Source organism: Pristiophorus japonicus, chromosome 1 (genome assembly GCF_044704955.1).
Source record: "Pristiophorus japonicus isolate sPriJap1 chromosome 1, sPriJap1.hap1, whole genome shotgun sequence".
NCBI classification, from domain to species: domain Eukaryota; kingdom Metazoa; phylum Chordata; class Chondrichthyes; family Pristiophoridae; genus Pristiophorus; species Pristiophorus japonicus.
In genome coordinates this window covers 280,805,524-280,949,702 of record NC_091977.1, presented here as the reverse complement: position 1 = coordinate 280,949,702, position 144,179 = coordinate 280,805,524, and the positions used below count along the sequence as shown (strand labels likewise).

The 144,179-nt window shown below is 50.0% G+C and overlaps 1 protein-coding gene across 1 annotated transcript; it reads right to left on the bottom strand.

The window, feature by feature from the left end:
- Positions 1-83,779: 83,779 nt before the first annotated feature.
- cyb5a (cytochrome b5 type A (microsomal)) lies at positions 83,780-124,797 on the bottom strand. The gene is made up of 5 exons (XM_070872413.1): positions 124,630-124,797; positions 101,072-101,200; positions 94,743-94,772; positions 86,314-86,348; positions 83,780-85,610 (listed from the first exon to the last, which is right to left on the bottom strand). Exons 1-5 carry the CDS (start codon positions 124,753-124,755, stop codon positions 85,529-85,531), a joined length of 402 nt encoding a protein of 133 aa, XP_070728514.1. The 5' UTR covers positions 124,756-124,797; the 3' UTR covers positions 83,780-85,528.
- Positions 124,798-144,179: the final 19,382 nt, after the last annotated feature.

The following is a 144,179-nucleotide window of genomic DNA, read 5'->3' as shown; positions in this document are numbered from 1 at the left end:
CAGAGGGAGCAAGGCCTCTCCCCAATTGTCAACGAAGGGAGAGGTGCCTCGTTAAGGGCTCCTCTGCTCAGTTAACATAAGAGGCCATTAAAGACCATTAAGGCCTGTGACTTTGGGGTGGGTGTAGCCCTTAAAGGGACCCCGTGATGGCGACCCCATCCACGCCGGTGGCAGGGCCAGCAAGGACGTATGCGCAGGCGGTGTCCACATCCACGGCACCTCCTGCGCCACCCGCTGCCCTGCCACCGTTCAGACTTATAACCAGGAAACACGGGGTCAAGAGCTACACTCACCCCACAATGAGCATTGAGGAGTGCGTGCGGGCGATGGCTGGGGTAGTCGGCCCCTCGGCCATTGTCGCAGCCTCCAAGATGTCTGGGAAGGCCATGTTCTTCCTGGGGTCGGAGCGGGCGGTGTCCCTGGCCCTTGAAAAGGGGCTCACGGAGGGCGGGACGTTCCTGCCGGTGGACCCTCTCGAGGCCACCGCGCAGAGGGTCATCATTTCAAACGTCCCGCCCTTTGTTTCCGCTGAGCTCCTCCTCCCTCACCTACAACAACTGGGGGAGGTAAGGTCAGGGATCAACCCCATACCGCTCGGCCTCAGGGAGAACAGCCTGCGCCACGTGTTCTCCTTCCGCCGCCAGCTCTTTGTCCGGCTGGCGCGGGAGGAGACGACGGAGGGATCTTTTAATGTGGTGCACGAGGGGACTGCCTACCGCGTCTTCTGGACGTCGGACGGCGTGCGGTGCCATGCCTGCAGGGAGGTGGGGCACGTTCGCAAGAACTGCCCCGCCTCCAAGGCCGCCAAACCACCGAAGGCGGCCAAGGCTGGCGCCGCCGCCACCCCTCCCCCTAGTTGCGTCCGCGTGCCGGGAGCCATGGGTGCGCGGGCATCGTCGGAGGCCTTTGTTTTCAGGGCCTCCGGCGGGGGGGAGGGAGAGCGTCCGACCGGAAAGAAGGCGCGGAACAAGAAGAAACATCTAGAGGCGGGTCCCCTCAGTGCGCCGGATAATTTGACCACCGCGCTCAGCCCAACCCCGTCACCGGCGAGCGCGGGGTGCCCTGAGCCCGTGCCCGAGCCCTTGAACAACACCACAGAGGGGCCCGGGCGCGGGCAAGAAAAGGAAAAGGGGGGGGCGGAGCGGGAGGCCTCGGCAGACATGGAGGTCTCCCTGACTCCGCGCGCCCCCAGGAACAAAAAGAGGCACCGCCCCAATGACGCGGAGGGGGAACAACATCCCTCCGCGGAGGAGTCGGTGCCCGCCGCGTGTCCCGCGTCCCCCACCAGCGCCCCCAAATTGCGCTGCAGGCGCGAGGAGTCTTTCCCCGGGGAGGGTGAGACAGTTGAGGCTGCCCAGCCTCTGCCTCCCGGGGATGGAGTGGAAGATCTGCCTGTCGTGGGGGGCGTGGGGACCGCGGAGGAATGCGTAGCCGCCGGGCCGGGCGTCCCGGGGACTGAGGCGGGCGAGGCCGAAAAGGCCGAACCTGAGCAAGCCCAGCTATTACCCAACTTCCCCCGGGAGTTGCTCGACCCGGCAGAAAAACAATATATTGATTTTAATGAAACTGTAGATGCTGGGCCGGGGGGTGGCAGCGGGGAGGGGGAGGAACACCCACCCTCGCCCCTTACTTTGGAGCTGGTGCACTTGGAGGGCCTGGGGATTTCCTATGGCCGGGTCTCTCCTTGTTCCCCGGTTCCTGGGGCGGAGGGGGAACCCCTTCCGCTGTCATTTCCCGACCCAGCACCATTTTTAAAAGAGCCCAGTGGGGACTCCTCTGCCGACGATCCTGGGGGTGGGATCGGGGCAGTGCCAGGGCCGGTTGGAGCGGCCGGTTCATTTGCCGTACCTTGTGCGGTCGATGGGCCGGCTGCTGGCGGCCACCTCCCGGAGGAGGACGGGGACTCGGTGGGGGACGCGGGTGAAGACCTAGAGACCACCGCCAGTGAGGCGGTGGATCTGCTCGCGGCCGCCGCTGAGGCCCTCCTCATTCCTGCAAAGGAACTCCGGGACTTTTTGGCCCAGAGCCGGGGTCGCCGCGACCAAGCCCGACTGGCCCTGGAAAAATGGTCCGAGCCGGAGCTGATCAAGGGGTCCGTCCGCGCCGCCGTTAAAACCTTGGCCGCGGGCGGGCCCTTGACAAAGGAGCAGCACCTTGAGCTGCGCGAGCTCGAGGGACTCCTCGCTGGGCTGCGGAGGGAGCGGAGTTCAACAAAAGACTCCGCTCCCTCCCCCACAATAGGTTAAGGTAGAGGTTGCACAATGCTTTTGCCATGAAGATAACCATAGCCAGCCTCAACATCAACGGCGGCAGAGGGGCACGCCGTAGATTTGACAATTTTTCGCTCCTGCGGGAGGGGAAATATGCGGTGTGCTTCCTGCAAGAAACCCACACCGTTCCGGGAGACGAAGCCACGTGGCTCCTGGAATGGCAAGGAGAGGTCCGCATGAGCCACCTCACCGCCATTTCTAGTGGGGTGGCCATCTTGCTGGGCCCGCATTTTCAGCCGGAGATCTTGGGGGTCGAGGAGCCCGTGCCAGGCCGCTTGCTGCACGTAACGGTTCGCCTGGGGGACGTGCCGCTCCATCTCGTGAACGTGTACGCCCCTCATCCCGGCCCGCAGCAAACGCGCTTCTTTGAAGAGGTGTCCGCTCTTCTTGGCTCCGTCGACGTCGGCGACTGCATTGTCCTCGGGGGGGATTTTAACTGCACCCTCGAGGCGAGGGACCGCTCCGGTGCCCCGCAGTGCATGACGGCGATGGAGAAGTTGAGGGACCTGGTCGGGTCCTTCGACTTGGTGGACGTCTGGCGAAATCTCCACCCCGACTCCAGCGCCTTTACTTGGGTGAGGCCTGGAGTTGGATGGTCTAGAGTCGACCGCCTTTACGTGTCTCGGGCGTACGTTTCCTGCGTCCCGGCGGCCTCCATGCGGCCGGTGCCGTGTTCGGACCACCACCTGGTGTGGGCGGAGCTCGCTTCGCTCCGCGCGAGGACGGGGTCCGCGTACTGGCACTTTAACAACCGGCTGCTGGAGGACGTGCGGTTCCAGGACTCGTTCCGTCGATTCTGGTCCGACTGGAGAAGGAAGCAGGGGGGCTTCCCCTCCTTGAGGCTATGGTGGGACGTGGGCAAGGCTCACGTCCGCGTCTTCTGTCAAGAGTACGCGAGGGGGTCGACCAAGAGGCGGGCGGCCAGAGTCGGGCGCCTAGAAAAAGAGGTGCTCGACCTGGAAGCCCGTCTCGGTCAAGTCGTCCAGGACCCGGCCCTGCGGACGGTGTACGAAGCGAAGAAGGCCGCGCTGAAGGACCTGCAGCTCGTCGGATCCCGAGGCGCGTTCGTGAGGTCGCGGATCCGGTTCCTGCGGGATCTGGACCGCGGCTCCCCCTTCTTCTACTCGCTGGAAAAAAGGCAGAGTGTCCGTAAGCAGCTCTTGACGCTGCTGGCCGACGACGGCTCTCTCGTCTCGGATCCGGAGGGCGTCAACAACAGGGTCCGTGAATATTACGGGGCTCTGTTCTCTCCGGATCCGTCCAGCGAGGAAGCGCGTAGAGTTTTGTGGGAGGACCTGCCGAAGGTCGGCCCGGAGGGCGCCGAAAATCTGGAAGCTCCGCTAAGCCTGGCGGAGCTGACCGGTGCCCTCGCCCGGCTCTCGAGGGGAAAATCCCCGGGGCTGGACGGGCTGACCGTGCAGTTCCACAGGGCGTTCTGGGACGTCCTGGGGAGCGACTACGCGCGGGTCCTGGGGGAAAGTCTGGCGACCGGGGAGATGCCCCTCTCTTGGCGCAGGGCAGTCATCGCAATGCTGCCTAAGAAGGGCGATCTCCGCCTCCTTAAGAACTGGCGCCCGGTCTCCCTCCTCAGCACGGACTACAAAATCTTCGCCAGGGCGATGTCTGCTCGCCTTGGTGCCGTGCTGGACCACATGATCCACCCCGACCAGTCATACACGGTCCCGGGCCGGACAATCCACGACAACATCCATCTGGTCCGGGACCTCATCCATTGCTCCCAGGAGGCTGGTCTGTCGGTCGCCTTCCTATCCCTCGACCAAGAGAAGGCGTTCGACAGGGTGGATCACGACTATCTGCTCGGAACTCTGCGCGCTTTCGGGTTCGGGACGCATTTCGTCGCCCGGATCCGACTTTTGTATGCCGCCGCGGAGTGTCTGATTAAGGTTAACGGGTCCTTGACGGCGCCCCTTCGCTTTAGGAGAGGGGTGCGCCAGGGATGCCCCATGTCCGGCCAGTTATACGCCGTTTGCGTGGAGCCTTTCCTGCGCCTCTTGCGGACGAGGTTGACGGGACTGGCTCTGCAAGGGCCGGGCGTGGAGGTCGTCCTCTCGGCTTACGCCGATGACGTGCTCCTCGCGGTAGAGGATCCCGCTGACCTGCGGAGGATGCGTGAGTGCCAGGAGATTTACTCGGCCGCGTCCTCCGCCAGGGTCAACTGGGAGAAATGTTCCGGACTCCTGGTGGGTCAGTGGCGGGTGGACTCCCTGCCGGAGGAGCTCAGGCCTTTTGCCTGGAGCACGACCCATCTCCTCTATCTGGGAGTCTACCTTAGCCCCGACGAGGGAGCCTGGCCGGCGAACTGGCAGGAGCTGGAGGCCAAGGTCGCCGCTCGCCTAGGGCGCTGGACAGGACTGCTCCGAGTGCTGTCCTACAGGGGTCGAGCGCTAGTTATAAACCAGCTGGTGGCCGCAATGCTGTGGTACCGGCTGGTCACTTTGACCCCTCCCCCTGCGTTTGTCACCAAGATACAGAAGAAGCTGGTGGACTTCTTCTGGAACAACAGGAAGCACTGGGTCTCTGCCGCGGTCTTGAGTCTCCCGCTTGAGGAGGGCGGTCAGTCGTTGGTGTGCGTCAGCGCCCAGCTCGCGACTTTCCGTCTTCAGACCCTGCAGAGATACCTTTACGTCGAGCCCCCTCCTAGGTGGTGTGCTCTGGCGAGGTATTTCTTCCGCCAGCAGCTCGACCTCAATTATGACACGCAGCTCCTGTTTGTGAACTTGGGGGGTGCCAGGACCGCCCTCCGGGAGCTGCCTGTCTTTTACAGGGAACTCATCAGGGTCTGGAACAAAGTCTCCACCAAGCGCAGCTCTCCACCGGCTGGAGTGGCGGCCGTCCTGCAGGAGCCGCTGCTCGGGAATCCGTACCTCCACGGCCGAGGTTTTATGTGGCGGTCGGAAGAGAGGGCTGTGGCTGGTGAGGTGACCAGGGTCAGGGACCTGCTCGATGGCGGAGGAGCGGGCTGGATGGCGCCAGTCACGCTGGCGCGGCGCCTAAATTCTGCCAACGTCCGCCGCGCGGCCGATGCCATCGAGTCGCTAAAAACAGCTCTGGGCCCTGACTCCGTTAGGTGTATCGAGGAGGCTCAGGCACGTGGGGAGATCCCGTCCGAACTGACCCCCGTCCGGACGGAATTCCTCATCGGCGCCAAACCCCGGAACCTCCCTCGGGGGCCGGTGCCTCACAACTTGAGCCGCCTCGGGGAAATCCCCTCCGTGCCTTTCAGTTCCGCGCGGAGGGGTTTCCTGTACGGGCTGCTCCTGCACACCCTCAACTTTGCCATCCTCGCCGGCCGTCCGGACACGCCATGGCGTACCATCTTGCCGTCCGGAGGAGGCGGGGGTCCCCGATGGAGGGCACTCTACGCAGGGGTCCTCCCACTATTCATCGGGGACTTGGCCTGGAGGGTGGTGCACGGAGCAGTGCCGTGCAATAAATTTTTAAGCCGGTTCACGGACTCCCAGGCCGCCTGCAATTTCTGCGATCTGGAGGAGTCCGTGTTCCATGTTTTTATTGAGTGTACGAGGTTGCAGCCCCTGTTCCATTATTTGAAGGGGCTGCTCCTGAAATTCTGCCTGCACTTCAGTCCCACACTCCTGATCTTTGGGCACCCTGAGCGGAGGGGAGCGGGTAGGTCCGAGGGCCTCCTCGTAGGACTGCTCCTGGGCACGGCCAAGGGTGCCATCAGCCGGTCCAGGCAGCGGGCGGTCGAGGGGGTCGTTCAACCTGACTGCCTGCCTCTCTTCCGCTCTTACATCCGGTCCAGGGTGTCCTTGGAGATGGAGCACGCGGTGTCCACCGGTACGCTCGCGGCCTTCCGCGAGAGGTGGGCACCGGAGGGACTGGAGTGCATCATCACGCCCGGCAACCAAATTTTAATTTGATTTTACGTTTTTTTTTTTTTTTTTTTTTAATTTTAATTTGTTTTAATTGCCGGTGATTTTAGTGTCCCCCTTCCCTTTTATAGGGGGCACTAGGGAAAATTGTGATTTTAGTGCCCAAAAAAAAAAAACCAAAAAAAAGAAAAACACAAAAAAAAACAAAAAAAAGGGGGGGAAAAAAAGGGCCTTGTAAATGTCTGGAGTGTCACCCAGGTTGGGTGGCACCGTTATTGTTTTATGTTTTCACAGGTAGACTCTAAAAGAATTTTTTCATGCACAAGGACCAATTGGAGAGCAGTAGAGGCGTGTCCTGCTCAGTTGGAGCTGTGAGCAGTGAGTGGAGCTGCTAGCAACTTGAGCTCCTGCCTGGAGAGCCCTGAGACCAGCCCAGGAAGAGGAGGAAGGAAGGGGCTTCACTACAACTTTTATCCAGAGGGAGAGGAGGAAAAAGCAGAAAACTTTGAACATCTTTATTACCATTCTGCAAGGAGTTGGAGAGAGGGGGAAAAACCACAACAACATCCAGTGTGGAAGGAGGGAGACTCTACTATCTCTACAGGTGGGTGTGGGTGCATTTCCCCAAACAGACTTTGTTGTATCGGTGGGGGGAGGAAAGAAGACCACTGAGGGCCGGAACATCGCGGGGGGTGTGTGTGAGTGTGGTAGTGTGTGTGGGGGCCTTGCTTACAACTAGGCCCCCCCCCCACAATTGGAACCCCCCCCACCCCCCACATTTGCCTAGCCTGGGATAGCTGGAGCTACCAGGCTGAAGATTGTTGTTTTTCTCAATCACCCAATTAAAGATCGTTAGGAGTGCCTGGTGGCTCCAGCTACCCCAGGTGAAGACATCTTCTCCCCCCACCTGAAGACCACCCCAAAGACTTTTGTGTTTTGCCATCTGGGGAGTGCACCCACCCACAGCTGCGAGGGGAGACCTGCCCTCGCAGTCCCCCCCCCCCCCTTCCCACCCCCCTCTCTCTTTCTCTGCTACTCTGTTTCTCCCCTCTCTCTCTGAGGCCTCTTCCTTCCAAATTTACAAAAAAAAAACCAAAACCAATTAAGACAACTGAGCAGAGGGAGCAAGGCCTCTCCCCAATTGTCAACGAGGGGAGAGGTGCCTCGTTAAGGGCTCCTCTGCTCAGTTAACATACGAGGCCATTAAAGACCATTAAGGCCTGTGACTTTGGGGTGGGTGTAGCCCTTAAAGGGACCCCGTGATGGCGACCCCATCCACGCCGGTGGCAGGGCCAGCTAGGACGTATGCGCAGGCGGTGTCCACATCCACGGCACCTCCTGCGCCACCCGCTGCCCTGCCACCATTTAGGTTAATTACTAAAAAACACGGGGTCAAGAGCTACACTCACCCCACAATGACCATCGAGGAGTGCGTGCGGGCAATGGCTGGGGTAGTCGGCCCCTCGGCCATTGTCGCAGCCTCCAAGATGTCTGGGAAGGCCGTGTTCTTCCTGGGGTCGGAGCGGGCGGTGTCCCTGGCCCTTGAAAAGGGGCTCACGGTGGGCGGGACGTTCCTGCCGGTGGACCCTCTCGAGGCCACCGCGCAGAGGGTCATCGTGTCAAACGTCCCGCCCTTTGTTTCCGCTGAGCTCCTCCTCCCTCACCTACACCAACTGGGGGAGGTAAGGTCGGGGATCAACCCCATACCGCTCGGCCTCAGGGAGAACAGCCTGCGCCACGTGTTCTCCTTCCGCCGCCAGCTCTTTGTCCGGCTGGCGCGGGAGGACATGACAGAAGGGCACTTTAATGTGGTGCACGAGGGGACTGCCTACCGCGTCTTCTGGACGTCGGACGGCGTGCGGTGCCATGCCTGCAGGGAGGTGGGGCACGTTCGTAAGAACTGCCCCGTCTCCAAGGCCGCCAAACCACCGAAGGCGGCCATAGCTGGCGCCGCCGCCACCCCTCCCCCTAGTTGCGTCCACGTGCCGGGAGCCATGGGTGCGCGGGCATCGTCGGAGGCCTTTGTTTTCAGGGCCTCCGGCGGGGGGGAGGGAGAGCGTCCGACCGGAAAGAAGGCGCGGAAGAAGACAAAACATCAAGAGGCGGGTCCCCTCAGTGCGCCGGATAATTTGACCACCGCGCTCAGCCCAACCCCGTCACCGGCGAGCGCGGGGTGCCCCGAGCCCGTGCCCGAGCCCTTGAACAACACCACAGAGGGGCCCGGGCGCGGGCAAGAAAAGGAAAAGGGGGGGGCGGAGCGGGAGGCCTCGGCAGACATGGAGGTCTCCCTGACTCCGCGCGCCCCCAGGAACAAAAAGAGGCACCGCCCCAATGAGGCGGAGGGGGAACAACATCCCTCCGCGGAGGAGTCGGTGCCCGCCGCGTGTCCCGCGTCCCCCACCAGCGCCCCCAAAGTGCGCTGCAGGCGCGAGGAGTCTTTCCCCGGGGAGGGTGAGGCAGTCGAGGCTGCCCAGCCGCTGCCTCCTGGGGAGGGCGTGGAAGATCTGCCTGTCGTGGGGGGCGTGGGGCCAGTGGAAGAATGCGTAGCCGCCGGGTCGAGCGTCCCGGGGACCGAGGCGGGCGGGGCCGAAAAGGCCGAACCTGAGCCCGCCCAGCTATTATCCAACTTCCCCCGGGAGTCGCTCGCCCCGGCAGAAAAACAATTTAGTGGTTTTAATGACACTGTAGATGCTGGGCCGGGGGGTGGCAGCGGGGAGGGGGAGGAACACCCACCCTCGCCTCTTGCTGTGGAGCTGGAGCACTTGGAGAGCCTGGGGATTTCCTATGGCCGGGTCTCTCCTTGTTCTCCGGTTCCTGGGGCGGAGGGGGAACCCCTTCCGCTGTCATTTCCCGACCCAGCACCATTTTTAAAAGAGCCCAGTGGGGACTCCTCTGCCGACGATCCTGGGGGTGGGATCGGGGCAGTGCCAGGGCCGGTTGGAGCGGCCGGTTCATTTGCCGTACCTTGTGCGGTCGATGGGCCGGCTGCTGGCGGCCACCTCCCGGAGGAGGACGGGGACTCGGTGGGGGACGCGGGAGAAGAACTAGAGACCACCGCCAGGGAGGCGGTGGATCTGCTCGCGGCCGCCGCTGAGGCCCTCCTCATTCCTGCAAAGGAACTCCGGGACTTTTTGGCCCAGAGCCGGGGTCGCCGCGACCAAGCCCGACTGGCCCTGGAAAAATGGTCCGAGCCGGAACTGATCAAGGGGTCCGTCCGCGCCGCCGCTAAAACCTTGGCCGCGGGCGGGCCCTTGACAAAGGAGCAGCACCTTGAGCTGCGCGAGCTCGAGGGACTCCTCGCTGGGCTGCGGAGGGAGCGGAGTTCAACAAAAGACTCCGCTCCCTCCCCCACAATAGGTTAAGGTAGAGGTTGCACTATGCTTTTGCCATGAAGATAACCATAGCCAGCCTCAACATCAACGGCGGCAGAGGGGCACGCCGTAGATTTGACAATTTTTCGCTCCTGCGGGAGGGGAAATATGCGGTGTGCTTCCTGCAAGAAACCCACACCGTTCCGGGAGACGAAGCCACGTGGCTCCTGGAATGGCAAGGAGAGGTCCGCATGAGCCACCTCACCGCCATTTCTAGTGGGGTGGCCATCTTGCTGGGCCCGCATTTTCAGCCGGAGATCTTGGGGGTCGAGGAGCCCGTGCCAGGCCGCTTGCTGCACGTAACGGTTCGCCTGGGGGACGTGCCGCTCCATCTCGTGAACGTGTACGCCCCTCATCCCGGCCCGCAGCAAACGCGCTTCTTTGAAGAGGTGTCCGCTCTTCTTGGCTCCGTCGACGTCGGCGACTGCATTGTCCTCGGGGGGGATTTTAACTGCACCCTCGAGGCGAGGGACCCCTCCGGTGCCCCGCAGTGCATGACGGCGATGGAGAAGTTGAGGGACCTGGTCGGGTCCTTCGACTTGGTGGACGTCTGGCGAAATCTCCACCCCGACTCCAGCGCCTTTACTTGGGTGAGGCCTGGAGTTGGATGGTCTAGAGTCGACCGCCTTTACGTGTCTCGGGCGTACGTTTCCTGCGTCCCGGCGGCCTCCATGCGGCCGGTGCCGTGTTCGGACCACCACCTGGTGTGGGCGGAGCTCGCTTCGCTCCGCGCGAGGGCGGGGTCCGCGTACTGGCACTTTAACAACCGGCTGCTGGAGGACGTGCGTTTCCAGGACTCGTTCCGTCGATTCTGGTCCGACTGGAGAAGGAAGCAGGGGGGCTGCCCCTCCTTGAGGCTATGGTGGGACGTGGGCAAGGCTCACGTCCGCGTCTTCTGTCAAGAGTACGCGAGGGGGTCGACCAAGAGGCGGGCGGCCAGAGTCGGGCGCCTAGAAAAAGAGGTGCTCGACCTGGAAGCCCGTCTCGGTCAAGTCGTCCAGGACCCGGCCCTGCGGACGGTGTACGAAGCGAAGAAGGCCGCGCTGAAGGACCTGCAGCTCGTCGGGTCCCGAGGCGCGTTCGTGAGGTCGCGGATCCGGTTCCTGCGGGATCTGGACCGCGGCTCCCCCTTCTTCTACTCGCTGGAAAAAAGGCAGAGTGTCCGTAAGCAGCTCTTGACGCTGCTGGCCGACGACGGCTCTCTCGTCTCGGATCCGGAGGGCGTCAACAACACGGTCCGTGAATATTACGGGGCTCTGTTCTCTCCGGATCTGTCCAGCGAGGAAGCGCGTAGAGTTTTGTGGGAGGACCTGCCGAAGGTCAGCCCGGAGGGCGCCGAAAATCTGGAAGCTCCGCTAAGCCTGGCGGAGCTGACCGGTGCCCTCGCCCGGCTCTCGAGGGGAAAATCCCCGGGGCTGGACGGGCTGACCGTGGAGTTCCACAGGGCGTTCTGGGACGTCCTGGGGGGCGACTACGCGCGGGTCCTGGGGGAAAGTCTGGCGACCGGGGAGATGCCCCTCTCTTGGCGCAGGGCAGTCATCGTCCTGCTGCCTAAGAAGGGCGATCTCCGCCTCCTTAAGAACTGGCGCCCGGTCTCCCTCCTCAGCACGGACTACAAAATCTTCGCCAGGGCGATGTCTGCTCGCCTTGGTGCCGTGCTGGACCACATGATCCACCCCGACCAGTCATACACGGTCCCGGGCCGGACAATCCACGACAACATCCATCTGGTCCGGGACCTCATCCATTGCTCCCAGGAGGCTGGTCTGTCGGTCGCCTTCCTATCCCTCGACCAAGAGAAGGCGTTCGACAGGGTGGATCACGACTATCTGCTCGGAACTCTGCGCGCTTTCGGGTTCGGGACGCATTTCGTCGCCCGGATCCGACTTTTGTACGCCGCCGCGGAGTGTCTGATTAAGGTTAACGGGTCCTTGACGGCGCCCCTTCGCTTTAGGAGAGGGGTGCGCCAGGGATGCCCCATGTCCGGCCAGTTATACGCCGTTTGCGTGGAGCCTTTCCTGCGCCTCTTGCGGACGAGGTTGACGGGACTGGCTCTGCAAGGGCCGGGCGTGGAGGTCGTCCTCTCGGCTTACGCCGATGACGTGCTCCTCGCGGTAGAGGATCCCGCTGACCTGCGGAGGATGCGTGAGTGCCAGGAGATTTACTCGGCCGCGTCCTCCGCCAGGATCAACTGGGAGAAATGTTCCGGACTCCTGGTGGGTCAGTGGCGGGTGGACTCCCTGCCGGAGGAGCTCAGGCCTTTTGCCTGGAGCACGACCCATCTCCTCTATCTGGGAGTCTACCTTAGCCCCGACGAGGAAGCCTGGCCGGCGAACTGGCAGGAGCTGGAGGCCAAGGTCGCCGCTCGCCTAGGGCGCTGGACAGGACTGCTCCGAGTGCTGTCCTACAGGGGTCGAGCGCTAGTCATAAACCAGCTGGTGGCCGCAATGCTGTGGTACCGGCTGGTCACTTTGACCCCTCCCCCTGCGTTTGTCGCCAAGATACAGAAGAAGCTGGTGGACTTCTTCTGGAACAACAGGAAGCACTGGGTCTCTGTCGCGGTCTTGAGTCTCCCGCTTGAGGAGGGCGGTCAGTCGTTGGTGTGCGTCAGCGCCCAGCTCGCGACTTTCCGTCTTCAGACCCTGCAGAGATACCTTTACGTCGAGCCCCCTCCTAGGTGGAGTGCTCTGGCGAGGTATTTCTTCCGCCAGCAGCTCGACCTCAATTATGACACGCAGCTCCTGTTTGTGAACTTGGGGGGTGCCAGGACCGCCCTCCGGGAGCTGCCTGTCTTTTACAGGGAACTCATCAGGGTCTGGAACAAAGTCTCCACCAAGCGCAGCTCTCCGCCGGCTGGAGTGGCGGCCGTCCTGCAGGAACCGCTGCTCGGGAATCCGTACCTCCACGGCCGAGGCTTCATGTGGCGGTCGGAAGAGAGGGCTGTGGCTGGTGAGGTGACCAGGGTCAGGGACCTGCTCGATGGCGGAGGAGCGGGCTGGATGGCGCCAGTCACGCTGGCGCGGCGCCTAAATTCTGCCAACGTCCGCCGCGCGGCCGATGCCATCGAGTCGCTAAAAACAGCTCTGGGCCCTGACTCCGTTAGGTGTATCGAGGAGGCTCAAGCACGTGGGGAGATCCCGTCCGAACTGACCCCCGTCCGGACGGAATTCCTCATCGGCGCCAAACCCCGGAACCTCCCTCGGGGGCCGGCGCCTCACAACTTGAGCCGCCTCGGGGAAATCCCCTCCGTGCCTTTCAGTTCCGCGCGGAGGGGTTTCCTGTACGGGCTGCTCCTGCACACCCTCAACTTTGCCATCCTCGCCGGCCGTCCGGACACGCCATGGCGTACCATCTTGCCGTCCGGAGGAGGCGGGGGTCCCCGATGGAGGGCACTCTACGCAGGGGTCCTCCCACTATTCATCGGGGACTTGGCCTGGAGGGTGGTGCACGGAGCAGTGCCGTGCAACAAATTTTTAACCCGGTTCACGGACTCCCAGGCCGCCTGCAATTTCTGCGGTCTGGAGGAGTCCGTGTTCCATGTTTTTATTGAATGCACAAGGTTGCAGCCCCTGTTCCACTATTTGAAGGGGCTGCTCCTGAAATTCTGGCTGCACTTCAGTCCCACTCTCCTGATCTTTGGGCACCCTGTGCGGAGGGGAGCGGGTAGGTCCGAGGGCCTCCTCGTAGGACTGCTCCTGGGCACGGCCAAGGGTGCCATCAGCCGGTCCAGGCAGCGGGCGGTCGAGGGGGTCGTTCAACCTGACTGCCTGCCTCTCTTCCGCTCTTACATCCGATCCAGGGTGTCCTTGGAGATGGAGCACGCGGTGTCCACCGGTACGCTCGCGGCCTTCCGCGAGAGGTGGGCACCGGAGGGACTGGAGTGCATCATCACGCCCGGCAACCAAATTTTAATTTGATTTTACGTTTTAAAGTTTAATTTGTTTTAATTGCCGGTGCTTTTAGTGTCCCCCTCTCCTTTTATAGGGGGCACTGGAAAAAGGAAAAATTTGATTTTAGTGCCCCAAAAAAAAAAACACAAAAAAAAATAAATAAAAAAGGGGCCTTGTAAATGTCTTGTGTGTGTCATCCAGGTCGGGTGGCACGGATACATGTTTTATGTTTTTGCAGGTGAACTCCAAAAAGAGTTTCATGCACAAGGACCAATTGGAGAGCAGTAGAGGCGTGTCCTGCTCAGTTGGAGCTGTGAGCAGTGAGTGGAGCTGCTAGCAACTTGAGCTCCTGCCTGGAGAGCCCTGAGACCAGCCCAGGAAGAGGAGGAAGGAAGGGGCTTCACTACAACTTTTATCCAGAGGGAGAGGAGGAAAAAGCAGAAAACTTTGAACATCTTTATTACCATTCTGCAAGGAGTTGGAGAGAGGGGGAAAAACCACAACAACATCCAGTGTGGAAGGAGGGAGACCCAACATTCTACAGGTGGGTGTGGGTGCATTTCCCCAAACAGACTTTGTTGTATCGGTGGGGGGAGGAAAGAAGACCACTGAGGGCCGGAACATCGCGGGGGGTGTGTGTGTGTGTGGTAGTGTGTGTGGGGGCCTTGCTTACAACTAGGCCCCCTCCACAATTGGAACCCCCCCCACCCCCCACATTTGCCTAGCCTGGGATAGCTGGAGCTACCAGGCTGAAGATTCTTTAAATCACCCTATTAAGGATCGTTTGGGATTGTGTGCCTGGTGGCTCTAGCTACCCCAGGTGAAGACGTCTTCTCCCCCCACCTGAAGACCAACCCAAAGACTGTGTTTTTTGTGTGTTTTGCCATCTGGGGAGTGCACCCACCCACAGCTGCGAGGGGAGACCTGCCCTCGCAGCCCCCCCCCCTTCCCACCCCCCTCTCTCTTTCTCCGTTACTCTCTGTTTCTCCCCTCTCTCTCTGAGAGCCCTATTCTTCCGAATTTAAAAAAAAAAAACCCAATTAAGACAACTGAGCAGAGGGAGCAAGGCCTCTCCCCAATTATCAACGAGGGGAGAGGTGCCTCGTTAAGGGCTCCTCTGCTCAGTTAACATACGAGGCCATTAAAGACCATTAAGGCCTGTGACTTTGGGGTGGGTGTAGCCCTTAAAGGGACCCCGTGATGGCGACCCCATCCACGCCGGTGGCAGGGCCAGCAAGGACGTATGCGCAGGTGGCAACCGCTTCCACGGCACCTCCTGCGCCACCCGCCGCCCTGCCACCATTTAGGTTAATTACTAAAAAACACGGGGTCAAGAGCTACACTCACCCCACAATGACCATCGAGGAGTGCGTGCGGGCGATGGCTGGGGTAGTCGGCCCCTCGGCCATTGTCGCAGCCTCCAAGATGTCTGGGAAGGCCGTGTTCTTCCTGGGGTCGGAGCGGGCGGTGTCCCTGGCCCTTGAAAAGGGGCTCACGGTGGGCGGGACGTTCCTGTCGGTGGACCCTCTCGAGGCCACCGCGCAGAGGGTCATCGTGTCAAACGTCCCGCCCTTTGTTCCCGCTGAGCTCCTCCTCCCTCACCTACACCAACTGGGGGAGGTAAGGTCGGGGATCAACCCCATACCGCTCGGCCTCAGGGAGAACAGCCTGCGCCACGTGTTCTTCTTCCGCCGCCAGCTCTTTGTCCGGCTGGCGCGGGAGGACATGACAGAAGGGCACTTTAATGTGGTGCACGAGGGGACTGCCTACCGCGTCTTCTGGACGTCGGACGGCGTGCGGTGCCATGCCTGCAGGGAGGTGGGGCACGTTCGTAAGAACTGCCCCGCCTCCAAGGCCGCCAAACCACCGAAGGCGGCCAAGGCTGGCGCCGCCGCCACCCCTCCCCCTAGTTGCGTCCGCGTGCCGGGAGCCATGGGTGCGCGGGCATCGTCGGAGGCCTTTGTTTTCAGGGCCTCCGGCGGGGGGGAGGGAGAGCGTCCGAACGGAAAGAAGGCGCGGAAGAAGGTGAAACATCTAGAGGCGGGTCCCCTCGGTGCGCCGGAAAGTTTGACCATCGCGCTCAGCCCAACCCAGTCACCGGCGAGCGCGGGGTGCCCCGAGCCCGTGCCCGGGCCCTTGAATAACACCACAGAGGGGCCCAGGCGCGGGCAAGAAAAGAAAAAGGGGGGGGCGGAGCGGGAGGCCTCGGCAGACATGGAGGTCTCCCTGACTCCGCGCGCCCCCAGGAACAAAAGGAGGCACGGCTCCGATGAGACGGAGGGGGAACAACATCCCTCCGTGGAGGAGTTGGTGCCCGCCGCGTGTCCCGCGTCCCCCACCAGCGCCCCCAAGCAGCGCCGTAGGCGGGAGGAGTCTGTCCCCGGGGAGGGTGAAACAGTTGAGGCTGCCCAGCCTCTGCCTCCCGGGGATGGAGTGGAAGATCTGCCTGTCGTGGGGGGCGTGGGGACCGCGGAGGAATGCGTAGCCGCCGGGCCGGGCGTCACGGGGACTGAGGCGGGCGAGGCCGAAAAGGCCGAACCTGAGCCCGCCCAGCCAATACCCAACTTCCCCCGGGAGTCGCTCGACCCGGCAGAAACACAATTTACTGTTTTTAATGAAACTGTAGATGCTGGGCCGGGGGGTGGCAGCGGGGAGGGGGAGGAACACCCACCCTCGCCCCTTACTTTGGAGCTGGAGCACTTGGAGGGCCTGGGGATTTCCTATGGCCGGGTCTCTCCTTGTTCTCCGGTTCCTGGGGCGGAGGGGGAACCCCTTCCGCTGTCATTTCCCGACCCAGCACCATTTTTAAAAGAGCCCAGTGGGGACTCCTCTGCCGACGATCCTGGGGGTGGGAGCGGGGCAGTGCCAGGGCCGGTTGGAGCGGCCGGTTCATTTGCCGTACCTTGTGCGGTCGATGGGCCGGCTGCTGGCGGCCACCTCCCGGAGGAGGACGGGGACTCGGTGGGGGACGCGGGTGAAGACCTAGAGACCACCGCCAGTGAGGCGGTGGATCTGCTCGCGGCCGCCGCTGAGGCCCTCCTCATTCCTGCAAAGGAACTCCGGGACTTTTTGGCCCAGAGCCGGGGTCGCCGCGACCAAGCCCGACTGGCCCTGGAAAAATGGTCCGAGCCGGAGCTGATCAAGGGGTCCGTCCGCGCCGCCGTTAAAACCTTGGCCGCGGGCGGGCCCTTGACAAAGGAGCAGCACCTTGAGCTGCGCGAGCTCGAGGGACTCCTCGCTGGGCTGCGGAGGGAGCGGAGTTCAACAAAAGACTCCGCTCCCTCCCCCACAATAGGTTAAGGTAGAGGTTGCACTATGCTTTTGCCATGAAGATAACCATAGCCAGCCTCAACATCAACGGCGGCAGAGGGGCACGCCGTAGATTTGACAATTTTTCGCTCCTGCGGGAGGGGAAATATGCGGTGTGCTTCCTGCAAGAAACCCACACCGTTCCGGGAGACGAAGCCACGTGGCTCCTGGAATGGCAAGGAGAGGTCCGCATGAGCCACCTCACCGCCATTTCTAGTGGGGTGGCCATCTTGCTGGGCCCGCATTTTCAGCCGGAGATCTTGGGGGTCGAGGAGCCCGTGCCAGGCCGCTTGCTGCACGTAACGGTTCGCCTGGGGGACGTGCCGCTCCATCTCGTGAACGTGTACGCCCCTCATCCCGGCCCGCAGCAAACGCGCTTCTTTGAAGAGGTGTCCGCTCTTCTTGGCTCCGTCGACGTCGGCGACTGCATTGTCCTCGGGGGGGATTTTAACTGCACCCTCGAGGCAAGGGACCGCTCCGGTGCCCCGCAGTGCATGACGGCGATGGAGAAGTTGAGGGACCTGGTCGGGTCCTTCGACTTGGTGGACGTCTGGCGAAATCTCCACCCCGACTCCAGCGCCTTTACTTGGGTGAGGCCTGGAGTTGGATGGTCTAGAGTCGACCGCCTTTACGTGTCTCGGGCGTACGTTTCCTGCGTCCCGGCGGCCTCCATGCGGCCGGTGCCGTGTTCGGACCACCACCTGGTGTGGGCGGAGCTCGCTTCGCTCCGCGCGAGGACGGGGTCCGCGTACTGGCACTTTAACAACCGGCTGCTGGAGGACGTGCGGTTCCAGGACTCGTTCCGTCGATTCTGGTCCGACTGGAGAAGGAAGCAGGGGGGCTTCCCCTCCTTGAGGCTATGGTGGGACGTGGGCAAGGCTCACGTCCGCGTCTTCTGTCAAGAGTACGCGAGGGGGTCGACCAAGAGGCGGGCGGCCAGAGTCGGGCGCCTAGAAAAAGAGGTGCTCGACCTGGAAGCCCGTCTCGGTCAAGTCGTCCAGGACCCGGCCCTGCGGACGGTGTACGAAGCGAAGAAGGCCGCGCTGAAGGACCTGCAGCTCGTCGGGTCCCGAGGCGCGTTCGTGAGGTCGCGGATCCGGTTCCTGCGGGATCTGGACCGCGGCTCCCCCTTCTTCTACTCGCTGGAAAAAAGGCAGAGTGTCCGTAAGCAGCTCTTGACGCTGCTGGCCGACGACGGCTCTCTCGTCTCGGATCCGGAGGGCGTCAACAACAGGGTCCGTGAATATTACGGGGCTCTGTTCTCTCCGGATCCGTCCAGCGAGGAAGCGCGTAGAGTTTTGTGGGAGGACCTGCCGAAGGTCCGCCCGGAGGGCGCCGAAAATCTGGAAGCTCCGCTAAGCCTGGCGGAGCTGACCGGTGCCCTCGCCCGGCTCTCGGGGGGAAAATCCCCGGGGCTGGACGGGCTGACCGTGGAGTTCCACAGGGCGTTCTGGGACGTCCTGGGGGGCGACTACGCGCGGGTCCTGGGGGAAAGTCTGGCGACCGGGGAGATGCCCCTCTCTTGGCGCAGGGCAGTCATCGTCCTGCTGCCTAAGAAGGGCGATCTCCGCCTCCTTAAGAACTGGCGCCCGGTCTCCCTCCTCAGCACGGACTACAAAATCTTCGCCAGGGCGATGTCTGCTCGCCTTGGTGCCGTGCTGGACCACATGATCCACCCCGACCAGTCATACACGGTCCCGGGCCGGACAATCCACGATAACATCCATCTGGTCCGGGACCTCATCCATTGTTCCCAGGAGGCTGGTCTGTCGGTCGCCTTCCTATCCCTCGACCAAGAGAAGGCGTTCGACAGGGTGGATCACGACTATCTGCTCGGAACTCTGCGCGCTTTCGGGTTCGGGACGCATTTCGTCGCCCGGATCCGACTTTTGTACGCCGCCGCGGAGTGTCTGATTAAGGTTAACGGGTCCTTGACGGCGCCCCTTCGCTTTAGGAGAGGGGTGCGCCAGGGATGCCCCATGTCCGGCCAGTTATACGCCGTTTGCGTGGAGCCTTTCCTGCGCCTCTTGCGGACGAGGTTGACGGGACTGGCTCTGCAAGGGCCGGGCGTGGAGGTCGTCCTCTCGGCTTACGCCGATGACGTGCTCCTCGCGATAGAGGATCCCGCTGACCTGCGGAGGATGCGTGAGTGCCAGGAGATTTACTCGGCCGCGTCCTCCGCCAGGATCAACTGGGAGAAATGTTCCGGACTCCTGGTGGGTCAGTGGCGGGTGGACTCCCTGCCGGAGGAGCTCAGGCCTTTTGCCTGGAGCACGACCCATCTCCTCTATCTGGGAGTCTACCTTAGCCCCGACGAGGGAGCCTGGCCGGCGAACTGGCAGGAGCTGGAGGCCAAGGTCGCCGCTCGCCTAGGGCGCTGGACAGGACTGCTCCGAGTGCTGTCCTACAGGGGTCGAGCGCTAGTCATAAACCAGCTGGTGGCCGCTATGCTGTGGTACCGGCTGGTCACTTTGACCCCTCCCCCTGCGTTTGTCGCCAAGATACAGAAGAAGCTGGTGGACTTCTTCTGGAACAACAGGAAGCACTGGGTCTCTGCCGCGGTCTTGAGTCTCCCGCTTGAGGAGGGCGGTCAGTCGTTGGTGTGCGTCAGCGCCCAGCTCGCGACTTTCCGTCTTCAGACCCTGCAGAGATACCTTTACGTCGAGCCCCCTCCTAGGTGGTGTGCTCTGGCGAGGTATTTCTTCCGCCAGCAGCTCGACCTCAATTATGACACGCAGCTCCTGTTTGTGAACTTGGGGGGTGCCAGGACCGCCCTCCGGGAGCTGCCTGTCTTTTACAGGGAACTCATCAGGGTCTGGAACAAAGTCTCCACCAAGCGCAGCTCTCCACCGGCTGGAGTGGCGGCCGTCCTGCAGGAGCCGCTGCTCGGGAATCCGTACCTCCACGGCCGAGGTTTTATGTGGCGGTCGGAAGAGAGGGCTGTGGCTGGTGAGGTGACCAGGGTCAGGGACCTGCTCGATGGCGGAGGAGCGGGCTGGATGGCGCCAGTCACGCTGGCGCGGCGCCTAAATTCTGCCAACGTCCGCCGCGCGGCCGATGCCATCGAGTCGCTAAAAACAGCTCTGGGCCCTGACTCCGTTAGGTGTATCGAGGAGGCTCAAGCACGTGGGGAGATCCCGTCCGAACTGACCCCCATCCGGACGGAATTCCTCATCGGCGCCAAACCCCGGAACCTCCCTCGGGGGCCGGCGCCTCACAACTTGAGCCGCCTCGGGGAAATCCCCTCCGTGCCTTTCAGTTCCGCGCGGAGGGGTTTCCTGTACGGGCTGCTCCTGCACACCCTCAACTTTGCCATCCTCGCCGGCCGTCCGGACACGCCATGGCGTACCATCTTGCCGTCCGGAGGAGGCGGGGGTCCCCGATGGAGGGCACTCTACGCAGGGGTCCTCCCACTATTCATCGGGGACTTGGCCTGGAGGGTGGTGCACGGAGCAGTGCCGTGCAATAAATTTTTAAGCCGGTTCACGGACTCCCAGGCCGCCTGCAATTTCTGCGGTCTGGAGGAGTCCGTGTTCCATGTTTTTATTGAATGCACGAGGTTGCAGCCCCTGTTCCACTATTTGAAGGGGCTGCTCCTGAAATTCTGGCTGCACTTCAGTCCCACTCTCCTGATCTTTGGGCACCCTGTGCGGAGGGGAGCGGGTAGGTCCGAAGGCCTCCTCGTAGGACTGCTCCTGGGCACGGCCAAGGGTGCCATCAGCCGGTCCAGGCAGCGGGCGGTCGAGGGGGTCGTTCAACCTGACTGCCTGCCTCTCTTCCGCTCTTACATCCGGTCCAGGGTGTCCTTGGAGATGGAGCACGCGGTGTCCACCGGTACGCTCGCGGCCTTCCGCGAGAGGTGGGCACCGGAGGGACTGGAGTGCATCATCACGCCCGGCAACCAATTTTAATTTGATTTTACGTTTTAAAGTTAATTTGTTTTAATTGCCGGTGCTTTTAGTGTCCCCTTCCCTTTTATAGGGGGCACTGGGGAAAAATTGTGATTTTAGTGCCCAAAAAAAAGAAAAACACAAAAAAAAAAACAAAAAAAAAGGGGGGAAAAAAAGGGCCTTGTAAATGTCTGGAGTGTCACCCAGGTCGGGTGGCACTCTTTAATGTTTTATGTTTTCGCAGGTAAACTCAAAAGAGTTTCATGCACAAGGACCAATTGGAGAGCAGTAGAGGCGTGTCCTGCTCAGTTGGAGCTGTGAGCAGTGAGTGGAGCTGCTAGCAACTTGAGCTCCTGCCTGGAGAGCCCTGAGACCAGCCCAGGAAGAGGAGGAAGGAAGGGGCTTCACTACAACTTTTATCCAGAGGGAGAGGAGGAAAAAGCAGAAAACTTTGAACATCTTTATTACCATTCTGCAAGGAGTTGGAGAGAGGGGGAAAAACCACAACAACATCCAGTGTGGAAGGAGGGAGACTCTACATTTCAACAGGTGGGTGTTGGTGCATTTCCCCAAACAGACTTTGTTGTTTCGGTGGGGGGAGGAAAGAAGACCACTGAGGGCCGGAACATCGCGGGGGGTGTGTGTGTGTGTGGTAGTGTGTGTGGGGGCCTTGCTTACAACTAGGCCCCCCCCACAATTGGAACCCCCCCCACCCCCCACATTTGCCTAGCCTGGGATAGCTGGAGCTACCAGGCTGAAGATTCTTTAAATCACCCTATTAAAGATCGTTTGGGATTGTGTGCCTGGTGGCTCGAGCTACCCCAGGTGAAGACGTCTTCTCCCCCCACCTGAAGACCAACCCAAAGACTGTGTTTTTTGTGTGTTTTGCCATCTGGGGAGTGCACCCACCCACAGCTGCGAGGGGAGACCTGCCCTCGCAGCCCCCCCCCCTTCCCACCCCCCTCTCTCTTTCTCCGTTACTCTCTGTTTCTCCCCTCTCTCTCTGAGAGCCCTTTTCTTCCGAATTTTTAAAAAAAAACCCAATTAAGACAACTGAGCAGAGGGAGCAAGGCCTCTCCCCAATTGTCAACGAGGGGAGAGGTGCCTCGTTAAGGGCTCCTCTGCTCAGTTAATATACGAGGCCATTAAAGACCATTAAGGCCTGTGACTTTGGGGTGGGTGTAGCCCTTAAAGGGACCCCGTGATGGCGACCCCATCCACGCCGGTGGCAGGGCCAGCAAGGACGTATGCGCAGGTGGCAACCGCTTCCACAGCACCTCCTGCGCCACCCGCTGCCCTGCCACCATTTACACTTATAACAAAAAAACACGGGGTCAAGAGCTACACTCACCCCACAATGAGCATTGAGGAGTGCGTGCGGGCGATGGCTGGGGTAGTCGGCCCCTCGGCCATTGTCGCAGCCTCCAAGATGTCTGGGAAGGCCGTGTTCTTCCTGGGGTCGGAGCGGGCGGTGTCCCTGGCCCTCGAAAGGGGGCTCACGGTGGGCGGGACGTTCCTGCCGGTGGATCCCCTCGAGGCCACCGCGCAGAGGGTCATCGTGTCGAACGTCCCGCCCTTTGTTCCCGCTGGGCTCCTCCTCCCTCACCTACAACAACTGGGGGAGGTAAGGTCGGGGATCAACCCCATACCGCTCGGCCTCAGGGAGAGCAGCCTGCGCCACGTGTTCTCCTTCCGCCGCCAGCTCTTTGTCCGGCTGGCGCGGGAGGAGACGACAGAGGGGTATTTTAATGTGGTGCACGAGGGGACTGCCTACCGCGTCTTCTGGACGTCGGACGGCGTGCGGTGCCATGCCTGCAGGGAGGTGGGGCACGTTCGCAAGAACTGCCCCGCCTCCAAGGCCGCCAAACCACCGAAGGCGGCCAAGGCTGGCGCCGCCGCCACCCCTCCCCCTAGTTGCGTCCGCGTGCCGGGAGCCATGGGTGCGCGGGCATCGTCGGAGGCCTTTGTTTTCAGGGCCTCCGGCGGGGGGGAGGGAGAGCGTCCGACCGGAAAGAAGGCGCGGAAGAAGACAAAACATCAAGAGGCGGGTCCCCTCAGTGCGCCGGATAATTTGACCACCGCGCTCAGCCCAACCCCGTCACCGGCGAGCGCGGGGTGCCCCGAGCCCGTGCCCGAGCCCTTGAACAACACCACAGAGGGGCCCGGGCGCGGGCAAGAAAAGGAAAAGGGGGGGGCGGAGCGGGAGGCCTCGGCAGACATGGAGGTCTCCCTGACTCCGCGCGCCCCCAGGAACAAAAAGAGGCACCGCCCCAATGACGCGGAGGGGGAACAACATCCCTCCGCGGAGGAGTCGGTGCCCGCCGCGTGTCCCGCGTCCCCCACCAGCGCCCCCAAATTGCGCTGCAGGCGCGAGGAGTCTTTCCCCGGGGAGGGTGAGACAGTTGAGGCTGCCCAGCCTCTGCCTCCCGGGGATGGAGTGGAAGATCTGCCTGTCGTGGGGGGCATGGGGACCGCGGAGGAATGCGTAGCCGCCGGGCCGGGCGTCCCGGGGACTGAGGCGGGCGAGGCCGAAAAGGCCGAACCTGAGCCCGCCCAGCTATTACCCAACTTCCCCCGGGAGTTGCTCGACCCGGCAGAAACACAATATATTGATTTTAATGAAACTGTAGATGCTGGGCCGGGGGGTGGCAGCGGGGAGGGGGAGGAACACCCACCCTCGCCCCTTACTTTGGAGCTGGTGCACTTGGAGGGCCTGGGGATTTCCTATGGCCGGGTCTCTCCTTGCTCCCCGGTTCCTGGGGCGGAGGGGGAACCCCTTCCGCTGTCATTTCCCGACCCAGCACCAATTTTAAAAGAGCCCAGTGGGGACTCCTCTGCCGACGATCCTGGGGGTGGGATCGGGGCAGAGCCAGGGCCGGTTGGAGCGGCCGGTTCATTTGCCGTACCTTGTGCGGTCGATGGGCCGGCTGCTGGCGGCCACCTCCCGGAGGAGGACGGGGACTCGGTGGGGGACGCGGGAGAAGAACTAGAGACCACCGCCAGGGAGGCGGTGGATCTGCTCGCGGCCGCCGCTGAGGCCCTCCTCATTCCTGCAAAGGAACTCCGGGACTTTTTGGCCCAGAGCCGGGGTCGCCGCGACCAAGCCCGACTGGCCCTGGAAAAATGGTCCGAGCCGGAGCTGATCAAGGGGTCCGTCCGCGCCGCCGTTAAAACCTTGGCCGCGGGCGGGCCCTTGACAAAGGAGCAGCACCTTGAGCTGCGCGAGCTCGAGGGACTCCTCGCTGGGCTGCGGAGGGAGCGGAGTTCAACAAAAGACTCCGCTCCCTCCCCCACAATAGGTTAAGGTAGAGGTTGCACTATGCTTTTGCCATGAAGATAACCATAGCCAGCCTCAACATCAACGGCGGCAGAGGGGCACGCCGTAGATTTGACAATTTTTCGCTCCTGCGGGAGGGGAAATATGCGGTGTGCTTCCTGCAAGAAACCCACACCGTTCCGGGAGACGAAGCCACGTGGCTCCTGGAATGGCAAGGAGAGGTCCGCATGAGCCACCTCACCGCCATTTCTAGTGGGGTGGCCATCTTGCTGGGCCCGCATTTTCAGCCGGAGATCTTGGGGGTCGAGGAGCCCGTGCCAGGCCGCTTGCTGCACGTAACGGTTCGCCTGGGGGACGTGCCGCTCCATCTCGTGAACGTGTACGCCCCTCATCCCGGCCCGCAGCAAACGCGCTTCTTTGAAGAGGTGTCCGCTCTTCTTGGCTCCATCGACGTCGGCGACTGCATTGTCCTCGGGGGGGATTTTAACTGCACCCTCGAGGCGAGGGACCGCTCCGGTGCCCCGCAGTGCATGACGGCGATGGAGAAGTTGAGGGACCTGGTCGGGTCCTTCGACTTGGTGGACGTCTGGCGAAATCTCCACCCCGACTCCAGCGCCTTTACTTGGGTGAGGCCTGGAGTTGGATGGTCTAGAGTCGACCGCCTTTACGTGTCTCGGGCGTACGTTTCCTGCGTCCCGGCGGCCTCCATGCGGCCGGTGCCGTGTTCGGACCACCACCTGGTGTGGGCGGAGCTCGCTTCGCTCCGCGCGAGGACGGGGTCCGCGTACTGGCACTTTAACAACCGGCTGCTGGAGGACGTGCGGTTCCAGGACTCGTTCCGTCGATTCTGGTCCGACTGGAGAAGGAAGCAGGGGGGCTTCCCCTCCTTGAGGCTATGGTGGGACGTGGGCAAGGCTCACGTCCGCGTCTTCTGTCAAGAGTACGCGAGGGGGTCGACCAAGAGGCGGGCGGCCAGAGTCGGGCGCCTAGAAAAAGAGGTGCTCGACCTGGAAGCCCGTCTCGGTCAAGTCGTCCAGGACCCGGCCCTGCGGACGGTGTACGAAGCGAAGAAGGCCGCGCTGAAGGACCTGCAGCTCGTCGGGTCCCGAGGCGCGTACGTGAGGTCGCGGATCCGGTTCCTGCGGGATCTGGACCGCGGCTCCCCCTTCTTCTACTCGCTGGAAAAAAGGCAGAGTGTCCGTAAGCAGCTCTTGACGCTGCTGGCCGACGACGGCTCTCTCGTCTCGGATCCGGAGGGCGTCAACAACAGGGTCCGTGAATATTACGGGGCTCTGTTCTCTCCAGATCCGTCCAGCGAGGAAGCGCGTAGAGTTTTGTGGGAGGACCTGCCGAAGGCCGGCCGGAGGGCGCCGAAAATCTGGAAGCTCCGCTAAGCCTGGCGGAGCTGACCGGTGCCCTCGCCCGGCTCTCGAGGGGAAAATCCCCGGGGCTGGACGGGCTGACCGTGGAGTTCCACAGGGCGTTCTGGGACGTCCTGGGGAGCGACTACGCGCGGGTCCTGGGGGAAAGTCTGGCGACCGGGGAGATGCCCCTCTCTTGGCGCAGGGCAGTCATCGTCCTGCTGCCTAAGAAGGGCGATCTCCGCCTCCTTAAGAACTGGCGCCCGGTCTCCCTCCTCAGCACGGACTACAAAATCTTCGCCAGGGCGATGTCTGCTCGCCTTGGTGCCGTGCTGGACCACATGATCCACCCCGACCAGTCATACACGGTCCCGGGCCGGACGATCCACAACAACATCCATCTGGTCCGGGACCTCATCCATTGCTCCCAGGAGGCTGGTCTGTCGGTCGCCTTCCTATCCCTCGACCAAGAGAAGGCGTTCGACAGGGTGGATCACGACTATCTGCTCGGAACTCTGCGCGCTTTCGGGTTCGGGACGCATTTCGTCGCCCGGATCCGACTTTTGTACGCCGCCGCGGAGTGTCTGATTAAGGTTAACGGGTCCTTGACGGCGCCCCTTCGCTTTAGGAGAGGGGTGCGCCAGGGATGCCCCATGTCCGGCCAGTTATACGCCGTTTGCGTGGAGCCTTTCCTGCGCCTCTTGCGGACGAGGTTGACGGGACTGGCTCTGCAAGGGCTGGGCGTGGAGGTCGTCCTCTCGGCTTACGCCGATGACGTGCTCCTCGCGATAGAGGATCCCGCTGACCTGCGGAGGATGCTTGAGTGCCAGGAGATTTACTCGGCCGCGTCCTCCGCCAGGATCAACTGGGAGAAATGTTCCGGACTCCTGGTGGGTCAGTGGCGGGTGGACTCCCTGCCGGAGGAGCTCAGGCCTTTTGCCTGGAGCACGACCCATCTCCTCTATCTGGGAGTCTACCTTAGCCCCGACGAGGGAGCCTGGCCGGCGAACTGGCAGGAGCTGGAGGCCAAGGTCGCCGCTCGCCTAGGGCGCTGGACAGGACTGCTCCGAGTGCTGTCCTACAGGGGTCGAGCGCTAGTCATAAACCAGCTGGTGGCCGCAATGCTGTGGTACCGGCTGGTCACTTTGACCCCTCCCCCTGCGTTTGTCGCCAAGATACAGAAGAAGCTGGTGGACTTCTTCTGGAACAACAGGAAGCACTGGGTCTCTGCCGTGGTCTTGAGTCTCCCGCTTGAGGAGGGCGGTCAGTCGTTGGTGTGCGTCAGCGCCCAGCTCGCGACTTTCCGTCTTCAGACCCTGCAGAGATACCTTTACGTCGAGCCCCCTCCTAGGTGGTGTGCTCTGGCGAGGTATTTCTTCCGCCAGCAGCTCGACCTCAATTATGACACGCAGCTCCTGTTTGTGAACTTGGGGGGTGCCAGGACCGCCCTCCGGGAGCTGCCTGTCTTTTACAGGGAACTCATCAGGGTCTGGAACAAAGTCTCCACCAAGCGCAGCTCTCCGCCGGCTGGAGTGGCGGCCGTCCTGCAGGAACCGCTGCTCGGGAATCCGTACCTCCACGGCCGAGGCTTCATGTGGCGGTCGGAAGAGAGGGCTGTGGCTGGTGAGGTGACCAGGGTCAGGGACCTGCTCGATGGCGGAGGAGCGGGCTGGATGGCGCCAGACACGCTGGCGCGGCGCCTAAACTCTGCCAACGTCCGCCACGCGGCCGATGCCATCGAGTCGCTAAAAACAGCTCTGGGCCCTGACTCCGTTAGGTGCATCGAGGAGGCTCAAGCACGTGGGGAGATCCCGTCCGAACTGACCCCCGTCCGGACGGAATTCCTCATCGGCGCCAAACCCCGGAACCTCCCTCGGGGGCCGGCGCCTCACAACTTGAGCCGCCTCGGGGAAATCCCCTCCGTGCCTTTCAGTTCCGCGCGGAGGGGTTTCCTGTACGGGCTGCTCCTGCACACCCTCAACTTTGCCATCCTCGCCGGCCGTCCGGACACGCCATGGCGTACCATCTTGCCGTCCGGAGGAGGCGGGGGTCCCCGATGGAGGGCACTCTACGCAGGGGTCCTCCCACTATTCATCGGGGACTTGGCCTGGAGGGTGGTGCACGGAGCAGTGCCGTGCAACAAATTTTTAAGCCGGTTCACGGACTCCCAGGCCGCCTGTAATTGCTGCGGTCTGGAGGAGTCCGTGTTCCATGTTTTTATTGAATGCACAAGGTTGCAGCCCCTGTTCCACTATTTGAAGGGGCTGCTCCTGAAATTCTGGCTGCACTTCAGTCCCACTCTCCTGATCTTTGGGCACCCTGTGCGGAGGGGAGCGGGTAGGTCCGAAGGCCTCCTCGTAGGACTGCTCCTGGGCACGGCCAAGGGTGCCATCAGCCGGTCCAGGCAGCGGGCGGTCGAGGGGGTCGTTCAACCTGACTGCCTGCCTCTCTTCCGCTCTTACATCCGGTCCAGGGTGTCCTTGGAGATGGAGCACGCGGTGTCCACCGGTACGCTCGCGGCCTTCCGCGAGAGGTGGGCACCGGAGGGACTGGAGTGCATCATCACGCCCGGCAACCAAATTTTAATTTGATTTTACGTTTTAAAGTTTAATTTGTTTTAATTGCCGGTGCTTTTAGTGTCCCCTTCCCTTTTATAGGGGGCACCGGAGAAATTGTGATTTTAGTGCCCAAAAAAAAAAAAAAAAAAACACAAAAAAAAAACCAAAAAAAGGAAAAAAGGGCCTTGTAAATGTCTGGTGTGTCACCCAGGTCGGGTGGCACAGTTTAATGTTTATGTTTTGCAGGTAGACTCTAAAAGAGTTTCATGCACAAGGACCAATCGTGGAGCAGTGGAGGCGTGTCCTGCACAGTAGGAGCTGAACTGCTGTGAGAGGAGCAGCTATCAACTTGAGCTCCTGCCTGGAGAGCCCTGAGACCAGCCCAGGAAGAGAAGGAAGGAAGGGGCTTCACCTTCAACTTTCACCCAGAGGGAGAGGAGGAGAAAAGAAAACTTTAAACAACTTTTACCATTCTGCAAAGAGTTGGAGAGAGGGGGAAAAGACCAACAACAACAACATCCAGTGTGGAAGGAGGGAGACTCTACAATTCTACAGGTGGGTGTTGGTGCAGTCCCAAAAAGACTTTGTTGAATCGGTGGGGGGGAGGAAAGAAGACCACTGAGGGCCGGAACATCGCGGGGGGTGTGTGTGTGTGGAAAGTGTGTGTGGGGGCCTTGCTTACAACTAGGCCCCACACACAATTGAACCCCCCCCCCCCAATTGCCTAGCCTGGGATAGCTGGAGCTACCAGGCTCAAGAATTTCCTTAATCACCCTAATTAAACATCGTTGGGAGTGTGTGCCTGGTGGCTCTAGCTGCCCCAGGTGAAGACATCTTCTCCCCTCACCTGAAGACCACCCCAAAGACTTTGTGTTTTGCCATCTGGGGATTGCACCCACCCACAGCTGCGAGGGGAGACCTGCCCTCGCAGTTCCCCCCCCCCTTCCCACCCCCCCCTCTCTTTCTCTGTTACTCTGTTTCTCCCCTCTCTCTCTGAGGCCCCTTTCTCCTAATTAAAAAAAAAACAATTGAGACAACTGAGCAGAGGGAGCAAGGCCCCTCCCCAATTGCCAACTAGGGGAGTGGTGCCTCGTTAAGGGCTCCTCTGCTCAGTTAAATATACAAGGCCAATAAAGACCATTAAGGCCTGTGACTTTGGGGTGGGTGTCGCCCTTAAAGGGACCCCGTGATGGCGACCCCATCCACGCCGGTGGCAGGGCCAGCGAAGACGTATGCGCAGGTGGCAACCGCTTCCACGGCACCTCCTGCGCCACCCGCTGCCCTGCCACCTTTTCAACTTATAACCAGAAAACACGGGGTCAAGAGCTACACTCACCCCACAATGAGCATTGAGGAGTGCGTGCGGGCGATGGCTGGGGTAGTCGGCCCCTCGGCCATTGTCGCGGCCTCCAAGATGTCTGGGAAGGCTGTTTTCTTCCTGGGGTCGGAGCGGGCGGTGTCCCTGGCCCTTGAAAAGGGGCTCACGGTGGGCGGGACGTTCTTGCCGGTGGACCCTCTCGAGGCCACCGCGCAGAGGGTCATCGTGTCAAACGTCCCTCCCTTTGTTTCCGCTGAGCTCCTCCTCCCTCACCTACACCAACTGGGGGAGGTAAGGTCGGGGATCAACCCCATACCGCTCGGCCTCAGGGAGAACAGCCTGCGCCACGTGTTCTCCTTCCGCCGCCAGCTCTTTGTCCGGCTGGCGCGGGAGGACATGACTGAAGGGCACTTTAATGTGGTGCACGAGGGGACTGCCTACCGCGTCTTCTGGACGTCGGACGGCGTGCGGTGCCATGCCTGCAGAGAGGTGGGGCACGTTCGCAAGAACTGCCCCGCCTCCAAGGCCGCCAAACGACCGAAGGCGGCCAAGGCTGGCGCCGCCGCCACCCCTCCCCCTAGTTGCGTCCACGTGCCGGGAGCCATAGGTGCGCGGGCAGCGTCGGAGGCCTTTGTTTTCAGGGCCTCCGGCGGGGGGGAGGGAGAGCGTCCGAACGGAAAGAAGGCGCGGAACAAGGAGAAACATCTAGAGGCGGGTCCCCTCGGTGCGCCAGACAATTTGTTTACCGCGCTCGGCCCAACCCAGTCACCGGCGAGCGCGGGGTGCCCCGAGCCCGTGCCCGAGCCCTTGAACAACACCGCAGAGGGGCCCGGGCGCGGGCAAGAAAAGAAAAAGGGGGGGGCGGAGCGGGAGGCCTCGGCAGACATGGAGGTCTCCCTGCCTCAGCGCACCTCCAGCAACAAAAGGAGGCGCCGCTCCGTTGAGGCGGAGGGGGAGCAACATCCCTCCGCGGAGGAGTCGGTGCCCGCCGCGTGTCCCGCGTCCCCCACCAGCGCCCCCAAGCAGCGCCGTAGGCGGGAGGAGTCTGTCCCCGGGGAGGGTGAGACAGTCGAGGCTGCCCAGCCTCTGCCTCCCGGGGATGGCGTGGAAGATCTGCCTGTCGGGGGGGGCGTGGGGACCGCGGAGGAATGCATTGCCGCCGGGCCGGGCGCCCCGGGGACTGAGGCGGGCGGGGCCGAAAAGGCCGAACCTGAGCCCGCCCAGCCAATACCCAACTTCCCCCGGGAGTCGCTCGACCCGGCGTAAACCGAAACAAATGTTAATTATGACACTGTAGATGCTGGGCCGGGGGGTGGCAGCGGGGAGAGGGAGGAACACCCACCCTCGCCTCTTGCTGTGGAGCTGGAGCACTTGGAGAGCCTGGGGATTTCCTATGGCCGGGTCTCTCCTTGTTCCCCGGTTCCTGGGGCGGAGGGGGAACCCCTTCCGCTGTCATTTCCCGACCCAGCACCATTTTTAAAAGAGCCCAGTGGGGACTCCTCTGCCGACGATCCTGGGGGTGGGATCGGGGCAGAGCCAGGGCCGGTTGGAGCGGCCGGGTCATTTGCCGTACCTTATGCGGTCGATGGGCCGGCTGCTGGCAGCCACCTCCCGGAGGAGGATGGGGACTCGGTGGGGGACGCGGGTGAAGACCTAGAGACCACCGCCAGCGAGGCGGTGGATCTGCTCGCGGCCGCCGCCGAGACCATCCTCATTCCTGCAAAGGAACTCCGGGACTTTTTGGCCCAGAGCCGGGGTCGCTGCAACCAAGCCCGACTGGCCCTGGAAAAATGGTCCGAGCCAGAGCTGATCAAGGGGTCCGTCCGCGCCGCCGTCAAAACCTTGGCCGCGGGCGGGCCTTTGACAAAGGCGCAACACCTTGAGCTGCGCGAGCTCGAGGGACTCCTCGCTGGGCTGCGGAGGGAGCGGAGTTCAACAAAAGACTCCGCTCCCTCCCCCACAATAGGTTAAGGTAGAGGTTGCACTATGCTTTTGCCATGAAGATAACCATAGCCAGCCTCAACATCAACGGCGGCAGAGGGGCACGCCGTAGATTTGACAATTTTTCGCTCCTGCGGGAGGGGAAATATGCGGTGTGCTTCCTGCAAGAAACCCACACCGTTCCGGGAGACGAAGCCACGTGGCTCCTGGAATGGCAAGGAGAGGTCCGCATGAGCCACCTCACCGCCATTTCTAGTGGGGTGGCCATCTTGCTGGGCCCGCATTTTCAGCCGGAGATCTTGGGGGTCGAGGAGCCCGTGCCAGGCCGCTTGCTGCACGTAACGGTTCGCCTGGGGGACGTGCCGCTCCATCTCGTGAACGTGTACGCCCCTCAGCCCGGCCCGCAGCAAACGCGCTTCTTTGAAGAGGTGTCCGCTCTTCTTGGCTCCGTCGACGTCGGCGACTGCATTGTCCTCGGGGGGGATTTTAACTGCACCCTCGAGGCGCGGGACCGCTCCGGTGCCCCGCAGTGCATGACGGCGATGGAGAAGTTGAGGGACCTGGTCGGGTCCTTCGACTTGGTGGACGTCTGGCGAAATCTCCACCCCGACTCCAGCGCCTTTACTTGGGTGAGGCCTGGAGTAGGATGGTCTAGAGTCGACCGCCTTTACGTGTCTCGGGCGTACGTTTCCTGCGTCCCGGCGGCCTCCATGCGGCCGGTGCCGTGTTCGGACCACCACCTGGTGTGGGCGGAGCTCGCTTCGCTCCGCGCGAGGACGGGGTCCGCGTACTGGCACTTTAACAACCGGCTGCTGGAGGACGTGCGGTTCCAGGACTCGTTCTGGCGATTCTGGTCCGACTGGAGAAGGAAGCAGGGGGGCTTCCCCTCCTTGAGGCTATGGTGGGACGTGGGCAAGGCTCACGTCCGCGTCTTCTGTCAAGAGTACGCGAGGGGGTCGACCAAGAGGCGGGCGGCCAGAGTCGGGCGCCTAGAAAAAGAGGTGCTCGACCTGGAAGCCCATCTCGGTCAAGTCGTCCAGGACCCGGCCCTGCGGACGGTGTACGAAGCGAAGAAGGCCGCGCTGAAGGACCTGCAGCTCGTCGGGTCCCGAGGCGCGTTCGTGAGGTCGCGGATCCGGTTCCTGCGGGATCTGGACCGCGGCTCCCCCTTCTTCTACTCGCTGGAAAAAAGGCAGAGTGGCCGTAAGCAGGTCTTGACGCTGCTGGCCGACGACGGCTCTCTTGTCTCGGATCCGGAGGGCGTCAACAACAGGGCCCGTGAATATTACGGGGCTCTGTTCTCTCCGGATCCGTCCAGCGAGGAAGCGCGTAGAGTTTTGTGGGAGGACCTGCCGAAGGTCAGCCCGGAGGGCGCCGAAAATCTGGAAGCTCCGCTAAGCCTGGCGGAGCTGACCGGTGTCCTCGCCCGGCTCTCGAGGGGAAAATCCCCGGGGCTGGACGGGCTGACCGTGGAGTTCCACAGGGCGTTCTGGGACGTCCTGGGGAGCGACTACGCGCGGGTCCTGGGGGAAAGTCTGGCGACCGGGGAGATGCCCCTCTCTTGGCGCAGGGCAGTCATCGTCCTGCTGCCTAAGATGGGCGATCTCCGCCTCCTTAAGAACTGGCGCCCGGTCTCCCTCCTCAGCACGGACTACAAAATCTTCGCCAGGGCGATGTCTGCTCGCCTTGGTGCCGTGCTGGACCACATGATCCACCCCGACCAGTCATACACGGTCCCGGGCCGGACAATCCACGATAACATCCATCTGGTCCGGGACCTCATCCATTGTTCCCAGGAGGCTGGTCTGTCGGTCGCCTTCCTATCCCTCGACCAAGAGAAGGCGTTCGACAGGGTGGATCACGACTATCTGCTCGGAACTCTGCGCGCTTTCGGGTTCGGGACGCATTTCGTCGCCCGGATCCGACTTTTGTACGCCGCCGCGGAGTGTCTGATTAAGGTTAACGGGTCCTTGACGGCGCCCCTTCGCTTTAGGAGAGGGGTGCGCCAGGGATGCCCCATGTCCGGCCAGTTATACGCCGTTTGCGTGGAGCCTTTCCTGCGCCTTTTGCGGACGAGGTTGACGGGACTGGCTCTGCAAGGGCCGGGCGTGGAGGTCGTCCTCTCGGCTTACGCCGATGACGTGCTCCTCGCGGTAGAGGATCCCGCTGACCTGCGGAGGATGCGTGAGTGCCAGGAGATTTACTCGGCCGCGTCCTCCGCCAGGATCAACTGGGAGAAATGTTCCGGACTCCTGGTGGGTCAGTGGCGGGTGGACTCCCTGCCGGAGGAGCTCAGGCCTTTTGCCTGGAGCACGACCCATCTCCTCTATCTGGGAGTCTACCTTAGCCCCGACAAGGGAGCCTGGCCGGCGAACTGGCAGGAGCTGGAGGCCAAGGTCGCCGCTCGCCTAGGGCGCTGGACAGGACTGCTCCGAGTGCTGTCCTACAGGGGTCGAGCGCTAGTCATAAACCAGCTGGTGGCCGCAATGTTGTGGTACCGGCTGGTCACTTTGACCCCTCCCCCTGCGTTTGTCGCCAAGATACAGAAGAAGCTGGTGGACTTCTTCTGGAACAACAGGAAGCACTGGGTCTCTGCCGCGGTCTTGAGTCTCCCGCTTGAGGAGGGCGGTCAGTCGTTGGTGTGCGTCAGCGCCCAGCTCGCGACTTTCCGTCTTCAGACCCTGCAGAGATACCTTTACGTCGAGCCCCCTCCTAGGTGGTGTGCTCTGGCGAGGTATTTCTTCCGCCAGCAGCGCGACCTCAATTATGACACGCAGCTCCTGTTTGTGAACTTGGGGGGTGCCAGGACTGCCCTCCGGGAGCTGCCTGTCTTTTACAGGGAACTCATCAGGGTCTGGAACAAAGTCTCCACCAAGCGCAGCTCTCCGCCGGCTGGAGTGGCGGCCGTCCTGCAGGAGCCGCTGCTCGGGAATCCGTACCTCCACGGCCGAGGTTTTATGTGGCGGTCGGAAGAGAGGGCTGTGGCTGGTGAGGTGACCAGGGTCAGGGACCTGCTCGATGGCGGAGGAGCGGGCTGGATGGCGCCAGACACGCTGGCGCGGCGCCTAAATTCTGCCAACGTCCGCCACGCGGCCGATGCTATCGAGTCGCTAAAAACAGCTCTGGGCCCTGACTCCGTTAGGTGCATCGAGGAGGCTCAAGCACGTGGGGAGATCCCGTCCGAACTGACCCCCGTCCGGACGGAATTCCTCATTGGCGCCAAACCCCGGAACCTCCCTTGGGGGCCGGCGCCTCACAACTTGAGCCGCCTCGGGGAAATCCCCTCCGTGCCTTTCAGTTCCGCGCGGAGGGGTTTCCTGTACGGGCTGCTCCTGCACACCCTCAACTTTGCCATCCTCGCCGGCCGTCCGGACACGCCATGGCGTACCATCTTGCCGTCCGGAGGAGGCGGGGGTCCCCGATGGAGGGCACTCTACGCAGGGGTCCTCCCACTATTCATCGGGGACTTGGCCTGGAGGGTGGTGCACGGAGCAGTGCCGTGCAACAAATTTTTAAGCCGGTTCACGGACTCCCAGGCCGCCTGCAATTTCTGCGGTCTGGAGGAGTCCGTGTTCCATGTTTTTATTGAGTGCACAAGGTTGCAGCCCCTGTTCCATTATTTGAAGGGGCTGCTCCTGAAATTCTGGCTGCACTTCAGTCCCACTCTCCTGATCTTTGGGCACCCTGTGCGGAGGGGAGCGGGTAGGTCCGAGGGCCTCCTCGTAGGACTGCTCCTGGGCACGGCCAAGGGTGCCATCAGCCGGTCCAGGCAGCGGGCGGTCGAGGGGGTCATTCAACCTGACTGCCTGCCTCTCTTCCGCTCTTACATCCGGTCCAGGGTGTCCTTGGAGATGGAACACGCGGTGTCCACCGGTACGCTCGCGGCCTTCCGCGAGAGGTGGGCACCGGAGGGACTGGAGTGCATCATCACGCCCGGCAACCAAATTTTAATTTGATTTTACGTTTTAAAGTTTAATTTGTTTTCATTGCCGGTGCTTTTAGTGTCCCCCTCCCCTTTTATAGGGGGCACTGGAGGAAAAAAATTTGATTTTAGTGCCCCAAAAAAAACCCCAAAAAAAGAAAAACACAAAAAAATAACCACAAAAAAGAAAAAAAAGGGCCTTGTAAATGTCTGGTGTGTCATCCAGGTCGGGTGGCACGGATTAATGTTTTATGTTTTTGCAGGTGAACTCCAAAAAGAGTTTCATGCACAAGGACCCCCAGGTCCCTCTGCACCGCAGCATGTTGTAATTTCTCCCCATTCAAATAATATTCCCTTTTACTGTTTTTTTCCCAAGTTGGATGACCTCACACTTTCCGACATGGTATTCCATCTGCCAAACCTTAGCCCATTCGCTTAACCTATCTAAATCTCCTTGCAGCCTCTCTGTGTCCTCTACACAACCCGCTTTCCCACTAATCTTTGTTTCATCTGCAAATTTTGTTACACTACACTTTGTCCCCTCTTCCAGGTGATCTATGTATATTGTAAACAGTTGTGGTCCCAGCACTGATCCCTGTGGCACACCACTAACCATCGATTTCCAACCCAAAACGGACCCATTTATCCCGACTCTCTGCTTTCTGTTAGCCAGCCAATTCTCTATCCATGCTAATACATTTCCTCTGACTCCACGTAATTTTATCTTCTGCAGTAATCTTTTGTGTGGCACCTTATCGAATGCCTTTTGGAAATCTAAATACACCACATCCATCGATACACCTCTATCCACCATGCTCGTTATATCCTCAAAGAATTCCAGTAAATTAGTTAAACATGATTTCCCCTTCATGAATCCATGTTGCGTCTGCTTGATTGCACTATTCCTATCTAGATGTGACGCTATTTCTTCCTTAACGATAGTTTCAAGCATTTTCCCCACTACAGATGTTAAACTAACCAGCCTATAGTTACCTGCCTTTTGTCTGCCCCCTTTTTTAAACAGAGGCGTTACATTAGCTGCTTTCCAATCCGCTGGTACCTCCCCAGAGTCCAGAGAATTTTGGTAGATTTTAACGAATGCATCTGCTATAACTTCCGCCATCTCTTTTAATACCCTGGGATGTATTTCATCAGGACCAGGGGACTTGTCTACCTTCAGTCCCATTAGCCTGTCCAGCACTATCTCCCTAGTGATAGTGATTGTCTCAAGGTCCTCCCTTCCCACATTCCTGTGACCAGCAATTTTTGGCATGATTTTTGTGTCTTCCACTGTGAAGACCGAAGCAAAATAATTATTTAAGGTCTCAGCCATTTCCACATTTCCCATTATTAAATCCCCCTTCTCACCTTCTAATGGACCAACATTTACTTTAGTCACTCTTTTCCGTTTTATATATCTGTAAAAGCTTTTACTATCTGTTTTTATGTTTTGCGCAAGTTTACCTTTGTAATCTATCTTTCCTTTCTTTATTGCTTTCTTAATCATTCTTTGCTGTTGTTTAAAATGTTCCCAATCTTCTAGTTTCCCACTAACCTTGGCCACCTTATACGCATTGGTTTTTAATTTGATACTCTCCTTTATTTCCTTGGTTATCCACGGCTGGTTATCCCTTCTCTTACTGCCCTTCTTTTTCACTGGAATATATTTTTGTTGAGCACTATTAAAGAGCTCCTTAAAAGTCCTCCACTGTTCCTCAATTGTGCCACCGTTTAGTCTGTGTTTCCAGTCTACTTTAGCCAACTCTGCCCTCATCCCACTGTAGTCCCCTTTGTTTCAGCATAGTACGTTCATTTGAGACACTACTTCCTCACCCTCAATCTGTATTACAAATTCAACCATACTGTGATCATTCCGAGAGGATCTTTTACTAGGAGATCGTTTATTATTCCTATCTCATTACACAGGACCAGATCTAAGATAGCTTGCTCCCCTGTAGGTTCTGTAACATACTGTTCTAAGAAACAATCCCATAAGCCGAGACTTAAAGGCGTGGCATAGTTATGCACCCATTAAAGTTTCCAAAATAATTTGTTTTCAACCTGTACTTTTACATCTGTCAGCCGCTGCATACCCAGAGGCTCACCACTGTGCTGTGTGTAAACGTTGCACTGACTGTGACCTCTGAGGGAAGCGCTTCCTCATCCCTTTAAGTAGCCACCAGTTAACAACTCTGCAAATCTGTACCGACTGTTTTTTCAGACGTTTTTCTTGCCGCCGTTAAATAAGGTGGCCGCACCTAATTTACCGATCGGGGTGCAAGCGTGGGCATTGCACCAGGAATACGTTACGATTGGAGTGATCATCAGTAGCCAGGCGCTAATGGTTTGCACCCTCTGTGGGCCTCATGAATTTTTGGTCGGCGCACTAAAAGCTCTGCTCCCGGTCAGTAACCTCTTGTGCTCCCATTACCGCCCCCTCTGGCCACTAACTGAGGTGTCAGGCAAACAGAAATCCTAGCTTTGGATGCTCTTTGTTTCCCCCTCATGGAGATGTGTCTACTCTGTGCCAAAACCATCTCTTTGAAGGCTTCCCATTGCTCAGTGACTGTTTTGCCTACCAATTGTTGAGTCCAATCCGCCTGGGACAGATCGTTTGCTAACTCGCTGAAGTTAACCCTCCTGCAGTTCAGTATTTTTATGCTTGATTGTTTCTTGTTCTTTTCTATAACTATTCTAAACCTGATAATATTGTGATCACTGCTCCCCAAATGCTTCCCCACTGAAACATGCTCCACTTGCGCTATTTAATTCCCTAGAACTAGATCCAGCACTGCTTCCTTCCTCATTGGGCTGGAAACACACTGATCAAGAAAGTTCTCTTGTACACATTTCAGGAATTTCTCCCCCTCTTTGCCCTTTGCACTGTTACAATCCCAGTCTATGGGTTCAATTTTCCCCAATGCTGTTTTTTGGTGTATTGCAAGAGTTACCCCCATTTTTCTTGGCCCCAAATACTCAAAAAAAATAACTAGCAAGTTTCCTCATTCTATTTTTTGAAATTGGCACCACACTGCCTGCCCTTTAGCTTTGGGGGGGGGGGGGCAGGGGGATGGGGGGGCGTGGAGGGCAGGGTGTGGAGCCTAATGTTTGCATATGCGTGGAAAAAATAGGATGTTTTTGACATGACTGCTATGGGCGCGCATGCACAGTACAGCGCCCGGTCTGCATTCGACCATTTTTAAAGAGCCAGTTGTGTGTGAGAACTTTAATTCTCATTGAAAAAGCAGAGCTGCAGTACAATATGCAACGCAGCTCAAGAACTGTGACTTTCTCACAGGATGAAGTGGAGGCACAGGTTACTGTAATTTAGGTCAGATGGCATGAGCTGGACACCAGCAAAGGTCACATAAAAGTTTCACCAAAAGAAATAAAAAAATGTTGGAACCAACTTGCAGAAGATTGCTGTACAATGGTGACCACCCTGAGGTCTAGAGGCCAGTGCAAAAAGAAGTGGCAGGACATTGGTCAAGTAGTTAGTGTAAGTAAGATTTTCATTTATTCAATGGAATTGTAATTGTAAATGTGACCATCTGCATATGTCCCACCCAGCAGAAAGACACCCTCTCTAAAAAGTTATATTTTCATCTTTGCAGAGGAAGATGGCACACAACAAAAGGGAAAGAACTCGAACAGGAAGAGGCCTGGCAAATCTGCAGCGACTGACATCCTTGGAAGATAGGGTCACTGCTTTGATGGGTTCTGCCTGGAGAAAAGCAACCACCACTGCACAAGCTGGGCCCACACAGCGGGTCCCAGTGGACTGCAATGAGCCACACCCAGAGTGAGGAGGGGAAGGAGAGCTGGACCGCGCTCTCTTGTGGTGCAGGATCTAACAGATGTGGTTCAGATGATGGCAATGCGTGCGGAGAGCATTAACCTTACCCGATCACTCCTGGACACCATCAGTGGGGTGGGTGAGGTATCGCGACTGTCGGGAGAAGTAACAACACTCTCACAAGAAATGGAAACACTGTCCAGGCACATGAGGGAGGGAATGTCGCAGGTAGTTGAGACACTGTTGGTGAACATGAGGGAGGGAATGTTGTCGGTAGCTGATACACTGTCGGTGGCCTTTATTGCAAAGGGGATGGAGTATAAAAGCAGGGAAGTCTTGCTACAGCTATATAAGGTATTGGTGAGGCCACACCTGGAATACTGCGTGCAGTTTTGGTTTCCATATTTACGAAAGGATATACTTGCTTTGGATGCAGTTCAGAGAAGGTTCACTAGGTTGATTCAGGAGATGAGGGGGTTGACTTATGAGGAAAGGTTGAGTAGGTTGGGCCTCTACTCATTGGAATTCAGAAGAATGAGAGGTGATCTTATTGAAATGTATAAGATTATGAGGGGGCTTGACAAGGTGGATGCAGAGAGGATGTTTCCACTGATGGGGGAGACTAGAACTAGAGGGCATGATCTGAGAATAAAGGTCCGCCCATTTAAAACAAAGATGAGGAGAAATTTCTTCTCTCAGATGGTTATAAGTCTGTGAAATTCGCTGCCTCAGAGAGCTGTGGAAGCTGGGACATTGAATAAATTTAAGTCAGAAATAGATAGTTTCTTAAATGATAAAGGGATAAGGGGTTATGGGGAGAGGGTTAAAGTGGAACTGAGTCTCTGATCAGACCAGCCATGATCTTATTGAATGGCGGAGCAGGCTCGAGGGGCTGTATGGTCTACTCCTGTTCCTATTTCTTATGTTCTTATGTTCTTATAACATGAGGGAGGGAATGTTGCAGGTAGCTGATATACTGTCAGCGAACATGAGAGAGGGAATGTTGGAGTTAGTTGCTGCAATAAGGGAACACGCCCAGACCACGTGGCCATTGACAGAATCAACTGCCACTCTCACTCCAATCCCCAGACCAGCCTCTGAAGAAGCCCAAATCAGCCCTTCAACATTACCGCCTGCCCCTGCCCGCAACCCCCCCACCCTGTCAAGAAGTGCACATTACCCGAGATGTTCGAAAGAATAAGCTTGGTACCAACCCGAGAAATGCTGCGCTACTGCCTGCAGGCAGGGGTGGAGTCACCAAGGCCAAGTGCAATGGGTGGTCTTTGTATAAGGTGGAGGAGAGATGGGTGCAATCTGTCTTTGCTGCTGTTGCTGTTGTTGTTATTATTATTGTTGTCACTGTTATAGCTGTTCTCAAATTAAAAGTTTTCTGTAAATTATATAAATTTACAAGTTTAAAAGTTTGTAAGTGATCTTAAAGTTTGTAAGTGATCTTAACTGAAAACTTTAACGTTTGAAACAAGAATATTTTTATTAAAGTTAAGTACAAACAAGTGTTTGTTAAACTTTTGAATAAAATATATTTTCAATTATAAATGAATCATTTCCACTATTTGTTCCATTATTAACACAACTTTTTGATGTAAAGAAGAATCATTTCCATTATTTGTTCCATTACACAACACAGCATTACGGAACAGGTCCAAACAGTAAACATGGTCCATTTGGAATAGTTGCCACTGAGCCGTCAGGCAGCAAAGCGTTCACGGTCTACCATCGTGCTCCGGGTTCAGGTAGTTGCATGGCTTCCTCAACCTCCTCTTCCTGCTCATCATCTGCATCTTCCTCATCATTATCATCAGCCATTCTCACCTCAGGTGGGGTTTCTACTACCAGCTGCTGCTGCCTCATGATGGCTAAGTTATGCAGCATGCAGCACACAGCACACAGCAGTGAACTGACGAATAATCTCAGGGGAGTACAGCAAGTAGCCTCCGGAATGGTCCAGGCATCGGAAATGCTGTTTCAAGATACCAATGGTCCTCTCTATTAAGCTGCGCATCGCAATGTGCGACATGTTGTATTCCCGATCAGCTTCCATCCGGGTTACGTGGAGAGGCATCATGAGCCAGGTGGCGAGGACGTACCCTTTGTTTCCCAGTAGCCAGCTCCGCCCTTCTGGCTGCTGCTGAAACATGGCAGATATAGTGCTCTCGCGTAGGATGAACAGATCATGGGTGCTCCCAGGGTATCTCACATCAACTGACATGATGTGATGCATGTCATCACAGACGAGCTGTATGTTCATGGAGTGGAAGCCTTTTCTGTTCCTCTACATCTCGGAATCCTCAAAATGTGCTCGCAAGGCAATGTGGGTACAATCAATGCAGCCCTGTACCTTTGGGAAACCAGGAATCCTGGAGAAGCCGACAGTCCTTTCATGTATTGCCTGGGCGGTCATGGGGAACTTTATGTCGTCATTCCTCCGGTCATATATTGCAGCAGTCACCTATCGAATGCAGATCTGTGTTGCTAGTTGAGAAATGGCGCTCACATCCCCAGTTGTGGCCTGGAATGATCCAGATGCATAGAATGAAAGTGCAGCTGTAACCTTCACTTCAACTGATAAAGCAGTCCTCCTGATGCTTCTAGGTTGCAGGTCTGCTTTTACTAACTCACAGATCTTGATTATACTTCTTTGCGTAAACAGAACCTTCTCACACAGTCCACATCACGCAGGTGCAGGTATGAACGCCTGTCTCAATATACCCAACATGCGTAAGGCCTCCTGCCCATCATCCTACGTTCTCTGAGGTTCCTCATGTGATGATGTTGAATAAATCGTCTCCTCCGCAGCATCATCATGCAGAAGGCTTGCACGAGGTATGGCATTGACATTATTGCCTCCATGATTAAATTGTAGCTTTGCAAGAAACTCAAAACAGCAGGACAAGGAGTTAAAGCTTCTTTGCTCTCTCTCTCTCTCTCTCCCCAAGGTCGACACACCCTGGTCTGCGCATGCGCAATAGGCTTGCTTAGAATGAGAAGCTAGGCATTCAAATGAGGATATTTGGGGCAATGAAGTCTAATGCAATTCTTTAATTTTAGATATTTTTCAAAGTACCACCCCACCACCAACTGAATGTCTCCGCTTCGGGCTTGAGGGTTGGCTTGGAGAATCATTCCCTCGCCCAGACACAGGGGCTCGGCAAACACCAACCCCCCCACCCCCCGGTCCCCTGTCGGGCTTCTTTTGAAGCTGCTGCATAGTGTAAGGCTTCTCATGCCTTCAGTTCAGCTTCCACCTCCCCTCCCCGGGCTTCTTTTGAAGCTGAGCCCCGAGCCCCTGTGTCCACACAAGGGATCGATTCTGACACTCCGACCCTTGAACCCGGTGAGGAGACATTCGGTGGTGGCATGGCACTTTGAAAAATATCCAAAATTAAAGAATTGCATTAGACTTCCATTTTCTCCATTTTAAGTTTGAAAATTTTGATGCATATTTAATGTGTTCTTGACGCCCTCCAAACTTTGCATAAAAACAATGGCATTTTGCTGCACCGATTTTTTAATGTGCGCTGGTTTTTCTTAAGTGCCCAGAAGGTTTTTTGGGAGTGGTCACATACACCGTCCTAGGAGAAATGTAAGTTGACCAAACTTGCATAAATCTGAAAAACTGGCGAAATAAAACTCACCGAAAAATAATCATAACTAACTGAGTTACGCTGGCGCACAAACTTTGGGGAAACTTGGATATTTTAATTTAGGCCAAAAAAAGCGGCACCTGCCAAAAAAACAGCACAGATAACTCGGGAAAATTGAGCCCCATATTAGGATAATTTAAATCCCCCATTATCACTACCCTGTAGTTTTTGCATCTTTCTGTTATTTGCTCCTCTATCTCCTTCCCACTATTTGGTGGCCTATAGTATACACCTAGCAGTGTAATAGCTCCTTTATTGTTCATTAATTCCAATCAAATAGGCTTTGTCTTTGGCCCCTCATCAACATCATCCCTCTCCAGTGCTATAACAGTTTTCTTGATCAACACTGCCCCCGCCTCTGTTTTTTTCCTTCCATGTCTTTCCTGAATACCTTGTAGCCAGGAAAAATTAATTCCCAATCCTCCCCTTCTTTGAGCCAGGTCTCTGTTATTGCTACTATATGATAGTCCCACGTGGCCACTTGTGCCTGCAGCTCACCAACCTTATTTAACACACTGCATTTATGACATGCAATCCAAACCCATCTTAGACTGCTTCACATTTGCCCCACTGTCTGATCCCTCCTATTTCTGAATTATTCTTTACTCTAGTGCTATTTGCCTCTCCCAGTCCTCTGTACACCTAGATTCTCCTCTCTAATGTTTCATCCAGGCGCCCATCCCCAGCCAAATTAGTTTAAACCCTCCCCCACAGCACTAGTTAACCTTCCCGCGAGGACATTGTTGTGGTGCAACTTGTCCATCTTAAGCAGGTCCCAGAATTGGTTGCAATGGCCGAAGCCCTCCCTCCTGCACCACTTCTCCATCCACACATTAACCTGTGTCATCCTACTATTCCTATACTCACTAGCGCGTGCTGCTAGGAATAATCCAGCAAATACTACCTTTGAGGTCCTGCTTTTTAACTTCCTTGCTCCTGAAACTCTAACTGCAGGACCTCAACCCTTTCCTTCCAATTGGTGCATGACTCCTGGCTGTTCCCCTTCCCCCTTCAAAATGTTTGCCACCCTCTCAGTGGTGTTCCTTACGCTGGCACCAGTACGGTCACACACCATGAGGGGCTCATGTCGGTGGTTGCAGAACCATCTGTCTAGCCCCCTGACTATCGAATCCTCCATGACCAATGTTCCTCTAATTTTCTTTGGGTGGGCGCGGTCCCCTTTAAGTTGCTTCGTGGCCATTCAAATTTTGCATAAATGCGGTTAATGCAAAAGCTGGTGAGCGGCCTGCACGGGAGCTCACAGACACTGTGTATCTGCCCGGCTGCGCAGCTTCAAGGGAACATTGCCTATGACCACTGCTGTGTTCCTCTGTGCAGTCATTTGCCCCACAGTGCCGTGGATGTGCTCTAGACCACACTCCCACAAGGTGTTGTCTCCCTCTCTGGTATTCAGCGCTAAAAACTGATTTGAGAGTGCCAGACTCCCAGAGGGTTCCTACACTACATGCCTCTTACTACCCTGCTGGATGGCCATCCAATTGCTATCCTCCTTAACTCTCTGTGGGGTGACCGCCTCCTGGTACACGGACACCTGGAAATTCTCAGTGTCCCGTATGCCCTGCAGTGACTCCGCAAACTCAGAAACCCTGAGCTTGAGTTTGAGCAACGGGGGGCACCTCCTGCACACATGGTTATCCAGGACACATGAAGCGTCCTGGAGTTTCCACACAGAACAGGAATTGCAGGCAATGGGTCTCAGCTGTCCCACCATTTTTCTTTAAAAAAATCCCTTTAGATCTAATTAATTTACTCCGATTATTTACTGTTGCCATTAAAGTACTTAACACCTCCTTCCCCTCTGCACCAAATGTCAACTCTCACCAAATTCCCATTGACACTCATTTAGCAGATACTTGCAGTTCTGAGCACACCATTGTGGGCCTAAATTGTAAATCAGCTTCACTGTGTGTAACATCATGGATGTAAATCAATATCCCAGTATTAGTAGTTTAGCCTGTGTCTGAGGCCTCGTGCCATCCTGTGGACAGATCGGTATTCATGTCACAGTGGAGGACTGAAAGTGGACTGGAAATTTGTGCAATTACATTTCCAAAAACAACATTACTTAAACTGTGCACTAAGTCACTACAAATTACACTTATTAGCAACTTTAGAGCTATGTGACTATAAAATCTAGCCCTCTAACTGGAGATTTAAATAGGTGGCACATTCAGAAAGAGCTAATGCATTTGTTAAATACTCCCATTGCCCTCCAATGTAAGTTTGAACTCAAAGGTTTATTGAAGTACTCCTCCTACAACAATCTTTTAATTCATTTATATGGCATGAGTATAACGGAACACTTAGCTAGAAAGAGTAGGAGAGATAAAGTAGAGAAATTTTAGGCCTATTAGTCTAATGTCAGTTGTGGGGAAGTTACTAGTATTTATGAGGGGCAGAGTGATTGAGTTTGTGGACATAGATGAGCTGATCAGAGAGCCAGCATGGATCATAAAGGATACGTCACATCTAACAAACCTAGTTGAAAATTTGAAGAGGTAACAAACGTGATATATAAGGGAGTGTCTATGAATGTTCTTTTTTGTGTAATGTATTTGCTTCATGAGTTCTTTGCTTAAGAATTCATAGCAACACATTGCTATAAAGAACTAGTTAGTTTATTAGCAAAGGTTTAACCATCACACTACACATTACCAATTCATCCACCAGGCTCATTGTGAATCCCCTGAACCCAACTGGCTGGGATTTTATTGAGTCTTGTGAACATAACATGACTGGCTAAGCCACTCACAATGCAACAGCTCTACAACCTTTTTTGCAGAAAAAAAAAATAAACATTAAATCAAGTGCTCCGTATTAAACAGTTTTCAAGTGCCCTTTTTTGGTTTTATTTGTGGGGTTTTTTGGGCACTAAAACCATAAATTATACAAGTGCCCCCTGGCTAAAAGGGGAGGGGGACACTAAAACCAGGCAATAAGACAAATTAAACTTTAAAACATATAAAATCCAATTAAAATTTGGTTGCCGGGGGTGATGATGCACTCCAGTCCCTCCGGCGCCCACCTCTCGTGGAAGGCGGTGAGCATACCGGTGGACACCGCGTGCTCCATCTCCAAGGACACCCTGGCGCGGATGTACGCGCGGAAGAGAGGCAGGCAGTCAGGCTGAACAACCCCCTCGACCGCCCGCTGCCTGGACCGGCTGATGGCACCCTTGGCCATGCCCAGGAGTAGTCCTACAAGGAGGCCTTCTGACATGCCCGCTCTCCTCCGCACAAAGATCAGGAGTGCGGGTCTGAAGTGCAACCAGAATTTGAGGAGCAGCCCCTTCAAATAATAGAAGAGGGGCTGCAACCTCACACATTCAGTAAAAACATGGAACACGGACTCCTCTAGACCGCAGAAATTACAGGTGGCCTGGGAGCCCGTGAACCAACTTAAAAACTTATTGCACAGGACTGCTCCATGCAACACCCTCCAGGCCAAGTGCCCGATAAATAGAGGGAAGACTCGCGCATAGAGTGCACTGCATTGGGGACCCCCGCCTCCTCCGGACAGCAAGATGGTGCACCATGGCGAGTCCGGACGGCAGACGAGGATGACAAGGTGGAGAGTGTGCAAGAGCACCCATACAGGAATCCCCTCCACGCAGGACTGAAAGGCACGGAGGGGATTTCCTGGAGGAGGCTCAAGTGGTGAGGCACCGGCTCCCGAGGGAGGTTTCGGGGCTTGGCGCCGATGAGGAATTCCGTCTGGATGGAGGCAGTTCAGATGGGATCTCCCCACGTGCTTGAGCCTCCTCGACGCACCTAACGGAGTCAGGGCCCAGCGCTGTTTTTAGCGACTCGATGGCATTGGCCACACGTCGGACATCGGCCCAGTTTAGGCGCCGTGCCAGCTTGTCTGGCACCATCCAGCCCGCTCCTCCGTATCAAGTAGGTCCATGACCCTGGTCACCTTGCCAGACACAGCCCTCTCGTCTGCCTGCCACCTAAAACTGCGGTCGTGGAGGTATGGATTCCTGAGCAGCAGCTCCTGCAGGACAGCCGCCACTCCAGACAGTGGAGAGCTGCGCTTGGTGGTGACTCTGTTCCAGACCCTGATGAGTTCTTGGTAAAAGACAGGCAGCTCCCGCATGGTGGTCCTGACGCCCCCCAGGCTCACAAACAGGAGCTGCGTGTCATAGTTGAGGCTGTACTGCTGGCAGAAGAAATACGTCGCCAGCGCACACCATCTAGGAGGGGGCTCGACGTAGAGGTATCTCTGCAGGATCTAAAGATGGAAAGTCGCTAGCTGGGTGCTGACGCACACCAATGCCTGACCGCCCTCCCTAAGTGGGAGACTCAAAACCACGGCAGAGACCCAGTGCTTCCTGTTGTTCCAGAAGAAGTCCACCAGCTTCTTCTGTATCTTGGCAACAAACGCAGGGGGAGGGGTCAAAGTGACCAACCGGTACCACAGCATAGCAGCCACCAGCTAGTTTATGACTAGCGCTCGACCCCTGTAGGACAGCACTCGGAGCAGTCCTGTCCAGCGCCCGAGGGGAGCGGCGACTTTGGCCTCCAGCTCCTGCCAGTTCGCCGGCCAGGCTTCCTCGTCAGGGCTAAGGTAGACTCCCAGATAGAAGAGATGGGTCGTGCTCCAGGCAAAAGGCCTGAGCTCCTCCGGCCACTGACCCACCAGGAGTCCGGAACATTTCTCCCAGTTGATCCTGGCGGAGGATGCGACCGAGTAAATCTCCTGCCACTCACGCATCCTCCGCAGCTCAACGGGATCCTCAACCGTGAGGAGCACGTGAGGAGGACGACCTCCACGCCCGGCCCTTGCAGAGTCAGTCCCGTCATCCTCGTCTGCAAAAGGCGCAGGAAAGGCTCCATGCAGATGGCATTTAACTGGCCGGATATGGGGCATCCCTGGTACACCCCTCTCCCAAAGCGAAGGGGCGCCGTCAAAGACACTCTGCGGCAGCGTACAAAAGTCGGATCCGGGTGACGAAATGCGTCCCAAACCCGAAAGCGCACAGAGTTCTGAACAGATATTCGTGATCCACCCTGTCGAACGCCTTCTCTTGCTCCAGAGATAGGAAGGCGACTGACAGACCAGCCTCCTGGGAATGATGGATCAGGTCCCGAACCAGATAGATGTTGTTGTGGATTGTCCGGCCCGGGACCGTGTAGGACTGGTCGGAGTGGATCATGTGGTCAGAGTGGTCCAGCACGGCGCCAAGGCGAGCAGACATCACCCTGTCAAAAAAATCTTAATCCGTGCCGATGGGGAACACCGGGCGCCAGTTCTTAAGTAGGCGGATATCGCCCTTCTTAGGCAACAGGACGATGACTGCCCTGCGCCAAGAGAGGGGCATCTCCTCGGTCGCCAGACTTTCCCCCAGGACCTGCGCATTGTCGCTCTCCAGGACGTTCCAGAACGCCCTGTGTGTGGAACTCCACGGTCAGCCCGTCCAGCCCCGGGGCTTTTTCCCTCGAGAGCTGGTCGAGGGCACCGGTCAGCTCTGCCTGGCTTAGCAGAGCTTCCAGATTTTCGGCGCCCTCCGGGCCGACCTTCAGCAGGTCCTCCCACAAAACTCTACATGCATCCTCACTGGACGGCTCCGGAGAGAACAGAGCCCCATAATATTCTCGGGCCCTGTTGCTGACGCCCTCCGGATCCGAGACCAGAGATCCATCATCGCCCGGCAGCGTCAAGAGCTGCTTACGGAACCCCCGTCTTCTTTCCAGTGAGTAAAAGAAGGAGGAGCCGCGGTCCAGGTCCCGGAGGAATCGGATCCACGACCTCACGAACGCGCCTCGGGACCAGACAAACTGCAGGTCCTTCAGCACGGCTTTCTTCGCTTCGTACACCATCCGCAGGGCTGGGTCCTCGACGACTTGACCGAGACGGGATTCCAGATCGAGCACCTCCTTTTCCAGGCGCCCCACCCTGGCCTCCCACCTCTTGGTCGATTCCCTTGCATACACTTGACAGAAGAGACGAATGTGAGCCTTGCCCACATCCCACAATAACCTCAAGGAGGGGAAGCCCCCCCGCTTCCTTCTCCACTTGGCCCAGAAGCGACAGAACGAATCCTGGAACCGCTCGTCCTCCAACAGCAGGTTGTTAAAATGCCAGTATGTGGACCCCGTCCTCGCGCGGAGTGAAGCAAGCTCCGCCCACACCAGGTGGTGGTCCGAGCACTGCGCCGGTCGCATGGAAGCAGCCGGAACGCAGGAGACATAAGCCCAGGATGTGTAAAGGCGGTCAATTCTGGACCATCATCTTCTAGGCCTCACCCAATTACAAGCACTGGAGTCGGGAGGGAGATTTCACCAGATGTTCACCAAGTCGAAGGACTCGACCAGATTCCTCAACTTCTCTATCGCCGTCATGCTCTGCGGGGCATCAGAGCAGTCCCTCGCCTCAAGGGTGCAGTTAAAATCACCCCCGAGGACAATGCAGTCGCCGATGTCGACGGAGCCTAGAAGAGTGGACACTTCTTCGAAGAAGCGCAAATGCTGTGGGCCGGGCTGGGGGGCGTACACGTTCACGAGATGGAGCAACACGTCCCCCAGGCAAGCTGTGACATGGAGCAAGCAACCTGGCACAGGCTCCTCGACCCCCAAGATCTCCGGCTGAAAACGCGGGGCCAGCAAGATAGCCACCCCACAAGAAGTGACAGTAAGGTGGCTTATGTGGACCTCTCCTTGCCATTCCAGGAGCCACATGGCCTCGTCTCCCGGAACGGTGTGGATTTCATGCAGGAAGCACACCGCATATTTCCCCTTCCGTAGGAGCAAAAAATTGTTAAATCTACGGCGTACCTCTCTGCCACCGTTGATGTTGAGGTTGGCTATGGTTATCTTCATGACAAGAGTATAGTGCAACCGTGACTAACCCTACTATGGGAGTGGAGTCATGTGATGACCTCCACTCCCTCAGCAACCCAGCGAGGATCATTTTGAGCCGGCGCAGCTCAAGATTTCCTTGTTTTAGTAAGGTCCTGTCCACGCCCATGGTTTTGACGGCGGCGCGGACAGACTAAATGAGCAGCGCCGGCTCGGGCCATCTGTCCCGGGCCAGATGGGCTCTATTGCGGTGACATAGAAACATAGAAACATAGAAAATAGGTGCAGGAGTAGGCCATTCGGCCCTTCGAGCCTGCACCGCCATTCAATAAGATCATGGCTGATCATTCCTTCAGTAGCCCTTTCCTGCTTTCTCTTCATGCCCCTTGATCCCCTTAACCGTAAGTGCCATATCTAACTCCCTCTTTGAATATATCCAGTGAACTGGCATCAACAACTCTCTGCGGCAGGGAATTCCACAGGTTAACAACTCTCTGAGTGAAGAAGTTTCTCCTCATCTCGGTACTAAATGACCTACCCCTTATCCTAAGACTATGCCCTCTGGTTCTGGACTTCCCCAATATCGGGAACATTCTTCCTGCATCTAACCTGTCCAGTCCCGTCAGAATCTTATTCGTTTCTATGAGATCCCCTCTCATCCTTCTAAGCTCCAGTGAATAAAGGCCCAGTTGATCCAGTCTCTCCTCATATGTCAGTCCAGCCATCCCTGGAATCAGTCTGGTGAACCTTCGCTGCACTCCCTCAATAGCAAGAACGTCATTCCTCAGACTAGGAGACCAAAACTGAACACATTATTCCAGGTGAGGTCTCACTAAGGCCCTGTACAACTGCATTAAGATCTCCCTGCTTCTATATTCAAATCCCTTAGCTATGAAGGCCAACATACCATTTGCTTTCTTTACTGCCTGCTGTACCTGCGTGCCCACTTTCAGTGACTGATGAACCATAACACCCAGGTCCTGTTGTACCTCCCCTTTTCCTAGTCTGCCGCCATTCAGATAATATTCGGTCTTCATGTTTTTGCCCCCAAAATGGATAACCTCACATTTATCCACATTATACTGCATCTGCCATGCATTTGCCCACTCACCTAACCTGTCCAAGTCACCCTGCAGCCTCTTAGCGTCCTCCTCACAGCTCACACCACCGCCCAATTTAGTGTCATCTGCAAACTTGGCGATATTACACTCTATTCCTTCATCCAAATCGTTAATGTGTATTGTAAAGAGCTGAGGTCCCAGCAATGAGCCCTGCGGAACTCCACTAGTCACTGCCTGCCATTCTGAAAAGGACCCGTTTATCCCGACTCTCTGCTTCCTGTCTGCCAACCAATTCCCTATCCACGTCAGTATATTACCCCCAATACCATGTGTTTTGATTTTGCACACCAATCTCTTGTGTGGGACCTTGTCAAAAGCCTTGCCAAATATACCACATCCACTGGTTCTCCCTTGTCCACTCTGCTAGTTATATCCTCAAAAAATTCCAGAAGATTCGTCAAGCATGATTTCCCTTTCATAAATCCATGCTGTCACTGCTTTCCAAATGCGCTGCTATTTCATCCTTCAAGATTGATTCCAACATTTTCCCTACTACTGATGTCAAGCTAACCGGTCTATAATTACCCGTTTTCTCTCTCCCTCCTTTTTTAAAAAGTGGTGTTACATTAGCTACCATCCAGTCCATGGAAACAGATCCAGAGTTGATAGACTGTTGGAAAATGATCACCAATGCATCCATTATTTCTAGGGCCACTTCCTTGAGCACCCTGGGATGCAGGCTATCAGGCCCCGGGGATTTATCGGCCTTCAATCCCATCAATTTCCCGAACACAATTTCCCGCCGAATAGGAATATCCTTCAGTTCCTCCTTCTCACTAGACCCACTGTCCCCGAGTACCTTCGGAAGGTTATTTGTATCTTCCTTCGTGATGACAGAACCGAAGTACTGGTTCAATTGGTCTGCCATTTCTTTGTTCCCCATTATAATTTCACCTGAATCTGACTGCAAGGGGCCTACGTTTGTCTTCACTAATCTTTTTCTCTTAACATATTTATAGAAGATTTTGCAGTCAGTTTTTATATTCCCTGCAAGCTTCCTCTCGTACTCTATTATCCCCCTCTTAACTAAACCCTTAATCCTCCTCTGTTGAATTCTAAATTTTTCCCAGTCCTCAGGTTTGTTGCTTTTTCTAGCCAATTTATATGCCTCTTCCTTGGCTTTAACACTATCCTTAATTTCCCTTGTTAGCCATGTTTGAGCCACCTTCCAAGTTTTATTTTTACTCCAGACAGGGATGTACATTTGCTGAAGTTCATCCATGTGATCTTTAAATGTTTGCCATTGCTTATCCACCATCAACCCTTTGAGTATCATTTGCCAGTCTATTCTAGCCAATTCACGCCTCATGCCGTCGACGTTACCTTTCCTTAAGTTCAGGACCCTAGTTTCTGAATTAAATTTGTCACTCTCCATCTTAATAAGGAATTCTACCATATTATAGTCACTTTTCCCCAAGGGGCCTCGCACAACAAGATTGCTAATTAGTCCCTTCTCATTACACATCACCCAGTCTAGGATGGCCAGCTCACTGGTTGGTTCCTCGACATATTGGTCTCGAAAACCATCCCTAATATACTCCAGGAAATCCTCCTCCACCGCATCGCTACCAGTTAGGTTAGCCCAATCAATGTGTAGATTAAAGTCGCCCATGATTACTGCTGTACCTTTATTGCACACATCCCTTATTTCTTGTTTGATGCTGTCCCCAACCTCACTACTACTATTTGGTGGTCTATACACAACTCCCACTTGCGTTTTCTGCCCTTTGGAATTCCGCAGCTCCACCCATACCGATTCCACATCATCCAGGCTAATGTCCTTCTTTACTATTGTATTAATTTCCTCTTTAACCAGCAACGCCACCCCGCCTCCTTTTCCTTTCTGTCTATCCTTCCTAAATGCTGAATACCCTTGGATGTTAAGTTTCCAGCTTAGTCCCCCTGGAGCCACATCTCTGTGATGCCAATCACATCATATCCGTTAACTGCTATCTGCGCAGTTAATTCATCCACCTTATTCTGAATACTCCTCGCATTGAGGCACAGAGCCTTCAGGCTTGTTTTTTTAACACACTTTGCCCCTTTCGCTGTAATGTGGCCCTTTTTGTTTTTTGCCTTGGGTTTCTCTGCCCTCCACTTTACGGGCAGTTCTTGCAAAAGTGCCCCACCTCCTTACCGGCGTAGCACCGGACGCCTTCCAACGTCCAGAAGACGCGATAGGCTGTCCCCTCGTGGACCACATTGAATGCTCCTTCCTGTGCCAGCTGGATGAAAAGCTGGCAACGGAAGGAGAACACATGACGGAGGCTGGCCTCCCTGAAGCCGAACGATATTGGGTTTATCCCCAACTTTATCTCCCCCAGTTGACATAGGGTGGGATGTTTGAAATGATGATTCTCTGCCCGGTGGCCTCGAGAGGATCCATCAGCAGGAAGGTCCTGCCCACCGAGAGCCCCTTACTAAGGGCCAGGGACATCGCCCACTCCGACCCCAGGAAGAACACAGCCTTCCCGGACATTTTAGAGGCGGAAACAATGGCCGAGGGGCCGACTAGCCCAGCCATTGCCCTCATGCACTCCTCAATGCTCATGTTGTGGTGGGTGTAGTTCTTGACCCCATTTTTTTTAGTTAGTAAAGTAAATGGTGGCAGGGCAGCAGGAAACGCCGTGGCCGCCACGCGCGCATAAGCCTGCGCTGGCCCTGCCATCGGCGTAGATGGATTCGCCATGTCAGGGTCCCTTTAAAGGCTCCATTCACCCCAATGTCACAGGCCCAAAATATTTTAATAGGTCTCTTTTATTTGAGCAGAGGGAGCTCTTAATGAGGCATACCTCTCCCCTGCTTAACAATTCGGGAGGAGCCTTTTTCCCTCTGCTCAGTTGTCTTTTCTTTTTTAATTAATTAATTTATTTAATTGAGTGAGAGAGAGATAGAGAGAGATAGAGAGATATAGAGAGAGATAGAGAGCGATAGAGAGCGAGAGAGAGAGAGAGAGAGAGAGAGAGAGAAGGGTCACCCCTCACAGCATTGGGTGGGTGCTCGGAGAGGTGAAATCTCCGATCGAAAACAAACAAAGTCTCTATATAGTTGGTCTTCTGGTGGGGGGAGAAGATGTCTTATCACGGGATAGCTGGAACTACCCAGGCACAGTCCTCCACCGGGTCTTAACGATGTTAAATGATGGGGAAACGAGTCTTCACCCAGGCAACTCCAGCTGTCCCGGGCCAGGCAATGGGGGAGGGGTGCTTTTAGTGGTATGTGCGGCCTAGTTATTGGCAAGAACACCACACACACACCCCCATGATATTCCAGCCTTTTTACCAATCTTCTTTTCCTCCCCCCCCCGCCAATAAAACAAAGTCTTTATTGAGAGTACACCAATACACCCACCCATACTTGTTGTAGACGGCTCTCCCTCCTTCCACATGCATGATGTTGTTTCCTGAGTTGTTGATAATTTGTTTTCCTTCCCCTCTCTCTAACTCTTTGGCAGCAGTGATGCAGCTCTTGCTCGCCTCCTCTTCCTCGAGGTGTTGACTCAGTAGGCCCCTTCCTCTTCTCCTGGGAACTCAGGATCCAGGCTTGCAGGCAGACAGAGTTGCAGGAGCTCATTCGTTCACAGGGTCACAGCTCCAAGTGAATAAGCCACGCCCACAACAGCTCTACAAATGAGCATACTCACAGGTGCATATATTGCAATATGGAATTCCAGAAGGCATTCAACAAGGTTCCATGTGAGAGACTGCCAACAAAAATGAGAGTACATTGAATTGGAGGCAACCTTTTGGCTATTGGACAGTAGATAGTGTAGCTGGAAGCAGAAAGTTGCAAAGGGACATTGATAGATTAAGTGAATGGACAAATCTGTGGCAGATGCAGTTCATTGTAGGAAAGTGTGAGGCCATCCACTTTGGAACCAAGAACAATAGAACAGAGTATTATCTAAATGGCGAGATGCGAGGATCTGTGGAGGAGCAGAGAGATTTAGGGGTCCAAGAACAGAAATCACTCAAGGCTTTTGGGCAGGTACAAAAAGTAATGTAAAAGGGAAATGGAATGTTGGCCTTTATCTCAAAGGGGCTGGAATACAAAGGGATGGAAGTGATGTTACAGCTGTATAGAGCTCTGGTTAGACCCCATCTGGAGAACATCATTCAGTTCTGGGCACTCCACAGGAAGGATATATTGGAAGGAGGGGGCGCAGCGCAGATTCACCAGAATGATATCGGGGCTACAAGGGTTAAATTATGAGGACAGATTGCATAGACTAGGCTTGTATTGCCTTGAATATAAAAGATTAAAGGGTGATCTAATTGAGGTGTTTAATATGATTAAAATATTTGATTGGGTAGATAGAGAAAAACTATTTCCTCTGGTGGGTGAATCCAGAACAAGGGGATGTAACCTTAAAATTAGAGCTAGGCCATTCAGGGGTGATGTCAGGAAGCACTTCTTCACACAAAGGGTAGTGGAAATCTGGAACCAGGAATGGTGGAACAGGCTGGAGAGGCTGAATGGCCTACTCCTTTTCCTATGTCCCTTCTTAGATAATGAATAAAGGCTTGGATGGAAAGGTGGGTTTTAACAAGATTTATAAAGAGGCTTCATGAGTGAATACCAAAGGAAAAGCCCAGGGTTGGCAGAAAGGTCAGCCAGCTATAGTGGAGCAGAGGGAGGACAGACGATTCAAGTGGCCTGATTCTGCAGATCAAAGGATGCGGGGGAGAGAGTAAAGTCTGGTTGAGGTTGTAGAAGTAGAGTGGAGCAAGGCCATGGAGGGTTTTAAATTTACTGCGTTGAGAGACAAAGAACCAATGCAGGTCGGCAAGGATGGAACTATGGGCAAGTGGGTCTTCACATCACACAAGCAGCTGTATTTTGGACAAGTTAAAACAAAAGAACATAAGAATTAGGAGCAGGAGTAGGCCATACGGCCCCTCAAGCCTGCTCCACCATTCAATAAGATCATGGCTGATTTTCGACCTTGACTCCACGTTCCCACCCGATCTCCATATCCCTTGATACCCCTTGAGTTGCAAAAGCTATCTCAACGACTCAGTCCTTCAGGGTAGAGAATTCCAAAGATTTGCAACCCTCTGAGTTTATTGAGCCTGGATAGACGGAGGCCAGCGAGGATAGCAATAGAAATATCAAGTGTGGAGGTGAAAAAAATGATTTAGTCTTCATATGTAATGGGGCAGGAGATATCAACTTCATTACACTTTTTGTTTTTTGCCTTGGGTTTCTCTGCCCTCCACTTTTACTATTCTCCTTTCTATATTTTGCTTCTGACTCCATTTTATTTCCCTCTGTCTCCCTGCATAGGTTCCCATCCCCCTGCCATATTAGTTTAACTCCTCCCCAACAGTACTAGCAAGCACTCCCCCTAGGATATTGGTTCTGGTCCTGCCCAGGTGCAGACTGTCCGGTTTGTACTGGTCCCACCTCCCCCAGAATCAGTTCCAATGTCCCAGGAATTTGAATCCCTCCCTTCTGCACCACTCCTCAAGCCACGTATTCATCTGAGCTATCCTGCGAGTCCTACTCTGACTAACATGTGGCACTGGTAGCAATTCTGAGATTACTACTTTTGAGGTCCTACTTTTTAATTTAGCTCCTAGCTCCCTAAATTCGCCTCGTAGGACCTCATCCCGTTTTTTAACTATGTCATTGGTACCTATATGCACCACGACAACTGGCTGTTCACCCTCCCTTTTCAGAATGTCCTGCAGCCGCTCCGAGACATCCTTGACCCTTGCACCAGGGAGGCAACATACCATCCTGGAGTCACGGTTGTGGCCGCAGAAACGCCTATCTATTTCCCTTACCATCGAATCCCCTATCACTATTGCTCTCCCACTCTTTTTCCTGCCCTCCTGTGCAGCAGAGCCAGCCACGGTGCCATGAACTTGGCTGCTGCTGCCCTCCCCTGATGAGTCATCCCCCTCAATAGTACTCAAAGCGGTGTATCTGTTTTGCAGGGGTATGACTGCAGGGGACTCCTGCACTACCTTCCTTGCTCTACTCTTCCTGCTGGTCACCCATTTACTATCTGGCTGTGTACCCTTTACCTGCGGTAAGACCAACTCACTAAACGTGCTATTCACGTCATTCTCAGTATCGTGGATGCTCCAGAGTGAATCCACCCGCAGCTCCAGTGCCGCAATGCAGTCCGTCAGGATCTGCAGGCGGATACACTTCCCGCACACATAGTCGTCAGGGACACCGGAAGCATCCCTGAGTTCCCACATAGTTCCCTGGCATTCGGCCAAAAAGTCACGGAGTTCCTTGGCAGGAATGAGGGGGTCTCAGCGGCTGGCAGGAGGAGATCCATCACCTCGCTTGCGATGGATCTAAATCCTCTCCCGCGCCTACCACCGAGTCCCCGTCCTCCTCCGGGAGGTCGCCACCAGCAGCCGGTCCATCGACCGCACGGGGTACAGCGAATGGCCCGGCCGCACCATCCGGCCCTACCTCTGCCACGATCCCACCCCCAGGATCGTCGGTAGAGAAGTCCCCCCTGGGCTCCTCCTGGGATGCCCGGTCGGTAAGCGGCAGCAGACGGGGGTCCCCCTCCGCCCCAGGCACTGGGGAACACAGAGAAACCAGGCCGAAAAACAGCTCCAGGTCCTCCAAGTCCCCCGGCTCCAACATGAGGGACAAAGATTGGGGTTCCTCACCTTCCCTGCCACTGCCCTCCGGCCCAGCGGGTGGGGGTTCCTGAAATTAGTTTTCTTTTTCTTTTGCCGCCAGGTCGAGCAGATCCCGGGGGATGCTGATATATGACTGGGCGGGCTCGGACTTGGCATCTTCGGCCTCGCCCGCCCAGTCCCCGGGACGCTTGACCCGGCGGCGATACATTCCCTTTGCAGCCCCGCGTCCCCCGCAACAGGCAGTCCTTCACCCCATCCCCGGGAGACTCAGGCTGGGCAGCTCGGCTGTCTCACCCTCCCGAGGGACAAACTCCTCCCACTTTCGGCGTGCATTGCGAGCGCTGCTGGGGGACACGGAACATGCACCAGGCATCAACTCCTCCATGGAGGGACCTTGGTCATCCTCCGCTTCCCTGGAGTGGTGCCTCCTTTTTTGTCTGGAGGGACGCGGAGATAGGGAGACCTCCATGTCTGCCGAGGCTCCGACCTCCACTCCCTCATTCAAGTTGTCTTGCCCATGCCCAAGCCCGACCATGGGTGGTAAACTCTCTGCAGAAGCAGGAGTGGCCAAGGGCTCGGGCAGGGGCCTGGGATACCCCTCGCTCGCTGGTGACAATATTAGGCTGTTTGGCCCACTGAGGGGACTCGCCTGCTGGTGTTTGGCTTTTCTCCATGCCTTCCTTCTGTGCGGACGCTCTCCCTTCCTCCCACCGGAGGCCGTGAAGACAATGGCCCCCGACGATGCCTGCACATTTAAGGCTCCCGGCACGCGGACGGTGACATGGGGAGGAGTGGCGGCGGCACCAGTCTTGGCCGCCTTGTTTCTTTTAGCGGCCTTGGAGGCGGGGCAGTTCTTGCAAAAGTGCCCCACCTCCTTACCTGCGTAGCACCGGACGCCTTCCAACGTCCAGAAGACGCGATAGGCTGTCCCCTCGTGGACCACATTGAATGCTCCTTCCTGTGCCAGCTGGATGAAAAGCTGGCAACGGAAGGAGAACACATGACGGAGGCTGGCCTCCCTGAAGCCGAGCGATATTGGATTTATCCCCAACTTTATCTCCCCCAGTTGACATAGGTGGGGGAGGAGGAGCTCATCAGGAACATAGGGTGGGATGTTTGAAATGATGATTCTCTGCCCGGTGGCCTCGAGAGGATCCATCAGCAGGAAGGTGCTGCCCACCGAGAGCCCCTTACTAAGGGCCAGGGACATCGCCCACTCCGACCCCAGGAAGAACACAGCCTTCCCGGACATTTTAGAGGCGGAAACAATGGCCGAGGGGCCGACTAGCCCAGCCATTGCCCTCATGCACTCCTCAATGCTCATGTTGTGGTGGGTGTAGTTCTTGACCCCATTTTTTTTAGTTAGTAAAGTAAATGGTGGCAGGGCAGCAGGAAACGCCGTGGCCGCCACGCGCACATAAGCCTGCGCTGGCCCTGCCATCGGCATAGATGGATTCGCCATGTCAGGGTCCCTTTAAAGGCTCCATTCACCCCAATGTCACAGGCCCAAAATATTTTAATAGGTCTCTTTTATTTGAGCAGAGGGAGCTCTTAATGAGGCATACCTCTCCCCTGCTTAACAATTCTGGAGGAGCCTTTTTCCCTCTGCTCAGTTGTCTTTTCTTTTTTAATTAATTAATTTATTTAATTGAGTGAGAGAGAGATAGAGAGAGATAGAGAGATATAGAGAGAGATAGAGAGCGATAAAGAGCGAGAGAGAGAGAGAGAGAGAGAGAGAGAAGGGTCACCCCTCACAGCATTGGGTGGGTGCTCGGAGAGGTGAAATCTCCGATCGAAAACAAACAAAGTCTCTATATAGTTGGTCTTCTGGTGGGGAGAGAAGATGTCTTATCACGGGATAGCTGGAACTACCCAGGCACAGTCCTCCACCGGGTCTTAACGATGTTAAATGATGGGGAAACGAGTCTTCACCCAGGCAACTCCAGCTGTCCCGGGCCAGGCAATGGGGGAGGGGTGCTTTTAGTGGTATGTGCGGCCTAGTTATTGGCAAGAACACCACACACACACCCCCATGATATTCCAGCCTTTTTACCAATCTTCTTTTCCTCCCCCCCCCCGCCAATAAAACAAAGTCTTTATTGAGAGTACACCAATACACCCACCCATACTTGTTGTAGACGGCTCTCCCTCCTTCCACATGCATGATGTTGTTTCCTGAGTTGTTGATAATTTGTTTTCCTTCCCCTCTCTCTAACTCTTTGGCAGCAGTGATGCAGCTCTTGCTCGCCTCCTCTTCCTCGAGGTGTTGACTCAGTAGGCCCCTTCCTCTTCTCCTGGGGACTCAGGATCCAGGCTTGCAGGCAGACAGAGTTGCAGGAGCTCATTCGTTCACAGGGTCACAGCTCCAAGTGAATAAGCCACGCCCACAACAGCTCTACAAATGAGCACACTCACAGGTGCATATATTACAATATGGAATTCCAGAAGGCATTCAACAAGGTTCCATGTGAGAGACTGCCAACAAAAATGAGAGTACATTGAATTGGAGGCAACCTTTTGGCTATTGGACAGTAGATAGTGTAGCTGGAAGCAGAAAGTTGCAAAGGGACATTGATAGATTAAGTGAATGGACAAATCTGTGGCAGATGCAGTTCATTGTAGGAAAGTGTGAGGCCATCCACTTTGGAACCAAGAACAATAGAACAGAGTATTATCTAAATGGCGAGATGCGAGGATCTGTGGAGGAGCAGAGAGATTTAGGGGTCCAAGAACAGAAATCACTCAAGGCTTTTGGGCAGGTACAAAAAGTAATGTAAAAGGGAAATGGAATGTTGGCCTTTATCTCAAAGGGGCTGGAATACAAAGGGATGGAAGTGATGTTACAGCTGTATAGAGCTCTGGTTAGACCCCATCTGGAGAACATCATTCAGTTCTGGGCACTCCACAGGAAGGATATATTGGAAGGAGGGGGCGCAGCGCAGATTCACCAGAATGATATCGGGGCTACAAGGGTTAAATTATGAGGACAGATTGCATAGACTAGGCTTGTATTGCCTTGAATATAAAAGATTAAAGGGTGATCTAATTGAGGTGTTTAATATGATTAAAATATTTGATTGGGTAGATAGAGAAAAACTATTTCCTCTGGTGGGTGAATCCAGAACAAGGGGATGTAACCTTAAAATTAGAGCTAGGCCATTCAGGGGTGATGTCAGGAAGCACTTCTTCACACAAAGGGTAGTGGAAATCTGGAACCAGGAATGGTGGAACAGGCTGGAGAGGCTGAATGGCCTACTCCTTTTCCTATGTCCCTTCTTAGATAATGAATAAAGGCTTGGATGGAAAGGTGGGTTTTAACAAGATTTATAAAGAGGCTTCATGAGTGAATACCAAAGGAAAAGCCCAGGGTTGGCAGAAAGGTCAGCCAGCTATAGTGGAGCAGAGGGAGGACAGACGATTCAAGTGGCCTGATTCTGCAGATCAAAGGATGCGGGGGAGAGAGTAAAGTCTGGTTGAGGTTGTAGAAGTAGAGTGGAGCAAGGCCATGGAGGGTTTTAAATTTACTGCGTTGAGAGACAAAGAACCAATGCAGGTCGGCAAGGATGGAACTATGGGCAAGTGGGTCTTCACATCACACAAGCAGCTGTATTTTGGACAAGTTAAAACAAAAGAACATAAGAATTAGGAGCAGGAGTAGGCCATACGGCCCCTCAAGCCTGCTCCACCATTCAATAAGATCATGGCTGATTTTCGACCTTGACTCCACGTTCCCACCCGATCTCCATATCCCTTGATTCCCCTTGAGTTGCAAAAGCTATCTCAACGACTCAGTCCTTCAGGGTAGAGAATTCCAAAGATTTGCAACCCTCTGAGTTTATTGAGCCTGGATAGACGGAGGCCAGCGAGGATAGCAATAGAAATATCAAGTGTGGAGGTGAAAAAATGATTTAGTCTTCATATGTAATGGGGCAGGAGATATCAACTTCATTACACTTTTTGTTAAAAATAAATGACCTTGGTTATTCTGAATAAATGCAGAAACATTATTTTATACTTTTTGTACTTTTTCTTCTTTCCTCCTAAACCAACAAAATGGGATTTGAACTCTGGCCTCAGAGAGTCTGAATTTTGTGCCTTAGACCACTTGACCATCCTGAGGACACAACTGTGTCTGCCTAGTTTGAACCAGGGATCTTTTGCACGTAAAGCAAATGTGGTAACCACTACATAACAGATATGTGCCAAAGGCAGCACTGGGATTTGTCTGGTATTTCTGCCAGTTAACAGCCAAGCTCGTTACCAGGCTGCCATCTTCTGTTGGACATCCAAAACTGCACGGCAGTGAATGATGCAGCGATGTTATTTCAGTAAGGTTCGTGTTTATGGAGTAAATCTTCAACGGGTTAAAAACCAAATGTTTGTTGATATAAAGGAGAGTGCTCTAGTGTTATTTTAAGAAAGATATTTATTTCCTACTGTTCATTATCTAACGTATTGAGGGCAAACAGCTGTAATGTATGCACCTGTGAGTATGCTCACAGGTTTGTAGGGCTGTTGCCTTTCAGTTCTGCGCAGAGGAGTTTCCTGTACGGGCTGCTCCTGCACACTCTCAACCTTGCCATCCTCGCCTGCCGTCCGGACACGCCATGGCGTACCATCTTGCCGTCCGGAGGAGGCGGGGGTCCCTGATGGAATGCACTCTACGCGGGAGTCCTCCCACTATTTATCGGTGACTTGGCCTGGAGGGTGGTGCACGGAGAAGTCCCGTGCAATAAATTTTTAAGTCGGTTCACGGGCTCCCAGGCTGCCTGTAATTTCTGCGGTCTGGAAGAGTCCGTGTTCCATGTTTTTATGGAGTGTGCGAGGTTGCAGCCCCTGTTCCAATATTTAAAGGGGCTGCTCCTCAATTTCTGGTTGCACTTCAGTCCCACACTCCTGATCTTTGGTCACCCTGTGCGGAGGGGAGCGGGTAGGTCCGAGGGCCTCCTCGTAGGACTGCTCCTGGGCATGGCCAAGGGTGCCATCAGCCGGTCCAGGCAGCGGGCAGTCGAGGGGGTCGTTCAGCCTGACTGCCTGCCTCTCTTCCATGCCTACATCCGGGCCAGGGTGTCCTTGGAGACAGAGCACGCGGTGTCCACCGGTACGCTCGCCACCTTCCGCGAGAGGTGGGCGCCGGAGTGACTGGAGTGCATCATCACCCCCGGCAACCAAATTTTAATTTGATGTTATATGTTTTAAAGTTTAATTTGTTTTTATTGCCGGTTTTAGTGTCGCCCTCAGTCAGGGGACACTTACATAATTTGCCTCTCGGTGCCTAAAGAAAACACAAAAAAAATCACAAAATAAACCCCCAAAAAACCAAAAAAAAACAAAAAAGGGCACCTGAAAAGTGTTTTGGAGTGGTCCCCCCCCCCCCCCGCCCTTTAATAAGGGGGCACTTGGATTAAAGTTTTTGTTTTGCAACAAAAGAGTTGTAGGGATGTTGCCTTTCAGTTCCTCGCGGAGGGGTTCCTGTACGGGCTGCTCCTGCACACTCTCAACTTTGCCATCCTCGTCTGCCGTCTGGAGACGCCATGGCGTACCATCTTGCCGTCCGGAGGAGGCGGGGGACCCCGATGGAGTGCAGTCTACGCGGGAGTCCTCCCACTATTTATTGGCGACTTCGTCTGGAGGGTGCTGCACGGAGCAGTCCCGTGCAATAAATTTTTAAGTCAGTTTACAGGCTCCCAGGCCGCCTGCAATTTCTGCGGTCTGGAGGAATCCGTGTTCCATATTTTTATGGAATGTGCGAGGTTGCAGCCCGGGTTCCATTATTCAAAGGGGCTGCTCCTCAAATTCTGGTTGCACTTCAGTCCCACACTCCTGATCTTTGGGCACCCTGTGCGGAGGGGAGCGGGTAGGTCCGAGGGCCTCCTCGTAGGACTGCTCCTAGGCACGGCCAAGGGTGCCATCAGCCAGTCCAGGCAGCGGGCGGTCGAGGGAGTCGTTCAGCCTGACTGCCTGCCTCTCTTCCGCGGTTACATCGGAGCCTGGTGTTGTAGGAGGTAGGCACCTTTAGAATATACCAGAATACTAGGCATTAGGCACCTGCTAGATATATCTAAACGCATATAAGTTTAAAGTGGACACACACATAAAATGGCTGCCCAGGCATGATGGGAAATCAGGTAGTCAAGCTGTGAACTGTTGAACATTCAATGACCAAGCAATAACCCTGTGAGGCCCACTGTAGGAATGCCTGGGATGCGGGAAGACAGAGATAAGAGGGAAACCATCTCCTGTAAACAAGGTTATAAACCAATTATTTCTCCCAGATGAAAGAACTAGGGAGAGAACCTATAAAGTCATCGATCAGCCCAAGCTGACAATAACCGAACATATGGTTCCCTGGATACTAGGGGAATTCTATTGGGTTAAAAGAACCTATATGTAATCTATAATCGTTGTGATTGGCTTGTGTCCAGCCGTGATGGGCTGTGTAGCTGTAGTAAACTGTTTTGTAACTGTTGTGAAACATATAAAGGTGCATGTAACCCTTTGTTCGGTGGAGAGAAACCTGGATACGGTCCTGAGTTTTTCCTCCCCGCTGAGCGTAATAAAAGCCGCATCCGCATTGGAACCGACTCTGAGTGTTGAGTGATTCTTCTGAGAAAACACTAACGCTAACAATGGCGTAGTCGACGGGATTTCCCGGAGTCGCTGGACGCCCTTGGAAAAAACCCGGGTGAGTATAAAAAACAATTTTTAAGTATAAAGGGTGCGGAAGGTGGAAGCTGGTTGATCGACATGAGGAGACGGTCTAATATCTCAAACGCCTAGCCTGAGCCTGAATTAAGAGGACTTTTGTCCCACGTGACGGCCAGGAACCAAGTAGGCGTAAGGAACACATTTAGACCGTGGGATCGTGATACCGAGAGACATCTTCCGGACCCAGTAGTGTAATTTGAAATACCCCGCGGTAGAACCAAGCGGTGTACAGCGGCTAACGGAATCCAAACCTGTGAACAGGGTCGGACCAACGGGCTGAGAGGTGGTAGGTAGTCGTTAAGGATACGTAGAGCACTGCGGGAATTGCTTAAACGCGTTTTTAAGAATTGTATAAGTTTGTGTAACAGCAGAACTTGTGACCTGACAGTAGCCAAGAGACAGTTTACTACAAGTCGCGCTAGAAAGAAAGCGGACCTCTGAGAGTAGATTCCTAACGGTACTAGTCCTACCCAGGAATGGCCATGAAAACAAGTAAACTCGAGTGGGGACCAGAAGGGTCGCTTACCCGCCACCTGGCGGAAAAACAAAAGAAGCTAATTGAAAAAATGATTAAAGCAGGGTGGAATCCTCAGGAACTAGTTATGTGAGGAATTATTTAGATAAAACTACGAATTCCCTGAAAGGTCATGGATCCAAAAATAGAGCCGGCCAAAACAAGAAGAGAGACTCTTGTAAATGTCTGATCGTTGAGTGAGAAGTGTGATTTTTGACTGCAGAATGAATTTTTTTATGTTTTCATGTTCCGAAAGCCTGGTTGGAAGAGGAATGCAAGTGTCTGTTTATTTTAGAAACAGAGTGAAAGTCTTTTTTTAACCCTTTGTAATGTTGTCCTGTATGTGGGAAGTTTTAAGACATTTAAGTTAGAAACGCAGATGTGGATTTATTCGGATGATAAGTTACGGAGCTAGGAAAATAAACAAATAAAGGATAGGTTTGTTGAGCAAAATATTTATTTGACACGCTCACTTACTTGCCGAAAGAAAACATGCAATGATTGATTGGGTTGAAAGACATAAATTTAGTCTCGGAATGAGATAAAGAATGCTTTAAAAAAAAGAGCTTCTAAAAAAAAAGTTTTAAATAAAGATTGAAATTACAAAGTTTGAATTGGGATTTTGAGATATTCAGAGAAGGCACAGGAAATACTGAGGTGGATTTAAAAAAAAGAAAAAGATTAAATTAAATCTGATCAGGTCAAACTCCTGGGCGAGTGGCGAGCTATCTGCGAAGGTGTAAAAGGAACTTTTGGAAAATGTTAAAAACAGCAAGCTTTAGTAACGACTTTGAAACTGGAGCATTTTGAGATAACGAAAGGCAGCCCTCAAACTCTCAAAGCTGGACTCCATTCCAGTTATGAAAAAAAAGAAAAAGATAAAGACGCCACTTTGAAAGTAAACAAATGATTTTAAATTAACAACTTTATGGAGTTACGAACCCTCCGTGAAAAATACAAAACCTAATTTGAAGAAAGAAAAAAAGATGTAACGGACTAAATGGAAAAAGACATAACTTACTAAATACTAGTTGATGTTTGCTGTGAAAAAGATATTGGTTTAATTAGAAGGAAAAAAAAAATTGGAATAAGTAAAAAACACTCGACATGGATTCGAATTTTCAATTATGAAAAAGTTTCAATGCAGTTTGAAAAGATTTCCAAAATGGACAGTGTTTATCAAAAATGTCCCGAACAGTCTAAACGAGCAGGAGGGTTTTGAAGATAACGAGGAGAAAGAGAGAAATAAAAAAAAACACAGAATTGAATTTCAGTAAACAAAATTGCTATTGTATGTGTGGTCTTGTTTTAAAACAATTTAAAAAAAAATTCTTTGGCAAGTACTTGAATTAGAAGTTAAGAAAACATTGGAGTTTACTCTAATGATTTATGCTGTTTTTAACGGATTCCTAATTTCGAAGCCAGTTTTGAAGGCACAAAGACTTTTTTTTTTTCAGATGATTACGTGAAGTCACGTAATGACATCAGGTCTTCTTACAAACCTGGAAAGGAGTTAACCTTTTCCATTGACAGCCGTTTTATACTGAACATTATTAATTTGGATTTCTTAATAGGAAAAAAAAAGACTCACCTAACAGAGGAAACAAAAATAAAAACAGAACTAGCTTATGTAATAATACTTGCCTGATACAATAAAGAAATAGATATTCAATAAAACAAATTGAAGAGTTAAAAGCTAAGATAAACAGGCTGGAAGAGATAACGGGACTAGACGGATAGTGCAGTGCGCAGCTATAGCACCATCACCTCTGGCAATAGAGCCAATGTACCCCACGGTGGGTAGGTGTAGTCCACAAACCCAACCTAACGGTAAAGCAGACAGCGATGTTTGGAGGAATAGCTTTGGCCTTGGTCATAGGAGTTTGGGTAATATTTAAGTGGGTAAAGACACGGGCGCACGCCCTACAGATTCAGCTCGAAATGGTTCGATTATAACCTTGTGCTTCTGATTTTGCAGGGTGACAGGGACACTCGTAGAGCAAAAAACTTAACCCCTGGTGACGACCAGGCCGTCTGTTTAAAATTACAGATAATATTTACCGGAATGGGAATACGAAAGGCGCTACTCGTAATATGGATAGCCCTGCGACATGCACGTACCCTGGGCAACACCGACGGACAGCAGAGCACGCTGGAAATAAACAACTACCTGAACTATGGAGTCTTGTTTAATTTAACGGATGGAATGTGCATCCCAGCAGCCAAGGACTGGAGCAAGGACAGGACTTATTTTAATGCATGGTTACAAGTGAATCCTAATAAGAATCCTAATAAGAATAAGAGTATGTGTACAGTGCTCCACGGGTATAAGGAGCAGCTGCATTAAACGGAGGGATGACAAAGGGCCTGATGAATGTACTTTCGGCATAATTTGCGCGCCTCCGGGACAATCCCAGCAATCAGTCATCCGCAAGAAGGGAATGGGGCTGTGTGGGTATTACGAGGAGGCGGGGGCGGCTGCAATATCATTGTATGTATGTTTCTCACCCCCTCCGACACCGCGCCCCATAAGAATCACTACATTGCCCGAGGAACTGCCTTGCCCCATAACTACGAAGGGACCAGAGAATGGGATTGTAATGTACAATGAGGGGGAACTGTTGTATGATAATGTTAAACATGAAATTGTGCCTGTTCTGATCAATATTTCAGGCATCCAGATGCCGGAATACTGTACAGAACAGTCAAGGATGATGTACAATGTATTAAGTAAAGTTGTAATGCAGCAGGCTGCCGATGCAATGGGTGCCAGTAGGTTCCAGGGACAGGGGTTAGCCCCCAGGATGAAGAGGGAAATAGTTAATGATGTTGCTACCGTTTTCAATACAGGGACCTCCGTAGTGAACTCGATAGACATACAAGGATTAAATGAGAGGGTGGAACAGCTTAGAGGGGTGATGAAGGGGTTATTGGAGAGGGTGGAGCAAAACCAGGAAGACCAAGCCAACCTAGGAAAGGAGGGTGCCAAAATCCAGCTGGATGGCATCTCAGTCCTGGAAGCTCACGCCAGAACCATCAATCACCTCATTGATAGAGAACAGGAAGATACAGGGAAAGCAAAGACAGGGGCAACTCTGTCACGCTTATGGTCTGTGGATGGTGGGACAGATCCGCCACAATCTCGACCAGATCCAACGCGGGGAAGTACCCGATTGGATAGACAGTTCACATTTAGCTCAGTTGGCTAACCAAAGGGGGACACTGGATAATTGTACTCTGAAGGGACTGACCAGAGTATACCCAGCAATTCCAGATTGCCAGATGGGTAGGACTACCGGGATAGGGATAGTCCTGATGATCCCTATAGCCACGCCGGACTCAGGGCCGTTCCCCCTATACCAACGAGAGAATATCGGAATAATACGGGAAAATGTCTCCATACGCTACTACCTGACCACCACCTCTGCCGTTCGTCGAAACAACATACTTACCGGGATTTCCCTAGCAGATTGCAAGCAAAAGGGGGAAATCACTGTATGCCCTCACCCGGTGGGCAGAGGGGAGCGAGACGAGTGCGGGTTAACCGAACCGACGGGTGTGTACTAGAAATAGTGCCCGCACACATGCACTTCGCGAGGGCAGGCTACGGAGGGAACGGAAGATACTGCGTCTCTACTACTGAGCGTTCATTCCAGTATAATGACCTGCAGTGCCCTATACCACAGCCAAACTTTTGCTTTACACCACTACGACCTGTCGCGATCGGGCAAGCGCATATCACCCAGGTTAGGCGCCGGAAGTCCGAAGTTATTGAGGTAACCGATCAGCTCCATGATCATTTACAGGCTTATGATGAACCAGATCAGGTCCTTATCCCACATCTAACCGAAGTATTACGAGAGTTGAGGCTCAGAGTGGGTCAATCCGTAAAGCTCTACCACCAACTACAAACTAAAATCAAAGTACTGGAAGAAGATACCGAGGTAGATTTACAAAGTCAGAGTTGGTGGAGAAAGGTCTGGGACTGGGGAATAAATGTGAACATCCACCCATGGATTCGAATAATTTCACATATACTGGTCGGGATACAATTGATCTTAGCAATAACATGAGGCGTAATGGCCTGCCAGGCATGCAGACACCACGCACAACGAAGACGGACAAATCACCGTTCCCCGGATACTAAACAAGCCTGTTTTATAAGGGGGCAGGAGGATTTGGCCTTTGTCAATTCGATTTAAGCAACCGGGACTCCTGAAACCGCGTGACTGGCCAGCACGTTGAGGCAGGGAGTACTGGGCCGTGCACAAAATCTAATAAAGGTCGAATGGTCGGTTAAAAGGGGACTAGGACTAGTCCCTTTACCGAAAGGGGGAGTTGTTGTAGGAGGTAGGCACCTTTAGAATATACCAGAATACTAGGCATTAGGCACCTGCTAGATATAGCTAAACGCATATAAGTTTAAAGTGGCCATACATAAAATGGCTGCCCAGGCATGATGGGAAATCAGGTAGTCAAGCTGTGAACTGTTGAACGTTCAATGACCAAGCAATAACCCTGTGAGACCCACTGTAGGAATGCCTGGGATGCGGGAAGACAGAGATAAGAAGGAAACCATCTCCTGTGAACAAGGTCATAAACCAATTAATTCCCCAGGAAGAAAGATAAGAGGGAAACCATCTCCTGTAAACAAGGTTATAAACCAATTATTTCTCCCAGATGAAAGAACTAGGGAGAGAACCTATAAAGTCATCGATCAGCCCAAGCTGACAATAACCGAACATATGGTTCCCTGGATACTAGGGGAATTCTATTGGGTTAAAAGAACCTATATGTAATCTATAATCGTTGTGATTGGCTTGTGTCCAGCCGTGATGGGCTGTGTAGCTGTAGTAAACTGTTTTGTAACTGTTGTGAAACATATAAAGGTGCATGTAACCCTTTGTTCGGTGGAGAGAAACCTGGATACGGTCCTGAGTTTTTCCTCCCCGCTGAGCGTAATAAAAGCCGCATCAGCATTGGAACCGACTCTGAGTGTTGAGTGATTCTTCTGAGAAAACACTAACGCTAACACTGGGTACCCTTGGAGAAGGAGCACGCAGTGTCCACCGGTACGCTCGCGGCCTTCCGCGAGAGGTGGGCGCCGGAGGGACTGGAGTGCATCGTTACCCCCAGCATCCAAATTTAATTTGATTTTATATGTTTTAAAGTTTAATTTGTTTAATTGCCGGTTTTAGTGTTCCCCTCTTTTAGCCAGGGGGCACTTGTATAATTTGTGTTTATACTGTCCTAAACACAAAACACCAAAAAAAAACACAAAAGAAAACGAAAAAAAACAAAAAAGGGCACTTTAAAACTGTTTGGCGTGTCCCCCCTTTAATCAGGTGGCACCTGATTTAATGTTTGTTTTGTTTGCAACAAAATAGTTGTAGGACTGTTGAACTTGGTCTGGAGGGTGGTGCACGGAGCAGTCCCGTGCAATAAATTTTTAAGTTGGTGCACGGGCTCCCAGGCCGCCTGCAATTTCTGCGGTCTGGAAGAGTCTGTATTCCATGTTTTTATGGAGTGTGTGAGGTTGCAGCCTCTATTCCATTATTTGAAGGGGCTGCTCCTCAAATTCTGGTTGCACTTCAGTCCCACAATCCTGATCTTTGGGCACCCTGTGCGGAGGGGAGCGGGCAGGTCCGTGGGCCTCCTCGTAGGACTGCTCCTGGGCACGGCCAAGGGGGCCAGCTGGTCCAAGCAGCGGGCGGTTGAGGGGGTCCTTCAGCCTGCCTGCCTGCCTCTCTTCCGCGGTTACATCAGAGCCAGGGTGTCCTTGGAGATGGAGCACGCGGTGTCCACCGGTACGCTCGCGGCCTTCCGCGAGATGTGGGCACCGGAGGGACTGGAGTGCATCATCACCCCCGACAACCAAATTTTAATTTGTTTTTATACGTTTAAAGTTGAATTTGTTTACTGTGCTGGGTTTTAGTGCCCCCTCCTGCCATTTTGGCCAGGGGGCACTTGTATAATTTATGTATTTACTGCCCTAAAAAAAAAACTCAGAAAAGTGTTTGGAGTGTCCCCCCCTTTTTAATCAGGGGGCACTTGATTTAACATTTATTTTTGTTCACAACGAAAAGAGTTGTAGGGCTATTAAGTTGGGAGTGGCTTAGCCAGTCACGCGATGTTCACAAGACTCAATAAAACCCCAGCCAGTTGGTTTCAAGGATCCACAATGAGGCAGGTGGTTGTGAGCCTGGTGGATAAACTGATAATGTGTAAAGTGATTGTTTAATCTTTTGCTAATAAACCAACTAGTTCTTAATAGCAATGTGTTGCTATGAATTCTTAAGCAAAGAATCCATGAAGCAAATATATTACAACAGCTAATTCACACTTGGTTAAAGGCCTTTTTGTTCCCATGCACATTCCATACAAAAATTGTATTTGAGCTCATTATTCCACACATTAATCAAGTGGTAAGGTCAGAATCAGGAGGAAAGAGAAAACATGACACTGACCCCTCCTGCGAAAGGCAAACATAGTTGTATTCAATTACAGTTTTCTAATTTTGTCTCTAAGCACTTTGGAAAGCCTGTCTATGTTAAAGGCACGATATAAATATAGGACGCGACTATTGCCAGTGAAGTGGAAGTAGTTGCATGGGCGCAGTTTCCCTATTTTTTATGGTTGTTCGCTAAGTGAAAAGAAAATATTGTCGCCATCACAAAGAAAAGACTTTGAGAGAGAAAGGAGGGGAGGGGGTGGTGAAAAGAGGTCACTACTGACGAACAGAGCCACGTCAGGGAAAGAAAATCTGCACCAGCAAAACTCAGCAAATGTCCATTTTTATTAATTGTCTTCTCCTTTCCCTTCACACGGAGCTTGTGCTCCATACAAATAAATCTCTGCAACCCTCCCCCAGCCAAAAAAGTCATACATTAACATTTAAACCAACCCACGCTATTATTATACATTATTAAACCAACCTGCAGCTCCATAGATTCCATCGATTTAGGCATGTGATATGATGATGTTATTATCCTTCCTTAGGCAGTCCCCTGGAGTCGAGGATGACTTGCTTCCACACTAACATGAGTTCTAAGGTGACTGATGAGTCCAATGCAGGATCTGGGTCACAGGTGGGGCAGATGATGGTTGGAGGGACGGGTGGGTGGGGTGCTTGATTTGCCGTACACTCCTTCCGCTGTTTGTACTTGGCTTCCGTGTGCTCCCACCGAAGAAACTCAAAGTGTTTGACACCTTCACGGATGCTTCTTCTACAATTTGAGCAGTCATGGGCCAGGGATTCCCAAGAGTTGTTGGGGATGTTTAATTTTTTCAGGGAGACTTTGAGGGTGTCCTTGAAGAGTTTTCTCTGCCCTCCTGGGGCTTGCTTGCCGTGACGGAGCTCGGAGTAGAGTGCCTATTTCAGGAGCCTTGTATCAGGCATGTGGACTTCATGACCCGCCCATCGGAACTGATCGAGCGTGATCAATGCCGCGATGCTGGGGATGTTGGCCTGGGAGAGAACACTGACATTGGTGCGCCTATCCTGCCAATGGATTTGCAGAATTTTGCGGAGGCAGCATTGGTGGTACTTCTTCCGGTGCTTTGAAGTGCATACTGTACGTTGTCCATGTCTTTGAAGCATAAAGAAGGGCGGAAATCACTACTGCTCTGTAGAGCATGAGCTTGTGCCGGGTTTGAGGTCTTGGTCTTCAAACATTCTTTTCTTCAGGCAACCGAAGGCTGCACTGGCACACTGAAAATGGTGTTGGATTTCATCATCGATGTCTGCCCTCATTGACAGGAGGCTCCCAAGGTATGGAAAGTGGTCCATGCTGTCCAATGTCTTGTCATGGATCTTGATGATCGGGGGGCAGTCCTACGAGGCGGTGGCAGGTTAGAGGAGAACCTTTGTCTTACGGATGTTTAATGTGAGGCCCAGACTTTCGTATGCTTCAGTGAAGGTGTTAACGATGGTTTGGAGTTCGGCCTGAGTGTGTGCAAACACAAGCATAATCTGCATACTGTAATTCAATGACAGAGGATGGGCCAAACTTGGTACTCGACTGGAGGCGATGGAGGTTGAACAATTTCCCATTTGTTCTGTAGATTAGCTCCACTCCAGCGGGGAGCTTGTTGGACGTTCGATGAAGCATTGCAGCGAGAAAGATTGAGAAGAGCATTGGTGCGATGACATAGTCTTGCTTGAGCCCGGTCTGCACTTGTATTGGCTCTGTGGTGGGTCCGTTGGTAAGGATCACAGCTTGCATGTCATCGTGAAGCAGATGGAGGATGGTGACAAGTTTTTCAGGATAGTGTATTTGAGGAGGACACTCCATAGTCCCTCTCGGTTGACAGTGTCGAAGGACTTTGTGAGGTCAAAAAAGACCATGTTGGTGCTGCTCCCTACATTTTTCTTGGGTTTGTCTTGCGGTGAAAATCATGTCTGTTGTGGGCAGAATCCGTATTGCGACTCTGGGAGAAGCTCTTCAGCCACTGGGAGGAAATGATTGAGGAGGATCCTTGTGATAATGTTCCCTGTGGCAGACAGGGTAATATATTATTATACATTCAGATTTAAACCACCACAGATTAATGCAGAGCTTTCGGTTCATTGGCAGCAGTCACTCCGATAAATATATGATTCTGTTATTATTGTAGTTGTCTACTTGTCTCAGTTGATAGCACTGTCACCTCTGAGTCAAAAGGTTGAAGCCCCCACTCCATGGCCCCAAGTTTCGTCCCGCGGTGAAAACGGCGCACCTCCGAGCTGGGCGCCTGTTTTTCGCGCTGAAAACTGCGCTTAAAAAAAATTCTGATATTCTCGAGCTCCTTGGAGCTCGATGTCTGCTTGGCGCGGCGCGCTCTTCGCAGCAGGGGGCGGAGCCTAACACTCACGCCGATTTTCTAAGTAGCAGGGGGCGGGTACAATTTAAATTAGCCTTCGTGGTGCCGGCAACCCTGCGCGTGCGCATTGGAGCGTGCGCGCATGTGCAGTCTCACACAAACATTGGCACTCGGACATTTTTAAAAGGACTGCAGAAAAAGTGAAGATTTGTTTCTTGGACCCACTGACGCCGCCCCATAAGCGTGGCCCAACGGCCTAAAGAATCTTAATCAGCTGCGTGTGTCCTGTGTTCTTTCTTCGGCTCCCGGTCAGCCACTGACGCCGCTGCAATCCCATGGCCAAATGGCCTCAAGTCCTGCATCTTCGCAGGGAATGAAGGCCTGCCTCAAGCACTGCAGCTCAGCTCGAAGGCTGCTTCCCGCCTACCGCTGCCTTCGAGACACTGACGCCACACCTCTGCCTGTCTCCAACATGAAAGGCCTGCCTGAAGCACAGCAGCTCAAATGCTGCTGCTGTTTCACACAGGTAGGAAGATGGTTTATTTAATATTTTCTTTGCTTATACATTTTTATTCAGGTTTGATTTATTTGTATAATATTTGTATAAGTATAACTAAGGATTGATTGTAGAATTTAATGACTTCCCTCCCCCCTCCCCCCCCCCCACCTCGTTCCCTACGCCTAATTTGTAACCTACACCTGATTTTCTAAAGTGTAGACAAGATTTTTTCGAGCATACAAAAATCTTCACTTACTCCATTCTAAGTTAGTTTGGAGTAAGTTTTCACTGACAAAACTTTGAAAACAGGCGTAAGTGGCCCTTTTGAAAAAAAAATTCTGTTCCAAAGTGAAACTGTTCTAACTGACTAGAACTGGAGCAAACTAAATGTCGAGAATTCCGATTTCTAAGATACTCCGTTCTACACCAGTTGCTCCTAAAAATCAGGAGCAAATCATGTTGAAACTGGGGCCCATGATCTGAACACAGAATTTAGTCTGGTGTTCCTGTGCATAGCCGAGGGAGTGCTGCATTGACAGATGTGGCATCCTTCGGATGAGATAGTAGATGTGATCTGTCCTCTCAACATTAAAGGTCCCTTGGCACAGTTCAAAGAGGAGAAGGAGGTTCTCACAGTGTCCTGGCCAACATCCCTACCTCAAAAAACAGCAATTAACAGTGGGTTGGGGATGGAGAAGAAGTTGAAGCATTTCCTTAACAACACCCTCGTGTGAGGAGCTCCTTAAATGACATGTTTCTGGGCAGCAGTTGGAATGCTAGAAGGCCTGCAGCATGGGAAGGGGGCATTCAGCTCCCGAGCCTTCTTCTGGGACCACCATTCAGCTCCTGAGCCTTCTCCTGGGACCACCATTCAGCTCCCAAGCTTTCTCCTGGGACCATCATTCAGCTCCCGAGCCTTCTCCTGGGACCATCATTCAGCTCCCGAGCCTTCTCCTGGGACCACCATTCAGCTCCCGTGCTTTCTCCTGGGACCACCATTCAGCTCCCGAGCTTTCTCCTGGGACCACCATTCAGCTCCCGAGCTTTCTCCTGGGACCACCATTCAGCTCCCGAACTTTCTCCTGGGATCACCACTAGAGTGTGCATGTATGAAGGTTGGGTGAGGACAGTCTTCCACAGTTGAATAGCCTGCTAATAGGCACTGTCTAAGCACACAGATAAAGAATGATCACTTGGGGGAGATACTGGATGGCCGGCAGCAGCGGTGGAAACGTACCTTAGCGAGAAAAGGAAAGAAAAATTGAGGGTGGGGGAATAAATAAGAACATAAGAACACAAGAAATAGGAACACAAGTAGGCTATATGACCCCGCGAGCCTGCTCCGTCATTCAATAAGATCATGGCTGATCTAATCATGAACTCAGCTCCACTTCTCTGCCCGCTCCCCATAATCCCTTATCGTTTAAGAAACTGCCTATTTCTGTCTTAAATTTATTCAATGTCCCAGCTTCCACAGCTCTCTGAGGCAGCAAAATGAAATATTTCATTTTCTGTGGAGTTGCAAATGGAACTGAACACTGTGCAATCAGCAACGAACATCCCCACTTCTGACCTTATGATGGAGGGAAGGTCATTGATGAAGCAGTTGAGATCAGCACTATAATCTTGTTAATGAGGACTGAGCATGAATTTTGCGTGCTACCTAGACCACTTAGACCCGATGCCGCTTAATAGCGCAGGGCCATGAACCTGCCCGTTTTCAGGCCATATCCATTTCCTAGGCCCAAATGCTTGCTTTGCAAATTTTTTAACTTTCTTACTCGTTGCAGACTTTCTCCTGATACTTTGAACTTATATTCAGAGTGCAAAAGTGGTTTCCATAAGCAGAACAAGGGGTCGATTTTAATTTTAAGCGCTGGCCAGTAAAGTGCCGTTTGCAGATCGGACACGTGTTATACATCCCACTGGATTTTGGTTTCCATTGACTTGAGTGAGAAATTGGGTGGTGTGTAGAACGTGTGGCTGATCCGTTACCGCCAGTTTTACACCTGGCGTTGAAAAATAAATTCTCGCCTCTAATAAATGAATCCTGTACCTTTACACCTACCGTGGATGGACAAGTATGTTGTTGGACTAACAATTACTTTTTAATTATAGTAGAATATAACAGAGAACACATGGGCATGCCCAGCACACAGTGACCAGGTCAAACTAAGAATCAAAAACTTACTTGCAACATAATCGGCAGGTCTTTCTTCAGTGGAATATCGGTGAAAAACCTATTTACACGGTTTATCCAGATTTCTTCCACTGAAGTTAAGATGGCCAATCAAGAGAACTCACCCCTCACGAAATTCCCAGCAAATCAAACAGGAGCAACAAAACGTAGTTTTATTTCTTATTCGTTTCTGGGATGTGGGCAGCTCTGGCAAGGCCGGCATTTATTGCCCATCCCCAATTACCCTTGAGAAGATGGTGGTGAGCCGTCTTCTTGAACCGCTGCAGCCTGTGTGGTGAAGGTACTCCCATAATGCCATTAGAGGGGGGTTCCAGAATTTTGACCCATCGACGATGAAGGAACGACGATATATTTCCAAGTCAGGATGGGGTGTAACTTGGAAGGGAACTTGCAGGTGGTGGTGTTCCCATGAGCCTGCTGCCCTTGTCCTTCTAGGTGGCAGAAGGTTTGGGAGGTGCTGCCGAAGAAGCCGTGGCAAGTTACTGATGATACAAATACTTGAAAAATAATAATGATACAATCAGTCTACAAAGGGTTAAAATATCTCGGTCAGAGCATATTTCTTTAGTGTCTGATAATCAGCAACACCTTTGGAGCCCAGCACTGTGCTGAATTTCTGCTCTGGTACTTGTACATTGCTGAGGTGATATTCCTGTCTGCTGTAGAGCCAAACAAACAGTTACTTTACGCTCAACTGGAACCGGACTAAAGGCAGGGGGAAATGATACAGTGCACATCTCCCGATCAACAGGCCTCTGAATAAGGAGCTGACAAGACATAATGAGGCAGATTTTAATGGCAAGTTGATTTCTCACCTGCAGAGACATAGAAACATAGAAACATAGAAAATAGGTGTAGGAGTAGGCCATTCGGCCCTTCAAGCCTGCACCACCATTCAACAAGATCATGGCTGATCATTCCCTCAGTACCCCTTTCCTGCTTTCTCTCCATACCCCTGATCCCCTGAGCCATAAGGGCCATATCTAACTCCCTCTGGAATATAACCAATGAACTGGCATCAACAACTCTCTGCGGCAGGGAATTCCACAAGTTAACAACTCTCTGCGTGAAGAAGTTTCTCCTCATCCCAGTCCTAAATGGTCTACCCCTTATCCTAAGATGGTGCCCCCTGGTTCTGGACTTCCCCAACATCGGGAACAATCTAGCCGCATCTAACCTGTCCCGTCCCGTCAGAATCTTGTATGTTTCTATGAGATCCCCTCTCATCCTTCTAAACTCCAATGTATAAAGGCCCAGTTGATCCAGTCTCTCCTCATATGTCAGTCCAGCCATCCCGGGAATCAGCCTGGTGAATCTTCGCTGCACTCCCTCAATAGCAAGAACGTCCTTCCTCAGATTAGGAGACCAAAACTGAACACAATATTCCAGGTGAGGCCTCACCCCAAGGCCCTGTACAACTGCAGTAAGACCTCCCTGCTCCTATACTCAAATCCCCTAGCTATGAAGGCCAACATAACATTTGCCTTCTTTTCCTCCTGCTGTACCTCTATGCCAACTTTCAATGACTGATGAACCATGACACCCAGGTCTCGTTGCACCTCCCCTTTTCCTAATCTGCCACCATTCAGATAATATTTTGTCTTCACGTTTTTTCCCCCCAAAGTGGATAACCTCACATTTATCCACATTATACTGCATCTGCCATGCATTTTCCCACTCACCTAACCTGTCTAAGTCACCCTGCAGCTTCTTAGCGTCCCCATCACAGCTCACGCCGCCACCCAGTTTAGTGTCATCTGCAAACTTGGAGATATTACACTCAATTCCATCATCCAAATCATTGATGTATATTGTTAAGAGCTGGGGTCCCAGCACTGAGCCCTGCGAAACTCCACAATCATTGCCTGCCATTCTGAAAAGGACCAGTTTGTCCCGACTCTCTGCTTCCTCTCTGCCAACCAGTTCTCTATCCATGTCAGTATATTACCCCCAATATCATGTGCTTTAATTTTGCACACCAATCTCTTGTGTGGGACGTTGTCAAAACTCTTTTGAAAGTCCAGATGCACCACATCCACTGGTTCTCCCTTGTCCACTCTACTAGTTACATCCGCAAAAATTTCCAGAAGATTTGTCAAGCATAATTTCCCCTTCATAAATCTATGCTGGCTTGGACTGATCCTGTCACTGCTTTCCAAATGCACTGCTGTTTTATCCTTAATAATTGATTCCAACATTTTCCCCAGCACTGATGTCAGGCTAACCGGTTTATAATTACCCACTTTCTCTCTCTCTCCCTTTTTAAAAAGTGGTGTTACACTAGCTACCCTCCAGTCGATAGGAACTGATCCAGAGTTGATAGACTGTTGGAAAATGATCACCAATGCATCCACTATTTCTAGGGCCACTTCCTTAAGTACTCTGGGATGCAGACTATCAGGCCCCGGGGATTTATTGGCCTTCAATCCCATCAATTTCCCTAACACAATTTCCCACCTAATAAGGATATCCTTCAGTTCCTCCTTCTCACTAGACCCTCGCTCCCCTAGTACTTCCGTAAGGTTATTTGCGTATTCCTTCATGAAGATAGAACCAAAGTATTTGTTTAACTGGTCCGCCATTTCCTTGCTCCCCATTATAAATTCATCTGAATCCGACTGCAAGGGACCTACGTTTGTCTTCACTAATCTTTTTCTCTTCACATATCTATAGAAGCTTTTGCAGTCAGTTTTTATGTTCGTGGCAAGCTTCTTCTCATACTCTATTTTTCCCCTCTTAATTAAATGCTTTGTCCTCCTCTGCTGAATTCTAAATTTCTCCCAGTCCTCAGATTTGCTGTTTTTTCTGGCCAATTAAATGCCTCTTCCTTGGATTTAACACTATCCTTAATTTCCCTTGTTAGCCACGGTTGAGCCACCTTCCCCGTTTTATTTTTACTCCAGACAGGGATGTACAATTGCTGAAGATCATCCATGTGATCTTTAAATGTTTGCCATTGCTTATCCACCGTCAATCCTTTAAGTATCCAATGCCAGTCTATTCAAGCCAATTCACGCCTCAAACCATCGAAGTTACCTTTCCTTAATTTCAGGACCCTAGTTTCTGAATTAACTGTGTCACTCTCCATCCTAATAAAGAATTCTACCATGTTATGGTCACTCTTCCCCAAGGGGTCTCGCACAACAAGATTGCTAATTAGTCCTTTCTCATTACACATCACCCAGTCTAGGATGGCCAGCTCCCTCGTTGGTTCCTCGACATATTGGTCTAGAAAACCATCCTTAATACACTCCAGGAAATCCTCCTCTGCCGCATTGCTACCAGTTTGGTTACCCCAATCAATATGTAGATTAAAGTCACCCATGATAACTGGTGTACCTTTATTGCATGCATCCCTAAATTCTTGTTTGATGCTGTCCCCAACCTTTCTACTACTGTTTGGTGATCTGTATACAACTCCCACTAGCGTTTTCTGCCCCTTAGTATTCCGCAGCTCCACCCATACCTATTCCACATCATCCAAGCTAATGTCCTTTCTTACTATTGCATTAATTTCCTCTTTAACCAGCAATGCCACTCCGCCTCCTTTTCCTTTCTGTCTATCCTTCCTAAATGTTGAATACCCCTGGATATTGAGTTCCCAGCCTTGGTCACCCTGGAGCCATGTCTTTGTGATGTCAATTACATCATACCCGTTAACTGCTATCTGCGCAGTTAATTTGTCCACCTTATTCCGAATACTCCTCGCATTGAGGCACAGAGCCTTCAGGCTCTTCTTTCTAACACACTTTGCCCCGTTAGAATTTTGCTACAATGTGGCCCTTTTTGGTTTTTGCCTTAGGTTTCTGTGCCCTCCACTTTTACTTTTTTTCTTTCTATCTTTTGCTTCTGCTTCCATTCTACTTCCCTCTGCCTCCCTGCATAGGTTCCCATTCCCCTGCCATATTAGTTTAACTTCTCCCCAACAAGACAGCAGGATGCCATGGTGATTTTAACTGCGGGGCCTCATTTAACTGCTGCCAGTCCACTTCCCGTCCAGAAAGGGTGTGAAGAGTTCATAGAACAGCTGCCGGAAGGTGACGTTTGGAAGGCTCTTGCCTGCCCGCCAGATTCCAGGTAAGTGGTGGTGGCGCGGAGGTGGGTTGAGGTTTTGGGAAGTACTCGCAGAAAGGCAGAGGGAATCTGGAGCAGAGGAGGCCGTGGCTTTCCTTGCCTCATCGAGCATCTGGAGGCTTCACTGAACATCACCTATTCCTGCTGGCCCCACAGAGGAAGGTATGGGACTAACCCGAAGACTGCCCAGTGGGAAAGCTCCTGGCTCAGGTCCCGTTACAATTGCTTTGAGGTCCTATTGACGATTCGTATATATGTACGAAGCTCTGGTCTGCTTTTGGCAGGCATCTCATCCGCCTGCAAACCCTCCGCAGGCTAATGTCAAAAATAGTCGGGATCTGAGCGGGTAAGTAACCTATTCGTTTTAATCGTCTACCCACCCGGTTTCCATCAGGTTACAATCGATCTCAATGCTGCACCCTTTCCTGAGAATCACTTAATAAATTATTGTTCATACCTCATCCAGGTCTAACGTATCTCCTGATGCTTTGACTATAGCCCTAGAACAAAGCTTTTGTAAGGAGAATAAACTTGTATTTTATATTGCGTTCTCGACATATCCCAAAATACTTCACTTTAAACCTTGCCATTAAATTCTTTTGGAATTGATTTTGAACTTTGCAATCAGAGAGAGTCATGATTGGATTTTGCCTCCAGGTCAGAAGATGAAAATCCAAGGCAAATATCGACAACTGGTTATCACATAGAATGCACGTAATTATTTCAGAATGAAATGCAGAAAGAGGTCCTCTACGGCCTAGTTTCTTGTTTCTTTCTCTCTTGTTGATGCAATTAGCCATTTTTTTAATGTCTGAGAGAATCTGTGATGTGGAGAAAAGTATCAGGTCAACTTGAAGAAACAAGCTAATTAAAATAGTTCTTAAGACACATATATAGGGCTCAAGTTTCGGACCCCCGCTAGAACGGCGCACAGAGAGGCCCGCCTAATTTGTAGAACAAAAATTGCGCCGAATACTTACCTCATGATTCTCCGATATCTTTAGGCCCGTTTCCAGCTCAGCGTGGCACCGCAGGAGCTGCGGGGGGCGGAGCTACAGCCCTGCGCCAAAAACAGTGCTGGTGGCTGCGCGCATGCGCAGTAGCTCCTGGCCCTCCCAACTCGTCCTGTCTCCGGGCGACGACCCTATCCCTGGCCGAAGGGACGTCGCCTCTATCCCGGGCTGAGTGGCCTGATAGCCCTTACCTCGTTGGCAACAGGGCCCACCTGGCATCTCCTGGGGGGGCCCATCCCAGCATGCTGCTGGAGGGCTCCCGGTGCTGCAGTAGGTGAGGAGAAACTTAATTTTTTATTTATTGATTGATTTATTTTTAAATTTTTTTTGGATTGATTTATTGGTTGGTTTATTGATTTATTTATCTATCATTTATTATTGATAATGGCTCATTATTTGTAAAAGTGAAGTGTTTAATGCTTGTAAACTTCCACTCTTTCTTCCCCCCCCCCCAAAAAAAAATCTACACTTACTCCATTCTAAGTTAGTTTGGAGTAAGTTTTCGATACCTAAACTTGCAAAACAGGCGTAAGTGGTTGGACACGCCCCCTAAAATGAAACTGTTCGAACTCACTAGAACTGGAGCAAACTAAATGCCGAGAATTGCAATTTCTAAGATGCTCCATTTTAAACTAGTTGCTCCAAAAAAATAGGAGCAACTCAGGCCAAAACTTGAGCCCGTAATACTGGTCTAACAGAATCCCTAACTTTGACCTCAAAGCTATGAAGTGCTTTTAAAAAAAAGACACGCAGCTCACACTCATGCTGAACGATCATTAATTACGAAAGGAGCAAAGTAGAGTACTGAATAGAAATGACAGCATGTTAAACAAGAGCAAAAGTCAAACTTGCAAGAAAATGATGAGGTAAAATGGAAACTATTCTAAAATTAAATATGCAGAGAAAGTGAAATGAAAGGTAAAGTGAAAGAATACAAAAACAGAATAGAGGGAAATTGACGGAGATAACCACTAAAAGCAAGAAATTGAAAATGAAGATAGTGATACAATAATTTACTGTAAGTGGCAGTGGGTCAGTGGAGAAGGACCCTGCTGTCCTCTTAGCATTCCTAAGCCTACCACTGTCACTCAGCCAGCCAGCCCAGACTGCCACTGCCTATGCTAAGGTGGTGCAGTCTACAGCCGGGCCTTCCAAGTCAAGAGCTGCACAAGGTTGTCCTGCAAGGCCATCTGCAGTCTCCCGCATGGAAACGGCACCTAAACTACAGGCACTAAAATATAGCACAAGGGTGATTAGTTGATATAGTCTGTGTGAATGATTCATAATAAATTTAATTATTTTGTTTTGAATCTTTGCTTTGTGGTGGCTTTCATTTCAGCTTTGTGTCCAGGAGAACGTGGTGATGTTCTGTGACAGAGGGACAGTGTGATGACGATGTGGTTGATGAGGATGTGGTGAGCAACGGGGATCTGAGGTTTCATTCACTGGAATCAGCATCTGATGCGGCGTTCACAGACAGCCTGTGCTAAGGGGGGGGATTTGCTGCCCGTTTTCACCCTTCCTCCTCATCCTTCCTCTTCCTGAGGCGTCCCACAATCCCTGGTGGCAAGGGCTGTGCCCTCATGATGGCCACCATGAAATGGGACACCCACTCTGCCGAGTACTGGAAGGCGCCTCCTGTTTCTCTCTGCTCAGAGAGAAGAAAACTTGGTCCCTTCTCCTGATGTAGAGAACCTCAGTGAACTCCTGGATGCAGCGATGGATGGCGAACTGGGAGATGTTAGCTATGTCCCCTGCTGCAGACTGGAAGGAACCATTTGCGAAGAAATTGAGGGCCACGGTGACCTTGAGCATCACGAATGTAACCTGTTACAATAAGATTTGTGTCACAATGAGAATTGTGAATTTGCAGTGAGCTTGAGAGTCTTAGCCCATTTCTTCTGGGCTTTAACATAGAAATGCTCTTAATTTAGCAGTAATTGTCATGTTCAGATATCACACAGTTGGATTGGTATGGTAACTAGAAGCATCAGTCTGCATCTAACTCACGCTATCTGAAATGAAAATTGTTGATGCCAACACATCCTCGCTGGGAGAATCACAAAAAATAATTCCTCCCACCCCCTGCCCAATCATGATGCTGAGCTTCCGGTCACCTGTCACTTTAATTCTCCGCTCCACTCCCAATCTGACCCCTCTGTCCTGGCCTCGTACACTGTTCCAATGAAACTCGACGCAAGCTCGAGGAACAGAACCTCATCTTTCGTTTAGACACTTTACAGCCTTCTGGAGTCGACAGAGAGTTCAGCAATTTCAGACCATAACTTCTGCCCCATTTTTTTTTCTTCTTTTCTGTTTTTTTTCTCTTTCCCACACAGCTGTTGATGATTCTGCCATCTCCATTTACACCCTGACAATTACACTCATCCTGTGTTCCTTAACTTGCCCCATTACCATCTCTTTTCACCTCGTAACATCAGCCCCTTTTGTCATTTAATCTCTCCTGCCTTCCACCCTATCACAGACCTTCCCTTTTGTTCTTTCCTCCCCTCCCCCTGTCCCTACCCTTGCTTAAAAACTGTTACATCTCTAACATTTTCCAGTTCTGACAAAGTGTCATCGACTTGAAATGTTAACTCTGTTTCTCTCTCCATAGATGCTGCCTGACCTGCTGAGTATTTCCAGCATTTTCAGTTTTTATTTCAGATTCCAGCATCTGTAGTATTTTGCTTTTGTAAAATATAGATGTGCCCTGTTACATTATCAAAATATAGTTTCAAAGCCCAATGTAAATTGCCCCACTGGAGCTCAATGATTAGCTGAACCATATGTAACAGGAAGGTCCCGGATTCAATCCCCAGTCTGTGCCGACGTTGGGCGAGAACATGGCTCCGCTGTGATGCTCCTCCCTGCTTCATAGTCAAATAGCTTGCTGACATTCACCATCAACTCTTACACATGAATGGTGGCTACTTAAAGAAGGTGCTGGAGACAATAAAAATGAGAAAAAGATGCTTTGAAAGAACCATGTATCTATATATAGTATTTATTTGTATACATCTGATTTATCAGCTACATTATTCCATTGCTATTTAATTGAAAAATATTTTTCAACAGATGTGATAATACAAAAGACAACAGGTTATATTAGTTATTTCAGAAACTTTGCATATCAGGGATCTTCACACAATTGCTTAGATAGTAAAACAGCACAAAGGCACTCCCGACATGTCAGAGAATCGTAGCATTTCAAGAAACTTTCTGATGGGAACAACCTAATTACGATAATTGGACGGAAAACGATCCTTCTCACTGAGCCACTTTGGTGACTCATCTCAGTTAAGTACAGTCATCGTGTAAAATCTATTACAGGTATTCGATATTCTTGTTCCTTCTTTCAGAAGCACACCTGGCATTTTGAAAAAGAACATTTTCTAACTGGAAGAACAACATGCTCAGCCAGATACTATTGCTCATGTCATATTGGGTAACATGTATCCAATCAGAATCCTCACCCAACCAGCCCAAAACAAAAATAAAAGTTTACTTATGACAAACAGAGAAACCTACTGCTTCACATTTAGCATTTTGGGCACAACAAACAATATTTGTTTTGGTCTGTTGATATTCCCGCGTCTCAGGTATTGTAATACAATTTATCAGACCCATATAAAAATCTCCAACCAAATTGATGCTTTGAACACAAAACAAGTACGACTAAAGGAAAGTAGTAGTATAAAGGTTACTACAGTATGATTGAACTGCAATAGTCCCCTAGGCTAGAAAGTCCTTTGTGAGTTACACTTGTCCCAGGCACATTGTGGGTGCACAACCTTGCCCAAGAGATAAATGCAATTTGTGGGAGATATTTAGCCACACATCTCTAACATAGTAAAGTTTCATTCTCTTTAGGCAGAGAGTGGGGAGTGGTTCAAGCACATTTAAGGAGAGGCTTGATGCATACATGAGAGAAAAGGAAATTGAGAGATTATGGAGGCAAAGTGGCAAGAGGTAATTAGAATGGGAGAAGGCTTGTGTGGAGTATAAATACCGGCATAGTCCAGTTGGACCAGTTTCTGTGCTATGATATTCTATGTAATTCTTCAAGTGAACTGCCCATTCGTCATTATCGCATCGGCAACCACCCCTACAATCTGAATGCTGACATTTTCCGAAACAAGAATACTATCTGGCAGTCAACACCGAGTGCTATTTCAAGGACACGGCCTTGCTTATAATGTGGCCTCAAAAACATTCTTGTTCGAATACTCTATAAATTTAACAATAATAGCTACTTAGTGTTAAAAATGGAATGGAGAGAAGGTTACTCAAATCTCAAACTGTATCTTAACGGCTCACATGCATAGTTTTAAACTAGTGCTTCCTGGGAAGCATCAGAATAAGCTACAATGTTGATTTTCAACCATCCGAATATTTAAAATCACAGGAGTATCAAAAGTGGACAAATATTCACGAGTGCTGTGGGACAAGGTATAAAGCAGATGCAAAGGATTTGCTTTGCCGATGTTAAAGGGGCAGACATGAGTCTAATAGCAGATTGGTTACAGGCTGCCCCACTGCCAACTGGAAAGAAAATACTTGACTTAACTTGCCATGCTTTGCATCTGCTTTACACCAGAAAAATGGGTGCAAAGCCCAACAGTTTCTACTTCAGAGTCCCTTCAAAGAAAGTAACACAAATTAGTAAAAAAAACCTGAAAATTGTAATAGGTTGCAATCAATATGAAATAGTGCCATTATCTCCTTTATATGTTGTGTTCAATGATCTGTTGCATAAAGTCGATATAGGAGGGCCACAGACATGCCTGCTATTGCTGGGATTATCCAACTGTACCACCAACTGCAAGAACAGAACAGTCACAGAATCAGAAACATGATAATGGAGAAGTCACTTTTCTTAACTATAAACACTTGGTTAGGATATCTCCACTTTAAGCAAAAGCTGCCATTACAAATTGCACCTCATGGTTCATGAGTAAATTCTCCCGATTGAGACCTTGAGTATAAAGAAAGCATTTATGAAATTGGTGCAAATGACAGTGCAAATCTTTCTCTCCTCCCCCACCCCCTGCCTCAGGTTCATTCCCGGGTCTGTGTGGAGTTAACTGGTCCCAACCATTAAAAAGTGGAGGGGGTGGGGGAGAAGAGGTGAAAAGAGGTGGCGATGGGAATGCTGCAAGGACAGAATTCTACGAATGAAATAAATCAAACTGATACAATTTACCTGAAAAAATTAGCAAAAGAAAAACAAACTTAGATAGAAAACACTGAAGAATCAAGCTTAAAATTGCTAGAATGGAGTAAAATATTGATGAATGATGCATGGCCATCAGGTCATCGACAATTTAACAAAGAAAACTTGTTAGATTTTGATTTATAAACATGTAATGGCACAAGCATGAGGCCAGAATGCATGGTCACATGAATATTGACAAACACTTTACTTAAACTTCATTTAATATCTGATGCTACAATACACTTTGACAGAAAAATATTAACTGCGTTGAAAATAAAGGCTAATTGCCAACAGAGACAATTTTTACCTTGATTCAGACTCCAGTATGATGACGTTTGGCTTCTGTAATGGAAAGACCAAGGAGTTAATTCATGATGAACAGTGTCAAGCAGGCATAGAAACATAGTAGGCCATTTGGCCCTTCGAGCCTGCACCACCATTCAATAAGATCATGGCTGATCATTCACCTCAGTAATCCTTTCTTGCTTTCTCTCCATATCCCTTGATCCCTTTAGCCGTAAGGGCCATATCTAATTCCCTCTTGAATATATCCAATGAACTGGCATCAACAACTGTCTGTGGTACGGAATTCCACAGGTTAACAACTCTCCGAGTGAAGAAGTTTCTCCTCAACTCAGTCCTAAATGGCCTACCCCTTATCTTAAGACTGTGTCTTCTGGTTCTGGACTTCCCCATCATCGGGAATATTCTTCCCGCATCTAACCTTTCCAGTCCCGTCAGAATTTTATATGTTTCTATGAGATCCCCTCTCATCCTTCAAAACTCCAGTGAATACAGGCCCAGTCGATCCATCTCTCCTCATATGTCAGTCCTGCCATCCCTGGAATCAGTCTGGTGAACATTCGCTGTACATCCTCAATAGCAAGAACGTCCTTCCTCAGATTAGGAGACCAAAACTGAAAACAATATTCCAGGTGAGGCCTCACCAAGGCCCTGTACAACTACAGTAAGACCTCCCTGCTCCTATACTCAAATCCCCTAGCTATGAAGGCCAACATACCATTTGCCTTCTTCACCACCTGCTGTACCTGCATGCCAACTTTCAGTGACTGATGTACCATGACATCCAGGTTTCGTTGCACCTCCCCTTTTCCTAATCTGCCACCATTCAGTTAATATTCTGCCTTCGTATTTTTGCCCCCAAAATGGATAACCTCACACTTATCCACATTATACAGCATCTGCCATGCATTTGCCCACTCACCTAATGTGTCCCAGTCACCCTGCAGCCTCTTAGCATCCTCCTCACAGCTCACACCGCCACCCAGCTTAGTGTCATCTGCAAGCTTGGAGATATTACACTCAATTCCTTCATCTAAAATCATTAATGTATATTGTACATAGCTGGGGTACCAGCACTGAGCCCTGCAGCACCCCACTCGTCACTGCCTGCCGTTCTGAAAATGACCCATTTATCCCGACTCTCTGCTTCCTGTCTGCCAACCAGTTCTCTATCCACGTCAGTATATTACCCCCAATACCATGTGCTTTAATTTTGCACACCAATCTCTTGTGTGGGACCTTGTCAAAATCCTTTTGAAAGTCCAAATGCATCACATCCACTGGTTCTCCCTTGTCCACTCTACTAGTTACATCCTCAAAAAATTCCAGAAGACTTGTCAAGCAGGATTTCCCTTTCATAAATCCATGCTGACTTGGACTGATCCTGTCACTGCTTTCCAAATGCGCTGCTATTTCATCTTTAATAATTGATTCCAACATTTTCCCCACTACTGATGTCAGGCTAACCAGTCTATAATTACCCGTTTTCTCTCTCCCTCCTTTTTTAAAAGGTGGTGTTACATTAGCTACCGTCCAGTCCAGAGGAACTGATTAAGAGTCGATAGACTGTTGAAAATGATCACCAATGCATCCACTATTTCTCGGGCCACTTCCTTAAGTACTCTGGGATGCAGACTATCAGGCTCCAGGGATTTATCGGCCTTCAATCCCATCAATTTCCCAAACACAATTTCCCGCCTAATAAGGATTTCCTTCAGTTCCTCCTTCTCAAGACCCTTGCTCCCTCAGTATTTTCAGAAGAAGGTTATTTGTGTCTTCCTTCGTGAAGACAGAACCAAAGTATTTGTTCAATTGGTCTGCCATTTCTTTGTTCCCCATTATAAATTCACCTGAATCTGGCTGCAAGGGACCTACGCTTGTCTTCACTAAACTTTTTCTCTTCACATATCTATAGAAGCTTTTGCAGTCAGTTTTTATGTTTTCAGCAAGCTTCCTCTCAGACTCTATTTTTCCCCTCCTAATTAAACCCTTTGCCCTTCTCTGCTGAATTCTAAATTTCTCCCAATCCTCAGGTTTGCTGCTTTTTCTGGCCAATTCACATGCCTCTTCCTTGGATTTAATACTATCCTAATTTCCCTTATTAGCCACAGTTGAGCCACCTTCCCAGTTTTATTTTTACTCCAGACAGGGATGTACAATTGTTGAAGTTCATCCATGTGATCTTTAAATGTTTGCCATTGCTTATTCACCGTCAACCATTTAAGTATCATTTGCCAGTATATTCTAGCCAATTCACATCTCATACCATCGAAGTTACCGTTCTTTAAGTTCAGGACCCTAGTCTCTGAATTAACTGTGTCATTCTCCATCTTAATAAAGAATTCTACCATATTATGGACACTCTTTCCCAAGGGGCCTCGCACAAGATTGCTAATTAGTCCTTTCTCATTACACATCACCCAGTCTAGGATGGCCAGCCCTCCAGTTGGTTCCTTGATGTATTGATCTAGGAAATCATCCCCAATACACTCCAGGAAATCCTCCTCCACCGTACTGCTACCAGTTTGGTTAGCCCAATCTATATGTAGATTAAAGTCGCCCATGATAACTGCTGTAACTTTATTGCACGCATCCCTAATTTCTTGTTTGATGCTGTCCCCAACCTCACTAGTAGTGCTTGGTGGTCTATACACAACTTGCACTAGCGTTTTCTGCTCTTTGGTATTCCGCAGCTCCACCCACACAGATTCCACATCATCCAAGCTAATGTCCTTTCTTACTATTGCGTTAATTTCCTCTTTAACCAGCAACGCTACCCCACCTTCTGTTCCTCTCTGCCTATCCTTCCTAAATGTTGAATACCCCTGGATGTTGAGTTCCCAGCCTTGGTCTCCGTGATGCCAATTATATCATATTCATTAATTGCTGCCTGTGCAGTTAATTTGTCCACCTTATTCCGAATACTCCTCGCATTGAGGCACAGAGCCTTCAGGCTTGTCTTTTTAACACACTTTGCCCCTTTAGAATTTTGCTGTAATGTGGTCCTTTTTGATTTTTGCCTTGGGTTTCTCTGCCCTCCACTTTTACTTTTCTTCTTTCTATGTTTTGCTTCTGCCCCCTACAGATTTGACCTGCAGAAAAAACAAAACTAGCATGCAGAAAGTTACCAGTTGCACTAGCTTTTCTACACATGGTAGGCCCCAAATACATTTCAGGGCCTTTCATTTCAATTATTGCTCATTTCTAGTCATTATTGTAACAAATAATTAAATCTAAAAGTAGGGATTTAAATCCAAAAGGAATTGGAAATTACAAAAAGGGATATTAAACCTAAACAGAAACCGCTTCACAGCCCAGCAGCTGGGAGATGGCCAACAGGAATGTCAGCTTAATAAGGGCAGGCTGACACGGGGACGCTGACACAGGGACGGCTAACACAGGGATGAATATCCCCAGATATTAAATTGATAAGGGAGAACCACCACAGAATGGTCAAATAAACAAAGTACTCCTCGGGAGATTCGAAGTCAGACAGCATGGAGCCAGTGAAGCCAACAAAGCTACGGGATAAGAACATAAGAATTAGGAACAGGAGTAGGCCATCTAGCCCCTCGAGCCTGCTCCGCCATTCAACAAGATCATGGCTGATCTGGCCGTGGACTCAGCTCCACTTACCCGCCTGCTCCCCGTAACCCTTAATTCCCTTATTGGTTAAAAATCTATCTATCTGTGATTTGAATACATTCAATGAGCTAGCCTCAACTGCTTCCTTGGGCAGAGAATTCCACAGATTCACAACCATCTGGGAGAAGAAATTCCTTCTCAACTCGGTTTTAAATTGGCTCCCCGGTATTTTGAGGCTGTGCCCCCTAGTTCTAGTCTCCCCGACCAGTGGAAACAACCTCTCTGCCTCTATCTTGTCTATCCCTTTCATTATTTTTAAATGTTTCTATAAGATCACCCCTCATCCTTCTGAACTCCAATGAGTAAAGACCCAGTCTACTCAATCTATCATCGTAAGGTAACCCTCTCATCTCCGGAATCAGCCTAGTGAATCGTCTCTGTACCCCCTCCAACGTCAGTATATCCTTCCTTAAGTAAGGTGACCAAAACTGCACGCAGTACTCCAGGTGCGGCCTCACCAATACCCTATATAGTTGCAGCAGGACCTCCCTGCTTTTGTACTCCATCCCTCTCGCAATGAAGGCCAACATTCCATTCGCCTTCCTGATTACCTGCTGCATCTGCAAACTAACTTTTTGGGATTCATGCACAAGGACCCCCAGGTCCCTCTGCACCGCAGCATGTTGTAATTTCTCCCCATTCAAATAATATTCCCTTTTACTGTTTTTTTTCCCCCAAGGTGGATGACCTCACATTTTCTGACATTGGATTCCATCTGCCAAACCTTAGCCTATTCGCTTAACCTATCTAAATCTCGGATGGAATCCCCACTGAGACATTGAAGTATGGCGGAGAGGCACTGTTGGTGCAAATACATGACCTCATCTCCCTCATCTGGAAGGAGGAGTGCATGCTGGGAGATCTCAGAGATGCAGTGATCATTACCATCTTCAAAAAAAGGGGACAAGTCCGACTGTGGCAACTACAGAGGAATCTCCGTTATCAGCCACTGTGAAAGTCGTCGCTAGAGTCCTCCTCAACCATCTTCTCCCTGTGGAGCTTCATCTCAGAGTCACATTGCAGATTTCGTCCCCTATGGGGCAAAATGGAAATGATTTTTCAGCGTGACAGCTGCAGGAAAAATGCAGGGAACAGCGCCAGCCCTTATACATGGCCTTCTTCGACCAAAGGCCTTTGACACGGTCAACCGCGAGGGTCTATGGAGCGTCCTCCTCTGTTTCAGATGCCCCCAAACGTTAGTCAACATCCTCCCCCTGCTCCACAATGACATTCAGGCCGTGATCCTTACCAATGGATCCATTACAGACCCAATCCATGTCCGGACCTGGGTCAAACAGGGCCGCGTCATCTCCCCAACCCTATTCTCAATCTTCCTCGCTGCCATGCTCCTCCTCAGTCAACAAGCTCCCCGCTGGAGAGAAACTAAACTATAGAGCCAGTGGGAACCTGTTCAACCTTCGCTGTCTCCAGGCCAGGTCCAAGACCACCCCAACCTCTGTCCTCGAGCTACAGTACGCGGACCGATGCCTGCGTCTGCACACATATAGAGGTTGAACTCCAGGACATAGTCGACGTATTTACTGAGGCGAACGAAAGCGTGGGCCTTACGCTAAACATCCGTAAGACAAAGGTCCTCTACCAGCCTGTCCTCGGCGAACTGCACTGCCCCAGAGTCATCAAGATCCACCGTGGACCATTTCCCATACCTCAGGAGCCTCTTATCAACAAGAGCAGACATTGACGACGAGATTCAATACCGCCTCCCCTGCGCCAGTGCAGCCTTCGGCCGCCTGAGGAAAAGAGTGTTTGAAGACCAGGCCCTCAAATTTGCCACTGAGCTCATGGTCTACAGGGCTGTAGTAATACCCGCCCTCCTGTATGGCTCAGAGACATGGACCATATACAGTAGACATCTGTCTCAAGTCGTTAAAGAAATACCACCAACGATGCCTCCGCAAGATTCTACAAATCCCCTGGGAGGACAGACGCACCAACATTAGCATCCTCGACCAGGCCAACATCCCCAGCATTGAAGCACTGACCATACGTGATCAGCTCCACTGGGCAGGCCACATCGTTCGCATGCCAGACACGAGACTCCCAAAGCAAGCGCTCTACTTGGAACTCCTTCACAGCAAACAAGCCAAAGGTGGGCAGAGGAAACGTTACAAGGACACCCTCAAAGCCTCCCTGATAAAGTGCAACATTCCCACTGACACCTGGGAGTCCCTAGCCAAAGACCGCCCTAAGTGGAGGAAGTGCATCCGGGAGGGCGCTGAACACCTAGATCCCAGAAATCAAGCGCAGACAGTGGAAAGAGCATGCGGCAAACCTGTCCCACCTTCCCTTACCCTCAACGACTATCTGTCCCACCTGTGACAGGGACTGTGGCTCTCGTATTGGACTGTTCAACCACCTAAGGACTCATTTTAAGAGTGGAAGAAAGTCTTTCTTGATTTTGAGGGACTGCCTATAATGAAAGTGTCTTTAAGAAATATAATTAGGCGATCAGCACAGAGATAAGGAAGGACTGTCAGTTAGATGGGAAGGGACTGCCAGAGATGCCTTCTCCCTGGTAATTGGACTATAGGATGGGTGAAAGTTGATTGACATCAGGTATCCACCAGCCCATCGAAATAAAGTATAAAAATGGGTGAGTGAGAGGGGAAACAGACAGTTCGGGCAGAGGCTTTCTCATGGTGGATTATTGCTGGCTGAATAGCCTAACATTTCGGTTAAATCTAAACCTCTGAGGTGGGTCAATGTTGGCTAATGGCCTTATACCTCCAACAGCTCGAGGAACAACCCAACAGAGGTGACCGATGCTGCAGGCTGCAGGGATCCACCAATCGGAGACCACCGCTATGCCTCGCCTGCGTCTGTCTGTTTGTGTGTACTTCCTGTCGTTCGACTCCACGCAGACTGTTCTCAACTTTCCCGGGTTGTATTTCTATTGTACCTGTCTTATCTGGATGTAGTATCTGATTATACTTTAAAACTGTAGCTCTTTAATAAAATACCGTACAAATCCCAAGGCCCTTTGGGTATCTGTGTATGGCCTGTGATCCTAATCTTACATTATATAGGGATACAGTAGTGTCATGGTTATGTTCCTGGATTAGTAATTGAAATAATAATCTAGAGAACGCAAGTTCAAATCCCACCATGGCAGATTGCGAATTTGAATTCAGTTTTTTTAAATCTGGAAATAAAAAGATCAGTAAATCTGAGCATGAAGCTGTTGGATCATTCTAAAATCCCAAGTGGTTCACTAATATCCTTGTTTTCAAATCCCTCCATGGCCTTGTACCTCCCTATCTCTCTAATCTCCTCCGGCCCCACAACCCCACCACACCACCCCCCCACCCCATTATTTTTATAAAACAGCACAGCCGTGATTCATGTACAAGACGATTCCTTACTTTTCAACCCATTTTATTTCACCTTTACCCCCCGCCCCCTCGAAAACTTTCAACTGCAGAAGCAGCTTTATCTTCAAGCAGCAGGAGACAAATTCTCCATGGTGTCACATCAGTGATTACATCCACACCAATACACTAAACTTTGTTTAACGTGCTACATAGAGTGCAGTAGGGGACTGGCATGGAGGAGAATAGAGCGGAAGCCCAACACTGCACAGTGTAATAAGCATGGCATGGGATTTTTGCCTCATGCCACTCCTGCCAATTTTTCAGCAGATCTGGGGAGGGTACCTGGGCGTATGCAAACTACACACAAATGGCAGAAACACAGCCTTCGCTTGCTTTCTGCCATTTGTATCCTTCATATGCCGGACAAAAAATGTCGCCTTTGTAAGTCCAGCATTCAAAGAAAGGCCTGTGCAAACATGCTCAGAGCACATCTGCGTACATGCTCCTTTACCAAGATTAGCTGCCTCTCATTCTTAAATACAGGCAGTTCATCAGGTTGCCTCTTCTTCCCACTGTAGCAGGCTTCAAAATGTGCCGCTACAGGTCCCCAGCCCCAGGCCAGTGCAACTCCCAGGTGGAGGCCAGGAAGCCCACCTTCCATATGTAACCAATGCCAGGGCTGAGGTTGGAGAGCAATTCCAAAGTAGACAGAAGTTCTGTTCTGCCAGATATGCGCTATCTGTAGTTTTTTTTTAAAAAAGAGCACTTTCTTTAGAAAATATCCCTCCAGCTCGTCTGTTCTACTTTTCAGTTATATTTGCTTTAAAACAAACATGCAAGTAGGAAGATTCAAAATTATTTTTTCTTTTCGAAGTTGTGTACATGCCACATATACTTGCTCTGTAGCTGTTACTTGCTATGTGTTGGGCTCCCATGAGCAGGTAGAGTCATAGAAATTTACAGCACGGAAGGAGGCAATTTTGGCCCATCGTGTCTGCACCGGCCGTCAAAGAGCTATCCAGCCTAATCCCACTTTCCAGCTCTAGGTCCGTAGCCCTGTAGGTTACAGCACTTCAAGTGCACATCAAAAACATTCTTGTTCTAATACTGAATAGATTTAATATTAGCTACTCTGTTAAAAATGGAATGGAGAGATGTGGTGAGGTTTCTGCCTCTACCACCCTTTCAGGCAGTGAGTTCCAGACCCCCACCACCCTCTGGGTGAATGATATTCCCCTCAAATCCCCTCTAAACCTCTGACCAATCACTTTAAATCTCTGCCCATAGACAACAATCCTGAATATATTTCTTATACATGGAATGCAACCTAATTTTGAACTACATCCCTTGAAATCTGCCAACTGCTTGCAAGATATCACATTAGATTTTGACACTCATGACTACTGCTGATTATGTACAACAAACAATAGTTCCAACAGAAGCAAGATCACCTTACCTTTGGCTCCTCAAAAGCAGTTCTGTCATCCTGGTATAAGAAAGATGAAACAAGTGAATATTAAAACTTGAATTTGAAAATCTAGCAGCCTTGTCTCAAAGAATTCAATTCAAGAGATACCGATTGAACCAAGTTTTAAACCCGATTATCTGGGACCTACACCTACCTCTCCATTTTATACTATTTGTTAAAAACTGGTATATTCATGTACCCAATTATATAGATGAGCTCCTGAAGATCTTAGAACACACTTTCAGCAACCCCCAGTTGAGATTAGTTCTTATAAACGACCTGAACTTGGGTATAAAGGGTCAGAATATCAAAATTTGCAGAGGACACTAAAATAGGGAGGTGACAGCAAGTAACTTTAGGAGTGCAGACAAATTGGTAGATTGGGATGCAAAAGGAAATTTCATGCAGAGAAATGTGAGGTGATAAACATTTTGGGAAGAATTAGTGTGTACTAAATTATACACTAAATGGAAAATCTAAAGCAAGTCAGGAAGAACATTTCTACTCAGTAAAATGATAACTAGACAACATAAATTTCAGATCAACTCCGTAAGAACAGAGGCTGAGGAAGGGAGAATTTTTTTTTAATGCTGAAGATTTTTAGGACAATACCGTACCAGAAACAGGGATGGCAGCAGAATCCACAATAGCTTTTTACAGAGCCAAGCGATTAAATATTTTGAACAGAGAGACTTGCGTTTATATAGCGCCTTTCATGACCTCAGGACATCCCAAAGTGCTTTACAGGCAATAAAGCACTTTTTAATAAGAACATAAGAAATAGGAACAGGAGTAGGCCATATGGCCCCTTGAGCCTGCTCTGCCATTCAATAAGATCATGGCTGATCTGATCATAGATTCAGCTCCACTTCCCTGCCCGCTCCCCATAACCCTTTATCCTCTTATTGTTTAAGAAACTGTCTATTTCTGTCTCAAATTTATTCAATGTCCCAGCGAATTCCACAGATTTATAATCCTCAGAAAAGAAATTTCTCCTCATCAGTTTTAAATGGGCTACCACTTATTCTAAGCTCATGTCCTCTAGTTCGAGTCTCCCCTATCAGTGGAAACATCCTCTCTGAATCCACCTTGTCAAGCCCCCTCATAATCTTATACCTTTCGATAAGATCATCTCTCATTCTTCTGAATTCCAATGAGTAGAGGCTTAACCTACTCAACCTTTCCTCATAAGTCAACACCCTCATCTCCAGAATCAACCTAGTGAACCTTCTCTGAACTGCCTCCAAAGCAAATATATCCTTTCGTAAATATGGAAACCAAAACTGCACGCAATATTCCAGGTGTGGCCTCACCAATACCCTGTACAGCTGCAGCAAGACTTCCCTGTTTTTAATACTCCATCCCCTTTGCAATAAAGGCCAAGATACCATTGGCCTTCCTGATCACTTGCTGTACCTGCATACTATCCTTTTGTGTTTCGTGCACAAGTACCCCAGGTCCCACTGTACTGCAGTACTTTGCAATCTTTCTCCATTTAAATAATAGCTTGCTCTTTGATGTTTTTTCTGCCAAAGTGCATGAACTTGTGGTGAAGGTGCTCCCACAGTGCTGTTAGGGAGGTAATTCCAGGATTTTGACCTGGTGCCGATAAAGGAACGGCGATATATTTCCAAGTCAGGATGGTGTGGAACTTGGAGGGGAACTTGCAAGTGATGGTGCTCCTATGCGCCTGCTGCGCTTGTCCTTCTAGGTGATAGAGGTCACAGGTTTAGGAGGTGCTGCCGCCGAAGAAGCCTTGGCGAGTTGCTGCAGTGCATCTTTAAGATGGTACACACTGCTGCCACGGTGCACCAGTGCTGGAGGGAGTGAATGTTAAAGGTGGTGGATGGGGTGTCAATCAAGTGGGCTTTGTCTTGGATGGTGTCGAGCTTCTTGAGTGTTGTTGGAGCTGCATTCATCAAGGCAAGTGGAGAGTATTCTATCACACTACTAACTTGTGCCTTGCAGATGGACAGACTTTGGGGAGTCAGGAGGCAAGACACTTGCCGCAACCCCCAGGATGTTGATGGTGGGGAATTCGGCGATGGTAATACTGTTGAATGTCAAGGGGCGGTGGTTAGTCGCTTGCTTGTTGGAGACGATCACTGCTTGGCATTTGTGAGGCACGAATGCTACTTGCCACGTATCAGTTCAAGCCTGAATGTTGTCCAGGTTTTGCGGACCGCATGAGGGCATGGACTGTTCCATGATTTGTGGAGATGCAAATGGAACTGAACAATGTAAAAGCAAGGAAGCTATTCTCTGAGTGAATGCTGCCATGAGTGCGGCTTGTAAAATTTCAGGCCTACATATCTTGAGTTTCCACATTTAAATTAATGAACAGAAAATCAAAGGCTTCAGGCTGGTGATTTTTTGATCAGTGATCCCTGTGAGTACCCGACCACAGAATTAGCACTTATAAATCGGCAAAACTTATACTAAGGATTTATAATGCACTAGGCAGACTGCACTGAGAATATTGTGTTCAGATTTGGCCAGTGCACTACATTTAAAAGATACGCTGCGATTAGAAAGGATTCAGAAAAAAGGAACAAGACTGATAAATGGGATAGGCTGCAAGGAAAGATTAGAAAAGTTTAAACAGTATAAAATAAAGGGGTTAAAGAGGGACCTCATCAAAAGTATAGTCTGGCTCCCTGTCCTCGCACATATCTTGCCACTACCTCTCAGAAGAGAAGTCGCAAATAATTGGGCCCGAAAGCAAATTCAAAACTATCAATGAAGATCTCCAGAAGCTCCCAATATGTTGCATTACGTCAGGGATTCCTTGCTGGTTGGCAGTCAAAACAATTTCCTGCATTACAACAATGGTACACTTCCAAAGTATTTCATTGGCTATAAAGTGCTTTGGGATGCCCCGAGTCATGAAAGGCACTATATAAATGCAAGTCTTCTTATTCACTCCCTATTACCAGAGACCATAGAGTGGATGATGAACTTGCACATCGATATTTTATGTTGTTTTCCAAGCTGCCATATGAAAGTAGATTGAAGTACACTCCCACCCTATATATCGGGTGCATTTGTGTGAATGCGATTTGCCTATTAAACACAATGGGCGGTATAACGCGGTACTCCTGTTAAAAGGTTCCTATGTGGAAAGAAGCTTCACCAAGATGTTTTCCTTTGTTGGGCTCTCTGTCCCCGACAGTTGAAGAGTTCTTTGGCAACATCCAGTTTGCCATTGCAACAAGTCCCGAGGAACAAAACAGCAACAGCACCCCTCATTTCAACTAAAGGCGAATCTACACAATGACGAACAGAATGCAGCAGCCGAGTTACTGGTGGAAAGCTACAGCGCCATAGATTTTCACAACATGCGGCTGGGCATGCACCTCTCCATTTTTGCTGGCACTTCGGTCATCATGAAATGCTGGTTACAAGGCAACTTTGATGTGCAACCTAATGCGTGAATGAACCTCCTTACTGCCGGACCATAGACCTCATCAAGGACTTCACGCTCCGCAGTGCCAACCTCACCCTGCCAACTGGACAACCATTTAAACTTCACTCGTACAATAACCCAGGGGAGTATGCACAGCTGCTTGTGCACACAAAAAACAGAGGAACTAAGATGCCACAAGGTTAATTGGCAACTTCGGAATTGATATTAATGCAAATGGCTAATGGGTTTCAGGTTTTGGCCATTATAAGCGACGGCCCATTTTAAATCTGGACGTTTTAATTGGTGGGGACTGTACGTAAAATAGAAAATAGTTGTTGACCTCTCTGCTAAGGGAAATAGGCCCTTTCTATCCACCATATCTAGGCCCCTCATAATTTTATACACCTCAATGAGGTCTCCCCTCAGCCTTCTCTGTTCCAAGGAAAACAAATCCAGCCTATCCAATCTGTCCTCATAGCCAAGATTCTCCATTCCCGGCAACATCCTAATAAATCTCTTCTGTACCCTCTCCAGTGCAATCATGTTATTCAATGTTAAACAGAATAATCTACCAAGCTGTGTAAGAGAGTCAAAAATAGTGGAATGATTCAAAATAAGATGTTATGATAAGAAAGCTAATGTTCGAGAGAGATGAAGCATAGTTGAAACCAGCATTCGCGTCTTCGATTCACTTTCAGCGTTCTCCTGGTTGGTCTCTCATTTGTCCCCCTCCATAAACCAGTTTACCAATCCTCTGCTGCCCTTACCTTGCCACATCATCAAGTCTCGCCCACCCATCACACCTGTCCTTCTGAGCTGCGTGGGCTCAAAGTCACACAATTCCTCAAATTTAAAATTCTCATCTCTGCGTTTAAGTCTCTCCATAGTTTCACCTCTAGCCATTTCGGTCATCTCAAGTTCCAACAACCCCACTTCACAAACTCTCCGTTCCCGAGACCTTGGCCTCCTGTACATCTCACCTGCCTTTGCCCCATCAATAGTGACCGTTCCTTCAGGTGCTTAGGTCAGTCATTCTGTGACTCCTTCCCTAAGCCTTTCCACCTCTACTTCCCTCTCCCCCATTAAGGTCTTCTTTAAAATCCACTTCTAACTAAGCTTTCAGTCATCCCTCCTAACTTTTCTCTCTCTCTCTCACTTTGGCTTGACATCGATGTTCTTTTTCTTCATGCCTCTGAACATTCTTCTACTTTAAGAGCACTACATCAATACAGAAACATAGAAAATAGGTGGAGGAGTAAGCCATTCGGCCCTTCGAGCCTGCACCGCCATTCAATAAGATCATGGCTGATCTTTCATGTCAGTACCCCTTTCCTGCTTTCTCTCCATACCCCTTGATCCCTTTAGCTGTAAGGGCCATATCTAACTCCTTTTTGAATATATCCAATGAACTGGCATCAACAACTCTCTGCGGTAGGGAATTCCACAGGATAACAACTGTGAGTGAAGAAGTTTCTCTCATCTCAGACCTAAATGGCTTACCCCTTATCCTTAGACTGTGTCACCTGGTTCTGGACTTCCCAAACATCGGAAACATTCTTCCTGCATCTAATCTGTCCAGTCCAGTCAGAATTTTATATGTTTTTATGAGATCCCCTCTCATCCTTCTAAACTCCAGTGAATACAGGCCCAGTCGATCCAGTCTCTCCTCATATGTCAGTCCTGCCATCCCGGAAATCAGTCTGGTGAATCTTCATTGCACTCCCTCAACAGCAAGAACGTTCTTCCTCAGATTAGCAGACCAAAACTGAACACAATATTCCAGGTGAGGCCTCACCAAGGCACTGTACAACTGCAATAAGACCTCCCTGCTCCTATACTCAAAGCCCCTAGCTACGAAGGCCAATATACCATTTGCCTTCTTCACCGCCTGCTGTACCTGCATGCCAACTTAAACAGTTTTGTTTTTTTAAGATGGGTCAATGACCGTAATCTCTAATTCTTTGTTTATATAAAAGCAATGTGAGAAGAACACAAAAAATCTGCAAAAAGACAAACAGGCCAAGTGAGTGGGCAAAAATTTGGCAGATGGAGTATAATGTCGGAAAGTGCGAGGTCATGCACTTTGGCAGAAAAAAAATCAAAGAGCAAGTTATTATTTAAATGGAGAAAGATTGCAAAGTGCCGCAGTACAGCAGGACCTGGGGATACTTGTGCATGAAACACAAAAGGATAGTATGCAGGTACAGCAAGTGATCAGGAAGGCCAATGGTATCTTGGCCTTTATTGCAAAGGGGATGGGGTTTAAAAGCCGAGAAGTCTTGCTACGGCTATATAAGGTATTGGTGAGGCCACACTTGGAATACTGCATGCAGTTTTGGTTTCCATATTTACAAAAGGATATACTTGCTTTGGAGGCAGTTCAGAGAAGGTTCACTAGGTTGATTCCGGGGATGAGGGGTTTGATTTATGAGGAAAGGTTGAGTAGGTTGGGCCTCTAATTATTGGAATTCAGAAGAATGAGAGGTGATCTTATTGAAACGTATAAGATTATGAGGGGGCTTGACAAGGTGGATGTATAGAGGATGTTTCCACTGATGGGGGAGACTAGAACTGGGGGGCATGATCTTAGAAAAAGGGGCCGCCCATTTAAAACAGAGATGAGGAGAAATTTCTTCTCTGAGGGTTGTGGATCTGTGGAATTTGCTGCCTCAGAGAGCTGTGGAAGCTGGGACATTGAATAAATTTAAGACAGAAATAGATAGTCTCTTAAATGATAAGGGGATAAGAGGTTATGGAGCGTGGGCAGGGAAGTGGACCCGAGTCCATGATCAGATCAGCCATGATATTATTGAATGGCGGAGCAGGCTCAAGGGGCCGTATGGCCTACTCCTGTTGCTATTTCTTATGTTCTTATGCAAGTGCTACAAATCTAACAGATTACAGGACTCACAGGATGAAGTTCTCCTATGAGGTATCGTTTGGTCATTTCTCGTGCATCAGTAGAATGTCCAACATCATCAAAGGCTTCTGAAGCATCACCCCCTGCTTGCTCCTTCAATACTTCTGCGCCACCTGGATGCTGCAAAACATGAGAGATTCAGGATTGGCAACTTAACTTGAGGAAACGGAAGTATTATTTACACATGCACTTGCATCCAAAAATATAGAATCTTTGGACTCAATTTTGGCCAGGAGTCGCTGTTTTTTTTGGAGTAGGCTGCTTTTCCTGGCGTAACTTAAACGTCCCCAGTTTCCCCAATCAATTTGCCCCAGCGTAACTCATTTAGTTATGTTTTTCTCAAAAGTGGGTGTTACCAGCCACCTACACCAGTTCTGGCCATTTAGGCAACTTTGGCCAGCTAACAGTTATGTGGCCCCTGAGAAAACCCTTGCGGAGAGTTAAAGAAATCGGCGCAGGTAAGTACATCGGAGTCCATTTGAACTGAGATAGGGGCAGGAAGCGGAGAGGACTTGGACCTGAACCAACCAAGCCTTAGCGAACAGACTTGCAAAACCACCCTTCCTTCGCACAATTAAAATAATAAGAAATAAAAAATTAAAGTTCTACCTTCAGCATCAAACTGCAATTCACCTTTCTGCACTCGGCCCAGGACTCTCAGAACGCATGCAGGAGAACTCACAGAATTCACCGGCAGGCAGGAAAACTCAGAGATCGTACTGGGAGGTCACTCGGCCTGGGCTAGGGGCGGGAACGATTGGAAGTAAAAATAAGAAGCACTTAAACCTACTCCATTGGGCCTAACTTGTAATTACTCCAAGATGCATTTAAATTTCAAATCTGCCAAGATCCCGGTCATATTACTTTTAGAATAAAGGTTTCCTAGGTCCAGAAAATAATTTATTTATTAGAGTAATAAAATGTCAGGTTAAACTTAGAGGTTCCTTATTAACAACGCTGTATAATGTATTTTACCTTGATGTCATTTGGCAGCAGAAGAATTGCTGGGTAAAGACAAAACTCATTTCATCTGACCTCTCCTTATTAAAAGTCTTTATCTGTCTCCGTTCAGTGTTGTGCCTCAGTAACCTTCCTCATAGGAGGAGCTGGCTATTGTTTTCAGAACAGTGTCCGATCGGTAATGGCCAATTGCCAACTCGCAGCGCTACTGTGTATGCATGGACATCACCATTCTTCACTGCACACGTGCAAACGTCCCTGCACATTTTCCAGCGCAGAACGCAGGCTCCACTCCCCGAGTCGACTAGCCGTGCTGCGCAGCTGCAGTGAAGAGGCCAAACAGCAGCTAAAGTTGCAACATTTTTTTCCAGCACATCTCCGAACGTACATAAGTGGTGCAACTCAGGTAAGTACGCTGAAAAACGGGCTCGGCCAAAATTGAGCCCATAGAATGGTTACAGCACAGAAGAGGGCCAATCAGCCCGTCAGTCCCATGCCGACACTCATCTAGTCCCACTCCCCCACCCTTTCCACATAGCCCTGCAATTTTTTTTCCTTCATATACTTAATCCAACTCCCTTTTGAAAGATAAAATTGAGTCTGCCTCCATCACCCTTTCAGGCAGGGCATTCCAGATCTTAACCACTCGTTGCGTAAAAAAGTTTTTTCTTACGTCGCCTTTGGTTCTTTTGCCAATCACCTTAAATCTGTGACCTCTGGTTCTCGACCCCTCCACCAATGTCTATCCACTCTATCCAGACCCCTCATGATTTTGAACACCTCTATCAAATTTCCTCTCAACTTTCTCTGCACTAAGGAGAACAACTCCAGCTTCTCCAGTCTATCAACGTAACTGATGTCCCTCATCCCTGAAAAAAGTAGAATATGTAGGGAGAACATTCCCAACCAACTTAAAAACAAACTCCGAAACAATTCTCCCTTGTATTTGCAGTGTCCCATTTATTCCTCAATGGACACATCACGCAGTCACAGAAGACAAAGTGCCCGTGAACTGATCTGTCCTTTTAATTAGGAGAAATTCTCAATTTGTTCCTTCCCTAGATTCACGTTAAATTTCCGGCACACTGGTAGAATACCACTGCTCAACCATCCCAATCTAATCCTTCCGCAAAAGAATTTCTAAATTGATGCCTCATCGAGATGTTCCTGTGGAATTGCTCTTAGTTGGTTGATTGCAATATTTAATGTGATGCCACTTTTCCAAAATGAGGATTTTGTTAAATCTTTATCACTGGACGATATGCGCAGGCAGGCAAAATAAATCAGAAGTGCACTTTAAAACAAATCAATGTACAGAATCACTTTCAGATTTAGACAAATATTAGTAAGTTCTACAAGATTGGGTCTGTTTAGATCTAGCGGAAATATCAACCGATTTGTATGATTCCTACCACCAAAGGAGATCCAACATCTTGATAGTTATAGAGGCCCTTGGCAGTCTTCTATAACACATTTGCAGTTTTATTTTTGCCTCAGTCTGACTGTGGCATCATGAGGTACAGGATCAGCATGCTCTCGGTAAGCTCTCATCACAATCTATGGTAGTGCTCTATTGTTTAAAGGAATTATTCCAAATCGCTAAATTGATTTAACCAGGAAATAAATTAGCACCAACAATAGATTGCAAAAGACAAAAGAGAGTCCATAGCAATTGCAACCCGTGAACAAAATATTTTTGCAACTGGGAATACTGTATCTAAACTGCAGCTAGTAAACCAGAAGGAGGGAGGGGGTGTAAGGATACAAGAACATAAGTACACAAGAATTAGGAGCAGGAGTAGGCCATTCGGCCCATTGAGCCTGCTCTACCATTCAATTAGATCATGGCTGATCTTCGACCTCAACTCCACTTTCCTGCACCATCCCCATATCCCTCGATTCCTTTAATATTCAAAAATCTATCGATCTCTGTCTTGAAAGTATTCAATGACTGAGAATCCACAGCCCTCTAGGGTAGAGAATTCCAAAGATTCAGCACCCTCTGAGTGAAGAGATTTGTCTTCATCCCAGTCCTAAATGACTGACCTCCTTATTCTGAGACTGCGACCCCTGGTTCTAGACTCCCCAGCTAGAGGAAACATCCTCCGTGCATCAACCCGGTCAAGCCCTGTAAGAATTTTGTATGTTTCAATTAGATCACCTCTCAATCTTGTAAGATCTGGAGAACATCGGCCTAGTTTACTCAATCTCTCCTCATAGGACAATCCCCCCCCCATCCCAGGAATCATTCTGGTGAACCTTCATTGCACTCCCTCAGTGGCAAGTATATCCTTCCTTAGGTAAGGTGACAAAAACTGTATACAAGAAGAAAAGAACTCTTTCAAAATTAAACATAAAAGATACAAGCACTGCTACAATGTTTTTCATTTTGTTCAAAACTAGAAACCCAAGAGGGCGACATTACATAGCTCCAGCTTCCAGGCATGAACTGGGCGCAGGGCATGGTTCCTGCACTGGAACTGGTGGGTCCAAGGTTGGATTGAAATCGGGCCTCTGGGCTCATGGAAATTTTGTACTGTTGCCAGAAGGTAGGTCCTATTGGAGCGGGGGGTGGGGGGTGGTGGTGGTGATCGAGAGGGAAGGGAAGGAGCAAATGGAGTCCAGCAACTGTCTTCGGAACTGCTGTGGAGCGAGTAGGAGCACTCCATCTCCTCCCGGCTCCACATACAGGTGCTTATATATATATTTTTTAAGCTTACCTTTCTGGTGGCAACTGCCATTGGTCCCTTTAAGAACGGCTGGTTAGAGTCTGGCGCCAATTGCTCTCGGGGCAGCCCAAGTTCAGGAAGGGGTCCTGAAACAGGCACTAAGGCTCCTATTTGTACACGGAAAAGCTGAATGGCCATTTCAGGGGAGGGCCCCGTATGCCTATACCAATATGGCGGGTGCGAGGGCCCTGTACGCCTATACCAATATAGCGGGTGCAAGGGCCCTGTACGCCCATACCAATATGGCGGGTGCAAGGGCCCTGTACACTATAGCAATGTGACAGGTGGTACACCTACGTATGTGTACGCGCAAACTGCCCGCTATAATGGCCACTTAGGTTAATAGACAGGAAAGAAAGCAATCAGAATAAGTCAAACCCAGCTTCACTATTCCTACAAGCCAGTAAGAGAGCATTATTGTAAAACAGGGCACCAATGCACCGGACTGGGAGGAGAAATAAAACTTTTAAAACAAAGAGGGGAGAAAGTGAGCAAAAAAAGTACAATAAATAGTGAGAAACATTTTTTCTCAGGAAATATTTGGACTTGTTCCATTTATTTTTCTTGGCTTTTTGTTTATTTGATCACCTCACTTTCTCCCCTTTCCACCCTCTCCTGAAGGTATCAACTCGTGCGGATTCCAGCAGTTCTTCAGTAGCTCAATCAGGCACCCATTAATTATCAGCAGGCTACAATCAAGCCAACCTTGACAACTGAGTAAAGCCGATTAGCAACTTCCAGCAGCTCCCCCACCCACCACGCCGTCCCCAGTATAAACCCTTATACGTGAAACAATCAGTCTCACAGGCTTTGTAACTTAAGCTGTAGGTGTACTCAACATTCCTTCACTCAAATAAAAAAGCAAACAATAACTAAATACTGGAAACACAAAGCAGGCCAAGTCAGCATATGCAGAGGGAAAAGGCAGATCAATGGCCAGGCATTTCCTGGGAGCTGCTCCTTACAGTGCAGTGGGGGCCCTATTTATGTAACCGGGGTTTCTGCCGCACTTGTCAAAGTTACAGTGGTTGGAGTGGGAGCAGCTCAGGAGGAAATTACCAGACAGTGTTTCAGGCAGGGTCCTTCTTCAAAATTCTTTACTCGTGCATGAAAGCCTGAAGTGGGTATTCCAACTGTTGAAGACATTAAAATTGGTGGCATATTTGTAGGCAGGGATGTGGGAAGAGGGGGTTCAGGGGCAATATTCCCACTAATTTTATTATTGGGCCACATTGCGCACCCTTTCAAATTACCGCATATGGACGTTTTTTTATAACGTTGAGCAGCCTGCAAGGCCGCGCAGTTTAAAGGGAACATTGGTCACGGGCATGCTCCCCAGAAAGGTTTGATGCTTTACAGTAAAAATAGTACATTCTGGTTATTTTTAAACACTTCTACAATTTAAAATGTTTAATCCAATGGACAAAGTAAAAAAGACAGTGAAATTGGATGTTCTGATTGCAAACAGACCAATCACACCATCGTCTTCCTAAAAATTACCATCAACAGTCAATCCCCTATTCAACTTCCCTCACCTCAGTCAGAGATACTTTACCCCATCCAACTCCTCATTCTTTCATGGAAAGAAAGACTTGCATTTATATAGCGCCTTTTCACAACCACCAGACGTCTCAAAGCGCTTTTCAGCGAATGAAGTACTTTTGGAGTGTAGTCACTGTTGTAATATAATGTAAGAGACAATGGGGGGGGAATATTAACCACTGCGAGGTGGGGTTTCAAAAATCGGTAAATATGTTAAACCCGACCTCAACTCGCCACAAACGTTTCTACTTCTGGTTTAACTGCGGCAGGATAGGGGATGATCGAGTAATCCACTGAGGAGAGGCGGGTTAGTGATTATAATGTTTAAATGAGGTCCTGTTCCTCAGATTCTTTCAGCCATTTTAAATTTAACAGTGGCCGGCTGGGTTTCCCACGGCTCGGGAAACCCGGCAACAAAAGCCTGCTCCAGCAGCTATTAGAGCACTGCTTGTGGGCCAGGCAGAGCAGGAGTGCTTCCCCCAGCCCTCCAAGCAAATCTTCCATCGATCATCTGACCCCTTGTCAACCCCACCTTGTGATCTTCAGAACGCCCAGCCTTGCCTAGATCTTTACCAATTGCCGGGGACCATCCCCAAATGCTGACACAAGGATCGGGGCCTCAAAACTGATAGTTGCCATGTATGAGACTATCAATTGTGTGAGTGTCAGCTGTGGCTCAGTGGGTAGCACACTCATCTCTGAGTCAGAAGTTTGTGGGTTCAAGTCCCACTCCAGGGGCTTGAGCACATAAACCTAGGCTGACAATCCAGTGCAGTGCTGAGGGAGCGCTGCACTGTCGGAGCTGCTGACTTTCATACAAAACGTTAAACTTCTGCCCTCTCAGGTAGATATAAAAGATTCCATGGCACTATTTCAAAGAAGAACAGGGGAGTTATCCCCGGTTTCCTGACCAATATTTATTCCTCAAACAAAAAAAACAACAGATTATCTGATCATTATCACATTGCTGTTTATGAGAGCTTACTCTGTGCAAATTGGCTGCCGCATTTCCGACATTACAACGGTGACTACACTCCAAAAAGTACTAAATTGGCTGTAAAGCACTTCGAGACATCCGGTGGTCATGAAAGGCGCTATATAAAATCCAAGTCTTCCTTTTATCACACACACATTCGAGCTTAACCTTGTTCTCCAGCAGAATGTTACAAAAGAGAAATTGGAAAACAAAGCTTTATATTCCCATTCCCTCTCTAAATAAACAAGTAATTGAAAAAAGCAACTTTTTCAAAGCAGTGCAATATAATATTTATTTTATAAACACTGCTTATAGATACATACACAACACCACAACACAACCAACTTTAGACCACCAGAGCTGTTCGCCAGGGTGTAACAGTGCTGGTTATAAGTGGTCCAAACGCCTTGCATTCAGGTGTGTACCTGCACTGTCCAAGATCTGATTACCAAATAGACTAGAGTTTGTATCTTTCACAAGTGCGCTCACATGCACTTCTCAATCTTTCCATAAATAACAACTTGTTTTATATAGCGCTTCGCAGGAGTGCTTAAAATCAAAATAAATAAATTTGACACCGAGCCACATAAGAAATTATGGCAGCTGACCAAAAGCTCGGTCAAAGAGGTAGGTTTTAAGAAGTGTCTTGAAGGAGGAGAAAGAGGTAGAGGGGCGGAGAGGTTTAGGCAGGGAGTTCCAGAGCTTAAGGCCCAGGCAGCAGAAGGCTACAATCAGGGCTGCTCAAGGGCAGAATTTGAGGAGCGCAGATATCTTGGTGGGTTGTGAGGCTGAATGAGATTACAAAGCTAAGGAGGGGGCGAGACCATGGAGGGATTTGAAAACAAGGTGAGAATTTTTAAAATCGCGGTGTTGCTTAACCGGGAGCCAATGTAGGTCGGCGAGCACAGGGGTGATGGGTGAACGGGACTTGGTGCGTGTTAGGACAGATTGAAAAAGACTATAATGAGACAAGACCAGGTACAAATCGGTTAGCTGCATTATTTTACAAACAGCTAGCAAACATACAGACCAACAATTGTAAACCAACCTCCCTTACTTCACTCAATATCTATCCTTCAAAAATTAAAACAAAAATAAATCACGTGCCCTGTCCATTTTGTGGGCGGATGTGTTTTAGGAAAGACCTTATTTTCTAGGCCAATTCTAAGCCCATGCCTACTTCTCACAGTCTCTCACTTAAAAACTTGTGTCCATTCTCTTCACATGTTCCTAGTAAGTTGGATGGATATCCGTCAGCTTTGTTCCCCATTCACTGATTCGCCAATTAATCTATCAACAAATCAAGCTACCTCTTATTCCATCTTTGAAGTATAGGTCGAAATAAACAATCTCTTGCTATTCTCAAAATGAATAAGGACTATCCGAAGCTTAATGAGCCGGAGATGAATCAACTGACTCTCACTGTTTCCGTCTGAATTAGACCGCGAGCTATGATATTCGACAAACCTGCGCATCTGGCTGTAATGCTCATCTTCACTGCCTAGCCCATTAAACAATAAAGCCTTTGCCCAAGTGGCTGCAGCCTGTGGTACAAATTCACTTTGTTTGAAAGCACAACACATTAAAAAAAAACCTTCCCACAAAGAAAATAAATTAATGGTTACACCTGGGTCCGAAATTGCCCCCTTTAAGGCCCAGAGGCAGAAGGCGCAACCCATCTGCAATTGCCTCCAGGGCGGGGGCGGCAGAAAGGACTTTCCGCCCTTCCTGGCGCTCCGACCCCTGGTCAGCCACACGCTGACCCCTTTTCTGTCCCATGGGGGAAATTGCCCCGTGGGAGTCCGGTCACTGCAGGGCGGTGCCCCGACAACTTCACAAGGCAGATGCTGCCAGTGGCTGGGTGGTGCCTCTGGCCTGGTCGAACCCTTCCCTGGTGGCCCAGTGGGCACCGTGGAGGCCTCACACAGCCTTGCAGTGTCCCTCCCCTTTAACTGAGAGAAGTTGCTACGCGTCAGCGTGGCGCTAAGTGACATCGCCCGCCTTCCGCACTGCTCCTCACTCTCTTCCACCCCGTTCATTTTTTAGCAACAAAAAGGCCGAATTTCAACCATTCTCCGCCCCATCTATTCTGGCAGTAATTCTTCATTTAATTTGAATTATCTGCCCCAAACGGGGCATAGGGCAACTTCCAGCCCCTGGTCTCTAACCTGCGACATGAAAAAATGGAAGGCATGCTTATTAATTAAAGCACATGGGCTAGAAATTGCCCTCTGCCCTAATTGGGACATAATTAGAATTAAATGAATATTCTCCGCCCGAATCCATGGGGCAGGCAAAAGAAAGAAGTTGGTCTCTAACTTTTTAAAATCTTTGTGGCGGTGTTTGGCGCGGCTGAGGGACAGAAGTGTATCGGGAGAGGGTCGGAAGGCGGGCAGTGTCATCAGCGCCACGCGAGAACAGCAGCGCGATGCGGATGCGCTACGTTACACTAACACATAACAACGTCCCTCCCCTTCAGTTAAAGGGGAAGGCCATTGCGAGCTCTAAAGTCACTTCAGTGGTGCGCACTGGGCCACCAGGGAGGACTTCGGCCGGGCTAGCAGTCCAGCACCCAAGAGGGGGTACAGGGCCGCCTGGCCGAACCCATGGTCACCATTGTCTGGCCGATTTCAGAGTCGCCCGACAATTAAAATAAAATGGCGCCCGCGGCAGTGCACCCTCCCCTTTAAGGGCGGAACTGCCGTTCAGCCACTGGCAGCTTCCCGCCAGGAAAAGCTGTCGGGGCACCGAGTGGCAGTGGCTCTGCTCCTGCGGGGTGGAACGTGGTAGGCATGTGCCCAACAGGGGCAATTTTGGATGGGTCGGACCATCCGCCTGCCCCCGGTCAGAAAGGCCTTACCGCCCCATTAGGAGGTGGTAATGGACCTTAAAGAGGGGGGGGGGGGGGGCGGTAGGGAGGTCCCCCTTGTCTTTAAAAACCTGCCCATTTATAAAATTGGCAAAGCAAAGCCTGGCAGCTTTGATGCATCTCACACACAGGAAAATATCTCAAAGCACTTTATATGAAAGGAGCACAAATAAGATGAGGAGGGAACTCCAGAAGGCAAGAACATGGTGGCTATATACAGCTGCCACCAATGATGATGGTTCGGGGAAGAAACAAGGACTAGCCAAGTACACATGGGCACATAAGATTAGAGGACAATCAGCAAGATACTGTGTGGCCATGGAGGATCTGGAAGTAAGCTCAAGAAATCTGAAGTCAACTTCTAAGAAACGGGAGCCAGTGAAACTTGAAGCGGACAGGACGACAGGAGGGTGGCACTTTGTGGATGAAGACATGGTTACCCAGCCTCAACACACTGCTTCATCATGCACTAACATTTATCCATAATCATCAGAATTTTTGCATTCTTGGGGTTTGGAAGAACATGTAAAGCTTTGAAAAAGTGATCAAGTGGGACTCGAAAAGAAAGATGACCTTTCTTCAGGAACTGCACAAACAAATTGTTTTTATCATACTGCAATTTTAAAAATTCTTTAAGGAAAAGGGTACAAAAATGGAGCTCAATGTAATTAAAACTGTACAATCCAAACATGAATACTTCTAAAAACCAGCAGTTCAGAGCAATTTTGTGAAAGCTTTAACACTTTTGCAAAACGTAAACATCTTTTAGAGCTCAGATAGATACGTGAAAGGAAGGACAATGAACAAAAAATAACTGTCCAGCTAAAGAAGCAAATATTTAATCTGGAAACCTAGATAAGAACTATTCTTCACCCAGAGCTTAACTATCAGAAATAACATGCATTTGAAACACGAGATCTTGCACGTAGAACTCCTCAGCTGGAATCTAAAACATCCCGATGAAACAAAGTCCAAAGTTCCTCCCACTGATGTACAAATCAATGTTTACTCAAGGACTATTACTCAGCATTCCAAAATCAGTGGCAAATATCAACTTTCCTGGTACTCTGCACGATACCAAGGCAAATGCAAACAATAGAACTGGATTCAAATCCAATCCTTCAGCATTCGTAAGAACATAAGAAATAGGAACAGAAGTAGGCCATAAGGCCCCTCAAGCCTGCTCCGCCATTCATGGCTGATCTGATCATGGACTCAGCTCCACTTCCCTGCCCACTCCCCATAACCCCTTATCCCATTATCGTTTAAGAAACTGTCTATTTCTGTCTTAAATTTATTCAATGTCCTGGCTTCCACAGCTCTGAGGCAGCGAATTCCACAGATTTACAACCCTCAGAAGAAATTTCTCCTCATCTCAGTTTTAAATGGGCGGCCCCTTTTTCTAAGATTATGCCCCCTAGTTCTAGCCTCCCCCATCAGTGGTAACATCCTCTCTGCATCCACCTTGTCAAGACCCCTCATAATCTTATACGTTTCGATAAGATCACCTCTCATTCTTCTGAATTCCAATGAGTAGAGACCCAACCTCCTCAACCTTTCCTCATAAGTCAACCCCCTCATCTCCAGAATCAACCTAGTGAACCTTCTGTGAACTGCCTCTTGTCATGTATGTAGTTTTGGGATCACTAGCCACTAGATGGCGTCACTGTTGGACGCCATCGTGCGTGCAGCCCAAATATAAAAGACCAGCCATTTTGTATATTAGTCACTTTGGGCCTTAATAAAGCAGAACCAAGGTCATATCTCTTGGAGTTAAACAGTACTCAGTCTAACAGTTACTTCATACACAACACCTCCAAAGCAAGTATATCCTTTCGTAAATATGGAAACCAAAACTGCACGCAGTATTCCAGGTGCGGCCTCACCAATACCCTATATAACTGTAGCAAGACTTCCCTGCTTTTATACTCGATCCCTTTGCAATAAAGGCCAAGATTCCATTGGCCTTCCTGATCACTTGCTGTACCTGCATAGTAATCTTTTGTTTAATAGTGTTATTACATAAGAGATTAAAAGATGCATGAATAAGAATAGTCCATTCAGTCTATCTAGCTCACGAAGTCCATAGTTATCACTTTCACTCCCTTAATGATCTTAAGATTATCTAAAGAACTACAAGATCCTCACAATGACTGGGAATGTGGCTTTTGAAACTACAGGTGACAGCCTCGGGACTCCAGGTCAGGTCATGGCACGAGACATCATGACGAGACCGTCCACTCTTCCCACCCCATCATCACCCTACTTCCTGCAGCCATGTCATCTTTTGGGAGAGGCAAAAAAAAAACAAAGCCAATAAGGGAAAAAATACTCTGGACAATTCCTCTCTGAACACCTCAAGTGATTGAAATCAGTCCAAGGAGATCACATGGCCCATATGTTATCTTTGAAGCTACTTATCTTCTATAGGATTTGATCTCTGCCTCAGTCAAGCTCCCTGTTGAAGACATGCAGAGCGTCAACCAACCACGCCAGCTGCCAATGTATTCCAGAGGCCCACTGCTCTCTGGAAGAACTACCAGCTAGCGTCCAGTCTATTCCTACTCTTATATAGTTTAAACTCATATCCCCTAGCCCTTTTCAATCCGTTAAAGTGGAATAATCTATCAATAGACCCGCTATCCAGCCCTTTAATTATTTTGCAGACCTCTATCAGGTCATATCTAAGTCTACGCTGCTCTTAACTAAAAATAGACCCAAGTCATTAAGCCTAAATAGCTAAGGTTCCTTAAACTCAGAATCATTCTCATAGCTCTCCTCTGGACCTTTTCCAAGGCCACTATATCATCCACCATGTGGGGGAACCAAAACTGGACACAGTACTCCAAGCTGCAGTCTGATCAGCGACCTGTATATAGTGACAAAATGGTGTCCTTTGGTTTATACTGAATGGTTCTATTAATACAACTCAATGCCCTGTTAGTTTTAGATACAGCTGCTCTACATTGGTCATCACCCCTCAGTGATGGGTGCACAATAACACCTAGGTCTTTTTCTCTCTCGATCTCTTTCAGTATTGTTCCCGGAGAATACGTGTATTCTGTGTTGGCTCTACCAACATGCATGACACACGGGGTCAAAATTGCACCTTTTTTTGACGCCATTAGCGATGACGTCATCGTTATGCGCGGCGACCCCTTTCTGCCCCCCGGCGGATATCGTCCTGCGCCCCACGAGGTTGCCATGAGTGGTGTCAGCGCCAGCCTCGCGGGTCGTGAACTGTGCTGGCATCCGCTCGTGAGGCGGAAGTTAAAGGGGAGGTGGGGAGCGCCCCGCACTGCCATCATGGCTGTTTTGCCGACTCATCGGTCAGCCTGACTTCTTCTCCCGTTGCATGGTCTGGGCCGCCATCGTGCAGCTCGGCACTCCTTTTTGGGTGCTGGGCTGCGGCCTCGGCACCACGCCGCTCTGGTGGCCCAGTGGAGGCCTTCAGCGGCCCAGCAGAGCGCACAGTGGTCTCTCTTCCTAACCGAAGGGGAGGGGCGTTGAAGCACGTCAGCACTATGCGGAGCATCTGCGTAGTGCTGCCGATCGCATCACAGCATTGCCCTGGAATCCACCCCAAGAAGAAGTGGAGTGCAATTTCGTGGCCGGGACAGGACTTCCACGCCAGGCACAGGATGTCCCGCTACGAGACGGTTACTGCCCCCAATCGGGCCGCTGGGGAAGTTCGCCCCATTCATTTCTCCACATCAAATGCCATGTCTTGGCTACGCTTATGGCTGCTTTTGTCGCCCTCAATGGCATGTGGTTATTACTGCAAAATTTTAAAAAGAAGCAATATTTAAAACAGTATGCACAAATAAAATGTGTTATTCCCTTAGAAATCATACTATAAACCAGCATGCTGCACCCCACCAACTTTAAGATAAGCTCGATCCACTTATGAATTCTTTTAAAAACTAATTATTTATTTTTTTCAATTTTTTGCTTTCACAATAACAATGCACATTGTAAGTATAAATCTGAACATGGTGGTCAAGATCAGGACATTCCGCTCGTGTAACAAACAGCTCGATGTTGCAGTGGGACAATAGTAGGACTGGTATTCTGGAAGAATGAGGTCTAATAATCTCAAAGACATCCTTCATCTGAAGCCATCTTGTGAAATTCAAATCTGCCGAATGGGAGTGCAACTACATTGATTTTTTTTTTTAAAAGTCTCATTCCAACTTCATACATGCAAGACTACGAATACATTAATGAAGAGAACACGCAACTTTCTGGTCAATTTACACCAAGGATTTATACAACGGTAAAAAGATATACAAACATTTGACCCTATTGTGCTTCTAGAGCAAGATGTGGATTATTGTGAAAGCAAAAAATTAAGTTAAAAGAGTTTAAAAAATAACTAGCATTTAAAAGGTGCAAGTACTTTAAAATGACCTTATTTTAAAGTTGCAGGAGCTCACCATAATGAACTTTAGCATGATTTCAAGAGGAGATAATTAAACTATTTCATGCGTACCTGATTAAACAAACATGACACAGCGTCTGCTCTCCTGTACACTGTATTTGGAATAAGGAAAGAAAGATCACTAATTTTTAACCTAGACAAAGGGGTTTGAACTTCTACTTATTCGACCAGTGGTGGGCAAAATATGGTCCACGGGTCATATCCGGCCTGCTAATTCATTCTATCCAACCTGCTGAATGGGGCAGAAATAGAATGCGAGCCGGCGCTCGAGCTGCACATTCATCTATCCACTTTAACTTCTCACGGGTCAGGGACAGAATCGAACTGCAGCCAAGGAAATAACATAGTAATACTTCATTCAAATTAATAATTTGCAAAAGCGATTCTCCCAGCCCAATCTTAAAAGGATCCATTCCATGAGTCTGGACCCCAATGGCAGACATCCGTAACCAGAATGCACTGGGTACTCGAATATGCTCTATCTAGTTTAGAGTGGAATCATTGCTGCTCATCTCCACAACCCTTTTTCCGAAGAGAGAGAGAGACGCTGCCTCTTTCCTCTCCCGCTATCCAGAATACGACGGCAGGTAAGTGCTCATCTGACACCAATTGGGACGGCATTAGTAATCTTTGCAGAGGCACATAAGAATGACTGATGGTGGGGAATTGAGGTTCTAAAGAGGGTACAGTTCTACTTCACAGCACTGATTTTCACAGCACTGACTTAGAGACCAGAAGATGTAACATTTTCAACTTTTATCTTTGATTCATTTCTAAGCAGTATTGAATACAAGTTTTGTATGCAAGATAGCATCTAACTACTATCTGAATTTATGTTTATGCAATGTTCCCTTTTAATTTGCTGCGGGGGCCAGCCACTATGCAGCCGTGCATATGCAGTATCTCTTCCAGGACCGTGCGATTGCCGAAACATTGGTAGGCGGCCCTCAACAGCTCACCAAACTTGTTAAGTGGCCCTCCAACCCAAATAATTGCCCACCCCTGTACTAGAGCACCATGATTGGAGAATAAGTGTGAAATGAGTAAAAGCCATTGAACCGACTCCCTGTCTAATGAATCAAATTAAATTCTCCTGCACAATTTACTTAATTTCCAAATGGAAGCCAAGAATAGAAACCAATGTATTTTCTGATCTTGAAGGCAGTAAAATGGGGGGGGGGGGGGAATCTATTATTCAACTCATGCAGGCATAGGGTGTTAAAATATTAAACAATCTCACCGTACTCATTTTCAAAATACATATTCCCCGACCCTGTACAACAGCAACTGAAAACTAATGGCAATAAAAAAAAGAATTCTCAGTGCTTGTATCACTAATATAGTCATAGTGACTATCGTTAAAAAAGGGGACAAGTCCTACTGCGGCAACTACAGAGGAATCTCCCTGCTATCAGCCACTGGGAAAGTAGTCGCTAAAGTCCTCCTCAACCGTCTTCTTCCCGTGGCTGAGGAGCTCCTCCCGGAGTCACAGTGTGGATTTCGTCTCCTACAGGGCACAATGGACATGATTTTTGTAGCGTGACAGCTACAGGAAAAATGCAGAGAACAGCACCAGCCCTTATACATGGCCGCCTTTGACCTTACAAAGGCCTTTGACACTGTCAACCGCGAGGGTCTATGGAGCGTCCTCCTACGTTTCAGATGCCCCCAAAAGTTCGTCACCATCCACCGCCTGCTTCACGACGACATGCAGGCCGTGATCCTTACCAACGGATCCATCACAGACACAATCCACATCCGGACCGGGGTCAAACAGGGTTGCGTCATCGCCCCAACTCTCTTCTCAATCTTCCTCACTGCCATGCTCCACCTCAGTCAACCCGCTGGAGTGGAACTAAACTACAGAACCAGTGGTAACCTGTTCAACCTGCGCCATCTCCAGGCCAGGTCCAAGACCACCCCAACCTCTGTCATCGAGCTACAGTAAGCGGGCGACACCTGGGTCTGCACACAGAGGCTGAACTTCAGGACATAGTCGACGTATTTACTGAGGTGTACAGAAGCGTCGGCCTTACGCTAAACATCCGTAAGACAAAGGTCCTCCACCAGCCTGTCTTCACCACACAGCACTACCCCAGAGTCATCAAGATCCATGGCGCGGCCCTGGACAACGTGGACCATTTCCCATATCTCTGGAGCCTCCTAGCAACAAGAGATGGCATCGATGATGAGATCCAGTGCAGCCTTCTGTCGCCTGAGGAACAGAGTGTTTGAAGACCAGGCCCTCAAATCCGCCACCAAGCTCATGGTCTACAGGGCTGTAGTAATACCTGCCCTCCTGTATGGCTCAGGGACCACGAACAGCAGAAACCTCAAGTTGCTAGAGAAATATCACCAACGATGTCTCCGCAAGATCCTACAAATTCCCTGGGAGGATAGGTGCACAAACATCAGCATCCTCGTCCAGGCTAACATCCCCAGCATTGAAGCACTGACCACACTCGATCAGCTTCGCTGGGCAGGCCACATAGTTCACATGCCACACGAGATTCCCAAAGCAAGTGTTCTACTCAGAGCTCCTTCACGGCAAACAAGCCAAAGGTGGGCAGTGGAGATGCTACAAGGACACCCTCAAAGCCTCCCTGATAAATTGCGACATCCCCACTGACACCTGGGAGGCCCTGGCCCAAGACCGCCCTAAGTGGAGGAAGTGCATCCGAGAGGGCGCTGAGCACCTCGAGTCTCAATGCCGAGAGCATGCAGAAATCAAGCGTAGGCAGTGGAAAGAGCGTACGGCAAACCAGTCCCACCCACCCCTTCCCTCGTATTGGACTATTCAGCCACCAAATAACTCACTTCAGGAGTGGAAGCAAGTCTTCCTCGATTCCGAGGGACTGCCTATGATGATGATGATGATGATGAAGGTCCACGTGTTGCCAGTCATCAAAAATAAGATGAAAGATCACTAAAACTGAGTTTTTAAAATTTAGTCAGCCAGGTTTTTTAAAAATTCGTTCCGGGATGTGGGCGTCGGTGGCGAGACCAGCATTTATTATCCATCCCTAATTGCCCTCAAGAATGTGGTGGTGAGCCGCCTTCTTGAACCACTGCAGTCCATGTGATGAAGGTACTCCCACAGTGCTGTTAGGGAGGTAGTTTCAAGAATTTGACCCAGCGACGATAAAGGAACAGCGATATATTTCCAAGTCAGGATGGTGTCCAAGACTGAAGTGGGATTTAAACTGGAGATTTCCATGAGCCCAAATAAATGCAAGTTTAACATATTACTTACAGTCACTGCTTGTCCGAGGTCCTGCCACTTCATTTTCAGCTGCGCACCAGTTCTCGGGGTCATGGACATTCCATTAAACTCGACTGCATCCTAGTCCCAAACATTTGCGAGTGCAGATGGTTTAAACTTATTTTTTCCGAAGCTTCCCTTGTTCTCAAGATCCACACAGTCCCCACGTGCTGTTTTTTTTAAATACTTTGTACTTTTTTCGTAATCCCACTGCGCATGCGCACAAAACAAATGGGTATTTGTTTTGTGCGCATGCGCAGTGGGATTACGAAAAAAATATATATGTTTTTCCTTGTAAGCGATGTACCATTTCAGCACATATTGGAGGTTCTGTCCAGGAGAGTTGGACTGGGTAAAGCTGGCACCAGGGGATGCACATATGGTGAGGAAACTATGCATTTTTATTTTCAGCGCTGAGGGACCTAAAAAAAATGGTGTCCAGGTAAATTAAGGCCATTTTTCCTCTTTGGGGAAAATTGGGGCCATCGTCTTCCTAACTTCACTGGCTGGCTTCTGGCATCCCCTCAGAAGCTGTGGCCAGTCTCCTTACCAATCTACCATTCATATGTCCACTAAAAAACACCAGCTGAGATTGTGAAATACCAAACTATTCCAATACCACTATGAGCTTGGGCAGGGGTCTAATTGAAGATATTCCTGGGCATGCTGGCCTCTCCCTAATTGATTAAATAAATAGAGAACTCAGAGAACACATCAAGACCAAATACAGAAAGGATATTAACAAAATAGCCCAATTCTTTTACAGAGGTCAGCTCACGATCTTCCAACAGCTAGCTGAAAAATGTCATAACATAGTCCAACCCATCAGGGTGTCAAACGTCAAGCACAACTGCCATTTTAGAGATTATGTGGTTCGAAAGGGGTGTGGAAGTGTAAACTTGCTGGGATGTGTATAAGTGGGGTAGGATGCACATTTCCAGGAGAACATTTTGTAAGAGATATCCTCAGAAACAGTTAAGTACAATGCTTTCCATACTCAATTTTCACAACAGTTATTTCGATAAATATCTATGTAATATTGGGGGAGGGGGCACAGCGTTTTACTGTTCATTTGTTTGGAGAGTTTGTTTTCAATTGCAAAGGCCAAGAATTTCAGATTTTTGTTTCATATTCTTATTTGCATGCATTTGAGCAGAATGCTTTGGCAATACCTTTTAAATTCAGAACTCCCTCCAAACTTGAGTAATGGTATTGCCCTTCCACAATTGCTATCTGTTTATATGAACAATCATTAGAGTTCTCAGTATCAACCATCAAAAATAAAGGCAGCGCTTATTTGTACTGCCAAAATGGCCACCATGCTCCACCCTTTGTCTATGATTTATCCTCCAAGGGGACCAGCCACACCCTGAAGTTTCACAGGAATGTGTAACTGGAACCACCCATCCCAAGGTCTCTCTGACGTCGCAAATTGTAACTCGATCCACTTTGACTTCCTGAAGCAACAGTGGACAGAGCTCCCAGAAGATAGCAAGGGCCAGCCAAAGTGCTTCCCTACTCCAGCCAAAGTGCCTTATCCCAGCGCAAGTGTATTCTTCCCTTCCCCCACCTCCATAGATGGGGCAGGTATTGTGTACGGATTGTTACAGGTTTATTGGGTATGAAGTGAATAGTGACACTCTCGTAATGTTTGGGTATCATCTACTCCAACGATGTCCCTTGTAAAGGGTTGTAAGAATATGATCTGTCTTCCCAGAGTTCCCTCTCTCCCCTCCAATTCCGCCCCCTCCCCCCAACCACCCATGTCAGTCAGGCTCACTCCCTCCCACCCTCACCCAGACTCTCTCATCCTACCAGCCCTCTGCCGCTTCTCTGCTCGTTGCCGGCGCTCTCAGCCACAGGCCCACCGGGGGTGGGGGGGGGGGGCGGGAAAGAGAGTCGGAGCTTCAGGTCCTGATTCTCGGCAGCAGGTGGATGGAATGATTGGGTCCGGGAGCGGGGGTAGGGCTCGACAGTGGCAGGACTTTCGCATGTCTGTTTAAAAAAGTGCTGTATGGGCATGGGAGGGGGCTGGACAGACGCCGGTCTGTCAAAAAAAGTGCAGTACAAAGAGTTACATTGGAAATTTACAAATCATTACAACAATTCCACTTTGAAGTTAGCATTGTGTAAAGTTTTATTGGTCAAGCATGCACTTGAAAATAGTGACGTTAATTGATGCTTTCAACAGAATTACCTCAGAATAAGTTCACACAGGTCCTTCTACTTGGTGTTCTAAACAAAAAATCAAAATCACATTACTCTCACAATCCTAAAATATAATGTTTCATTGGAACAGTTTACATAACACTCTGGCACACCATGAATGGTTTGTCTTGCTGTCCATCATAAAATTGTCTAAATGTTACATATAGAGGTGCACCCTATTTGTGTGGGCTGCTCGTTTCACTCTCTGTTAGCTTGGCTCAGCAGTGGTACTCTTGTCCCTGAATCAGAGGGTTATAGGTTCAAGCCCCACTCCAGAATTTGCACACAAAATCTAGACTGATATTTCACCTGCAGTGTTGAGGGAATTCTGCATCGTTGGAGGCGTTAACATCTCATCCAAAAGTTAAACCGAGCCTTCGTTTGCCGAGTAAGGTTGATGTAAAAAAAAATCCCGTAACAGTGAGGAGTGATGGACTTCAGGAAGACAGACAGGCTGGTGAAATGGGCGGACACGTGGCAGATGATGTTTTACGCAGAAAAGTGTGAAGGGATGCATTTTGTTAGACAGAATGAGGAGAGGACATATAAATTAAATGGTATAATCCTAAAGGGGGTGCACAAACAGAGACACCTGGGGGCTATACATGCATAAATTGTTGAAGGTGGCAGGGCAGGTTGAGAAAGCAGTTAAAAATGCTTACGGGATGCTGTGCTTCATAAATAGAGATATAGAGTACAAGAATGTGAAAATTATGATGAACCTGTATAAAAGATTGTTTCAGCCCCAACTGGTGTGGTGTGTCCAATTCTGGGCAGCAAACTTTAGGAAGCATATGAAGGCCTTAGAGAAGTTGCAGAAAAAATGGATGAGAATGATTCCAGGAATGAGGGATGTCAGTTATGTTGATAGACTGCAGAAGGTGGGGTTGTTCACCTTGGAGCAGAGAAGATTGAGAGGAGATTTGATAGAGGTGTTCAAAATCATGATGGGTCTGGACAGGGTAGAGAGAAACTGTTCCCATTGGCAGAAAAGTCGAGAACCAGAGGACACAGATTTAAGGTGATTGTCAAAAGAACCAAAGGCAACTCAAGAAAAAACTTTTTTTTAGGCAATGAGTAGTTAAGATCTGGAATGACCTGCCTGAATGGATGGTGGAGGCAGACTTCCTTTTATCTTTCAAAAGGGAGTTGGATAATATCTGACGGAAAAAAAAAATTGCAGGGCAGGGGAGTAGGACTAGCCGAGAGTCGGTACGGGCTCGACGGGCCGACTGGCCGCCTTCTGTACTTTAACCATTCTCCGATTCTATAAACACCATTAAAGAATCTCCATTCGTCCTGGTCAACAATCAAACCTTCACCAACATCGCCAAACAGATTAACCAGTCATTTATCTCACTCGATGTTTATGGAATCTTTGCTGTGTACAAAATCGCTGCTGCATTTGTTTATAAAACAGCGACTACACTTCAGAAGTAATTATTAAGCTGCAAAACACTGAGAATGTAAGTGGTCATTTATTCTTTAAACAGTATGGGTCTGGAATCCTGCATGAACTCGAGGCTTCTCACATTGAAAATATTGTAAAATGTAGAAAATGCTACTCTAATAATTTTCTTGTAAATAAATGTAATTTATTACTGTCTTTGTCAAAAGGTTCTCAGCTGGAAAACGTTCAAGATGGTCACCGAAACTAGATTTTCAAAAAACACTGAGCGACTTAATTGGTTTGCTGACTTAAAAAATATAGTAAATGTTGCTAGCTGTCTATTTTTGATTTGTAGTTTTTTTGAACTTCATGATTAGTAATTTTTATTATTCCTACTTTGCTACTTACTGACTGGTACATTCACCACGTGCTCAGTTCTGATTTGTCACTCATTCATGAATATAAAATGGTACACCCAAAGTGTGATGTGACAGAAAACTCATGTTTGGAGGTATCATTTTTAAGAATATTGAGCCAGTTACTGCCCTCTCCCACCAGCGCACTATGATGTAAACAAAATGAATTCTGCCTGGATCCGGAACCTGATTATTTAAAAAGATCCCAAAAGCGGAGCTGTAGAAGATGCAGAGCTCTTCCTCCTTGCCTTCCAGTGGTGCTTATTGCACACAGGTACAGTAAAGGAAAAAGAAGCACTCAGTTGTGATCTCCTCTTAACTGCTACTCACACATGAACAAATGATAGAGACTACAGATAAGAGAAAAAAAAAGGATGAAAACATAGAGACTAATTTTCCCAATCTCCACAGGAAGGAGGGCCGACTCACAATCACTCACCTAAAGCTCTACACTTACCCTCAGAGGGAGATATGGCTGGTGTAAAGGGATTTTGGAGGGATTGTGGACGTCTCACGTGCTCTCTTAGCTCCTTTTCCACTCCATCTCCTTTTTCTCCCCAACACAGAAGGAAGAAAGAACAAATTAACTTAAATTTATATAGTACCTTTAACAACCTCAGGATGTCCCAAAGCTCAATTGAAATGTAGCCACTGCTATAATGGAAACGTGTCAGCCAGTTACGCACAGCAAGATCCCACAAAGAGCATCGAGAATGACCAGATGTGTTTTAGTGATGTTGTTTGCAGGATACATTTTTGCCACGAAACGACAAGAATTCCCCATCTCTTCTTTGAAGTGCCATGGGACCTTTAATAGCCACCTCCAACAGTGTCGCACTCCCTCAGTACTGTACTGTAAGTGTCAACCTACATTATGTGCTCGAGTACCCAGAGTGGAGCTTGAACTCAGGACCTTCGGAGACAAGAGTTGTACCACTGAGTTAAGGTTGACAGTAGATGGAAGGGAAACTGCAGGCGTGAAAACCAAGATGGATGGAAGAGTTCCCTGTCTAGGGTAAGAAAGGTGGAGGATTTTGTTTTCAATAAAAAATTTTGACATGTTGCATTCAGACTGCAAAATTCTCATCTTTGTTTATAAATCCCTCCATGGCCTCACCCCTCCCTATCTCCTTCAGCCTCACAACCCCCACCCCCACGATGTCTGTGCTCCTCTAATTCTGTCTTCTTGAACATCCCTGATTATAACTGCTCAACCACTAGTGGCCATGCCTTCAGCTGCCTGGGTCCTAAGCTCTGGAACTCCCTCCCTAAACCTCTCCACCTCTCTTTCCTTCTTTAAGATGCTCCTTAAAACCTACCTCTTTGACCAAGCCCTAATTTCTCCTTATGTGGCTTGGTGTCAAATATATTGTTTTGTCTTATAATATTCCGGTGAAGCGCCTTGGGACGTTTTACTACGTTAAAGGTACTATATAAATACAAGTTGTTGTTGAAGATCCTAAGGTAGCGAGGCTCTGTTGGAAATTACATCCCAAAATGAGCACAGAAACTCAATTTCAAGTCATCATCATCAAAATCGAGGAAAACTTGCTTCCACTCTAAAAATGAGTTCTCAGGTGACTGTACAGTCCAATTTGGGAATTACAGTCTCTGTCACAGGTGGGAAAGGAAAGGTTGTGTAGGTGGGACTGGTTTGCCGCACGCTCCTTCCGCTGCCTGCACTTGTTTTCTGCATGCTCTCGGTGATGAGACTCCAGGTGCTCAGCGCCCTCCCGGATGCTCTTCCTCCATTTAGGGTGGTCTTTGGCTGGTGTCGGTGGGGATGTCGCACTTTATCAAGGAGGCTTTGAGGGTGTCCTTGAAACGTTTCCTCTGCCCGCCTGGGGATTGCTTGCTGTGTAGGAGTTCTGAGTAGAGCGCTTGCTTTGGGAGACTTGTGTCGAGCATACGGACAATGTGGCCCGCCCAACGGAGCTGGTCGAGTGTGGTCAGTGCTTCGATGCTGGGGATGTTGGCCTGATCGAGAACACTGATGTTGGTGCGTCTATCCTCCCAGGGGATTTGTAGGAGCGGCAGTTAAGTCCACCTACGGCCCAAGCACCTAAGGCCCCACCAAGCTGGCCAAGAACGGTGAGACACTCATCAATTTCAAGTAGCAAACCTGGCACAAGATGTCAGAAAAACCCACACACAGAATAAACAGCTTCACTTGATTTTCTACCCGAGGCCATCAGACCTCAAAATCCTTTCCCATAATTAGAGGTAAAATCTCAACTTCAATGTTCCAGGAGCATTCATTTAACAAGACTGCTTTATGGAGGGAGCACATAAGAAGTGAAATCTGTAGAACTTACTCGCAATTACAAAGGACTTTGCTGCACGACTCAGCAATTTTACAGCACGATTAACTTGGGAGACCCAAGAGGTCCAAAGAGTTCACAAACTTTCCCGTGCTACCTGCAAGCGTACAATGGTGCAAGTGAGCTAACGTTGTACTCAAAAGCAGTTTCTAAAAGTCAGAGGGAATACCACTGTAGTGTCAAATACTGTGCACGTCACACAAAGCCTTGCAGGGTGAAAATTGATTTGACACCATTAATAGAAAACTATAAGTTGCACATTTATATAATGATTCGTGTACTACACAACGCTTCTCTTGTTGAGGTCATCACTCCCACTACTTGTAGCGACAGGCGGTTTGACACCAACTAGTGAATATGGGGGGGGGGGGGGGAGGGGTGGAGAACAGAGTTAACATTCACTTCAATGGAATCGGGGCATTTAACATAAAGTACCTCCTCCAGAAACTTGGTCACATCGTATATCTTGTCGTGAATGTGGATCCAGGCGCTTCTTCCGCTGTTATGCTGCTTTAACTCTTCCAGTCGGTAGTATTTCACCTCTTCCGGACTCTCAGCCATGTTACAGCCACTTCAGTCAACAGAGTTCAGAGCAAACTCTGCCGAAACTCCAGTCATTGGTATTTCACAGCGGAGTCCCATTGGCTGGTTGGTCTGTCACTCCGATTAGGTCACAGTGCTTGCACTTGGAAATTGGAAAGCGAAGCGGGTGGAGAAGGTTCTGTGCGGAAACATGTCACTGCTCTGTGGCCCCGGCAGCTGAACATTTGGACCACCTCACTGCTCCATCCGCCTGTGTGCAAACCAAACCCACCCCACTAACTCTCAAGGCATTTAGTCGAAAGTGACTTTGTGGGTCAGTTTTCAAAATAAGGACCGTGTAAAGCTTGTCTTTCAACAATTGAGTTTATTTACCTTTTTTTAAAAAAAAAACACAAGTAAAATCGACTGCAAATCCATCGAACCACAATACTAATAATCAGATATGCCAAAGTCCGAAGCTGCATTTAATCAGGACTGACGATCATTCTGATTTACTAATTTGACCCAACAACTACTTGTATTTATAATGTAGTAAAACGTCCCAAGACGTTTCATAGTAGTGTTGTGAGACAAAAATCTGACACTGTGCCACGTAAGAAGAAATTACAGCAGGTGACCAAAAGCTTGGTCAAAGAGGTAGGTTTTAAGGAGCGTCTTGAAGGAGGAAAGAGAGGTAGAGAGGCGGAGCGGTTCAGGGAGAGAATTCCAGAGCTTAGGGCCTAGGCAGCTGAGTGATTTTAATCAGGGATGCTCAAGAGGACAGAATTTGAGAAGTGCAGATATCATATAAAAGTAGTCCATCAGCTAGATTTTACACTTTTGTGCAGATCACCCAAAAATGGGTGTTATATCCGGCGTGGGTGGTAAAAATGGGTTTTCAGATCTCCAGCTTGTCGCCCATTCTCAAAGCCCCTAGTCTCCATTTTTGAAATTGGGCATTAGCGTTAAATCTGACCTTCTGCCATGAAGTGTCGCCATACTTAGCAGCGATATGGCAACGCTCGATTCCTGCGATTCAGGAGGTCAAGGGTCATCATGACATGCGTAGAAGAGGAGTCAGAGAGAGGGAGCTGAGAGGGAGTGAAGGTGTGTGTGGGTGTGGTGTGGCTGCTTTGGAAGGAAGGGAGACTTTAGAACTTTAGAGCAAATTGGGGAAAAAATTAGTTGTTACCAGCCAGATATTTGCCCGAATTTGGTGCCGGAAATGGAGGGAAAGGAGGAAGCGACGCAGCACACTGTGAAAACTGAGGCTGGCGAGAGCAGTGAGCTGGTAGAGGAGCATATTGGAGGGCGCAAAAGAGCGAGGAGGTTCTCAGACGAGGCAAATGCCTCCCTCCTGCAGGAGGTCGAGTCACGCTGGGGTGATTTGACACAGGGAGGGCGTGGGAAGCCCACCCCAAAGGCCTACCAGAAGATATGGGCCGAGATAGCAGAGGTGGTCTCGTCGGCGAGCAAGAGGTACGTGAGGGCAAACAATGCCGCAAACAATGGAACGATCTTGTTGGATCTGCAAGAGTAAGAATTACATTTATTTACATGTACTTATGTATTTATATAATTTGATTTGTAACAGTCATGAATGACTATCATCAGATGTGAGGTCTTTCACTTTTACTGGGAATGTTTTACTCAAAGCTTGCGATCATGGTGTACGTCTTTAGGTAAAGAATGATAATTATCATAATAAGCATGATTACATCAGTCGGTTATGTATTGTATCAGTCTCTGTGACAGTACCTAGCAATGATCTCATGCCATATCATCCTGTTACCTTTTACTGAAGAAGCTATCGACGATGAGGTCCGTGCAGAGGCGGACGGGTGGGGGTCTACCAGTCACTAGCGACCTCATTGAGATGGAGGAGCGGGTGCTGGCACTCGTGGGGAAGCACCCCCGGATGGCCACGCAAGCATCTGCAGACCCTGAAGTGATGCCATGTGAGTAGAGTTTACACCATTGCATGATGTAAAGTCAATAGATGCCACTCCCACTCATATCCGAACAATAATATAGGATAGATGATTTCTAAAATTGTCCTATAAATAATGCTGGCCTAATGAAAATCATTGTAATGCTGAATGTGTTGATGGTCATAAAATGTGTTGTCTGTGATGATTTTGATAGCGGTGGTGCTTTTGTCGTGCATATGCTGTGTGTAGCGCTGGAATCACCTTGTGACCCTAGCACCCCCTTCTCGTCTAATAACCTCATTTGTGTTTTGCAGCTCAGCCAGCAGCACAGCCCCAGGCAAGACCACAGAGGCCAGAAGGTGGGGGCGCTGGGCCGGACTCGGCGATTGATCCTACATCTGGTGCTGAGGAGCTCCAATTCTCGCCCGTCAATCCACTGGGTATGTTCTCCACAGATAAGAGCGCGGACTTCGAGGAACCTGCATCGCCACGCTCCAGAAGGCATTCCACCCCAAGGCCATCTAGTGGTCCTCCGGCCATTCCCACCTATTGTCTGGAGGTACCGGGCCCAAGCACCTCACCACATTTGTCCCTAGGACAGTGCCAACCCCGCGGAGGTTTCTTGGGCACGGCAGGTCTGTCCCACGAGCGCCACATGAGAGCGGGGAGATGGTACAGTTGTCCAGGAGGACTGTAGACATTGGTGACCAGATCCTCGATGCATTGGGGGGCACATCCTGACAGCTGGCCACCATGACTGAGTATGTTCCATGGATAGCGGAGGTCCTTCAGGTGATAGCTAAGAACACTACTGGCACAGGCCTCCCAGTGGTCCCGGAACGCGGCAATCCACCCCTAGGTTCTGCACCACCAATGTCAGTAACAGATGAGAGGCAGGACCAAGATCCTGCTTCTGGATCCGAGAATGTTCCCACCTCGGCACCTCGGAAAATGTGGGGTGGGGATGGGGTGCTTTTACCTTCAGACCAATGGTCGTATAAAATGTTTTTTATTTAATATAACCTTGTTGCGCATTGTCTCAGATAGCTGGACGCTTACACACTGGTGATTCCTTAACATGAAAGGGTTAAATAAAACATAAGAATAAAAATTATAGACCAGTTAGCCTGACATCAGTGGTGGCAAAAATGTTGGAATCAATTATTAAAGATGTAATAGCAGCGCATCTGGAAAGCAGTGACAGGATCGGTCCAAGTCAGCATGAAAGGGAAAACATGCTTGACAAATCTTCTAGAATTTTTTGAGGATGTAACTGGTAGAGTGGATAAGGGAGAACCAGTGGATGTGGTGTGTTTGGACTTACAAAAGGCTTTTGACAAGGTCCCACACAAGAGATTAATGTGCAAAATTAAAGCACATGGTATTAGGGGTAATGTATTGACGTGGATAGAGAACTGGTTCGCAGACAGGAAGCAAAGAGGAGGAATAAGTGGGTCCTTTTCAGAATGGCAGGCAGGGACTAGTGGGGTACTAGGTTCAGTGCTGGACCCCAGCTATTTACAATATACATTAATGATTTAGACGAAGCAATTGAATGTAATATCTCCAAGTTTGCAATGACACTAAGCTGGGTGGCAGTGTGAGCTGTGAGGAGGATGCAGGGTGACTTGGACAGGTTAGGTGAGTGAGCAAATGCATGGCAGATGCAGTGTAATGTAGATAAATGTGAGGTTATCCATTTTGGTGGCAAAAACAGGAAGTCAGAATATTATCTGAATGGTGACAGATTAGGAAAAGGGGAGGTGCAACGAGACCTGGGTGTCATGGTACATCAGTCATTGAAAGTTGGCATGCAAGGACAACAGGCGGTGAAGAAGGCAAATGGAGTGTTGGCCTTCATAGCGAGAGGATTTGAGTATAGGAGCAGGGAGGTCTTACTGCAGTTGCACAGGGCCTTGGTGAGGCCACACCTTGAATATTGTGTACAGTTTGAGTCTCCTAATCTGAGGAAGGACATTCTTGCTATTGAGGGAGTGCAGCGAAGGTTCACCAGACTGATTCCCAGGATGGCAGGACTGACATATTAAGAAAGACTGGATCGACTAGGCTTATGTTCACTAGAATTTAGAAGAATGAGAGGGTATCTCATAGAAACTTATAAAATTCTGACGGGATTGGGCAGGTTAGATGCAGGAAGAATGTTCCCGATGTTGGGGAAGTCCAGAACCAGGGACCACAGTCTAAGGATAACGGGTAAGCCATTTAGGACCGAGATAAGGAGAAACTTCTTCTCGCAGAGAATTGTGAACCTGTGGAATTCTCTACCACAGAAAGTTGTTGAGGCCAGTATCATGTATCTTACATTATTATATATAACTGTATCCTAACATGCTATCCATGACTGTAATAAGACATTACCTGTAACCACCAGCATACCTTACCACCAGGGATGCACTTGCAAGAGACAGGTATATAAGGACAGGTCTCAGGCAAGTGCAGCATTCCAGAGCTGTGAAATAAAGGTGCTGGTCCAGAGTGACCTTGACTTCACTACATGCCTCGTGTGAATCTGCACTGAGGGGACAGGACTTTACAGTGGTGACGAGTTACGGGATTACAGAATCCACAGAATGGCGAACAACGGATCAGATGAAAAGTACAATGCGGGAGACAATTGGGAGGACTTTATAGAAAGGCTCCAGCAAAGCTTTGTAGCCAAAGATTGGTTAGGCGCTGATAAGGCAGACAAGAGAAGAGCCCACCTCTTGACCAGCTGTGGCTCGAAAACATACGCTTTAATGAAGGATCTGTTGGCACCCAAGATACCAGCAAGCAAGTCGTTTGAAGAATTGAGCACACTGGTAAGAGACCACCTGAAGCCAGCGAGCAGCCTATATATGGCCAGACACAGGTTCTACAAATACAGATGCTGTGTGGGCCTGAGCATACCCGACTTCGTGGCGGAACTTCGGAGGTTGGCTAGTTTATGTGAGTTCTCCGATGAACTGAGGAGAGAAATGCTGAGAGACTTTTTCATTGAAGGAATAGGCCACGCAGGCATATTGCGAAAGCTCATAGAGACCAAGAACCTGACCTTAGAGGCAACAGCACTGGTTGCGCAGTCATTCTTGGTAAGGGAAGAAGAAACGAGGTTGATTTACAATGCAGGTACGACAACTAACGAAATATCGGAGCAAGAAGTTCACAGCACTAAAGAAGCTGCTACCCCCACACACAGACAAAACCAGGAGAACAGGCTCTCGACAGCAGTCGGAAGCCATCAAGGGCCACAGGAACGACCGTTCACACCTCATCAACCCACAATGCGAGCAATCAACTACAAACTGAGAGAAGCTGAAGAGAGATCAGCCAGACGCAGCACATTCTTTGGAAACACTTTGAACAATGGAATAGGTCTGTGCTGGAGGTGTGGAAACATAGAAACATAGAAACATAGAAAATAGGTGCAGGAGCAGGCCATTCAGCCCTTCTAGCCTGCACCGCCATTCAATGAGTTCATGGCTGAACATGAAACTTCAGTACCCCCTTCCTGCTTTCTCGCCATAACCCTTGATCCCCCGAGTAGTAAGGACTTCATCTAACTCCCTTTTGAATATATTTAGTGAATTGGCCTCAACTACTTTCTGTGGTAGAGAATTCCACAGGTTCACCACTCTCTGGGTGAAGAAGTTTCTCCTCATCTCGGTCCTAAATGGCTTACCCCTTATCCTCAGACTGTGACCCCTGGTTCTGGACTTCCCCAACATTGGGAACATTCTTTCTGCATCTAACCTGTCTAAACCCGTCAGAATTTTAAACGTTTCTATGAGGTCCCCTCTCATTCTTCTGAACTCCAGTGAATACAATCCCAATTGATCCAATCTTTCTTGATAGGTCAGTCCCGCCATCCCGGGAATCAGTCTGGTGAACCTTCGCTGCACTCCCTCAATAGCAAGAATGTCCTTCCTCAAGTTAGGAGACCAAAACTGTACACAATACTCCAGGTGTGGCCTCACCAAGGCCCTGTACAACTGTAGCAACACCTCCCTGCCCCTGTATTCAAATCCCCTCGCTATGAAGGCCAACATGCCATTTGCTTTCTTAACCGCCTGCTGTACCTGCATGCCAACCTTCAATGACTGATGTACCATGACACCCAGGTCTCGTTGCACCTTCCCTTTTCCTAATCTGTCACCATTCAGATAATAGTCTGTCTCTCTGTTTTTACCACCAAAGTGGATAACCTCACATTTATCCACATTATACTTCATCTGCCATGCATTTGCCCACTCACCTAACCTATCCAAGTCACTCTGCAGCCTAATAGCATCCTCCTCGCAGCTCACACTGCCACCCAACTTAGTATCATCCGCAAATTTGGAGATACTGCATTTAATCCCCTCGTCTAAATCATTAATGTACAATGTAAACAGCTGGGGCCCCAGCACAGAACCTTGCGGCACTCCACTAGTCACTGCCTGCCATTCTGAAAAGTACCCGTTTACTCCTACTCTTTGCTTCCTGTCTGACAACCAGTTCTCAATCCACGTCAGCACACTACCCCCAATCCCATGTGCTTTAACTTTGCACATTAATCTCTTGTGTGGGACCTTGTCGAAAGCCTTCTGAAAGTCCAAATATACCACATCAACTGGTTCTCCCTTGTCCACTTTACTGGAAACATCCTCAAAAAATTCCAGAAGATTTGTCAAGCATGATTTCCCTTTCACAAATCCATGCTGACTTGGACCTATCATGTCACCATTTTCCAGATGCACTGCTATGACATCCTTAATAATTGATTCCATCACTTTACCCACTACTGAGGTCAGGCTGACCGGTCTATAATTCCCTGTTTTCTCTCTCCCTCCTTTTTTAAAAAGTGGGGTTACATTGGCTACCCTCCACTCCATAGGAACTGATCCAGAGTCAATGGAATGTTGGAAAATGACTGTCAATGCATCCGCTATTTCCAAGGCCACCTCCTTAAGTACTCTAGGATGCAGTCCATCAGGCCCTGGGGATTTATCGGCCTTCAATCCCATCAATTTCCCCAACACAATTTCCCGACTAATAAAGATTTCCCTCAGTTCCTCTTCCTTACTAGACCCTCTGACCCCTTTTATATCCGGAAGGTTGTTTGTATCCTCCTTAGTGAATACCGAACCAAAGTACTTGTTCAATTGATCCGCCATTTCTTTGCTCCCCGTTATGACTTCCCCTGATTCTGACTGCAGGGGACCTACGTTTGTCTTCACCAACCTTTTTCTCTTTACATACCTATAGAAACTTTTGCAATCCGCCTTAATGTTCCCTGCAAGCTTCTTCTCGTACTCCATTTTCCCTGTCCTAATCAAACCCTTTGTCCTCCTCTGCTGAGTTCTAAATTTCTCCCAGTCCCCAGGTTCGCTGCTATTTCTGGCCAATTTGTATGCCACTTCCTTGGCTTTAATACTATCCCTGATTTCCCTAGATAGCCACGGTTGAGCCACCTTCCCCTTTTTATTTTTACGCCAGACAGGAATGTACAATTGTTGTACTTCATCCATGCGGTCTCTAAATGTCTGCCATTGCCCATCCACAGTCAACCCCCTAAGTATCATTCGCCAATCTATCCTAGCCAATTCACGCCTCATACCTTCAAAGTTACCCTTCTTTAAGTTCTGGACCATGGTCTCTGAAATTACTGTTTCATTCTCCATCCTAATGCAGAATTCCACCATATTATGGTCACTCTTCCCCAAGGGGCCTCGCACAATGAGATTGCTAATTAATCCTCTCTCATTACACAACACCCAGTCTAAGATGGCCTCCCCCCTAGTTGGTTCCTCAACATATTGGTCTAGAAAACCATCCCTTATGCACTCCAGGAAATCCTCCTCCACCGTATTGCTTCCAGTTTGGCTAGCCCAATCTATGTGCATATTAAAGTCACCCATTATAACTGCTGCACCTTTATTGCATGCACCCCTAATTTCCTGTTTGATGCCCTCCCCAACATCCCTATTACTGTTTGGAGGTCTGTACACAACTCCTACTAACGTTTTTTGCCCTTTGGTGTTCTGCAGCTCTACCCATATAGATTCCACATCATCCAAGCTAATGTCTTTCCTAACTATTGCATTAATCTCCTCTTTAACCAGCAATGCTACCCCACCTCCTTTTCCTTTTATTCTATCCTTCCTGAATGTTGAATACCCCTGAATGTTGAGTTCCCAGCCCTGATCATCCTGGAGCCACGTCTCCGTAATCCCAATCACATCATATTTGTTAACATCTATTTGCACAATTAATTCATCCACCTTATTGCGGATACTCCTTGCATTAAGAGGTGGGCACTCGTCAAGGGGATGTCGATTTCAGCAGGCTGTTTGCAGAAATTGTGAATATACAGGGCACTTTGCCCGCATGTGCAAAAAAACGGCAGCTCGGCTGGTATACGAATCGGATGGGTCGGAAAGCGGACCAGAAGATGGTGGGGACAGTACCCGGGACACCGATGTACAGCGGGTCAGCACGATCAATGGCCGCTGCTCCTACAACAGGACGCCTCCTATAATGATGAGGGTCCTACTCAACGGGATATCTGTCAACATGGAGCTGGATACGGGAGCGAGTCAATCTCTCATGGGCGCTCAACAATTTGAACAACTGTGGCCGCATAAAAGAGACAGACCAAAACTCACAAGGGTCGACACCAAACTAAGGACCTATACCAAAGAAATCACAACAGTCCTCGGCAGCACCATGCTCTCTGTCACACACAAAGGGATGGTGAACCGACTTCCCCTGTGGATTTTCCCCGGAGACCCCCCAGCACTGCTGGGGAGAAGCTGGCTGGCAAAACTAAACTGGAAATGGGATGATGTCCATGCCATGTCATTAGAGGAATGGACCTCCTGCTCAACAGTTATAAAGCGATTTGAACATCTCTTTCAGCCAGGTGTGGGCACTTTCAAAGGGGCCAAAGTCAAAATCTACATCATACAAGATGCTAGACCGGTCCATCACAAGGCCAGAGCTGTACCCTATGTGATGAGGGAAACGATTGAGCACATACTAGACAGGCTTCTGTGGGAAGGCATTATATCACCTGTGGAATTTAGCGACTAGGCAAGTCCCATCGTCCCAGTCATGAAGCCTGATGGATCCGCACGAATCTGTGGGGACTACAAATGTATCATAAACAAAGTCTCCCGACAGGACCAGTACCCGCTGCCCAGAGCGGAGGACTTATTTGCCACATTGGCTGGAGGTAAACTTTTCTCAAAATTAGACCTCACATCTGCGTATATGACGCAAGAATTGACCGAGGAATCCAAGCTACTCACCACCATCGACACACATCGAGGCCTTTTCATGTACAATCGATGCCCATTCGGCATCAGGTCGGCAGCTGCCATATTCCAGCACAACATGGAGAGTCTGCTCAAGTCCATCCCGGGGACGGTTGTATTTCAAGGTGACATACTTATCACGGACAGGGACACCGACTCCCATCTCCGTAATTTGGAGGAAGTACTAAAGCGGTTGGATCGGGTAGGCCTACGAGCCAAGAAATCCAAGTGCCTGTTTCTCGCACCCGAGGTTGAATTTTTGGGCAGAAGGATTGCCGCTGATGGAATCCGCCCAACAGAGTCCAAAACAGAAGCAATTCGCCTGGCACCCAGGCCCCGGAATGTCTCAGAACTGCGCGCCTTTCTCAGGCTACTCAATTACTTTGGTACTTTATGCAGAACTTAAGCACGCTGCTGGAGCCTCTCCACATGCTACTCAGGAAGGAGTGCGATTGGTTTTGGGGGGACACCCAGGAACGCGCCTTCAATAAGGCACGCAACCTTCTGTGTTCCAACAGTGTTTTGACTTTCTTTGACCCAGGTAAAAAGCTAGTTCTCACATGCGATGCGTCAGTGTATGGGGTCGGGTGCGTTTTGCAACATGTCAATAGTACGGGCAAATTACAACCCATAGCTTATGCCTCCAGGTCACTTTCGCGGGCAGAGCGCGGGTACGGAATGGTAGAGAAGGAGGCGCTCGCGTGCGTGTACGGTGTCAAAAAGATGCACCAATACCTTTTCAGGGCCAAGTTCGCATTAGAAACTGACCACAAGCCCCTCAAGTCCCTCCTATCCGAGAGCAAGGTAATAAACGCCAACGCCTTGGTGCAAATTCAACAGTGGGCACTCATGCTGGCGTCCTACGACAATACCATAAGGCACAGACCAGGCACAGACAACCATGCCGACGCGCTCAGCAGGCTACCCTTGGCGACCACGGAAGGGTCTGACGAACAGGACTGTGAGATAGTCATGGCAATCAATGCCTTTGAGTCCACAGGTTCGCCTATGACAGCTCGCCAAATCAGAGCCTGGACGGCCAGCGACCCCACATTATCCTTAGTAAAAAGATGTGTCCTAACCGGTGACTGGGCAGAGGCTCGCGATGCCTGCCCCGAGGAATTAAAACCCTTTCACAGGCGCATGCATGAGCTATCACTACAAGCAGACTGCCTGATGTGGGGCAGCCGAGTAGTCATGCCTCTGCGAGGCAGAAAGGCATTTGTCCGGGAGCTCCACCGCGAGCACCTGGGGATCGTTCTCATGAAGGCCATAGCCAGATCCCACGTTTGGTGGCCTGGTATTGATACAGACTTGGAGCTCTGCGTCCGAAAGAGCACCATTTGTGCCTAACTCAGCAATGCCCCCAGAGAGACTCCACTGAGCCCTGGCCCTGGCCTACCAAACCGTGGTCGCGGGTGCACATAGACGATGCAGGCCCATTCATGGGCAAAATGTTCCTCGTAGTTGTGGATGCATTTTCAAATTGGATCGAATGCACCATTTTAAACTCAAGCACAACCTCCACCACTGTGGAGAGCCTCGCAACCATGTTTGCAACACACGGAATCCCTGACATATTGGTCAGTGACAATGGTCCGTGCTTCACCAGCGCAGAATTCCAAGACTTTATAATTGACCACGGCATAAATCACATCAAGACGGCACCGTTCAGGCTGGCCTCCAACGGCCAGGCGGAGAGAGCAGTGCAAATCATTAAACAAGGCATGCTTAAAATCCAAGGTCCCACGCTGCAGGGTCGCCTGTCGCGACTGCTGTGGGCATACAGATCTCATCCGCACTCACTGACTGGGATCCCCCCCGGGCAACTGTTGATGAAAAGGACTTTAAAAACAAGGCTCTCATTAATCCTCCCAGACATGCACGAAATCATTGAGGCAAAGCGCCGTAAGCTGACTGAGTACCATGACAGAAATTCGAGGGGGAGATGAAATGAGATAGGGGACAAAGTGTTTGTACTAAACTATGGCAGGGGTCCATAATTGCTTGCAGGGAAAGTAACGGGCAAGGAAGGAAACAGGCTACTGGTAGTACAAATGGACAATGGCAAAACCTGCCGGAGGCATGTAGACTAAGTCAAAAGCAGATTTACCAACAACACTGCGGAACCAGAGGCAGACTACAATGTGGAACTCACACCACACCTGGTGGACAGACAGAGGGAACAACCTGAGGAAAGTGCACTCCCAACAGACAGCCCAGGCGAGTCAACAACAATCACACCTATCGAAACAGACAGCCCAGGCGAGATACCAGCAACCACACCCAAAGAAAAACAGACACCAAGGCAAACAACTGAACCACAACTCAGACACTCCACGCGAGAGCGTAGACCACCGGAGAGTCTGAACCTATAAAGACAATAAGACCTTGGGGGAGGGTGATGTCATGTATCTTACATTATTATATATAACTGTATCCTAACATGCTATACATGACTGTAATAAGACATGACCTGTAACCACCAGCATACCTTACCACCAGGGGTGCACTTGCAAGAGACAGGTATATCAGGACAGGTCTCAGGCAAGTGCAGCATTCCAGAGCTGTGAAATAAAGGTGCAGGTCCCGAGTGACCTTGACTTCACTACATTCCTCATGTGAATCTGTACTGAGGGGACAGGACCTTACAGCCAGTTCATTAGATATGTTTAAAAGGGAGTTAGATGTGGCCCTTATGGCTAAAGGGATCAAGGGGTTTTGGAGAGAAAGCAGGAATGGGGTAATGAAGTTGCATGATCAGCCATGATCATATTAAATAGTGGTGCAGGGTTGAAGGGCCGAATGGCCTACTCCTGCACCTATTTTCTATGTTTCTATGTTTAACTTGAATCAACTTAAACTTTACCTGGCACCAAGGTGATGCCCACCATTGATGTCTGAGCTGCACACACACAGCAGTGTGTCAGCGTTGTCAATAACAGCAATGTTCTTTCAGGCAAATCGCTCATTTATGAACTCCTGATGTGAGTCTTGCAGCTATGTAGCCACCACGGCCCTTTCCTGTGGTTTGGAGGGGGGCGTGGGCATGGTTGCATAGTCAGCCTGATTGTCTGGTCCCAGGTTAGCGTCCAGCCCCTCGTCCTCCTCTCCCTCTCTCTCCTGAGGTGGACCATCAGTCCCTTCTGGCATTTCTTGTCCCCTTCTAATAGCCAGGTTGTGCAACATAGAGCGCACGACCATGAATTTAACTACTTGCTCAGAGTTGTTTTGTAGCTCCCCTCCTGAGTGCTCCAGGCATCTAAAGTGCTGCTTAAGCACAGTTCTTGTTTTCTGGACCACATTGCATGTCTCTGTGGCTCTGGTAGTATCGCTTCTCGGCCTCGGTGTGGGTGTCACGCAGGGAGGTCATCAGCCAGGTGGCTAGGTCATTTCGGTTTTCACCAAGCATCCAGCATTGTCCTTGTGGCTGACTCTTAAACATGTCAGAGACAGCGCTCTCGCGCAGGATGTGAGCCTCATCGAAGCTGCCTGGACATTTGGCATTCACTTCCATTATTATCTGGTTGTGGTCAACAACTAGTTGGACCTTCAGGGAGTGAAATCCTTTTCTGTTACAAAAATGTACTGGGTCCTGAGAAGGTGCCTGCATGGCGATGTGAGTGCACTATATTGCTCCCTGCATCTGGGGAACTTAACAATGTGGTAAAATGCTCCAGCCCTGTCAGTCTGAGCCTCCGTGGTCATGCGGAAGCTGATAAAGTCCATCCAAATGCATACAGGGCCTCCGTGACCTGTCCAATGCAGTGATGTATGGCATGGTGAGACAGAAGGGAAATCTCAACCGCGGAGGCTTGAAAAGAAACGGACGCATCGAAAGATAGTGCCGCGGTGACCTTGACCTCGACCAACAGCGATGTCCTGATGGCAGGCTGCATATCTGGCCTGATGAGCTCACATATTTCATTGATCACCACCTTGTGGAAGCGCAGTCTCAGAAGGCAGATGTGCTCGGACACGTCGAGGTAAGACCACTTCTCCCTGTAAGTGCGGGGTGTGTACGGTCTGGACCTCCTGCTCATTCTGGCACATCTTAGATTGGGCACATAATGATATGCATTAGACGTTGTGCCATTTGCACTCTGCAGCATCTGCGTATTAATCGATGCAGGCTCAGAAATGGCTGGCCCCAATCCAATGAAAGTATAATAGCGATTGATCAGAAGCAATCATTTCCACACTAAAATACACCTACAGTAAACCCCAATCGTCCAGAGTCGGAAAAGATGTCTGTTGAGATGCTCACTTCACCTGAGAATATCTCCAGAGTCGATCCAAACTCCCCCGAAGTTGAAGCAGCCTTTTGAATGAAGCGACCTGCGATTTGAAAAATGGTGCCACACCGCTGTGATTCATTCAGAACAGCTCCACTTTTTCTGAGCGGTGATTTGGGTGAGTGATATTGTGGGCGAGATGTGTGCGAGATGTTGAAATTGATGCTGGACGATCTCCTGGCCGTTAGTTTCGGCAAATTTGATCTTTATGACAAAATAAAGTGGGCGGTCGGTATTATTTTTTCCCAGCATTACATACATGGGGAAAGTAACGCTCGGTGATAAGTATCCGAAAAATGGGCGTCAGTTTCCATTTTGTGGCTAAATGGGCGATATCTGGGCGCTATACCTCATTTCAGCGGTAAAATGGACGTTACGTGGGTATTATGCATGGAAAAATAATATGGCAGATGCAGTATAATGTAGATAAATGTGAGGTTATCCACTTTGGTGGCAAAAACAGGAAGGCAGAATATTATCTGAATGCTGACAGATTAGGAAAAGGGGAGGTGCAACGAGACCTGGGTGTCATGGTACATCAGTCATTGAAAGTTGGCATGCAGGTACAGAAGGCAGTGAAGAAGGCAAATGGCATGCTGGCCTTCATAGTGAGAGGATTTGAGTATAGGAGCAGGGAGGTCTTACTGCAGTTGTACAGGGCCTTGATGAGGCCACACCTTGGATATCATGTACAGTTTTGGTCTCCTAATCTGAGGAAGGACATTCTTGCTTTTGAGGGAGTGTAGCGAAGGTTCACCAGACTGATTCCCAGGATGGTAGGACTGACATATGAAGAAAGATTGGATCGACTAGGCTTATATTCACTAGAATTTAAAAGAATGAGAGGGGATCTCTTGGAAACATATAAAATTCTGATGGGATTGGACAGGTTAGATGCAGGGTGAGTGTTCCCGATGTTGGGGAAGTCCAGAACCAGGGGTCACAATCTAAAGATAAGGGGTAAGCCATTTAGGACTGAGATGAGACTGAGGGGGTAAGTGATTGGCTGGTGATTGGTGAGTAGTTTTTCTTTTTCTTCTTATATTGGTCAGTAACTTTTAACATTGTTATTACCAGTTTAAGTGTATCTAAGGGTTAAGACATGGCAGGAGAGCTCGGTCGGGTGTTATGCTCCTCCTGTACCATGTGGGAACTCAGGGACACTTCCGGTGTCCCTGACGACTATGTGTGCGGGAAGTGTATCCGCCTCCAGCTCCTGACGGTCCGCGTTACGGAATTGGAGCTGAGGGTGGATTTACTCTGGAGCATCCACGATGCTGAGAATGACGTGAGTATCACGTGTAGTGAGTTGGTCTTACCGCAGGGAAAGGGTCCACAGCCAGATAGGGAATGGAAGACCAACAGGAAGAGTAGTGCAAGGAAGGTAGTGCAGGGGTCCCCTGCGGTCATCCCCCTGCAAAACAGATACACCGCTTTGGGTACTGTTGAGGGGAATGACTCATCAGGGGAGGGCAGCAGCAGCCAAGTTCATGGCACCGTGGCTGGCTCTGCTGCACAGGAGGGCAAGAAAAAGAGTGGGAGAGCGATAGTGATAGGGGATTCAATTGTGAGGGGAATAGATAGGCGTTTCTGCGGCCGCAACCGAGACTCCAGGATGGTATGTTGCCTCCCTGGTGCAAGGGTCAAGGATGTCTCGGAGCGGGTGCAGGACATTCTGAAATGGGAGGGAGAACAGCCAGTTGTCGTGGTGCACATTGGTACCAACGACATAGGCAAAAAAAGGGATGAGGTCCTACGAAACGAATTTAAGGAGCTAGGAGCTAAATTAAAAAGTAGGACCTCAAAAGTAGTAATCTCGGGATTGCTACCAGTGCCATGTGATAGTCAGAGTAGGAATCGCAGGATAGCGCAGATGAATACGTGGCTTGAGCAGTGGTGCAGCAGGGAGGGATTCAAATTCCTGGGGCATTGGGACCGGTTCTGGGGGAGGTGGGACCAGTACAAACCGGACGGTCTGCACCTGGGCAGGACTGGAACCAATGTCCTAGGGGGAGTGTTTGCTAGTGCTGTTGGGGAGGATTTAAACTAATATGGCAGGGGGATGGGAACCAATGCAGGGAGACAGAGGGAAACAAAAAGGAGCCAAAAGCAAAAGACAGAAAGGAGATGAGGAAAAGTGGAGGGCAGAGAAACCCAAGGCAAAGAACAAAAAGGGCCACTGTACAGCAAAATTCTAAAAGGACAAAGGGTGTTAATAAAACAAGCCTGAAGGCTTTGTGTCTTAATGCAAGGAGTATCCGCAATAAGGTGGATGAATTAATTGTGCAAATAGATGTTAACAAATATGATGTGATTGGGATTACGGAGACGTGGCTCCAGGATGATCAGGGCTGGGAACTCAACATTCAGGGGTATTCAACATTCAGGAAGGATAGAATAAAAGGAAAAGGAGGTGGGGTAGCATTGCTGGTTAAAGAGGAGATTAATGCAATAGTTAGGAAAGACATTAGCTTGGATGATGTGGAATCTATATGGGTAGAGCTGCAGAACACCAAAGGGCAAAAAACGTTAGTAGGAGTTGTGTACAGACCTCCAAACAGTAATAGGGATGTTGGGGAGGGCATCAAACAGGAAATTAGGGGTGCATGCAATAAAGGTGCAGCAGTTATAATGGGTGACTTTAATATGCACATAGATTGGGCTAGCCAAACTGGAAGCAATACGGTGGAGGAGGATTTCCTGGAGTGCATAAGGGATGGTTTTCTAGACCAATATGTTGAGGAACCAACTAGGGGGGAGGCCATCTTAGACTGGGTGTTGTGTAATGAGAGAGGATTAATTAGCAATCTCATTGTGCGAGGCCCCTTGGGGAAGAGTGACCATAATATGGTGGAATTCTGCATTAGGATGGAGAATGAAACAGTAATTTCAGAGACCATGGTCCAGAACTTAAAGAAGGGTAACTTTGAAGGTATGAGGCGTGAATTGGCTAGGATAGATTGGCGAATGATACTTAGGGGGTTGACTGTGGATGGGCAATGGCAGACATTTAGAGACCGCATGGATGAAGTACAACAATTGTACATTCCTGTCTGGCGTAAAAATAAAAAGGGGAAGGTGGCTCAACCGTGGCTATCTAGGGAAATCAGGGATAGTATTAAAGCCAAGGAAGTGGCATACAAATTGGCCAGAAATAGCAGCGAACCTGGGGACTGGGAGAAATTTAGAACTCAGCAGAGGAGGACAAAGGGTTTGATTAGGACAGGGAAAATGGAGTACGAGAAGAAGCTTGCAGGGAACATTAAGGCGGATTGCAAAAGTTTCTATAGGTATGTAAAGAGAAAAAGGTTGGTGAAGACAAACGTAGGTCCCCTGCAGTCAGAATCAGGGGAAGTCATAACGGGGAGCAAAGAAATGGCGGATCAATTGAACAAGTACTTTGGTTCGGTATTCACTAAGGAGGATACAAACAACCTTCCGGATATAAAAGGGGTCAGAGGGTCTAGTAAGGAAGAGGAACTGAGGGAAATCTTTATTAGTCGGGAAATTGTGTTGGGGAAATTGATGGGATTGAAGGCCGATAAATCCCCAGGGCCTGATGGACTGCATCCTAGAGTACTTAAGGAGGTGGCCTTGGAAATAGCGGATGCATTGACAGTCATTTTCCAACATTCCATTGACTCTGGATCAGTTCCTATGGAGTGGAGGGTAGCCAATGTAACCCCACTTTTTAAAAAAGGAGGGAGAGAGAAAACAGGGAATTATAGACCGGTCAGCCTGACCTCAGTAGTGGGTAAAGTGATGGAATCAATTATTAAGGATGTCATAGCAGTGCATCTGGAAAATGGTGACATGATAGGTCCAAGTCAGCATGGATTTGTGAAAGGGAAATCATGCTTGACAAATCTTCTGGAATTTTTTGAGGATGTTTCCAGTAAAGTGGACAAGGGAGAACCAGTTGATGTGGTATATTTGGACTTTCAGAAGGCTTTCGACAAGGTCCCACACAAGAGATTAATGTGCAAAGTTAAAGCACATGGGATTGGGGGTAGTGTGCTGACGTGGATTGAGAACTGGTTGTCAGACAGGAAGCAAAGAGTAGGAGTAAACGGGTACTTTTCAGAATGGCAGGCAGTGACTAGTGGAGTGCCGCAAGGTTCTGTGCTGGGGCCCCAGCTGTTTACATTGTACATTAATGATTTAGACGAGGGGATTAAATGCAGTATCTCCAAATTTGCGGATGATACTAAGTTGGGTGGCAGTGTGAGCTGCGAGGAGGATGCTATTAGGCTGCAGAGTGACTTGGATAGGTTAGGTGAGTGGGCAAATGCATGGCAGATGAAGTATAATGTGGATAAATGTGAGGTTATCCACTTTGGTGGTAAAAACAGAGAGACAGACTATTATCTGAATGGTGACAGATTAGGAAAAGGGAAGGTGCAACGAGACCTGGGTGTCATGGTACATCAGTCATTGAAGGTTGGCATGCAGGTACAGCAGGCGGTTAAGAAAGCAAATGGCATGTTGGCCTTCATAGCGAGGGGATTTGAATACAGGGGCAGGGAGGTGTTGCTACAGTTGTACAGGGCCTTGGTGAGGCCACACCTGGAGTATTGTGTACAGTTTTGGTCTCCTAACTTGAGGAAGGACATTCTTGCTATTGAGGGAGTGCAGCGAAGGTTCACCAGACTGATTCCCGGGATGGCGGGACTGACCTATCAAGAAAGATTGGATCAATTGGGATTGTATTCACTGGAGTTCAGAAGAATGAGAGGGGACCTCATAGAAACGTTTAAAATTCTGACGGGTTTAGACAGGTTAGATGCAGAAAGAATGTTCCCAATGTTGGGGAAGTCCAGAACCAGGGGTCACAGTCTGAGGATAAGGGGTAAGCCATTTAGGACCGAGATGAGGAGAAACTTCTTCACCCAGAGAGTGGTGAACCTGTGGAATTCTCTACCACAGAAAGTAGTTGAGGCCAATTCACTAAATATATTCAAAAGGGAGTTAGATGAAGTCCTTACTACTCGGGGGATCAAGGGTTATGGCGAGAAAGCAGGAAGGGGGTACTGAAGTTTCATGTTCAGCCATGAACTCATTGAATGGCGGTGCAGGCTAGAAGGGCTGAATGGCCTGCTCCTGCACCTATTTTCTATGTTTCTATGTTTCTATGAGGAGAAACTTCTTCACTCAGAGAATTGTGAACCTGTGGAATTCTCTACCACAGAAAGTTGTTGAGGCCAGTTCGTTAGATATATTCAAAAGGGAGTTAGATGTGGCCCTTACGGCTCAAGGGATCAAGGGGTATGGAGAGAAAGCAGGAATGGAGTACAGAAGTTGCATGATCAGCCATGATCAACTTGAATAGTGGTGCAGTTTCGAAGGGCCAAATGGCCTGCTCCTGCACCTATTTTCTATGTTTCTATGTTTCAATTAGGCCTGTTATAGCCTTCTGGACTCAACATTGAGTTTAACAATTTCAGGCCATAACCACTGACCCTACTTTTTCACATGGCATTTGAGAAATCAAGCCTTGACATGATGAAGGCATGAATTAGGGTTTCAGCAACAGAGGGAGACAGCTTTTTTTTACCTCCATTACAATCGATCTCCTCAGACCCTCTTTCCTGCATCCTCTATACTCACACTACCTCAATCGGCACAAATATAGGATCAACTTACATATAAAAAGGAACAAACTTGTACTATATAGCACATCTGTCAGGACATAGCTGCTTCATATTTGTTAAATTACTTTTTCAAATGCAGTTACCATTGTTATATGGGTAAACACTGCCGCGAGTTTACACAGAGCAAGATGATGCAAACAGCACTGCTCAGGGTATTATAAAAACATATGAAATAGGAGTAGAAGTAGGTCGTCCGGCCTCTCTAATCTGCTCTGCCATTGAACCTAAAAAGCTCTGATACAAAAACAAGAACCGTATTAATGAGCCAAGCTGACAAACGTATTAATA

Coding starts and splice junctions, on each gene's coding strand:
- cyb5a (XM_070872413.1), bottom strand. CDS start 124,755: ATGGCTGAGAGTCCGGAAGAGGTGAAATACTACCGACTGGAAGAGTTA. Junction 101,201..124,629: donor TGACCAAGTTTCTGGAGGAG/GTACTTTATGTT, acceptor CATGTTTTGCAG/CATCCAGGTGGCGCAGAAGT. Junction 94,773..101,071: donor TCATAGGAGAACTTCATCCT/GTGAGTCCTGTA, acceptor TTCTTATACCAG/GATGACAGAACTGCTTTTGA.